Genomic DNA, 129,610 nt, shown 5'->3' on the forward strand with positions numbered 1-129,610 from the left:
CCAGTGTCTGTGCCAGTGTCAGTGTCACTGCCACTATCAGTGAGACTTCCTGTCATGGTGAATGTCACTGTCAGTGTCTGGCAGTGTTGGTCAATATCTGTGTTAATGTCAGCATCTGTGTCAGACTCTGTGTCAGTGCATGTGTCATTATCTGTGTCTGTACCAGTGTATGTGTCATTGCCAGTGTTTGTGTCTTTGTGTATCTGTCTCAGTGTCATAGTTTTTGTCTCTTTCAGTGTCTATGTCAGTGTCTCTCAGTGCCCCTATCCATGTCAGTATCAGTGCCAGTTTCTGTGTCTGTCTGTGTCAGTGCGTGCCTATGGCAGTGATGGTCAGTGTATGTGTCAATGTCTGTGCCAGTGTCTGTGTCTGTATCAGTGTCTGTCTGTCTGTGTCAGTGTCTAAGTGAGGGTTTGTGTCTGTGTCAGTGTCTGGATGAGTGTTAGTGTCTGTGTTAGTGTCAGTGTCGGTGTCACTGTCTTTGTCAGTATATGTCAGTGGCTGTGCGAGTATCTGTGTCACTATCATTAACACTGTCTCTGTCACTGTCTGCGTCAGTGTCAGCATCATGGTCAGTGTCACTGCCAGTGTGCCTGTCACTGTCATTATCTATGTCAAAGTCAGTGTCTGTGCAGTGTCTGTGTCAAATTCTGTGCCAGTCTCTGTCAGTGTCTGTGTCTGTTTCACAGTCAATGTGTTTGTCACTGTGTCTTGGTCTGTGTCAGTGTCTGTGTCACTTTCACTGTCTGTGACTGTCATTGTGTGTGTCTAGGTCAGTGTCTGTGGCAGTATTGGTCAGTATCTATCAATGTCAGCATCTGTGTCGTTGTCTGCAACTGTGTCGGTATCTGTGTCAATGTCTGTGCCAGTGTCAGTGTCACTGTCACTGTGCCACTGTATGTGTCACTCTTTGTGTCTGGGTCAGTGCTTGTGTCTGTGTGTATCTGTGTCAGTGGCAATGTTTTGTCTGTGTCAGTGTTTGTGTCAGTATCAGTGCCATCAATGTCTGTCTGTCTGTGCCGAGGTAATGCCTGTCTGTGACAGAGTTATTCAGTGCATGTGTCTGTGTCTGTCGGTGTGTGTGTATCAGTGTGTCAGTGTTTGTGTCTGTGTCAGTGTTAGTACCTGCCAGTGTCTGTGCCTGCATACATGTCAGTATCTATGTCAGTCTGTGTCACTGTCTCTGCCAGTATAAGTGTCAGTGTCAGTAAGTGTCTGTGTCTCTGTCACTGTCACTTTGTGTGTCACTGCCAGTGTTTGTGTATATATGTAGCTGTCTCTGTGCCAGTGTCAGTGTCTGTGTCCATGTCAGTGTCTATGTCTGCATGAGTGTCATCTGTCAGTGTCAGTGTCTGTGTCAGTGGCAGTGTTGGTCAGTCTCTGTGCCAGTGTCAGTGTCTGTGTCACAGTCAGTGCCAGTGTCACTGTTTGAGTCACCACCTGTCTGTGTCAGTGTCTGTGTCAGTGTATGTGTCTGTATCAATGTCTGTGTCTGTCTGCATCAGTGTCTGTGTGTATCTGTATTAGTGTCAGTGTCTGTGTAACAGTTATTGTCCATGTCAGTGTGACTGTCACTGCTGTGTCACTGTCTGTGTATGTGCCTCTGTCTGTGCCTGTCTGTGTGTGTGTATCTGTGTCAGTGTCACTATCTGTCTGTGTGTGTCTGTCAGTGGCAATGTCTGTGTAACCATTATTCTTTTATGTTCAGAAAATACCATATTTTGTGAGAGCCGAAATAGCATGGTTAGCAGTTTCAGTTTATGCAGTGCTTTCACTTGCGCTAACTGATTAGCTTATGCTGACCTTTATATAAAATAGTTCTCTTCCCATTTCAGTTGTTAGAAGAATTTAAATAAGATATCATGTATGAGAAAGATCGTTCACAGCTTACACCCATGATAAATAATACAAGGAGGTAAAAATTTGGCTAGTCCGAGTTTACAGTCAATAAACGCATTGCAGAAAGCCTTTTGGAATTACAACAAATTTATTGGAGTTTAAAGTCAATATTATATGGGCCTCCTTGTGTTGATCTCAATGAGTTGCGATAATAAAGTAGAATACAGAGTGATTCAAAGGGAAGAAAAGGAGAACTGAAAGGAATGTTCAACCAAAATGCGACTTAAGGAATGAAATAGGGATGGCGATATTGCCGCGAAACCTTCAAAACTGTATTTGTTGTTTTTCACTGCCGCCGGCATGCGGCCTTATCACTCTGATTCTGGATCGCGTACCAGTTCTGTATCCCGCGTTTGTTCATGCTCGTTGTCGCGATCCAACGCATTATCATTTTCTTTGTCGCTAACGATGCGCCGAGATTTGTCTCGCATTTTCCGACCACTTGCGCATGTTTCTACAATGTTCCAGGTTGTACTATTAGCAGTTTCCTTCGTTATCTAGATTGTTCTGGGCAGCCTTTAAATTGAGTGTTGACGAGTGTGACGGGCATTCTTTGTTCGACAATGGACGAGCACGAGATGAGTGTCTGTGCCAGTGTATGTGCAAGTGTCAGTGCCACTGTCACTGTTAGTGTGTCTGTCACAGTCATTGCCTGTGTCAATCTCACTGTCTGTGTCAGGGTCTGTGTCAGAGTTAGTGTCTGTGCCAGTGTCTATGCCATTCTCTGTATCAGTGTCTATGCCAGTGTCTGTGTCACTGCCTGCATCTGTGTCTCTGTCAGTGTGTATCTGTGTCTGTGTCTGTGTCAGCATCTGTGTCACTGTTAGTGGCAGTGTGACTGTCACTGTGTGTGTCAGTGCCTGTCTGTCAGATGTCTGTCAGTGTGACTGTCTGTGGCAGTGTCTGTGTGTGTCTCAGTGTCTGTGTCAGTGTGTCACTTTCACAGTCAGTGTGACTGTCAATTTTTGCTTTACTGTCATTATCTGTGTCAGTGTCTCTGTCTTTGTCAGTGCCAGCGGCTGTGTGTCTGTTTCGGTGTGTATCTGTGTCTGGCATTCTTGGTCTGTGTGTGTCAGTGTGGCGGTGTCACTGTAACAGTCACTGTCAGCATCTGTGACAGTGCATATAGCAGTGTAAGTGTAACTGTCACTATATGTGTCACTGTGGGTCTGTGTTGGTGCCTGTCTGTCAGATGTTTGTCAGTGTCTGTGTCAGTATTTGTGTATGTGGCAATGTTGGTCAGTGTCAGTGTCTGTGTCACTGCCATCATGTCAGTGTCATTGTTAGTTTTGCTGTCACTATCTGTGTCTGTATCTGTGTCAGTGCCTGTGTCAGTGCCTGTGTCTGTATAAGTGCCTGTGTCAGTGTGAATGCCTTTGTGTCTGTTTCAGCATCAGTGTCTGTCTCTGTGGCAGTGTTTTTTCAGTGCCTGTGTCAGTGTCACTGTAACAAGCAATGTCACAGTCTCTGTCATTCTGTCAGTGTAAATGTCAGTGTCTCTCTGTCTGTGTGTCAGTGTCTGTGTCAATGTCAGCATCTGTGTCAGTGTATGTGTATGTGTCAGTGTCACTGTCAGTGTAACTGTCACTGTCTGTGTTACTCTGTGCCTGTGTTGGTGCCTGTCAGTCAGATGTTTGTCTGTGTCTGTGTAAGCATCTGTCAGTCAGTATTTGTGCCTGTTTCTGTCTGGGTACATGTCAGTGCCAGTGTCAGCGCAAGTGTATGTGTCTGTGCCAGTGTGTATCAGTGCCTGTGGCAGAGTCAGTGTTTGTGTCAGTGTCTGTGGCAATTTTGGCCAGTATCTGTGTCAGTGTCTGTGCCAGTGCCTGTGTCACTGTCTGTATCTATGTCAGCGCTACTGTCTGTCTGTGTGTACTGTGTCAGTGTCTGTGTCAATCTCAGTGTAACTGTCAGTGTCAGTGTCACTGTCTGAGTCACCATCTGTGTCTGTGTCTGTATCAATGTCTGTGTCTGTCTGCATCAGTGTCAGTGTCTGTGTAACAGTCATTGTCCATGTCAGTGAGACTGTCACTGCTGTGTCACTGTCTGTCTGTCTGTGTATATTTGTGTCAGTGACACTATCACTGTCACTGTCTGTGTGTGTCTATGTCAGTGGCAATGTCTGTGTCACTATTATTGTTTGTGTCACTGCCTGTGTCTTTTTTAGTGTGTGTTTCTGTCAGTGTCAATATCTGTCTGTCAGTGACTGTGTCATTGTCGGTGTCTCTGTCAGTGTCCGTATCTTTGTCTCTGTCTGGGTTATTGTCCGTGTCAGTGCAACTGCCAGTACCAGTGTCAGTATATGTGTCCGTATCAGTGCAAATGTTTGTGTCTGTACGAGTGTCACTCTGTGTCTGTGTGTGTATGTGTATGTTTCAGTGTCAATGTAAATGCCAGTGCCTGTGTCTGTGTTAGTGTCAGTGTCGGATTGCATCATTGTCTGTGTCAGTGTGTCATTGTCACTGTCTGTTTCTGTGTCTGCATCAGTGTCAGTGTCTGTCAGTTTCTGTGCCTATGTGAGTATCAGTGCCAGTGTCTGTGTCTGTTTTTTGAGTGTCAGTGTCTGTGAAAGATTTGGTCAGTGTCTGTGTCAGTGTCAATGTCAGCATCTGTCAGAGTCTGTGAAAGTGTATGTGTCAGTCTAAGTGCCTGTCTGCAAGAAGTATGTCAGTGTCAGTTTAACTGTCACTGCCTGTGTCTCTGTGACAGCCTGTCCGAAATATGCCTGTCAGTGTCTGTCAGTATCTGTCTCAGTATCACTATCACTCTCACTGTCAGTGTCTGTATGAATGCTTGTGTCTGTCGGTTTCTTTGTCAGTGTCTCTGTCATTGTCTGTGTCTGTCTGTCTTGGTCAGTGTGATTGCAGTGTGTCTGTGTCTGTCTGTGTGTGTCAATGTCAGTGTCTGTGTCGATGTCAGCATCTGTGTCAGTCTGTGTCAGTGTCTACATCTGCATCAGTGTCTGTGTCTTTGTCAGTGCCAGTGTATGTGTCACTTCCACTGTCTGTGTCACTGTATGCATCACAGTGTGCATCTGTGTCAGTGTCAAGGACAGTACCAGTGTTTGTGTCTGTGTGTATCTGTGTCAATATCAATGTGTCTGTTTCAGTATCTGTCAGTGTCAGTGTACTTGTCAGTGTGGGTGTAACTGTAACTGTCTATGTCTGAGTGTGTCTGCCTGTGTCAGTGTGTCAGGGTCTTTGTCATTTTCAGCACCAATGTCAGAGTCTTTGTCAGTGTTAGTGTCACTGTCAGTGTCAGTATGACTGTCAGTGTCTGTGCCACTGTCGCTGTATGTATATGTGTGTGCATCAGTGTCTATGTCAGTGTCAGCGTCTGTCAGTGTCGGCAGCTGTATGTGTCAGTGTCTGTCACTGCCTGTGTCAGTGTGCCACTATTACTGTCAGTGTCACTGTCACTATCACTGTCTGTGTGTGTCTGTTTCAGTGTCAATGTCTGCGTCCATGTCACTGTCTGTGTCTTTGTCAATGCCAGTGTTAGTGATTGGGTCAGTGTCTGTGTCAGTGCTCAATGCATATATTTCACCACTATGATCGTTTCTTTTCTGTTCAGAAAATACCATAGTTTGTTAAAGCTGAAATAGCATGGTTAGCAGTTTCAGTTTATGCAGTGCTTTCACTCGCGCTAACTGATTAGCTTATGCGGACCATTATATAAAACAGTTCTCTCTTCCCATTTCAGTTGTTAGAAGAATTTAAATAAGATATCATGTATGAGAAAGATCGTTCAGAGCTTACCACCCACGATAAATAATACAAGGAGGTAAAAATTTGGATAGTCCGATTTTACAGTCAATAAAGGCATTGCAGAAAGCCTTTTGGAACTACAACAAATTTATTGGAGTTTAAATTCAATATTATATGGGCCTCCTTGTGTTGATTTCAATGAGTTGCAATAATAAAGTAGAATACAAACTATTCAAAGTGAAAAAGAGAACTGAAAGGAATGTTCGACCAAAATGCGACTTAATGAATAAAATAGGGGTGGCGATATTGCCGCGAAACCTTCAAAACTGTATTTGTTGCTTTTTAACTGCCGCCAGCATACGGCCTTATCACTCGGATTCTAGATCGAGTATCTGTTCTGTATCCCGCTTGTTCATGCTCGTTGTCGCAATACAACGCGTTATCATTTTCTTTGTCGCTAACGATGCACCGAGATCTGTCTCGAATTTTCCGATCACTTGCGCATGTTTCTACAATGTTCCACATTGACCTAGTAGCAGTTTCCAACATTATCTAGATTGTTTTGAGCAGCCTTTAAATTGAGCATTGACGAGTGTGACGGGCATTCTTTGTTCGATGATGGACGAGCACGTTTGTTGCTATCATCGCCGCCGAGTTGCTTAGTTCTTTTGCGGGCACAACTCAGCCCAATAAAGAGTTAATTTCAGTACCATCAAGCCTATGTCTTATTTTGGTGTCTACAGCCTTGTCACCACTACGTGACAACATAAATGTAAAGCTCTCATTTGGACTGAGTATCTAAAATGGTGTCTTTATCAATGTCTGTGTCAGGGTGTGTGTCTTTGTCAGTGTCAGTGTCTGTGACTGTGTCAGTAACTGTGTCAGCATCTCTGTGAGTGTCTGTCTGGGTCAGTGTCTGTGCCAGTGCCAGTTTCAGTGTCTGTGTCAGTCAGTGTAAGTTCTAGTTATTGTGTCTGTATGTGCCAGTGCCACTGTCAGTGTGTCTGTCACTGTCATTGTCTGTGTCAACCTCACTCTTAGTGTCAGGGTCTGTGTCTGAGTGATTGTGCCAGTGTCTATGCGATTGTCTGTATCAGTGTCTATGCCAGCGTCTTTGTCTGTGTCACTGCCTGTGTTTGTCTCTGCCAGTGTGTATGTGTGTCTCTGTGTATCTGTGTCAGTGTCTGTGTTAGCATCAGTGTCACTGTCTGTGTCAGTGCCTGTCTGTCAGTGTCACTATCTGTGTCTGTGTGTGTCTGTATCTGTGTCAGTGTCAGTGGCTGTGTGTCTGTGTCTGTGGCATTGTTGGTCAATGTCTGCATTAGAGTGGCAGTGTCACTGTGACAGTAACTGTCATCATCTGTGTTGGTATATGTGTCAGTGTAACTGTCACTATATGTATCACTGTGGGTCTGTGTTGGTGCCTGTCAGATGTTTGTCAGTGTCAGTATTTGTGTCTGTCAGTATGTATCAGAGTCACTGTCAGTGTGTGTGTCAGTATCAGTGTCTGTAACTGTGTTTCTCAGTGTCAGTGTCTTTGTCAGTGTTTCAGTGTCATTTTCGCTGTATCAGTGTGACTCACTGTCACTGTCTGTATCAGTGCCTATCTGTCAGATGTCTGCCAGTGTCACTGTCACTCTCTGTATCTGTGTGTATGCGTCAGTGCCAGTGTCTGTCAGTGACAGTCAGTGTGTGTCTGAGGCAGTGTTCAGTGCCAGTGTCCCTGTCAGTGTAATTCTCACTGTCTGGGTCCCTGTGTGTCTGTGTTGGTGCCTGTCTATCGGATGTCTGTCAGTGTGTGTGTGAGAGTGTGTCTGCATCTGTGCCAGTGTCTGTGTCTGTATTAGAGTCAGTGTCTGTGTCAGTATCTGTCAGTGCCTGTGTCTGTCAGAGTCCCTGTCACTGTCAGTGCCCCTGTCTGTGTCAGTGTTTGTGTATAGTTGTGCCTGGGTCAGTGTGTCTGTGTCAGTGGCTATGTCTGTATCAGTATCACTGTCTATCAGGGTCTGTGTCTATGTCAGTGTCAGTGTGTGTCTGTGGCAGTGTTGGTCAGTCTCTGTGTCAGTATCCCTGTCCAGGTCTGTGTCAATGTCTGTGTATATGTCAGTGTCTGTGTGTGTGTGTGTGTGTGTCTGTCTGGGTCAGTGTCAGTGCCAGCGCGAGTGTCAGTGTTAGAGTCAGCACCAGTGTCTGTGTGCCAGTGTTTGTCAGTGTCTGTGTCAGTGTTTGTCAGAGTCTGTGTCAGCATTTGCCAGTGTAATTGTCTGTGTCAGTGTCCGTGTCAGTGTTACTGTCAGTGTCACTGTCTGTGTTTTCTGTGTCATTGTCTGTGCCAGTGTCAGTGTCACTGCCAGTGACAGTATGACTATCATTGTGAATGTCACTGTCACTGTCTGTGTCTATGTCAGTGTCTGTAGCAGCATTGGTCAGTGTCAATGTCTGCCAGAGACTGCCAGTGTCTAATTATGTATCAATGTCAATGTGTGTGTCACTGTGTCTTGGTCTGTGTCAGTACCTGTCACTCACTGTCACTGTGTGTCAGTGTGTATCTAGGTCAGTGTCTGTGTCAATGTCAGCATCGGTGTCATTGTCTGCATCTGTGTTGGTGTCTCTGTCAATGTCTGTGCCAGTGTCATTGTATGCATCTCTCTGTGTCAGTGTCAGCGCTTGTGTCTGTGTGTATCTGTGTCAGTACCAGCATCAGTGCCAGTGTCTGTCTGTTCAAGAGTTAGTGTGTATGTGGCAGAGTTAGTCAGTGTATGTGTCAATGTCTGCATTAGTCTGTGTCTGTCTGTGTGTGTCAGTGCCTGCATCAAAGTCAGTATCTATGTCAGTCTGCATCAGTGTGTGTGTCACCGTCTTTGCCAGTATATGTGTCAGTGTCTCTGTCAGTGTCACTCTCTCTGTCACTGTCTTTTTCACTTTATGTGTCAGTGTCAGTGTTCGTGTATATGTGTAACTGTCAGGGTCAGTGTCTGTCTGTGTCAGTGTCTATGTCTGGATCAGTGTCAGCTTCTCTCAGTGTCTGTGTGTTTGTCCATGTCAGTGTCAGTGATCATGTCTGTGTCAAGGTCTGTGTCTGTGGCAGTGTTGGCCAGTCTCTGTGTTAGTGTCGATGTCTGTGTCTGTATCAGCGTCTGTCACAGTCAGTGTCACTGTCTGAGTCACCATCTCTGTCTGTGCCAGAGTCTGTGTCAATGTTTCTCTGCATCAGTGTCAGTGACAGTGTCTGTGTGTATCTGTATCAGTGTTAGTACCCATGTCAGTGTGGCTGTCACTGCTGTGTCACTGTCTGTGTCTCTGTGTCAGTGTCACTGTATGTGTCTGTGTGTATCTGTGTCAGTGTCACTATCACTGTCATTGTCACTGCCTAAGTGTGTCTGTGTCAAAGTCTGTGTGACTGTTATTGTGTATGCCACAGCCTGTCTTTTTCAGTATCAGTGTCTGTGTCAGTCAGTGACTGAGTCATTGTCGGTGTCTCTGCCAGTGTCAGTATCTGTGTGTCTGGGTTAGTGTCCGTTTTAGTGCAAATGCCACCGCCAGAGCCAGGTCAGTGTTAGCTTCAGTGTCAGTGTCTTGTCAGTATCTCTATGTGTCTGTGTTTGTGTGTATCTGTGAGTCTGTGAAAGTGTCTGTGTCAGTGCCTGTCTGCAAGATGCCTGTCAGTATCAGTTTAAATGTCACTGCCTGTCTGAAAGATGTCTGTCAGTATCTGTGTCAGTGTGACTCTCACTGTCAGTGCCTGTGTAAATGTCTGTTTGTCGGTTTCCTTGTCAGTATCTCTGTCAGTGTCAGTATCTGTGTCTGTCTACATCAGTGTCAGTGTGATAGCAGTGTGTCTGTGTCTGGGTTTGTAAATGTCAGTATCTGTGTCAGTGTCTACATCTGTGTTAGTGTCTGTGTTGTCTGTGCCAGTGTCTGTGCTTGTGTCTCTGTATGTGTTACAGTCTGCATGTGTGTCAGTGTCAATGCCAGTGTTTGTGTCCATGTGCGTGTCACTGCCAATGTGTCTGTTACTGTATCTGTCAGTGTCAGTGTACTTGTCAGTGTAAGTGTAACTGTCTATGTCTGTGTGTCTGTGTCAGTGCGTGTGTCTATATAAATATCAGTCTGTGCCATTTTCAGCATCAGTGCTAGTATCTGTTTGTGTCACTGTCAGTGTCTGTGTCACTGTATGTGTCTGTGTTTGTATCTGTGTCAATGTCTGTCAGTGTCAGTATCTGTATGTGTCAGTGTCTGTGTCAGCATGCCACTGTTACTGTCAGTGTCACTATCACTGTCTGTGTGTGTCTGCTTCAGTGTCAATGTCTGTGTCTTTGTCAATGTCAGTGTTTGGGTCAGTAGCTGTCAGTGTCTGTGCCACTGTCACTGTCAGTGTGCCTGTCACTGTCATTGTCTGTGTCAATGCCAGTGTCTATGTCAGTGTCAATGTCTGCGCCAGTCTGTCTGTGCCACTCTGTGTCAGTGTGTCGCAGTGTCTGTGTGTCACTGTCAGTGCCAGTGGGTTTTTAAGGGTCTCAATGTCAGTCTCTGGAAGTGTTTGTCAACATCTGTGTGTCTGTCTGCATCACTGTCACTCTCTGTCACTGTCTGTGTCAGTGTTTGTGTGTATCTGGGTCAGGGCCAGTGTGTGCCAGTGTCTGTCAGTGTCTAAGTATCTGTGTCCATATCTGTGTGTGCCTGTCTGTGGCAGTGTTAGTCAGTCTCTGTGTCATGGTCTGTGTCAGTCTGTGTCAATGTCAGCCTTTGTGTTAGAATCTGTCTGTCTTTGTTACTTTATGTGTGTTTAGTGTCAGTGTCAATGTCTGGCTGTCAGTGTCGGTGACAATGTCAGTGTCACTGTCTATTTCTATCAGTTTCACTGCCAGTGTGTGTCAATGTCTGTGCCAGAGTCTGTGTCAGTGGCACTCAATTTCTGTCACTGTGTGTCAGTGTCTGTGTCAAACTCACTGTCAGTATCTGTGTCAGTGCATTGCCAGTGTTTGTGTGTATCTATGTTAGTGATAGTGTCAATGTCACAGTCTGTGTCAGTGCCTGTATCAGTCACTGCCACTGTCTGTCAGTGCCAGTGTTTGTGTATTTGTGTAACTGTGTCCGGGTCAGTGTGTGTCTGTCAGTGTCTATGTCTGTATTAGTGTCACTGTCTATCAGGGTTTGTGTCTATCAGTGTCAGTGTCTGTGTTAGTGTTGGTCAGTCTCTGTGCCAGTGTCAGCGTCTGTCTTTGCCAGCGCGAGTGTCATTGTTAGATTGAGCACCAGTGTGTGTCAGTGCCAGTGTTTGTCAGTGTCAGTCTGTGTTTGTCTGTCTGTGACAGCATTTGTCAGTGCCTGTGTTACCATCAGTGTCAGTGTCTGTTTGTGTCAGTGTCTGCGCCAGTGTCACTACCAGTCAGTGTCACTGTCATTGTGAATGCCAATGTCAGTGTCAATGTCTGTGCCAGTCTGGTCCACATTCACTGTCTGTGTCAGTGTGTGTGTCTGTGTCAGTCAGTGTTTGTGTCAGTGTCGGTGTCACTCACTCAGTGTACCTGTCACACACATTGTAATTGTCAATGCCAGCGTCTGTCATTTTCTGTGCCAGAGTCATTGTCTGTGTCACTGACTGCCTGTGTTACTAAGTCACTGTGTCTGTCTGTATCAATGTCTGTGCCAGTGTCAGTGGCACTCATTATCTGTCACTGTGTGTCAGTTGCAGTGTCTGTGTGTCCAACTCACTGTCAGTGTCTGTGAATTGCCAGTGTTTGTGTCTGTGTGCATCTGTCAGTGACAGTGTCTGTGTCCATATCAATGTCACAGTCTGTCAGTGCCTGTGTCAGAGTCACTGCCACTGTCTGTGTCAGTGTTTGTGTATGTGTGTAACTGTCTGGGTCAGTGTGTGTCTGAGTCAATGTCTGTATTAGTGTCACTGTCTATCAGGGTTTGTGTCTTTCTCAGTGTCTGTGCCAGTGGAAGTGTTGGTCAGTCTCTGTGTCCATGTCTGTCTCAGTGTCAGCACGAGTGTCATTGTTAGAATCAGCACCAGTGTCTGTCTGTGCCACGACCTACTGTATAATGGGCGACCTGCGCATGCGCCGCTTCCCCAGCGCCGAAGGTTTGCTTTTTCTTGTGCTGTTTTTTTTTTGTTTTCTAAAATGCCACCATTGAGAGTGGCGCTGTAACTCACCCCCACGACGAGACGGCGACCGGTTACAGAGCGCGAAGATTGAACACGTGTGGGCCGTCGATATACGGGCCGGAGCGGCCGCTAAGCTCGGTGCCGGCGAGTTTTTAAGTAGGCAGTAAATAACTTAACCGGAGGCAGTTCTGACGTGCTGTGTGCCTGTGGGTGGTGGCGGATGCTTACGCATTTGCGGCATTATTACGCACTATGGTCTACTGTTGCATGCCGCTCTGCAAGTCGAGCGGGCGAACATGTACAGGGACCTTTCACGAGTTCCCTGTAACAAAGTACGAAATCAGTGGCTCAAGAATATCTCGCGGCAAGCCGAACGTAAGCTATGAAGCTGCACCAGCTTTCAAGCATGCTTATAAGATCGCCTTACTCGAGCATTCCGGGCGACGGCGTCCGTTGTGATATCAATTAAGATCATTTTAGGAGATGATTGCGATCATCAGCTGATGCTGTAAAAGTCGAGTTTCCGTTGCCTTCAGTGATGTCCGAAAAGTACATTTCTGTTATGGCACTACTTGCTTTACAGGGTCAGAGAAACAGCCTTGGATTCCAAGTGACAGGAGCACAGTCTGTAGCCTAGCTGCATTTTAAGCAGGAGAACCAATTAATTTATTGAATGGAAAAGTGGCATATTTATACGTGCAGCTCAAGCATGATACTTATCGACAAATAACCGCTGCGAACCCAACATGTGGAAGCCAGGCGGCAATTCATCAGGATACCAGAGAAGATATCTCTAACCCCAGCAGATAAACTATAATAGAAACGGAAAAAAATCGAAACAGAAGGCAGACCAACTCTTAGCAAAAGCAGTGTGGACCACTCGTAGCAACAGCAGAGTAAGACATAAGAAGCAAACCAGTCCGGACCCTAAAAAACGAAAAACAAAAAAAAAACGTGAAAACAATTGTAGCAAAACCAGTGTCAAAATGTGAAGCAAAATGTGAAGTATCAGTGTCACTGACTGTGTTCTCTGTGTCTGTGCCAGTGTCACTACCATTGTCAGTGTGACGTCACTGTCATTGTGAATGCCAATGTCAGTATCTGTCAATGTCTGTGCCAGTGTCTGGTCCACATTCACTGTCTGTGTCAGTGTGTCTATTTCAGTGTCTGTGGCAGTGTTGGTCAGTGTTTGTCAGTGTCGGTGCCAGTGGCACACTCACTCAGTGTACCTGTCACACATTGTGTCAATGCCAGTGTCTGTGCCAATGTGTAAGTGTCTGTCTGTGTCAGTGTCACTGTCTGTGTCAGTCGTCATCATCATCACCATCAGCCCGACTATACCCACTGCAGGGTGAAGGCCTCTCCCATATTTCTCCACTAACCCGGTTCTGTGCTAGTTGCATCCACTTGACCCCTGCGAACTTCTTAACCTCATCCACCCACCTCACTTTCTGCCGCCCCCTGCTACACTTTCCTTTCCTTGGAATTCAGTTTGTTATCCTAGGCGACCATCGGTTATCCTCTCTTCACGCTACATGTCCTGCCCATATCCATTTCTTCTTTATTTCCACTAGAACGTCGGTAACCTGAGTTATTTCTCTGACCCACTGTGCACACTTCCTATCTCTTAATGTTACCCCTACCATTTTTCGTTCCATAGCCCTCTGGGTTGTCCTCAACTTAAGTAGAACTCTCTTGGTTAGCCTCCACGCTTCAGCCCCATAGGTGAGTACAGTGTCAGTGCAACTGTCTATGCCTGTGTCAGTATCAGTGCCAGTGTAACTCACTGTGTCACTGTGTGTCTGTGATGGTGCCTTTCTATGAGATATCTGTCAGTTTCTGTATAAGTGTCTGTGTCTGTCAGTGTCAGTGCCAGAGCCAGTATCTGTGTCAGTGCCAGAGCCAGTATCTGTGTCAGTGCCCGTGTCCTTGTCAGAGTCACTGTCAGTGCAACTGTGAGTCTGTGTGTAACTGTGTCCAGGTCAGTGTGTCTTTATTCTTTATTCAAGATTTACCCCGCATTGCCCGAAGGCGTTATAGCAGGGGGGTTACAGATTGGCAAAAGATACATCTTCACTTGCAGAACACACTTGCATTTCGGAAAGCCGGTTCCACTGTTGCAATTTTAACAAAAAATGAATTTACAAAGAGGTTCGTCGTGGTACGGTACTCAATTTTGAGAGTGGTCATGTTGTTTAGAAATGTAAAACGGCTGTTTTAAATAACTTTCAAAATCCCAGTTTTTCCGTGAATTATTTAAGTACAGCAATTTTAGCCTCAACTTTCTTCTACGGGAAGCAAGCGGTTCCCACTGCAATTCTTTCATTGCTGTAAAACTATCCTTTCGTCGTACCTCCCCAAGACGAACCTTGCTGCTCTATTATGAATTTTCTCGAGTTTGTCAATACCTGATGTGCAGGATCCCATACAATACACGCATATTCCATGATGGGTCGAACACAGGAGAGAAAAGCAGTTTTCCTGAGGTTTGGCTGCGAACACCTTAAACTTCACTGTATAAAATTTAGTGCCCTACAATGAGCAACATCATTGGCATTGTTAATTTTCCTGTACTAACACAGTCATCTGCAAACAGACATATACTTGAGGAGATACCGAGTGAAATATTATTTATATACATTAAAAACAGGAGTGGCTCCAGGACCGATCCCTGTGGGACCCCCGATGTCACATCAAGATAATCTGAGTATTTACCATTCAGGACTACATGTTGGCGGCGGTCGAGCAAATAATTCTGAATCCATTTTATTACAGCTGCATTCAGATTTACCATATTTAGTTTATAGAGAAGGAGTGGGTGTGACACAGTGTCAAACGCTTTCCGAAAATTAAGAAATATGCAGTCTGTTTGGCCCCCGCGGTCAAGTTCAGATACAAATTTTATGGTAAAATTCGACAAGTTGAGTAATACATGATAAGCCTTTGCGGAACCCATGTTGTTTCTTTATTAACAAATTATTCTTTACTAGGTGGTTCATTATTTCTGTGTATAAGATGTGCTCCAAGATTTTGCATGAAACTGATGTTAGAGAAATAGGCCTTTAATTTGACACATCTTTTCTTGCTCCGCCTTTGTGAATGGGGCCACATAGGCTATTTTCCAGTCGTCTGGTAAAAGACCTGTATCCAAAGATTTTTTATAAATATGATATAAACACTGTGAGATAGGATGAGCCGTTTTTTAGCAAATGGGGTGATATGCTGTCTGGCCCACAGGCCTTTGATTCACCTATATCCTCTAAGAGGGCTTGAATCCTTCTTACACTTATTTCAACTGGCTGCATTGTTGGCTCATAACTTGTGTATTGTTGGGGACTGAGGATATCCTTAGGTAGGAAAACAGATTTGAAGTAAGTATTAAAACACGTTGCCTTTTCTACATCACCTGACATGGCCTGTTGATTATAAATGATATCACCTACACCAAATGAATCTGATCCTCACTCCCTTAAGTAATGCCAAGAGTTTAGGGTTTTTCTTCATTTTAACATCCAGCATTTTAAAGTACTCCTCTTTTGCACTTTTTTGCTTGTGCTCACACATTAGCTCAAGTATTCTGCCAAGCTGATCTTCATGTATTGTTCTTTTAAACTTCAGGTACGCACGCCTTCTTTTGCTTATCATTTTTATCAAACTAGTAGTCGCCCACTGCTTTCTGCAATCTAGCCGAATCTATATTTGGCACGTGAGCATCCCTCAGTTCAAACTTTTTCCTCAAATAAGCGCCACAATTCATGAATATCGCACTCATCATATAAGCACTCAAAAACGGGCAAGTGATCTAGTAATTTTTCGCACATTCTAGCAGTCACCTTTCTCGTAAAAAAAGACTCGCCTTGACTATTTTGTCTATTATGTGATGCTTTTCTACATGCAATGACCGCATGATCACTAATGCCTGGAATAGCATGAACAGCATTAACCTGATCCCCCAGTTGGAGAAGGATCTAAAATATTTTATCCCTAGTTGGTTCTTGAACATGCTGTAATAGGCCAAAAGTATTTATGATACTCTTCATTTCTGTATTGATTCCGCAACCTGTTCTGGTTACAAACACGCCATCACCGCAATGCAGATCCGGCAGATTGAAATTAACCCCCGAGCAATATCGGTTTTTGGGAAACCTCGGAAATAATTTCATAAAGTGATTGCAACATGCTCGGATCAGAACTGGGTGGGTGATCAAATGATCCGACAGCATATGACGAGTTGTCGTGCAGTGCAAGTGTACACCATATTGATTCAACATCATTGTAATTGATGTCTAGTAATGATGATCTTAAAGAAGAATGCACCAACTGAAAGACGCCCCCACCAGAGCAGGACCTCTTTGCGGTAAGCAATAAATTCTTTCAGAAACACCTCACTATCACTAATTGATGCATCAAATACTATCTGCCTTTACAAACCCCAGAAGACTAGCAAACTCATCAACTTCATTTACAATGCTTCTGCAGTTCACGATTACAGCAATTAAATCTCGTTGGAGGCCTTTCGTTGGATGAATGGGACGTCATCGTTTCATGGCAGGAACAACCACCTGTTGTTCGTTGTCCCACGTAAAAGCTTTCCATTCAGAATAAGTTTGTCATACTTTAGTTTTATCTTGCTTTTGTCAGCCTCTATTTTTTTGCATATTCCCACAGTCGCTTCCGCACATTACGTGTCTGTTGAATAATCTTGATCCACGCTATAGTCAGAACCCTTAATCTCGCGCAACTGATGACTTCCTCTTTTTCTTCAGAGGCAAAGTTCACTATTATCGGTCGCGCAGTCTTATCCCCGTAACGCCCAACACGGTGCACCTTTTGCACAGTTTGCAATTCAATCCCTAGCTTTGACTGACAGATCCCAGTCGAAAAAAACTACAGAACTGTGTCAAAAATACGACAAAATATCCTGTAGTTCTGTCGTAACCATCAGATTTTTCTGTAGTTCTGTAGTACTTTTCTGTAGTTCTGTAGTTTTTCTGTAGCATATTTCTGTTGTCTGTAGTTCTGTTGCACTTTTCTGTTGTAACTACAGAAATTTCTGATGTTACTACAGAATGTTCTGTTGTCACAACAGGTTTCCCGTCAAAAACCGCACAGAAATTCTGTCGTAACATCAGAAAATTTTCTGTAGTTTTTTCCGACTGGGATGCTCTTGATTAGGCTCTGATTATTCCCATTTTTAAGATTGGTTGCTGCCTTTTACGCAATAGAAGACAAGGTTTAGCCTACGACTTCGATTTTCAAGATCGGTATTCTTGCTGTGCAAATCCTTTACTTCCCGCGTTAAGCGTTCAACATTTCCCTGTTCAGTAACCAATTTTTCAAGAGCGTCAATCTGTCCACAAGCATTATCGAGTTTACTGCTTATATCCCCTATGCTGGCTTCATGCTTAGCAATCCTCTCGTCAATGGTATCTAACTTAGCCATAATAGCTGCCTGACCGCTTTGTAAACCCTTGAGCAGTTCCACCTGCCATTCACTAAGAGGACCAGGATTGAGCTCAATGTCCCCGGAAAGTAGCAGTAGGAGCACCAGGTACAACACCCGATTCACAATCAGTCGAAACTGCTGGCAACATACAAATTTGTGCACTCATTTCCTACAACAAGGAGCACCTAGCATGGATGGAGCCAGCAATGCAGACAGAGGTTCTCGTATAACAATAGGATAACGGTAACTAATCTGCATGTCCCCTTCAAGGATCACTGCCTTGTCGTGGCGGAGGGGCTTGCGAAACTTGGAGTCGTGAGCTCTGCTGTGTAGGGCCACCCAAGATAGACAGGTCACGGCAGAGAGTTCTGACAAAATGTGATTCACTGGAGAAGGTAATGGCAACCCACTCCAGTATTTCCTTCCAAGAAAACCCTATGACCAGTCACAATACCATTAATGATATGGCGCCGGAAGATGAGCCCCCCAGGTTGGAAGGCATCCCACATGTTACTGGGGATGAACAAAGGGCGATTCCTAGTAGCTCCAGGACGAATGAAGTGGCTGGGCTAAAGCCAAAAGGACGCTCAGTTGTGTATGTGTCGGGAAGCGACCGGAAAGTTCGATGTTGCAAGGAGATATATCACATAGCAACATGGAATGTAAGATCTATGACGCAAGGTAAACTGGATGTCGTCAAGCGAGAAATGAATAGATTGAACATTGATATCTTGGGTATCAGCGAGCTCAAGTGGGCCGGAATGGGAGAATTTAACTCCGGCGACCATTGTCTTTTATTGTGGGCACGAATCCAAGAGAAGGAATGGGGTCGCTCTCATAGTAAACAGAAGAATGGGCAAAGCAGTGCTAGGGTACAACCCCATAAACTACCGAATGATTTCAATTCGGATCCAAGGTCACCCTTTCAACATAACAGTTATCCAAGTCTATGCACCGACCACTAGTGCTGAAGAAGCTGACGTTGAGAGATTTTATGCGGACCTACAATGCCTTTTAGACCGCACCCAATCATCAGACGTCGTTTTTCTCATAGGAGACTGGAATGCTAAGGTCGGGAGTGAAGAAATATCCGGAATTACAGGCAAGTTCGGTCTTGGTGAGCCAAATGAAGCTGGACAGAGGCTAGTAGAGTTTTGTGAAGAAAACAACCTGACCATAGCGAATACTCATTTTCAACAACACAAGAGGCGCCTGTACACATGGACTTCAAAAGACGGTCTGTACAGGAATCAGATCGATTATATTCTTTGCCGGCAGAGCTGGAGAAGCGCTATACAAGCAGTAAAAACAAGGCCTGGGGCCGATTGTGGCACCGATCATCAGCTTCTTGTTGCCAAAATTAAGCTTCGATTGAGGAAAACAGAAAACTAGAAGGCCTTTCAGGTATGATCTGGATCAAATTCCATTAGAATATGCTGTGGAAGTGAGGAATCGATTTCAAGAATTAGATCTAGAAGACAAAGAGCCTGAAGAGATGTGGACTGATGTCCGTGATATAATACAAGAAGTTGCTACTAAGGTAGTTCCAAAGCAAAAGGAAAGCAAGAAAGCAAACTGGTTATCTGAAGAGGCTTTGCAAATAGCTGAGGAAAGGAGGATGGCAAAAGTTATGGAGGAAAGAGAAAGATACAAGGTTCTCAATGCGGATTTTCAGAAATTAGCAAGGAGATAAGAATGCGTTCCTGAACATACAGTGCCAAGAAGTTGAGGACAACCGCCAATTAAGGAACACAAGAGCTCTGTATAAGACAATCAAAGATATCAAAGGAAGCTTCTGTGCTAAGCTGGGCGTGATAAAGGACAAACGAGGCAAGGACCTCAATGAAGCCTCAGAGATAAAGAAGAGGTGGCAGGAATACGCCGAACTGTACAAGAAGGACCCGAATGTGCAAACCCAACTTAAGACGGTTGTGATTACTTATCTCGAGCCGGGCATCCTGAAGAGTGAAGTTGAATGGGCCTTAGCCAGCCTTGCTAACAACAAAGCTAGCGGAATTGATGGCATTCCAGCTGAGTTGCTTCAAAACCTCAACCATGACGCTGTTAACGTTCTGCATACATTAGGTCAGAAGATTTGGACAACCCTGCAAGAGAGAGAGAAAGAGAGAGAAGGCCTGCAGTGGCCACAGGATTGGAGGAGGTCAGTTTACATCCCCATTGCAAAGAAAGGCAGTGCCAAAGATTGTTCCAACTACCTCACGATCGCGCTTATTTCGCATGCTAGCAAGGTGATGTTGAAAATCCTCCAAGGTAGGCTGCAGCAGTATGTGGTTCGGGAGCTTCCGAACTTACAAGCTCGGTTTCGCAAGGGCAGAGGAACTAGACCAAATTGCCAACCTTCACTGGATCATGGAAAAAGCAAGAGTTCCAGAAACCCATCTACTTCTGCTTTATTGATTATGCGAAAGCGTTTGACTGCGTAGATCACAGCAGGTTGTGACAAGCTCTCCAAGAGATGGGAGTTCCAATTCACCTGATCTGTCTCCTCGGGAACCTGTATGAAGGGCAAGAGGCCACAGTTAGAGCTGGGCATGGTCTTACTGGTTGGTTTCCGATTGAGAAAGGAGTGAGACAAGGGTGCATACTGTCGCCCTGCCTATTTAGCCAATATGCAGCGTGCATCATGAGGAAAGCCGGTCTGGACGAGTCTTCAGCTGGAGTGAAGATTGCTGGAAAACGAATCAACAACCTTAGATATGCGGATGATACCACTTTAATGGCAGAAAGTGAAGTGGAACTCGAGACTTCTGATGCGCATAGAACAAGAGAGTGAGAAGTTTGGGCTTAAACTGAACATTAAAAAGATAAAGATCATGGCGTCTTGCCCTATCAAGTCCTGGAGCATCAAGGGACAAGAAGTGGAAGCTGTGACAGATTTTCTCTTCTTGGGCTCTAAGATTACCTCGGAAGGAGACTGCAGCCATGAAATTAGGAGACGCCTGCTTCTGGGAAAGATAGCAATGGTTAGCCTTGACCACCTAGTAAAGAGCAGAGACATTAGTCTGCCAACCAAAGTCCGTATAACTCTTGCTATGGTCTTTCCAGTTGTGATGTATGAATGCGAGAGTTGGACTGTGGAAAAGGCGGACCGCCGAAGAATTGACGCGTTTGAATTGTGGTGCTGGCGAAGACTCTTGAGAGTTCCTTGGACTGCCAGAAGATCAAATCAGTCGATATTGTCGACCATAAACCCTGACTGCTCATTGGAGGGTCAAATTATAAAGTTAAAGCTCAGCTACTTTGGTCATCTGATGAGAAGAGAGGAGTCGCTGGAGAAAGATTTGATGTTGGGAAAGGTTGAGGGTCGCCGGAGAAGGGGTAGGCAGCAAACGCGATGGTTAGATGGCATCCTTGAGGCACTGCAGATGAAGTTATGGGATGTTAGGAAGATAGTGAGAGACCGGAAAGCATGGCATGACATGGTCCATAGGGTCATGAAGAGTCGGACACGACTGAACGACTGAACTGAACTAAATCTGCATGTGCAACAGCAGCGTAAGGCGCATGTCGGCAAGCGTGCCGGCTCCAAATCTGACGTAGCCAAAATGCAGCGGGTTTAAGTAGGCTTGCTTGTAGTCATGTTGTTCCTGTTGCTCGAAGATTGGCGAGTCGCCGACAAGGAAATCAGTGTCCGAGTGAAGCTTGGAAACGTTGATAACCAGTGATCCGCTCTTGTCGACGGTAGACAACACGGCGGTGGCCTCCCAACCGTGCGCGGCCGATGAAAAAGACTCGATGAGGCAAGAAGACACCGCTTGTCCGGTCGGGCCAAGCACAGCCGAGAACCGGTCTTTAAAGCAGGCAACCATCATGACCCATCTAAATACCGTCCGATTTTATTAACTTGCATTGCATGCAAAATACTGGAGCATATTTATTTCCAAGCCGCATCTCACCTTGATTCCAATTCATTTTTTTTCCAACCAGCACGGCTTCCGATCCAATTACTCCTGCGAAACTCAGCTATTCAAATTCACTACCGATCTCAGCCTCAACTTGGATTCTTCTTCACTGATGTCATATATCTATTTCTCTATTCTTAAAGCATTTGATTGTGTATCCCATGGTCTTCTAATCAAACTTTTATGCTTGTACCTCGATCCCCTGATATTAAATTGGATTCGCTGCTTCCTAACTGATCGCTCTCAATTAACTGTTATCAAAGATTACCATTCTCCCAGAAGTCTCCGGTGTCCCGCAGGGATACATGCTCGGACCACTTTTATTCTTTATCTTCATAAATGATCTTCCCTCCGGCATTTCATCAACAATTCGTCTTTTCACAGATGACTGCCTCTTGTACCGCCGGATAACTTCTAATAATGATCAGGAATTGCTCCAAACCAACCTAAACAAATTGAAAGCTGGTGTTCCACATAGCTAACGACGCTCAACGTAACAAAGTGCAAATTCATGCAGGTAACATGCAAACACAAACTACGCATATTCTCTGAATTCAAGCAATCTCACCCAAGTCGAATCATACCAGTATCTTCGAATCCATATCACGAACAACCTCACCTGGTCCGACCACATCATAAAGATTGCTGCTGATGCATCAAAAATACTCAGCTTTATCAGACGTCACCTCAAGTTTTCCCCTTAATCCATTTGCAGCCTAGCATACAACTTTCGTCCGTAGCAAACTAGAATTTGTATCCCGAATTTGGAACCCACACCAAGCCTATTTAATAGCCCAGAAGCCATCCAAAACTGCGCAACCCGCTTTATTTCCTCCAACTGGCACCTGCTCTAGCATTACCAGTATAAAATTATGTCGACATTGAGCCTCTCGTGCAAAGGTGTAAAATTGCAGTTTGTTTCATAAACTGTACTATTGTTTTCTCTCACTTCGAGACCCCCTTTTGCTCCCTCCCCTCCTAAAATTGCACCTTCTTTTCAACTCTGAGCATTTTAAGACTCCATGGCTCCTCAATCACATTTAACAAGTCATTCCTGCCTCTAGTCATTGAATGGAATTCATTACCCAAATGTATTCTAATTGATTAAGATGCTTCTAAATTCTGGCAAATTCTGTCTTTACACTTACAATCGTAATGTGGCAACTGTTGCCTTTCCGTTTTGTTATTGTATAATTCATTGTACCTGTCTGCTTGACTGATACACGTATTTTTTCCCCTTTACACTGAAGCCTGCCTTAAGATTGTTTCGCCAATTTGTTTGCTTTGACCTAAAACCTCGTATCTTGTTTCGATGTCTCCCTCCCCACCTTATGTAATACCCCTCGTAGGGGTCTTAAAGGGCCACTGTCCAGGGAAGGCCCTTTTAAGAAAAGGAGCCCAGTGTTTCGATCAGGTACCGGAGATAGTCTGTGCAAAATTCTACAGCGACACGCGCGCCGCAAAGCATCGAAAATACAATTCAAAGCTCCCTCATGCTCTCCTTTGAGAAGCCAGCTTCACCGTTTCCTGCGCTGGCCCGACGGGCCCCGATAATGACGTACGTACCGCGAACGACGTTCATTGGTCCGTCTCGCTGACTGACTGGAGAAGGATGGGTGTCTACCGCTCGCAGCGCGCTTTTCCCTCGCCACGGCCAGACTGAATCCAGCGGCGCGCGCTCCCTCGACCGTTTTTTTTTTCGCGCTCGCGGAGAGCCACGCCCCACCTCCCGCCATACGCGGAGGAAGGGGAATTTGTATTGCGGAGGCTAGACGACCTCGGGCAGGAGAGTGAAAAACCTTTGCGAGGGAACGGGAGAGAGGCAGGATAGAATCGGGTGATTGCGGTGGCTGTAACTGCGTTATTAGTTACTCTTTTCAAAAACATTTTGCGGCCTTGCGTTCCAGGGGCGAAGTCTCACAGTCACCGGGGAAGAAAATATTTTCGACCGGAGGGTGGACTTTAAGAGCCAATAAATGATATTTTGGGGGGAAAAGAAGGGAAAGTAGGGAAAGGAAGCAAGTGTGCAGACTGCTTTGCTGAGGGCAGCTCCAAGCGTCACTCGTTTAAAAATACGCTGTCTACGTTGGCTAGCCTGCCTGGCCCTCCTTTCAAGCTTTCCGCTCCAATAGGAAAATTGAGAAGCGGCGTGGCTGCTGAGTGCAGATGGCTAGATGCTCCCCCTCCTCCAGCTCAAAGCTGCACTCCAACGGCCAAGCGCTTTTATCACTACGCCCCAGTAGAATAAAGAAAAAAAAAACATCGACAGGACACGCAGAAACGATGCAGATCCTACTTAACTTTCGTGTCACGCGACAGCGCGCCCTTGACCTGCAAAAGTATCCTCCCCAACGTAGCGCTACAGTAGCCACTGTATTAGCGCGCTTCACGCCTGATCCTCCTAGCTACCGAATTGCTAAACAATGATACCGCTTGGATTTGCTAAAAAGTGGGTAGCTAAACTAAATAAATCAACCTAGTATTTTAATTTTGCAATCGTGGAAAAATTTACAAAGTTCGCGCATACAATTTTAGATTGTGTTGCAGTCAAATATGAAACTGAAACGAGGCTAAAAACAACACAGGGATGTATCATGAATTCCCCGTCTCAGCGCATGTGCCTGTCTACATCTTGACTAGCGCTATTTTACTAGATTCTTCAAAATGTATCGTGAATTCAGATATTTGGATTGGTGCGCCAACGATAAAGTTGCGTTACTTGTAATTGTAACTACAGTGAATTATTGTAGCCAACCACCTTGTGAACTTAGGTAGTGTTTCAATATAGACGCTGATAAACAGCTTTGAGCTTTCCTGGGCTTGATGGTACATAGCTTTGAAAATGAAAAACAAGCGCACTGATCGATCGAGCGTGCTTGGATGCAAAATTGAAAATGATGCAACGTGCTTCTCAGTTAACTGTTAACCACGGCAGCAGTTCGTGCTTCTCAACATCACGGGTCCTCGGCAGTCAGATCTCTAAAAAAAAAAGAAAACTGCACGGCCATAACCCTGCCCTTTTAAAAATGATGGCACAGAGTAAAGGTACAGGCCGATTTGGCGGCCCTTTGAGTTTATTGGGGGTGGGAGGGAGGGCTTTCCTCCCTGTGCACACGCGCCTATGGCTAACTCTATCAGAATCGACTGTTCCGTTGAACTCATTTCCTTCCTCCATTATTTTGCTTGGTTTATGGGGTTTAACGTCCCAAAGCGACTAAAGGTATGAGAGACGGAGTGGAATCCGCAAATTTTGGCCACCTGAGGTTTTTCAACGTGCACTGACATAGCTCAGCACACAGAGAACCTTACTGCTTTCCGCCTCCATCAAAAAGCGGCCACCACGGCCGAAATTCGATTTCGCATCCTTAAAAACAGTATTCGGCCGCCCCAACAACTGCGTCACAGCAGCGGGGGTCTTCCTCCATTGCTTTGTCCACTTCCATAATGAGCATATGGCCGTAGCAGAATATATAAGCGTCAACCAGAAGGGTAAACATGTCTGCTGAAACAGTTGAAAAGGGTCCTTTTCAACAAGATCTTTCAGCTCAAAGCAGAACATTTTTGCTTAGATATTGTCCGGGCTGGAAATGCTTTTTTTATATTGCCCGCAAACAGCTTTCAACACTACGCTCACTGTCAATTTGGGCTAGTAGCTTTTCCACAATTCTAAATATAAGCAAGAAACAGCACGAACAGAACAAGAGACATAACATGAACACTACTAGAATCTGAAAGCTTTCATTATAGGCGGAGCAATAAATATAGCGAACACAAAAAGCTAGTGTCAAACACTAAGCTTGATTGAATGCTACTGTGAAAGCTGTTTTTCTTGAGCCATCGGCACCATTCATAAAAAAAAGATTACGCCTCCCCTGGAGTTAGTCAACATTTATGCGTCGACGGACTTTTATGTTCTTCGAGGCTTTGCGTATGTGCTCATAAATGCAAGCACTGCAAGCAGTATTTGCTTGCACATCTCAACTGATCGTATATCGGAGCTAAATCTGAGCTTGCTGGAAACTTACTAGTGCCGGTTTTTCGGACCTCCTGTGGACATGCATTGACAGGGGTTGGGTAGCCACGGCCACTGCGACTGCGTGGGAAGAGTCTGCTAGACCAGTACACTTCTCCAGCAATCTATGTCTCCAGCAAGCGAAATTTATCAAAGCAAACAAATTGCTTGTTCGTTCTCCAAAAAAAAGACGAATTCTCGAGCGATTGAGTCATTTCTAAAAGTTCTATACGCCAAAACTTAAATACAATATATGCTGATGTCTTTCTCGAAAAAGCCACAGCCAACAGCAGGCAGCATTAGAATATACGTAGAAACGGTGTGTTAGGCAGATGCTAGCCACACGCATCACCCTTTCAACTCAGGATTTTGAGCCTGCACACTCGCATCTTACTATTTCACTAAACTTTAGGGGCTATATATTTTGTGGCCCCACAGGAAAGGCAAGGCAGGAAAGCGAAGGTGACAGGTTTTTGTCCCACTCCCATGGAGAATAGGCTATCTCAGTCAACTCCCCGCTAACTTTCAGCGTGCAGCCCATACACGCCACATAAGAAAAAATTTTTAAGTAAAAACAAACCAATCAGTGAGTGTGCGGCGTTATTTACCATTCAATCACCATGGGGTCTTCCAACTCTGAGCTGGTGCTGTGCTCTGGTGCACGTTCACCCCACAAGTCGCCGTCTTCAGTCCAGTCTAAACTGTTTGCATGGCTTGCCTCAAAGAGCACACCTTTTGTAGCTGGTGTTCTTCAAAACATCCTTCTGGATGCACTATCTTCGAACGCACTTCACATGCACATCAAATTTTCTGCCTGCTGCACGCTTGTGTTCGAGGGCAAACTCTGCTACTTTCAGTTTAAAGCCTACCGTGTAGCTACCAATATGCTTGCCCATCGTGTTAGAATGGCAACATGCGACGGCCATTCACAATACAGCAGAGCCCACAAAAGCCGCAACTAAGGCGTGCCACAATGACAACCACACTACCACTCTCATGTCCCTTTGACTGCTGCAAAACAAAGCTGGTGTGGCCCCAGCTGGTGATACTGATATGGATTGCGGAAGCTCGCAGCAGAGAAAATATGAATGATGACCCGCGAATTCAGGCGCCATCTATGGGTGGCATCTGGAAGCTCATGTGTGTGTGCGTTTTGAAGGCTATTCCCAAGCGTGTCCTGGAAATTTTGGGTGCGGCCCATACACACATTTATACAGTATATACATAACAGAGTAATTAAAGCTCACTACTGTATAGATTCATCAGCCAAAAAGAAAAAAAAGACATGCTGGCAGTAAGAACATTACAATACTGTCGATTAAAAGTAAACATAAAAACTTCCATTTGAGAGTAGGTTCAACACTGACAGCACTTACGATTTGAACGTATAACTTGGTATTCGGCATTATGAACCCAATATGGTGATAGTGCAACTGGTAACATGTGCCTCAAGAGCATTCAATCACCCAGGCACTAAACACATTGGAAGCACGCAAGAAAGGGAATAATATGGACTAAAAACAGTGATGACATTCACGGTCATTTTAATGCATACAAAAAGGCAATGTGTGTGACCTAAATTTCATGACCCCCCATGTTTAGTATTTATTTGAACTGTGTAAATGGCCACCAGCATTTCAAAAAAGATCGTGAGAACTGAAAATTATGGCTGAAACCAAAACAGCGAGAAGCTAGTGAGACACTTCACTTAAAAATCTTGTAAGCAAGGTGGCATTGAAATTAGTACCCTTCAATTTATAAACTGCTAAAAACACCTCCCAAATAGCGATTTAAAGGTGAAACCTCTGCTGACGAGGAAACTACAATAACAGTACATCTCAGCCACATGCTGCCTATTATGCGATTCCACTGGTTTTCATTCTTTGGTTGTGCACCATATGACGGATGTAATGAAAATGGAGTGCTGTCAACAGCTTAAACAATGGAGGATGACAGCTGACAGCATTCGATCCTAGAACACAGTTGTACTATGGGTGACACTTATCCAGGAATACAACCATTCGCAACATAGAGCAACAAAAACATGAGCTATTTGTGATGTCAAAACGAAGCTTCTTTAGCTTATAACTCTAGATTCCTCAATTTGCTCATAAAACCTGAGTGAACAAATAAATGCACCCCGTCTGCCCCATACTTGGCTAATCAGCAAATCACTGTAGTCTATACTAAACATTCTCAGCCCTTATCGTCCTTTCGTAAGGCAAATAAGGGCCAGTGACATCCCATGTAGAGAATAAACAAAAAAAAAACGCTGTTCGAAATAACATCTCAGAATCCCTTTGGCACAAAGGCACGTTCTACTGGATTCCAGTTGTCTGTGCCACTTCAATGTGCACTTAGTCGTTGCGCAGCTGACTTGCGCCGCAGTCGTATAGAGTGAAGATGGGCAGAGAGGTGAGCACAGACCATCTTGAGTCTTCGTGACGCCAGTGGGTCCTTGCCAATATAGACTCGGAACAGATCTGCATGGGGAAATAAAAAAAAACATCTGGTGCATCAGCACACATTTCCACAGAATATGTTAAGTGGGCAGTAATCCCAGCGACCAGTGGCAGGCTGCAAAAGTCTTTGAATAACTTTGGACTCAACCTCTGATGACACACTTCTGCGCGCCAAAAGTTGACTAGCCAATCTGAACACAAAAGTGCTTTATTCCAGAGATGCAAAGTTGAAAAAGTGAAACAGAGAAAGAACAAGGCAGCAAGGCAGATCAGACAAGACAGGGCTCCAGTCCAATTAGATGCCCATTTCCTTTCACAGGTCCCTGGCGAGCAGAGTTAACTCAACCATCTGGGCCATAATTAGACATCAATAATGCAACAATGAATATAATGTGACGGGGGAAATTGCACCAGGAAGAAAAAGAAAAATTATTACGATTATAAAGTGAAATCGAAACTTGAACCAGGAACTGATCTGATCTAACACAATGTAATGTGTCGCACAGACCTCACATGTCCAAAGCTGTTTCTGCTGTGAAGCCTGATGCATCATTGCACCATTGGTGGACAGCACCACTTTCCGGCCTTTAATCATAGCCTTTTTTTCCACCAATTTGTTTTACGGTCCCAACAATGCCATAAAGTTGGTTTCTCCTGGTAACTCAAGAGCCTGGTAGTGGAGCTGTCTTGGCGAGCAGCAAAAAGAAAATAATTTGCATTGCATTCAGGCTTTTGTACCTAATATTATACAAAGTGTGTTCTTCTCGGCAAAACGGTTTTTAACAAAAATAAAGAAAACGCACTACTGTCATGTAAATACGATATTGCCAGTGACAACGCAAAAATGCAAATACTATGTGCAAATGCCAGATCAGAAATTTGACCTGCCTATCATATGAAAAAAAAAAACAATGTAGAATAAAATTTTTCCACAACAGGGAAGAATTATTTTCCAGCACAATTAAAGTTACAGCATGTGAAAGACTTGGCTAATGAAGAGGTGTCTAGTCACTCAGAAAAAACAGTATTCTGTAAAACTGACCAGAGAAATATTAATGTCTTTCCGCTGTCATGGCGTTTATGCTCGTGGCACACAGAGTAAAATTATACTTATACAGTACTCATAGAAGCAGAGATATTGTTGGTAAAAAGTTACAATATGATCAATAGTTTGGTTGAGAAAAAACAAAAATTTTTACCTTTTAACAAGTTGAAACAAAAAAAATCCCCCAAATCCAATCAATGTGTCCCAACAGCATAATATGAATGCACCAAATCTTCATGCTTTTGTTTAACTCTTGAACAAGTGCGACCCTTGAAGATTTTTGTCAGATATGCGAGCATGAGCACGATATGCGGTGTTGCATCAGTCACCGTAAATGTGGTGGTAAGTGGTCACCACAGCCCTCTTTTATGCTGCCCCTTTTGTGCAACTCGAGAGCACGTCCACAAAAAAGGTGCTGAAGTATGTGATCAAGTCAGTGTGCATTTCTTGTCTACCAGTGGCCGCCTTCAGTTTCATGTCTGTGCACAAGGTTCAGTCCAGCAGTTCCCATTCTTATTACATGGCTGCAAGTCTTCATCCTACAGTGATGCAAAACCGTAAATTTCCAGAATGTGTTGTCCCCACCATAGACACCTGACACTTTGGCACTCAACCTTCCCCAAATAAAATGGGGTTTATGGGGTTTAACGTCCCAAAGTGACTCTGGCTATGAGACGCCTTCAAAATAAAATGAAGCCTGCTTCCCTTCCATCTACCACGACCGTCTACGTCGTTTGTGCTAGGCAAGACTGACTTCATAACCTAAGTATAATTTGCACAGCATCAGGTCACCAGTGAACTTCTCGACAACAAACAGCTCTGATGCAGGTATGTGACGAGCGAACAGCTCTGATGCAGGTATGTGACGAGCGGCCTGTGTCATCCAAATGCGATGTGGAGTCTGGTCGAAGAAATGCCACCTAACTTATATGTTATACAGCATTCTGAAGTCTCCAATCTGCATGCATGGCCGTTTAAAATTGAGGTCATGAAATAGACACTCCACTGGTATCATTCTGATCTCGTTCGAAAGATCTCAATTCAAGCTATTCTGAAGCTTTGCTCGTTCGTGACAACAAGCAAGACCTTGAAGAGCAAAGCAAAGTAACAAAGAGACATGCAGCACGCATTCCTACTGGGCTCTGAAACTGAAGCCCCACTTCACCTATAGTAAAGACATTTTGGTAAATATCTGTTACAGTAAGGTGCGTCTGGCCACGGTGACGACTTCCCACGAAATGACATTGGCGCATGCGCACTACCTAGGATCGTGAGGCAAATTTATTTCTCTTTAAAAGAAAATACCAACAGCAAGTGTTTCTTTTAAATAGCTTTACCACCAGGTGAGCAGTGGTGGCATAGAGGAAGAATGTTCACCCCACGTGCAAAATGAGTGTAGTTTGAATCCCGGTGCTGTGCAATTCTCCACCAGATTAAAAAAAAGGGTGCGACCTGATGCCGAGGAACACCTCGAGAAATGCACACCAGAACAGAATTTGGCCACCCTGGTGCAGTAATTGGCCACAACATTCTACGAATAGTCTGATTAACCCCCGACCCTCAGTCCCCAGTGGCTGCATAGCAAGTGACCACGGTGGCGGTCAGACTTGCAACGCAGCAAAAGGGCGCTAAGAATCTCTGGCTCTGGACAGGCTGCCATTGCAAACTGACCCTGGCAACGCTTAACGCTAGAACCCTAGCTAGTGAGGCTAATTTAGCAGTACTGTTAGAGGAATGAGGGAGTGAGATGAGATGTGAGAGCTTAGTGATGTTAGGAGGCGAAACGAGGCATATACTGTACTGAAGGGCAGACATGTGTTACCGAGGTTTACTGTAGAGACGAGAGCTAGAAGTAGGTTTTTTAATAATAAGGATATAGCTGGTAATATAGATGAAATCTATAGCATTAATGAGAGGATGAAGGGCATCAAAGTTAGGCCTAATAAGCAGTATAAACTGAAGGGTGTACAAGCATACATGGCTACATGTCATATTGACCACTCAGTAGAAAGCTACTACGAAGATGCAGGATCGGCAATGGGGAAAGTAAAAACAGTATACCGTACTGATGGGCGACTTCAATGCCAAGGTAAGCAGAAGCAAGCTGGAGACCGGGCAGTGGGTGACTATGGCATTGGTTAAAGGGGTCATGACAGCTAACATTTGAGCATAAACTGATTATTGCGTTTCACTCCACACACACTAAATTATAAATCCTCCAAATTTGAACTCATTCGGTGCTGTAGATAGATTTAAAATGAATTTGCATTGTTAATATCGAAGGCAACTTTCTGGTCTGGCAGCCGATAGCCACTGAACTCACGAGATCTCATCCTCACGTCGTCTGCTATTCGCAGTGTCCGCTGCGCTGTTGCATGCACGCTGTGGATGGTGGTTATTGAGTTTTTTTTTTCTTCAGTACAATGTTTTATGCCCATATTCTGTCTTCTTTGACAAGCATTCAGTATAATATGCGACCTTGGTGATCCTCGGATTTGTTTTGGATTTCGTTTAGAGATTGTCGAGGAGGCCGAAATCGATGGCCTCATGCTGTAATTAAGTATGCAATCATAAGCATATTTTTCTTACATTATGAGAATTAGCTTATATAGTAACAAAACGCTCCCGCATATAAAAAGACGCACGTCTAACGTTTCCTTCTACGGTGTGCACTGCGAAAAAGGGCGAAGTTAGAGCTGTGTTGCTGATTGCTGAGCTATACTGCCCATCGCTCTTGACGAGAGAGCATACCTTGCAACACTAGAAAAGCAGACAAAACTTTTGAACGAAGCGGTACCCCTTGACTTGCTTTTATATGAGCGTGTTAGTCAAACTGAATTATTTTCGGTAGGTAGAGCATTTTTTTTTTACAAAACTATGTTCAGTCTGGCCACGGCCAGCACATGAAAGCATGCGCCGCCACCGCCACTTCAGTCCCGTAAGCACAAAACCCAACGCGATTTGAATGCGCTTCACTGCCCACACTGAACAAGAGCCTCCCATCTGCCGCTGTCTGTCTCGCCGCCCCCCCAGCCGCGCGTGTGCGACTGCGACAGACACCCCAGCCAAATGACATCTCGTGAGCGCTTCACCGTAAACACAGTAAACATACACCATTTAGTATTAGTGTGTGAGCTCTAAACTCCCGCAGAAATGCGCCGATTGACGGATTACGACTACGCTCCCAGTGTGCTTGTTTAAACCCACAAGCGGCGCCGACAGCTGCCGGCTGCATTCACCAGACAGGATCCCATCGACGCTTCCCGCTCAATGTGTGCACATTGTGATGTGCGCAGTCGTCGATTTGGGGTCACTATTGCCAGAACTACACTTGATGGCCACATGCAACCACTAAAGCTTGTGAATGCGTGCTCCGTAATCGGCAAAACTCTAGTCCCGAAGCTCGTGTAGTCGCGCTAGGTCTACTCGTCGTGGGATGGGCTGGCAGTGCAGCGCCGACTAACATTTCTGGCCAAGGTCATTGCTGATGAGAAGGGGGAACATTTAAAGTGTAGCCATTTGTTTTCCCTTTTCTAATCCAGTTAGGCTACAGACAAGTGCAGCTGTTCAAGCCGTTTACTCATCGGGTGTCAAGTTCTTGCTCTGCCTCTGATCCGACAAAAACAGATCAAGCGACCGTCGCAGAGCCGAAAACCTCACGCTGCGGTGATAGGTGAAACCCGAAAACTTTACACTACAGTGATAGGCGACCCTTGCTCGTGCTGGCATCATTGCCAGTGTAATATGTGACATATCAGTGTGTCGATAAGCTAAGAGACCTACCGTATTTACTCACATAATGCTCGCACTTGCGTATTGCTCAAACCCCCCCTCATTGGGCATCAAAAATTAGAATTTTTTTTCCTCTCATAATCATCGCACGACCAACAATATTACCACTGCAAGAATAGTCTGCTAGTAGTAAGCAAGCGCCAGTGGCGTCACGGGGAGGGGGGGGGGTCCGAACTGGGTGCAACGCTCAGGCGGGGTGCAGCAGTTAGATGGGGGAAGGGCTGGGGGGCAAAATAAATTTTGTGTAAAGACACGAAAAGGCGCACATTGGTGGAGACACTGAATGACAAGTGTGATCTTTTCGTAGAACGAATTATTCTGTTGTGAGGAGCACTTGAAAACATTACTTAAATTATGCTAGACACCACGCCATTTTAACCTTGGACAGGGCCTATGTACGTGCGTGTATCCTGGAAAGACCAGAATTAACCTGATACCCATCGGGAAACCCTGCGCGGGAGCGTGTTAGAAGACACCCATCGGCGGCTGCGCGGGAGCGTTAGACACCCGGCGGCGTCTGTGCTGCCACATCACCTCTTATGTGCACCTCACTCTCCTTTCCCAAGCTAGGACCCCCTGGGAGCATCTCTCCAGCAGTCTTTTGTATTTTGTCTTATTCATTTCCTGTACCTTTCTCGCTCCTCAGCCCTGTCACATATCTGCCTCACACTTTCAAAATGCCGAAAGGCACGCAATGCCTGTTCCTCAGGAGATGGCAAGTTTGATCACTACGCGCTGACTAGAAAAAAAAATGAGGAGGGCACCTGTGTTATTTGCACCGTGCTGTTCAGTATTTTATGAAATCAATGCTGCGTAACTGTATTTGCAGACAAAAGGACTATCCCTTGGTAAAGTAGTAGCAAAGTTTGAGGCCCTAAAGCTTTTTCTCGAAAAGGAACGTGGCAGCCTAGTGGAAAATGCTGTTGAGCAGGCGCTCATAAAATGCAATCAACTTGGAATTGCAGTTGAGAGGCGTGTCACGCTAGAGATTCGGAATTTTCGTTGCAGGAAGAAAATAAGAGGGCGATGCTGGAGAGCATTGATAGATTTTACACCGAGCTCTGCAAAAGATGCAAAAGTGATTCAAGATGTGCCAACTCTGCTTGGACCTGTGGAAGCAAACCTTTATTCAACTGAGAAATAGCTCAAAGTTTCTATTCCGAAACTTACCGAATTCTATCATGGACTGTCTGACACCACTCTCCTTATCGAAATTCCTAGGATGAGGAGACACCTCAAAGCAGCCGGATTTGCCCTCGAAGTGACCAACAGTTGGGCAGCACTGGACTTCTTGACATTCACTACAGAGTGGGATTTTGTAGACTCCCTTTCCAACCTGTCATTAGGGCCGTAGCTATTTCTAACGATATGTGTGTCTGTGACATCGTGTGAGAGCTTTTTCGATGCTGAAACTAATAGAATACTATTTGAGACCTACAATGGGTCAGTTAAGGCTATCAAATCTGGCATTATTATCAATTGAAAGTGAGCTGATAGAAAGCACCGATTTTAATCAAGTGATCAGCAGTTTTGCAGTTCTGGAAGCCAGGAAAGCAAAATTTTGATTTGAGTTTCGATTTTTCTTTACACTCCGTGAAAATTTGCTTTAAATATAACCGCGATTTCTTTTTGTTACAACTTCCATGAATAAAAGTGGTTTCAGGGTTCGTACAGGTGGCAAAGAAAAAAATTCAAGGATATTCAAGGAATTTCAAGCCCCCATAGGAGGATTTTCAAGGCCCCCTTTGAGGGCTTAATTTTTTTTTCCATGTCAAAGATCTTCAAACAGTGCTCTCAAAACGTCTGAAATATTTATTCCCCAAAGAAAAAAAACATCACTACGCAGATTTGCTTCTATTGCACAGAAAAAAATTAAATATAGCTTCATAAAACACTTTTCCAACACTTTTCTGAAACCTGCAAGGCATTCCTCTGGCTTCGAGCACATCTGTCGTGGGTCTAGTGAGAAAGGCCCCTAACAAATGCAAACTTCAAGGGGCTTCTGTCTAGAACTTTCTTTTTGGCACTGATCAAAAACTGTTTACATTCCATCCGGAATTGAAACACGTCCTTTGAGCTCACTTTAGAATTCTTGAGAACTTGCTCTGCTTTGTAGCCTATATCCACCTTTTCAAGTGGAACATGGTTCTCGGCATTATCAATGTCGATCTTCAGCAGACCCACTATCTCTTTGGCAGACAGGATCGAACATTTCAAAAACTTCGTCATCAGCTTTCTGAGAACCGTTTCTAAATCCCTTGCAAGGAAAAAAACCATTGGTTTGTCTGTCTGGTACTCTACCAGAAAAGGGTTCAGTGCCATCGCCACACATAAGGCAAAATTCAACTTTGCTGGCAGCAAAGCATCACAGCAGAACTCCCACAAGTTATTGAACGATGCACATTTTGGCAGGTTGACTTCTTTTTTTCTAGCAGCCTCAATGTACTTTTTCATGTCACACCACAACAGCAACGCTCTCTCAATTACAGGAACATTCTCCCCCACCGGTGGGCGACAAACTTAAGAGGAAAGGTATCTTGGCCTGTAACTGCCAAAAAGTCCTGTCTCCGTGCTGGTGCACCTTCAAAAATTGCACAAGCAGTCAAGTCCCCATTTAGTCGCTGAAACTCCAGCCCTATAGCATTGTGCACTGTGTGTAGCCCACAAGTGCCTAAGTCCACACACAGAACTTGGTGGTTTTGTTGCAAGTGCTCTTGAAGACCTTTGAAGAACTTCAGATTGACATTGGGCCCATCCATCGATATCTGAAGAATCTTGGCAAGAGGCAAAGGCTCAAGGGCACTTAGCAACTTTTCCTGAATGTCATCGGCTGTGGAATGCCTCATAAAAACGGAGGTGTAATACCTGGTCGTCACTTGGTGAGCAGAGTCCCAACACCTAACGTGCACATCCATTTGCTTACTTTGCAGAAAGTCATTTGCCGACTCGTCAAACAGTACGACATAGAATTCACACTGTTCTATTTCTCGCTGCAATGCTGAAAGAAAGAAAGGCCTGAGACCGTGACACGTCACATAGGCGCATTTCTTCTCACCACAAGAAAACGCCTTTGCCACTTCACTGTTCGGAAACATGCGCTGAAATAGCTCCCCTGCTTGGGATGACGACTGGTACGAAAAGTGGGATGTCACAACTTTCAGAGTCCAAAGAATTTCAGCGTCAGTGACAAGCTCGTGCGCTTTGCAAGCATCGTTTAGGCTTGGCGACTGCGAGGAACACGCGCTAGTATACTGCTCTACCGCGACCGGCGTCAGGTACCTTTTCAACACGCTCCCTTGCGCTACCTTCATTGCGCCAATATGCTTGCCGCTTTTCATGCGACTTTTTAAAGCAGATTCACCCATGGCAGTCACATCCACAGTTTTACCGCAAAGCTTGCACTTAGCCCGATGCGGACTCGTTGTATCAGGCGCAATCCACTGCTTGTATTCGTCATGGTGGAGCCACGTAGCCTGAAACTTGCTCTTTCCGGGCATTGTGTCACATATGAAAATATCACGTGCGCTGACAGCCAGAAGCCACGCTCATTCCAAAAATGCAAGCACTAGGGCAACGCCAGCGTAGACACGGCCGCACGGCTCGGTAAACCTATCTAAAAGCGTTGAGCTCGGTGAGTGATGGCGATGCGATAGCGATGGGACGACGCAATGGCGATGGCGATGGGGCCGCACCCTTTGGAACGGGCTATCACAGCATCACAGTTTGAGCTGAATCTGGCCAAAAAAAAAAAAAAGTCGCGCGCCCACTGCAGTGTTGCCAGCCGCCTAACGAGAATGCGCTAAATAGGCTAAAAATCGATACGTTTACTTCCCCGCAGTTCATTCAGAACTCAGTCAAGAATAAAAGTTTAGCAACAAAAACGTTTTCATGACGAAAAACACCAGTTCAAATTTAGTATTCAAGGAATTCAAGAATCTTCAAGGACCAGTCATAAATTCTAGGTTTTTAAGGGCCTTGAAAACAGACTTCCGTAATTCAATGGTATTCAAGGTTTTCAAGCACCTGTGCGCACCCTGGGTTTCTAAGTGCTCAAACACATTGTAACAATAGAACCTCGGTTATACGAATCTCACGGGATTGCGAAAGGATTCCTATCACCCGAACATTGGTATCACCAAAACAAAAAGAATGGGTTTGCAGAATCATGGGAAAGACAGTTGCACAGAGCTGTTTACATCCGAGAAGGGTATTACGGTCGCGCGGTCACAGCCCGCCACTCGCAGCACACTCAGCATGATGCAATCGCGAAGTCGTGCGCCATGTGCCTCCACGGTCTTCTAGCAGTGCGTACAACACGACTAGAGCTACTTGTAGGCTTAGCACGACAAAAGATGGCGACACGCCGGCCGAGCGGGGTCGCAGACTGCACGTGAAGCGTACAGCACGCGACTATAGCAGTCGCGAAATCTACGATATGCAAACCACGCATCACTGCAAACTGCTCGTGATGCGTACATACAGAGAGGTTGGTGATCGCTTAGTGCTCAAGGTTGCGGCGGCAGTTCGTGCACTCGATTTCGTAGTGGCGAGGGAGAGTGATCGGAACATTCGAAATTTTGCACATTGTAAACAATGTATTCCAGCCGGGGAACTTCGCGAATTCGTATCATCCCGAAATTCGTATCAACAGGATTCGTATCACTAAAATTTTACTTATATAGGTCAGGTCTTGATTGTACTTTCGCCACTCCTTGAGTGAATGTCCGCTTTTAAAATAACCGTAATAATTTTGTTATAATTTACATAAAAACTAGCCTTAAGGGGAGACATGGGGATCGAAGTGAAATTCTTTAATTTTTGTAGTAGAGCAATGAAACTTGGCATGCTTATTGAAAACTGTGCTGAAAGACTAATTAAAAAGTTTCATTAAGATATTTTCAGTAGTTTTGGCATTAAAAAATTTATATTTGTATTACTGTTTACCAACCTTCCAGAAAGCCTGGCATGACAAAAAAAACGTGGTAGAAGCCCATAATTGGCCTTATATTTTAGCCATATGAATGGTTCATGCAGTGACATTCCCCAAATATTTTTATCAGCTTGACTTTTTTTTACATAGAACATTACATCCATGCTTGCATAATGCACTCATTTTCACCACTTCAAAATAGCTAAAAAGTAAAAAAATGACACAATATTTTGAATATATGGGAATGTCACTGCATAAAGAAATTACCAAGGAATATAATGCAACAAACCTCATGAAAATCCATCAAGCCATTGCTGTGCTATGCTTTCTGCAAGCAGGGCAGTTGGGTCAAAAGGCACTTTTGAGAAAACTGACATTAAAGTTGCACAGCCGCTTTTCGCCCATCAAAATGCCTTTGCATTGAAATACTGTATCGCTGCACTGCACGCTTGCTTCTGGGTTGTTTCCGAGGGCACAGAACGCGGTTCTAGGCACCTGAATGGTGCGAATCGGGTCAGGCAAACATTTGACGTAAGCCTGGCTGCGCATCGCTCGCCATCGCAAAAATGGAAGTTTCTCCGTATCAGAACTGCATCACGATGTCGCGGCTAGTCGATGGAGCCACGACCTCGGATTAACTGCTGGGAATCGATTTCGGGCCTAGGTGCCATGGAATGGTGCTATTCCTGTTGCGCAAACGTTCGTCGTCGTACTCGAGAGCTTGCGCCCGTTCGCCGTCGCGAAAATGGAACTTTCCATGTGTCGGCACTGCACTGCGACATTGGTTGACGGCGCTGGGTCTTCGGGTTCACTTCCTAGCATTGATTCCAAGGGCAGATCGGCCTTCCACGACATATTTTCGTGATCTTCACCGAGTGCATCGGGGCATATCCGTGCGGCTGCGCGATTGCATCAGCCGAGCTTTCTGCACGTCTGGAGACTTCTGTTCGTTGGAGCCGTACCGCGTCGAAACATAAGTGCGATATCCTTATCGCTTCCACCGCCGCTTCTGTTTCTTTGCCTTTCAGACAGACCGCACGGTGAGCTGATACTTATCGAGAAGCGTTTTTGCCGACCCGGTCCTCGCTTTGTCCGATTTGCCGCCGATCACTTCTTTTTCTGAATAGGAGGCTTGCGTTCGTGCTTCCTGCACACATACTTCGTCCTATACTTCTGTACCGCGCGCCACTGCATCGCTGGCACAAAGACGAAGCCTCGCGCAACCGTGGGGATGACGAAAAATGCAGAACGGCAGCCGTAGATTCACAAACTACCGAGCAGTTGATAAAAGCGTGTGCAAATGAGGCGGGAGCAGACGCTGCGAGCAATGTCGCGCTTTCCAGCAGCCACTCAGAGAGCGTGCTGAGCACATCGTGACTGGCGCAACCAATCAGCGCCTAGAAGTGGCTCTACAAGGCCTTCAAGTTTTTTTACTTCTGTGTGTTTATTTTTTGTCGTAGACACGTGGCTGCGACGGGAGGAGTACTACGGTGAAACAAGCTTTCCAGTGGTACAAAAATTTTCGCAATCGGCGCTCTGGCCGCGGATATTTCGGCCAGTTTTTTGCTACCAGAGGTCACAAAAACAATTTTTAGGCTCACTTTGAGGCTGTGTTCAGCGGAATTTTTTTGCAATGTGATTGAACAGGCCTTGTAGATTCCGAATATGATCTTTTCTAAAATTTGATTTTTCGCGAAATTTTTGCGATTTGAACCCCACGTGCCCCCTCAAGTGTTGAAATTTTTGTAAACGACTGATTTTTCGGACGCCCAAATTTTCGGACATGCCCGATATTTCGGACATCTTCGCGGCACCGCCACGAGCCCCATAGAATCAATGTATAAAAACATCTGTAATTTCGGACGCTCGAACACCCCGCCGTCCAATTTTTCTGACTTTTTGACGCCTCGGAAGGTCCTCGAAGGTCCTTTGGCTCCTCGCGCAGCGCTCTTGCGAAGGAAATCGACTTGCAGCCGAAGCATATCACAACTTTGAGCCACAACTAGCCGAATCTAGCCGTCACACATCGATTTGGTCTGGCCACACTGGCTATGTTCACCACATAGAGTTTCCAGCGCCAATTTTTGGAGGTGCCGCGGCGGCCAGCGGCGGCGGCGTCGTTTCGTTGCGCATTTTGACTAGCGTGGCGTGTTGTTCCGCTGTTGTGTGAAGTGTGCTCTGCGACGCTAGGCCTAGGTGCTTCGACGTTTGTCAAGGAACTCCACTGTTCTGAACTTGAGGATTTCGCTTGCCTGCGATGGCCACCACTCCGTCTTCGTCGTCCTCGCCGATGGCATCGAAGCACGGAAAGCAGTACCGTCGGTTTGCTGTTGGAATGCTTGCGGACGCATGGAAAAAGGTGAGGCAAGACACGATTCGCAACTGTTTTCGCCACGCGGGCTTCGTACTCACCACAGAGGCAGTGGACTGTCCTGAAAACACCGACGCGATTGACGTGTGCCCGCCCATGGACGACGTGATCAACGACCTCCGCTCTGCTGGGGTTTCCATACCCACGGAAATAACTTTTGAGCAGTTTGTTGACGCGGACAAAGAGCTCGACTTCTGCGCAGAACTAACTGACGAAGAAATAGTCCGTCAGGTTGTGGAGGATTAGAGGACTCCGATGTTGAAAATGAGGAGCCAACGCCCGCGCTGCCTACGAGCGCCGAGTTGACGCGAGCGTTGTTGACGCTTTCATCCGTCTACAGTGCTGATATGACCCTTGCTCAGATCGAGGAGAATATGATCGCATGCAAGTGGAACGCCGTCCAAACGACGATCAGCCAGTTCAAGCCACTGCAGCAATAACACCGGCTGCCCTGACGACACATTCATAATAAACTGGCAGTCTGCTGCATACAGAGCTTTTGAGTGCCTCTTTTCTTAGCCACTTCTCTGATGCTGTGGCAGTGTTTCGGAAGCGTGGTGCTTCGCCCTTGACCCTCTAGATACGAGAAAAAAAATAAAAAAAGGTGCGTTTTTTGCATACATTCATTTTTTCGGACTGCCTGAATTTTCGGACGTTTTTGAGTTCCCTAGAGGGTCCGAAAAATCGGTCGTTGACTGTATATCGGTCGGTTCTTGATTGTTTAATGAATGCATTCGAGGGATACGTGCAAGCCTTTGAAATTTCGTATATGCGGCAGACATAACTATTTGCTCTTTGTGACTTTTGCAGGTGTCGCGTTTTCTGGCATATCCATTAAAGGTCCTGATTAACGGCTTGTCTGTTTCATGACTTCAGTTATTTGCTGTGCGTTCCAGTTCTCCTTGAGTTATAGATTTGCCTCTCTAGTTCTCACTTGTCATTCCTATGCATATTCCTGCGCGCGTGATAATGTGCATAGTCTGGCATTGTTTGGGTTCACCATTCCTTTCCTCTAAGCCATTATTTCTGGCATAAGTGCAGTTGTTTATTGCACGTTGGAAACTTATTCTTACGCTGAATTCGTGCAACCAGTGTAAAAGGCACTAACCCAAGGAAGACGTAGGAAAGCGCTTCTGTACGGGTTATCTCGTTTTCTTCGCTTATTCTTTTTTATATTCTCTAAATATGTATGCAAAGAGTTGCATTGCTACTCCGTTATAGTCATTGTAGCATTTACCACTTAAAATCCTTGTTATATTTATCAGTCGTGGGGCACATTCCCTGCGCATAAGTGTTAAAAAGAAAAAAATGCCACTCGCACTGCACAATTGGGTGCAAAGCGAACTCCAACGCAAACCATAAGCACAGAGGAGGTAGAAAGGAAGTTGCAATTCGGTGCTTAAATCGCAAGGACAGAGGTTGGGGGCGGGGGGTGCGCCGCACCTCCTCACCGGGTGACCCTGGTGACGCTACTGGCAAGCACCATTTTTGGAGCGCTACTGGACCTAGCTGGCCTCGTTGTGTGCGTGTGCTACCAAGCGGCGATAGCGTACTCAAGCACATCATCATCATCATAGTTATGCTCATTTTGTTTTTTTTTTACCTCCGTGATGTTCATAGTAGTCGCCATTTTGAGAGAAGTCTCCGCGGCTCATGATTGTTCCTTCGTTTCGTCCGTGCTATTTGGTTTGTTTTACCGTCTACCGTGTTCTTGGTGCCACATCACGATGGGGTATGCAAGCCATATAGCTGCTTTTAAACTGAAACTTTCGAGTATGCGATACAGCACAGCAATAATCACGCTGCCAGTAGGTAGTTCGCTGTCAACGAGTTCTGCGTTACATTACTGGAGACAGATTGCAGTGTCGACATGGACTCTGATAAAGTCTGATCAACAGTAGAACTGTATGGTCGGCTGTGAACTTTATACCACGAAACGTGGGGAGTGATCATGAGGTTGCGCGCGGTAAATAAAGTGCTTTAGCAATTCATGCTTTTGGCAACCCTGTACTTTTATACCAAAGGTAAGGTATGCTTGAAAGTAATGTTTCTGTTACATTTACAATAGCTGGCCTAAGAATCCGAATTCGCACCTATTTAAATTTGCTTTTAGCACTCCAAAACATTTCCTAAAAAATTTTCCCCGCATAATTATCGCACCCTCCAACTTCATATCAATTTTCTGCGAAAAAAGTGTGAGCATTAAGCGAGTAAATATGGTAACCACGCAGTCCACTGACTGTGACCGTGCCTTATGCTGAAGAAAACATGCCTTACTCTACATCGCTTTTGCGCGGTAACATATTTTCATCGAGCACATCTGCATGAGGGACAACCACTGTGTTAATCGTCCACAAAGGGAGAGAGAGAAAGAGATGTCATTTGATACTGCAGCCTGCATTGCAGAAAACGCTCCGCCGCGTATCCTCTGTGACGTCATATGAGCATTTCAAAATGGCGGTCGCTCTCGGTGGGAGGAGCTTCTCGATTCCAAAGTCTCACGTTTCTTTATATGCCCCGTGCGCTATGCCCTAAAACTTTACGTGTAGAATGGTAGACCTGTATAGTATTCACAGAAGTACAAAACGACATTGACAGACCCCATCATCGCCACTTAAAGGAATAGCAGGGGGTAGTTACTAGTTCGAGTTTGCTGAATGCAATAACTTACGAATCATGAACACCTTCTTCAGCAAACGGAAGAACCAGAAGTGGACATGGAAAAGCCCTAATTGGGAGAGTAAGAATGAAATTGGCTTCATACTGTGTTCTAACCTTGGAATTGTGCAGGCTGCAAAGGTAAGCGGAAATGTTCGATGCAGTGACCACAGGATGGCAAGGTCTTGAACTGATCTGGATTTAAAGACGGATTGGAACAGATCAGTGGAACAGCCTGTTCCATCGCCTACCCAACGTTCGACCATGCCGAAGGAAGAAAGTTCGAAGCCGCAGCTAGCGTCGTCTGCCGCATCGCCTGATGAACTTGCTCCGGAATCGAGGCCTGGTCCCAGCACGTCTCGTCGACTCGACACGGGGTTTTACACGGCAAAGGAGATCGCGACGCGTACAGAACACGCAGACATGTTCAAGCGCGGCATGGATGCTAAGCCGGCAACGCAGTGCAAATTCGATCTCCTTGAAGTGGATCTGGCCCACACGGAGGAGGCAGAATCGGGCACTAACTTTGTCGTGGTGGACATGGCAGTGCTGAAGCAGCTTTTTGCGCAAGTGAAGTGTGGCAAGTGCAGGCTGCCTGCGCTCGATCTCAACAAGTCCAACAAGCAGTACGGCCTTGCAGTGAAACTGGAGGTAACGTGTTCGGCGTGCGACTATCGTGTGGCGCGTTTTTCGTCGCCGAGGACTAAAGGACCTGCCAAAATCACACCCTTTGAGGTGAACATAAGGGCCATGAAAAGTATACAGAGCATCGGAAAAGGTGTTACGGCCCTCTCTGATTTCTGAGCCGGAATAAACCTGTCACACAGAGGTCTCCACCACAAAACGTTTCAAGCCCACCTAAGGAAGGTGGTCGAGGTTTGTGAGGACACTGCAGCAGCCTCTGAAGCTGCTAGTGTTAGTGCTGTCAAGGAAGTTTATAGAGACCTTTATCAGCCTCCAAATAACATTGATGTTATTTTTGACAGCACCTGGATGACCAGAGGGCGGTCATGACATATTGGAGTGGGCTGCATCATTGAAATGTACACCTGTCTAGTAATTGATCATGTTGTCCTTTCCAACTTTTGCCTTGGATGTACCATCGGTCTAAACCTTCAGATGAAGATTATGAAGACTGGCTGGCAGAGCACGAATGCCAGAAGAACATAGACTGCAATTCAGGGCGAATGGAAGTTGAGGCAGCCCTGGTGATGTTCAAGCGTTCGCTCTCCAAAAATGGGCTCCGCTACACTACAATACTTTGTGATGGAGACAGCCGCACATTCCATGCTTTGCAGGCAGAAAACGTTTATGGGTTTGTCTCCATAGAAAAAAAGGACTGCCTCAATCATGTGCACAAGCGTATGGGCACTGCACTACGAAGCTTAGTGGAAAAAAAAAAGGCCCAGGGCGAAACATTCGGAGGCAGAGGAAAATTGACTCAAGAAAAAATTAAAAAGATCACCAACTACTATGGGTACGCCCTCCGCAGCCACACACATGACGTGCCAGAAATGAAGGCAGTACAAGCCACGCTTCGACATATGTCTTCGACAGACAGTGCCCCCGACCACAGCTTGTGCCCCGATGGCGTGAACTCATGGTGTAAATACAATCATGCTATCGCGAATGCCGAGGAGCCTCCTGCTCACAAAGACGGTTTACCAGCCTCTGTTTGCGCAGCACTAGAGCCAGTGTTCGCTCGACTCAGTGATGACGCCTTGCTGGAGAGGTGTGCCAATGGCAAGACACAAAATTCCAGTGAGTGCCTGCACTCTGTGATTTAGACACAAGTGTCCAAGAACAGCCATGCATCACTGCTCAGTGTAACAAGAGCAGTTGCTGAAGCTGTTGCAGTATTCAACCAAGGCAGAAGAGAAACTAATGAAAGTGTAGCTTTGGGCCTTGGCTACACTCCAGGCTGCAACCTCCTTCGTCGGAGTCTTGAAAAGAACAGGATGAGGCTGCAGAAATCTACAGCAGCCTTCTTGAGCAACAATGCTGAAAAAAAAGTCTTTCTAGGAGGCACAAGGGAGACAGGTGCCCTGACTACGGCCCCGGACAATTGTAAATTGCCATCAGCACGAACCACACCAGACAGCCCTGGAGAGGTGCAAATCATCAGCAATTACTAGACCTGTTTATTAATAGAGGTTCTGCAGCCCTCGTGCAATAATTAGCGATATGCTATTAAAATATTGCTATTGTCTTGTCTACACATAAGGTCCGCAAATTTTGCTGAATTCCCAATGGCCTATGCTATCTTGGCCTTGGATTGTCCGCGATATCTTCACTTTTAGTTGACATATCCAGAATCCAAAGACAGTTTCAGAAATGGGAAGAATATGTGATTTTCGGTGGGAAATATCACATTCAGGTATCAGCGGTTCATATTTTTGGTCAGTCTCCTCAGCCTTACGCAGGGTTTTGATAACTTCTTTTTGGTTCACAAAAATAACATTGGTACCATTTTCTTCGGAAAGGAATGAGGTACCCGATGACATTCTTACTTTTTTAATTTAGTGCATGCATAAAAAGCAATTTGCAATTAGCTTAACAAATTTCAGAGTCATATACTGCAACCTTTAACTCTCGACAGCAATATCAGGATGACATGTCTTTAGAAAAAAACGAAGAATGTCATCGGGTATGGCAACTCTCTGGCTATCAATTCATGTAATTAAAAGCAACAAAATTGAATGAGAAAGTTCATTAATGGTGCGTAAGAAATTACCTAATTACACTCTAGACTTTGTAGAACAACTTTTGATCTAAAACTACCAGCTCAATTATGATTAGATTTTTTGAATCGGGAGATAAAAACAGATCTGTATGCAAAATTTCACAAGGTTCTACACTTAATTAAAAAAGTTAGTTTTAAGACCCTCGTCCCTTAAGGGGGGACACCGCTTTTTGCGACCGAAAATCGGTCCAAAAATCGGATTTTTTATTTCTTCATTTTTGCGGTACTGAGATGTTTCCGCAAATATCTGCAAATTTTGGTAGAAAAATACCGCCTAATTCGCACGTTACAGCATTCCAAAAATGCAGATCTGAACGTTTGGCCCTTTAAATTCAGGTCAAATCGCGCTGTTTTTATCGGCCGCAGATCTATGATATGCGCTCCACAGGCATCATTTTGGTCTCGTTCGAAAGATCGTGATTCAGGCTATTCTCATGTCACAATCGGTGTTCGTGAGCAATGGGCCGATAAGGGCGTAGCGACAGATAGGAGAGCGAACGAATTCCTCGAGGCGAATCCTGTCGCGTGCGATCATCGTATCATGACGATGCAGTTGAAAAAGTGATAATTAAGCAGTTTTCATGGCTGCGACAGACCGAGCACTCAGAATTCTAAGTTAGTGGTGCAGCAGCAGCAGCGATCGCGAAACGGCGTCACGCGCGGCATGCGGAATCGCAAACTTTCTCGAAATAAATTTGCTTTTGAGTTGCAGGGACAATCATCTTCATGGGAAATGGTGCATTCACACCATAAGCCAGTCATAACTCATTTTATTGAGTTACTGTTAGCCTTGATAATTCAAACATATGCCCAAAACGTTTCTTGCCGATTTTTCAAAATTGAATTTTGGACAGTCACCAGGTCAATATTTCTGGCCCTGTTCTTGCTAGTTATTTTCTTTAAACCTAACCTCACATTATCTTTTGACACCAAGGTAAATGTAATAACCATACGAGAAAATTTACTGAAAAGATTGTCTTGGCACCAAAATAGACCTTTCCTTTGTCTATTTTTTTTATGGCGTAACTTTGGCTCAAATTGGTATAACGCATTAATTTTTACTTTAATTTACTTTCCAACCATTTCTGATCATAATGATATGTCAAACCTTGCCATAATTTTAATCTACATGTTCTGACATGTTTTTTCTTGTTTTCTCGAAACAGCATTTTTGAGGGTGCTGCAATTTTGGAGGAGCGATCTCTCTAACTATTTGTGCTACTGCTTTAAGTTTTTCATTGCTGCAAAGATACTTTCTTGAAGAGTGCAGTAAGATTCAAATATATGCAATTATGATGAGGCAACATTTACAAAATTAATTATTTATAATGAGTGTCAAATCGAGCTTTTCCACAGAAGTTTGATGTACTGAAACACAAGTTCAAATTAATCTAGCACCCCTATTCTTAGTTAGCTGCACTCTGTGATATTTCTAGATAATTTATGCAGGCTGATTTTCAAAATGTCTTTAGTAAGTAACCATTTAATTACTAGACAGCATCTTCAGGATTATGTCATCACAACAAATGGTACAGTGGAGACCCTGATAAAGATTTTGTGGGTCCTGGTGATTTTACTGTAAAGGTGTTCTACTGTATTTGCGTATCATTACTGACCTAAATAAGAAGTGAAGAAAGGTAGAGATAAGTGGCAGGCTAGGGACGCCCTATTACAACATGTTATCTGTAATTGGAAGAGTGCATTATTTTTTCAAGGCAATTCCTGCCATGTATGGTCAGCGTAAACATGATGCTGCAGTTGATAAAGTGATACCAAAGCAGCCTGTATGGATGCAACAGATTGAGAACTCCAGCAAAGTCAATGCCTACGCAGCAACAGTGGTCGCAAAATGGTGTCTCGCAACATTTAGAAACACAAAACTTGAATTATAACAAAAGCTACTTGGCAGGGACTGCATGCGGCTCAGAAAACACATTGCATGCACTTCGCAACCCCTTCCAATTTTTACCTCTTGCATGCACACAATACTAAGCAAAGTATGATGGTTATAGAACATCACTGTACCTTTCAGGGCCGAGAGCTTGTCCGGCGACAATGGTGGGCGCTGTACTGCATTTCCCCGAGCTATAGATGCATTCGAAAGTTTGCCAGTCACGCTGCATTCGGCAAGCTCTGATTCTGTCCAGAAGAGGTTGGCAGCTCGGGTGCAGAAGGTAAAGTCAGATTTGGCACTGAACAGCTTGCTCCACTCAGCCTCGGAAAACCAGAATCCGCAGCCTCCGTAGAGCTGAGTGAGAAGAACCATCCAAGAGTTTAGCCGTACCAATGAACAACACCTCGTCTTCTGTGAAACACTGCCACTGCTTGAGCTGCCAAATTTCATCCAAACTGCCATTCTGAGCAAACACTGGCGACACTTAATCATGCATAACATACAAATCCACATTATATAAGGCTTGAATCGAGTACATGAGTTGATTACCTTGCCATCTTTTCCAACGGTGCCAACCTCCGGTTCGCCACCAAATTCTCGTCCCGAGCATGGCAGGTCCAATCTCTCTGGTTTACACTCTGTAAATGTTTCATCCAGATCAGTGGAGGAGAGCCAATCTGCAGACTCTACCGACCAGGCAACACCTTGACACGGCCATATCTAAATTGACATGAAGAATTCCCACGCTATCTCAGCTGCAAAAAAAATACACCTTTTTTCCCTTTGTATACAGTACCCCACAGATTTTTCAGACTCGAATAATTTGGACTAGCGCGATATTTTGGACTTCATTCAGGAACCGTCACATGCCCCATAGGAATGCGTACAGTTTCACGACAGATATTCCGGGCCCTATGGTGTCCAAAAGTTTGACTTCTTAAACTAAATTTGGCGCCAGCAGTACTGTGGAGATCTTGTTTTTTTTGGCCAATGGCTTTGTTTTTTTTTTCATCATGAAATAGACGTGAGCGGACATCGTTGTCATGAAAAACCGGTTTTGCGCGGCCGTGAAAGCTTAGACGAAACGAGTCAATCGGACGAACTAGCTTGGCTCTGTGTGCACAGTTGGCATCGGAGGCAGTAGCAGTAAGGGAATCCTCAGCCTCGTCATAGTGGTAACCTAGGGCACTCAGGCGGAAAAACAGAGCGTGAACACCGTCCGCCGCTGCGGGGAAAAGCAGGAAGGGGGGGCAGCGCATTTACGCAGGCTCTCGTCCCGCCTGTTTTCTTTTCCCTGTCAGTTCCAACTCGCAGTCTTTGCTACCGTCATTAGTTTACGAATGAGCACAAAACAAATGAACGAATTCTGCAAATCTGACCATAATTAAATGAAGCGGTTCTAAGAAGGGTGTCCCCCTTAAACTGACTTTTTTACATTGCAATTAGTTTTTTCCATTTTTGTAAAGATGTAAATTTTGCCTACCCATCCATTTTGTGGGTGGCATTGTGGCTCTTCTACTAATTAGATTTTAATACTTTTTTTACCTGGCTCATGATTGTACAAGGAACACAACAAAGCTATTTATAAGAAGTCTGCGCTGCATGAACATTTTGAAAATGTATTTATGTACAAAGAAATTAACAACATATTTGAAATCAGCACAAAAATTTACATATACGCTGCCGATTTCATAGTGATAGCATAAATATTAAGAAAATTTTGTTCAAGACCAAGATCCCCCTTAACTTGCTGAAAAGTGTTCTGTAATGCACAAAGCAACTACGCTGGTGACACACCATCTTGTTGAAGATCCATCTTGTACCCCTGCAAAGCAGGCCATCTCAATGGTCACTAATTTTTTATGGCCAATGAGATGTACTGCTGCTGCAGGGAAAGTTTAGTCAGCGAGCAGTGAGCACATGATCTGACAGATGAAGCTAGGTGTAGTAAGGTTTGGTAGAGATGAAGTGAAGCTCCTAGGAAGTAAATGAATGGATAAATATTCTACTAAGATGGCGGAGCCTTTCAACCAAAAGAAAGAAGTGGCACCAAGAGGAGGAAAGGGTGGGCTAATAAAGCAATTTTTGTTATACAGTCAAATCTCGTTACTACAAACTCCACGTTAACAAATTTTTCAAAATAACCAACTACTTCAAAATCCCCAACTGATTTCCAATCTTTTCAATGTAAAAATATTTCACAACTACAAATTTCAATACTGCGCGTATTTCACAATAATGTACGTTATTTTTCTTATATAATCAAGGAACATCCGCGTTAGAATTCACCTAAAATAAATAGTACGGCAACTCTCGCGTAAAACAAACTGCACAGACCTAAGACATTTGCGGCTGGGCCTCAAGCAAACTACTGTATACTGTACCATAGTGTATATATTTCTTTTATTTTTACCTACCCTTTTCTTTCTCCCTATCACTCACTTCTTTGATTTCCTCTACCTTCTCCTCGCTATCCCTTTATTTCCACCGCCCCAGTTCAGGTGCTTCAGATATCAGATAGCAGATACCGGGGCTGGCAAGCATCTTTTCTTTCCTTTTGTGCATACAATAAATAACCATTACAACAACTTCTGTGTGTATGCCGTGGGCTATAGCTATCATCATTATCATATCTCGTGCCACCCCTTAGTGCCACCACAAAGGTGTGGTTTTATATGCAGTAGCCAGCAGGCGCAGCCACCTGAATTTTTTTTCTCTCCATGTCGTGTGTTGTTCACTGGTCAGTCGATCGTGCCATTCGCGAAAGCAGGCCGGAATTTTTACTGCGAATAATCTTACTGAGAAGTTCGTGCGAGATCTGGCGATGAATGCAGCCAGCGATGGCGTCAAGGAGCTAAAGTAGTTTTTGCTATAGGAAAGAGTAGACATATTGCAAGAAATCGACGCAGGAAAACAGCAAGTTGGCCCCGTCGACAGCCACAATCATTTTGAAAGACCGCAAGATTGCCAAGCTTCACTGAACACTGAAGTCAAACTCTGTTTTCTTGCACATGAATAAAGTCCACTTTCTCTTCACTCCGTGCAACGACCTACATGATGAGGTGTTGCGCAAAAAGGAAGATATGGAATGTTTATCGCTGGTGTGTGCTGCATGCGTCGGAAAAAATTATTCCTTCAAATAAAGCAGGTTTGAAGTCAATGCAACATTTTCATTTGAGCTTTTGCTGTCTGCATACGCATTCACTACCAAGGTACATCATTCTCATACCTAGGTTTTGCAACTGGCTTATAATTGCATGTTTTTCATTACAACGGCATTTCAAATTATTGAACGATTTTGGGTGGTCCTCTGCAATTCGTTATAACAAGATCTGACTGTACATATATGTTGAGAAAAATAACACCAACCAAAATTGTTTAGCAGCCCAGCCTAGGCTTGCAGAGGCACGAAGCGCCATTCCCCTCCTTCCCTCCCTTTTCATGGCTACAAAAGCCCTGCTTCAACTGCAATACATGTTCTTCTGATGCCTGCATCTCATTTGTGTGGTTCGTGGGCGGGGCTTTTCTCACCATTTTGAGTTATTCATTGCAGTACATTCCTCGTGTCCTGATTTTGACACAACCAACCACTTTTCGAAATTCCGAGTAGAACTCTCTTTAATAATAAAAACAGAAAATTGAAACAGAAAATGCTTTCACGACCAGAAGCAACAATCCAATTGACGAACTGGTGACGTCACATACTGTATTAGAAAAACATTCATGTGCACCTTGGATGGTAGAAATTAAGACTAGAAATCATGAGGAAGTGATTAAACTGCCGGAGATAGCCTGATACAGGCCTCAATTTTTTTATAACACGGAGAGCGGGTAGTACTGCAGGAATGATGTTTGTGATGTCACCAACCGCAGCACCACCCACAGAAAGTCTGAACTGAGGCTAAGAAAATTGCACATTTTAAAATTAACTTGCACACGAATTAATAATCGTATGGCAACCCAATTTGGCACAGTGCATCAGGGCAGAGAGGAAAACCCATAGCAAAAGTTTTACCAGAATATGCGGATGTTGATGCGGCGGTTTTGTCCTATGGGTACTGTGCTAAACACATAGTGCTGCGTTGTTCAATTCGACGTGATATAATGAGAATCATTGATAAACAGAATTACAACTTTCCTGCCCAAGTCTATTCATTAAAAGGTCAACAATGATGGCAAAATAAAATTTTAAAACCTTCCTGTTTTCAGCGCTTTAATTTTCTGCCTGCCTCTAACAATTTTGGGTTAACTGAAACACTATTTATGTGCCACCTTCAGTTAAAGGGCACAGAATCTAAACAGTCGGAACCAATCTGGGCTCGTTTGTACTCGCACATTTTTGTACGACTTACAACCACGGAATATTTTTTTGTTGGCAACACTACAGTCGGTAAAAGGCAATCTGGTAGTCATCGGTGGGCCTCTCAATTGTTTCAGTCGCAGTTCCCCTGCTTAAAGCCCAAATGCAATTGCTGCTTTGGCATGATGAACTTCAAGGAATGACCGCATGAAGCGTTCTCGCTTGGAAAATATGTTTCAAGTTCTGTAGGAGCACAAGTGAAGCGACCTGTCTTAAAAGAAAGGTACAAGTTTGACATCTTGAAGCCAACGCTGTCGTAAGTTGAAAAACAGAGCCCCCCTTCAAGGGGCTGTCGAGAATGGGGCTTTCGCTTCAAAGGCCCCTGACCATCCTAAATGCAAAAACTAGTTGCTGTGAGGCATTGACTCCTCAATGAGTGGCCGCAAAATGTTTTTCCAAGGACTCATTAATGGTGGAGTTACAGCCATCAGACAGCTTGCGATGATTTTTCATTTCCGCACGTAAAAACACCTAAGTGCGCCCCTGTACTTTTTCACGACTGCCTTCAAAGTGTACTGAATCTTTCCACTGACTATGTATTAGGTGGCGTCACCGACGTCCTGCATCTTGCAAAAACCTGCGGCCAACATATAGGCCTGCAGCTGCAACTGGGCCATCACTTTACAGCCACAGCAGCGGATTTTGTTTGCTCAAACCACGGCTGAGAGCAGAACGATTGTGGTACGTCAATGTGCTAGCCACATGGTTTTTCTCTGCATTTTGCAGGCTTTCTTTGGAGCTGGGAAGAATGATATACAGTAAAACCTCGTTACAAGAGACACTCAAGGGACCCGAAAAAAATGTCTCTTGTAAGCAAGGTCTCTTGTAACCAAACATTCTAAAAGCACTGTGTCGATTAGAGTATTGCACATCAGCATATAAATGCATTCACATGCATTAACAGAAAATTATTCAAGAAAGCCTAAAGAAGTCCATCATAGTACAAGTATGTACTTTTGCGAGTGCAGAGTGCATTCCTTCCCAAATTCTGGAGGTAAAGCACTTTGCTTTGCAGGCCTTCCTGTTGCTATATTACCTTTGAGGCACTTTTACATGCTCGTTACCCTCAGATGCTGACACTTTTTCCTCTGAAATGGCCTCGTAGTCATCCTCTATGGCACATGTGCCATTTACTTGCACCAGAATTGCACAGTCTGTAAGCTCTTCGGGAGCACACAAGATCCACATCTGATACGAATTCCTCAAAAGATTCTAGTACCTCAGCAGTCTCTTGGATGCTCGCCCAAGCATCATCTTCAAGGAAGCTTTCCACAGTATCCGTATATGGGCCCTCTTACATCATGTCACTGCATTTAAAGCCTGTTTGTCTGAAACAGTTTTTCACAGCCTCACTTCTCAGGCCATTCCAAACACCTGAAATCACCTGAACAGCAAACTTCGCATCAATTACTATTGTAGTCTTGCTGCCTGTCGAGCAACAGGCGTTCTACCAACATTGTTTTGTACAGCAACTTGATAGAGTGCATAATCCCTTTGTCTATTCATTGATGGTAGGGTGTGGAGTTTGGAGGGAAAAAATAACTGTCATGGCTTTGAGCACGTGAACTTTGGTGCTGCAAGAATCATTGTCCACAAAGAGAAAGACATCAGAATTTTGGGCTTTCATCTTGTGATCAAACTTTAACAGTGAGGAGTTAAAAATGCTGGATGTCATTCATGCATTTTGATTTGCTTCGTAGGTGACAGTAATGCGATGCCAGTGGCTGAAACAACGGGGTCGTTTTGACTTTCCAATCATGGGAAAGCGCTCCTTCTTAGTTCCTTAGATATTGCTACAAAAAGGATGCTGATATGGAGCAATATTTAGCTAAAGGAATCTGAAGTGCATCATGTATGAGTTGGCTTCAGCTGCATTGTATGAGCACATCTGGGTTGTGTTTCTTGTAAATAGTGAAGAATTTGCTCCAGGGACTTGAAAAAGTTGTCCTTAGTAACCGAGTGTCTCTTGTAACCATGTCTCTTGTATGCAATGTTGTTAACATGGCAGTCATAGAAAAACCAACCAAACCATTTTCAAATGTCTCTTATAACCGAGTGTCTCTTTTAACAGTGTCTCTTGTAACGAGATTTAACTGTGCATGTGTTTTCATATTGTAAATGATGGAACTGGGATTTCAGAAGGTACCCACCAATAAAGCAAATCCTGTTTATTGCTTGCAATCAATGCTTAGTAAATTAGCGTATATTGCAGATTATAAGTCGAAGTTTTCTCCAATAAATGGCCATACGAAGTATGGCGGTTGACTTTAAAAGAAGACGATGTATACACACCTATTCGTAAATTCAACCTCTGTGCAGGGACAGAAATAGTTTCAGCCAAGCTGCGGGTAGCATCATGCACGTTTTCGCATAACTCCACAATAGTTGTCAGACATGGCATGAAACCATGCTGCTGAAATAATTAGGAATTGGCCTAGAGACATGCCCCATATTTTTTTTTTTACATGGCAGAAACACTTTGTAGATGAATTGTGGGCATTTCACATAAAAACTGACAACACCATGGCTCAGATCTCATCCAAGCCACGTGGCCAGTCACATGATCTCAGCAGTGTCATCCCGGATATTTTTCATGCCTATAGGCCAGCAGCAGCAGTGGCCAAGATGACTGTGACTGTCTCGCGAGCGATGACAAATCGTCAGAGGTATTTCTTGAAAAAATAGACATCTTTGAATGATTATCTTCTGACAACTTGTCAACCTAACCACCTTTCCAATATGTCGTCACAGGGTGCTGCCAAACAGTTTGCTGCAATGCTTTTTGCACTTGGTGCTAGCACACAGGAAGCGGCAGAGAACCATTTTTTCAGCAGTCCAGAGAGGAGGAGTGCAGAATAAGGCGATGGCCAGTGACCACTTATTGGAAAGGCGTACATTCGCGGTCAATTTTTTTACTAAAGAGGCTTCGCAAATTGACAAATCAATTAATAATCTGGATCAATTTATAATCCGAGTTGATTTATAATCGGCAATACCTGGTAAAAAATACGCTTAATTTTTTAATTGGGAAAACAAAAAACATGTGGTGTGCAAGGTGGTTACCAGCAATACACAACTGGTTTCTTTTGCCTGCCCCTAATATTTTATTATTCAGCCCCTGGCTCAAGTTAGCTAGAATATCCAGTACATATCCAGTACATACCCAGTACAGTTCTCGCAAGGCCTCAGCAGCAGAGCTAGCAAACAAAAGCTCCGTACTGGCTGCAGCTGCTACGCGTCTGTGAGCAGAAACTCCTACCTTATCGGTCACCATTCCTCAAGGAGCATTAGCACGGTTTTCTGACACTGGTGCAAGAAAACTGCCATACCGCTGGCACAGACGGCTTGCAGAAGGCTAGGCTGGCACGGCATTTATGGCAGTGGGTGGGCCACTATTGCCTTCGGACGATGGCGGCATTCACATCAAAGGTGGATGTGTGGGCAAGAACTAGATCACGCTTCACTACAGTCTCTGCTCTGTTTACAGACATATGATCAGTACAGTATGTGGGAGCCATATGCTAGCTTGCAAGCAAGTGCAGACACAGCACAGCGCATCAGCAGCCTATCGGAGCTGGCACAGCAGCAGATGATGCACCAGCCGGTGTCAGTTTTTGGCATCACCAGGCATTTCAACATGGCAATCGTTGTCCGTGGGAAGAGCTTAGGGATCTCACTTTACACCCTTTTATCAAAATAAAAAATGCCACTAGAGAGTTTGAACTTCGGAAATAAAATAACAATGTCCAGTATTATTTACCAGAATACAAATCTGCAATATATTGCATAACCGTGTCAGGCTCCTTTTACTTCGGAGGGATATCCCGGTGAGGTACAACTCGCTAAGCCAGCGATCCTCAAAGTACACTCCTAGAACCTTAATTTTATGAAACAGTGGTGCCTGCATGCTTGCTATGGGAGGTGCAATAGAGAAGTAAATCCTCCATTCAAAAACAGCATAGTTTCAGTTTTGCAATTTCCTCCAACCTGCCGCTGCCATTGGGTGTGTGCATAGGCCAGCGACGCCATTTCAGACGCAGCATACACCATGACTAGTGGTTGTGAAGTCTACAATGTGCGCGCCCGCCGTGTGCACCACCGACTACTACTCACTCATGGTTGCAAGCCGCTGCAAACTTTACGCAGCATGGAATATAATCGTGATGCCGGTGATCTGCAGTCCGCCCGCCTCCGCGTACTTCTCCCGGTGCGTACAGCACAACAGAAGATGGCAACATGCCGGCCGCACACCTCTGCAAACTGATTGGAAGTGCCAGCGATGTGCGGTCCGTGCGCACCCGCTGTTTATGCCGCCACCAGCAACTTCAGTTGCGATGCCTGAGGTTTGTGGGCCACATGCACTGAAAGCTTTTTGCGACATGAGCCCGAAACGCAATCGCAAAGTCGGCGAGGTGCAGATCCCGTATCCCCATAAATTGCTCATGATGCATACACACAGCGTGGCTGGCTATCGTGGAGTCAACAATGTGCAGACAGTGTGTAGTGCTCAAGGTTGCGGTCACAGTTTACGTACTCGTTATCGTCAGTAGTGGCGCAGGAGAATGTTCGGATCATCCAAAATTTTGCACATTGTACACAATGCACTCCAGCCGTGGAATTTCGCAAATTCGTACCATCCCGAAATTCATATCAACCCGAAATTTGTACAGACGAACCCGGATATATCGAACTCGAAGGGGATCACAAAATAGTTTGATATATCGATAATTCGATATACAGAAATCGGCTTGAGACACCACTTGGGATAGTGAAAAATGATACAGTATTGGTCGTGTAATCAACCTAGTCACATAAGGACCCCCCCCCCCCCCCCCCTTTTGCTCTGGAGAATTTGAAAAAAAAAAAAAAAAAAGTTCGACCGTCGCTTCCACAGCTCATTTATTGGCAGCGCGCCAAGATGCTACGGTAACGTCACGGTGTGTTTATCTTTTGACTATGCGTTTCATAGCGAACTTGGCAGAGTGTCCGTAATGGCTTAATTGCACAAGCCTGGTTCGATTAATCGTGCCGTGCTTGGCGCGGACGTAGTCCACCGCTACAAAATCCTTGGAAGCGTGATAGCTACAAAAGCACCTTGAAGAAAACAATGCTAAAAGTCTGTGTCATGATCGAAGCTGACCGCATGCTTTCGTTGAGTCATAGATGTAAGAATAGACGACTCTAGAAAAAAAAAACTGTCTGCAGCCAACATGGCTTAAGTTGCACCACACGTTCCGCACGACAAGTAACATTATATACTGCGCGAAAAACGAAGACAGGGGAAGAAATCTGCGTTTTTTCCCATCTTCGTTTTTCGCGCTGTACATAATGCTGAACGTTCACCAACTCGCCCAGTTTTTGGTTCTGCTGTTGACAATTGTAAGGACGACTCTCGCAAATAAAAACTTTGTATCATCCCGAAATTCGTACAGACGAACCCGGATATATCGAACTCGAAGGGGATCGCCAAATAGTTTGATATATCGATAATTCAATTACAGAAATCAGCTTGAGACGCCACTTGGGATCGTGAAATATGAAACAGTATTTGTTGCGTAATCAAACTAGTTGCATAATGAACCCCCCCCCCCCTTTTGCACCGGAGAATTTGAAAAAAAAAAACGTTCGGAGACTCGTCTCTCCGTTTCGACCGTCGCATGCTCCGCAAGCACCGTCGACGCCAAGACCGTTTTGCCTTTTCATTGCGCAGACTCATCGCAGACCACATGGTGTTTTTTCGCTATGCTGGTGCATGGTTTTGCTACGTGCTACGTATTGTGTCAAGTGTGCTCGGCAACGCTAGGCCTAGGTGCTTCGACACTTAGCAACAAGAGGATTTTGCTTGCCCGCGATGGCCCCCAATCAGTGTTCGTCCTCGCCGATGGCATCGAAGCGCGGAAAACAGTACCATCGGGTAACGATGAAGAAAGCCGCCATTATTAAACAAGTAATGAGCGGCTGATCACAGGCTGACATAGGTAAGGAGTTCGGCATTTCATAGCAAACAGTCTCGGATTTCCTCAAGAACAAGGGCAACATCCTGGAAGCGGCCGAAAAACCATCTGGTGCCAAAAAAAAAGAATGCAAGCCAAGGTGTTCACCAAAAGCTTGAGGAAGCCCTCATCGTGAGGGTTAATTCAATGACTGCAAAGCGGTTGGCATCTTGAAAGAAAAAGCGGAAACTCTCGCGCTTCAAATGGGCATTGACGATTTTAAGTTTAGTGATGGGTGGCTTAGAAACTTTAAACATCGAAATGACCTCAAGTTCAAGAAGGTGTGCCGTGAGAGCGGCGCCGTCGACAATGCAGTTATTGAGCAGTACCGCAACGGAAAACTGCAGTCTTTGTTGCAGCAGTTCTCTGCTGACAATGTTTTCAACTGCGACGAAACTGGCTTATATTATAAGATGTTGCCAGAAAGAATGCTTGCTTTTGCTGGTGACCTATGCCACGGTGGCAAGCACAGTAAAGAGCGGCTACCGTTCTCGTTGGCAGCAACATGTGGCAGCGAGAACCTTCCCATGCTTGTAATCGGGAAGTCGAAGATCCCGAGGTGTTTTAAGGGGAGGAGGCTACCTTTGAATACCAACTTTTTAGTTTCTTGAGATAATTGAATGAAATTTTCAGGATAGACTCATGGCACAGCCATTTGAATAACAGCAAAGTTTCATGGAGCTGCACACATTGGTACTCAAGTTACAGAAGTATATCAGAATGGTTCACATGGGTTCCTTGTACCATGCCTGGAGAACTTGCAAAATGTGTTGGCACTATTAAATTCATTATGAAGGTTCCTGAATAGGTACCACAGGGCAAGACCGAGCCCTTTTTTTAATTTCCCTGCTGAAAAATTTTAGCACTGCATTGAGGTTAGTGCCACTAATTGAACTTGCATTAGCTTAATTTTGATTGTTTATTATTAATTCCAGAATATATTTTTTGGAAAAATGAGCTTGTCTTGCCCTCGGAAATTTATTTAGGCACACAATAAAAAAAAAACAGGTGGGAATACGATTAGCGGTTCCAGAGATACTGCGGGAATAAGCAACCATACCATGAAAAAAATTCATTCTGAGAAAATGACCCTTGAAGTTTAAAACAGCATTTTCAAGTCTAAAGTTTGTTTTTCACTACAGCACATTGTGCTTCCACCTCCCCGATTCCCTCGGAAAAAGCATTTCCATGCGAACAGTGAACGACGCTGACGACGCGTTATCGCTTGCGATGACAGACGCGATACGGGAGGCTCAGATCGCCGAGGTTGATATGGTCGGTACAGCAGGCACGCTTCAAACGCAGTCTCCTTACGTTGACGCGAAAGATACGCAGTTGGAAGTGGCAGCGCAGTCGGTCTAGTAGTGGTGTAGCAGAGGCAGCACTGATAGAACAGTCTCTGCGACCGTTGGCAACGTGCTTCGCTAACTTCGCGATTCGGACGGCATTCACAGAACGATGACGTATGCAGTGTTTTGAACTTCTTAGCTAGCATCGTGGCCGACCATAAGACAATCCACAAGGTGCACAAAACCGTTCAAAACACGCCACCAGAATCCATAACCAGCGATGATCATGGCGATTTCAAAAATGGTGAAACGTGAAGCGATTCAGCGAGCGCACAAAGAACGTCAGCTCAGTAGGCAGCCGGAGCAGACGACGAGCCGAGGAGGGACCACCGCGTCAGCGCGCGCAGCAGCCAATAGCAGTCGCGCGATCCCCCACGTTCTCACGGAACGCGCGCTTTGTCCAATCACAGCCCAAATTCGAGACGTGGAAAGTTCAACAATCCCTGTGAGGCACAAAGGAATAAAATTGCGTGAAACACGCTCTGCTATTGGACTTCCATCGCACGTGAGCAAAAGGCGAGCTTTGGTTGGCTGGCGGCGTCGACTGCTCGCGGTCCGGTGACATTTTGAAAAGGTCTCCTTTAGACCTAGTCGGCCTAGCGCCGCTCCCTCATCGTAACCACAACGTGAAATGCGCAATATTGAGATTCACGCTTCGTTATTAGTCTAAAAAAAAAGTAGCGAGAGGAGATAAACGCGCCGGGGACGCTGCATCGCTGCATCTGGTTATCTGCAATCAATGACGAAGCGCCGACGCTCCGCGTCGAGTCCGCGATGGCCTGATAACGGCATAGCATAGCCGGTCGTGCTCAGTGCGATAGCGAGGAGCGGCACGATCTGCCGCGTATGGAACCGTGAGGGTGCAGATGAGCAAGTGCAGCTTTCAACGCCGGGATAGATCACCCTGTGAGGCAGTGCCGCGACCAGCCGAAGCGGCAGTCGCGAAGCAGCGTCCCGCGACACGCGGAACATACAGAAGATTTCGCGGAATCCCAAATCTTGTCGAAATAAACTTTCTTCTAAATGCTACGCGGTGCAAGACGAGCAGCGGTCGCTTATCACTAGTTGCAGGCCGACTGCGTTTACGGCATTAACGTGCGAATCGCGATCGCTCGCCAGAACTTGGCACCAACTTTTGCGGAGGTCACGATGCAAACGCACTTGTCTTGGTGGCGGCCTCCGGACCATGCGTTCCGTTCGCCGGAAATTTCTTTCTTTGAGGGCGAATTATATCGATGGAAAATGATGCACTGGCATCAGAAGCTAGTCAGAACCAACTTTAATGAGTTACTGTTAGCTTTGGTGCTTAAAAAATTTATCAACACGTTTTTCCTCAATTTCTCAAAATCAAAATATTGAGGACGGTACATGTTTGGAGGTGCGATATCTCTGGTTCTACTTATGATATTGCTATAATTCCTTTTGCACCAAATAGGTAACCTCATGTACAGTGCAAAAAATATAAATGAATTTGTGGTACTTAATGTGGAAAGTTTGTTAAAATTTTCATGTTTTCTGGAGTGTCAAGGTGGCTTTTTGGTCTGTTAACTTTGACAAGCTGTAACTTTGGTTAAAATGGAACCAGGACATTCAATCTTGATTTTTGCATTCTCTGTGTGTTCTAAATTGATTTGATACGTCAGGTTTTATTATAGCTCCTGTAGTTTTACTGACAGCTCACTTCCAAACAAAGAACATAAAGTGCTCAATATCTTCAGAACTAAATGGCTTACATAAAATTAATGTGCATATTTGAAATCAGCACAAAAAGCTGCATAAATGGTGCAACTTTCATCAAAATCTACCAGTAAATAAAAAATATTGTCTTAAGACCAGGGTCCCCCCTTAAAGGGGGCAAACATTCAGATTTGCAACTTTGGAGCGCTGTAACGTGTGAAATAGGCGGTATTCTTCAACCTAAACTTGCAGATAGTTGCGGAAAATGAAGCAATAAATAAATCGACTTTTAGAGCGATTTTCGGCCGCAAAGAGCCGTGTCCCCCCTTAAGCTATCGTTTCGCGCATTCTAAAATAGTGAAAAGGTTTGGTTTGGTTTGGTTTGTGGGGTTTAACGTCCCAAAGCAACTCAGGCTATGAGAGACGCCGTAGTGGAGAATTCCAGAAATTCCAACCACCTGAGTTCTTTAACGTGCACTGACATCATACAGCCCACGGGCGCCTTGTTTTTGCCTCCATCGAAAAGCGGCCGCCGAGGCCGAGATTCGATCCCGCATCCTTGGGAACAGTAGTCGAGCGCTGTAACCACTGCGCCACCCAAGCGGGGTAAAAGAGTGAAAAGGAGCCTAGCATATAATGGTTTATCACAATGTGTAAAGAAATGTGTTCATCAAGTAGAGTGCCGCCTCACAAGACAAGTTGATAAGCTAACGCCCGTATTCACAAACGCGCCTCGACTCGACGCAGCAGCTGCTGCTCCACTCCAGGGCAGATTCGGATTCATGAACGCCCCTCGGCGTTTCCTCCGTCAAGTTCTCCTCGAGAATACCTTCTCCACTCAGAGCAACGCAAGTGCCATATGGGGACGAGATTAAGACTAACTTTTGGCCCGAAAACTGCGTGCTGAACTGTATAACATGCTCAGTTTTTCATGTCAAGTCTTCTAAACAACTTTCACAAGTGACCTCGACGTTAACAGCATAGTGTAACTTGTTTTGTGGGCTGGATGAAAAGGACGGCTGTGAAAAATGGCCGAAAATGTTTGCATCTGGCAACAGTCGCTGCTGGTGACGTAGGCTTCAAGAAATGGTGTGAATACTTCGGTTTATTTTTTGGTGTGAGATCTACGCTCAGCCTTTGCCGCTTTGCCTTTTTGTTATTGCCAGGCTTTGACACACTTTTCTATAACCAGGCTTTGACAGACTTTTTGTATTGCCGGGCTTTGACAGATGTCAAAATATATTGTAGGAAAAAAAAAATAAAGTATGAGCCGCGAACTCATACGGGCATGGCTCCGGCCTGCTCGGGGGCGAGCTAAACTGCTAAACATGCATGCTGCTTGGCAGCGCATTGCAGCTCATGCACACTGAATTCGACTCTGCAGAAGAAAATGTCGTGTGTGGTTTCTAAACAAGTAGGGAGCCCTAATTGAAAACGTGCTTGAAAAGCCATGCTCTTCGTCGGCCGCGAATATCCCTCCGTAGGAGGAGCACACCAACGCGCTCCCTCGACAGCGCCGCACCTCCGAAGACTTACCACGTACCCTCGGGCGACGGGCAGGCCATTGATGCGCGGGGTGCAGCACAGATGTCCACATAGTCCCACCGCGGCTCCGGTGCTCGCCAGCTTATTGCATACAACACATTGTTCCCCCAAAAGTTCGGCGCCATCTCCGGAAGCGTGCAGGGCGAGCCACGAAGAGTGCGCCGCCGCCGCTCGGCTCCGGCCGCGGGCGAGCTCACCATTTACGGTCAAATAGGGCCTCAACTCTGCACTCGGTGGGCTCCGAAAAGGCTGTCCATTTATCCAGTGACGACTTGAAATGTGCTCGCGCCACACATGCGCAATGCGATTATGCGAAGATCAAACAGCACAGACGCCGGTGAGTGATCCCGGTTATCCATGTTCGGCGTGAGCGGCAGGGACGGACGGAGGCTAGCCATGACCACATTCATAAAACGATAGCGTGCCAGAAGTCCCGAGTCACTGTCCCTCTCAGCTGATGCTTTAAAGAAAGGTTCGGTGCATCCTTGTCATATCTTCTTTCATGAAAAATTTGGTATACCAGTAGAACGAATTCCACACAGCGAGCGAGTGATGCGATGCGATGTCGGCCATGTTTACAAGCGGAGTGGCGGTCGAGGAGCGGCCAAGGTAGCGTCGTCGCAGACTCGAGATTCTCGAGAAAACTCAAGGTTTCTCAGCCGTTGCAGGAGCGATTCGAGTGGAGATTGCTTTCTGAAACGAAAAACAGGCCTCGAGGGCCGCTTGGAGCAGAAGTTCGAGTGAAGGCGTGTTTGTGAATATGCGGCGGTTAAGAACGAGTGGATACAATGAGGCACTTTTTAACTTCAGTTGCAGAAAAGCACCCACAGATTTTGAGTGGCACCAAAAGGATCCGGAAAAGGAATTCAGGGCTAACTAGTGATGTGGTCGTCTATCCGTATGTACACAATGTATCCTATGCTTTAAAGAAAGCAGCTAGTAGGTGTGACGTTCACCTCGTGTTCACTGCTCCGAAAAAGTCAATGAGCCTATGCCATAAAATGAGTAAAGATTGCAAAGACTGATCCATCAACACATGCGAAAATGCTCACAAAGAAAGACTTGCTGAATGTGATACTGGAATTGTGTATAACATTCTGTTGTTGTGTGGAATGAGTTGTATAGGGTAAACCAGTAGGTGTTTCAAAACATGGTTAAAGGAACAATTTAATAATATAGGTAATATCACTAACCCTCGAAACATTGCACCCCATTGCGCAAAACACAAATGCAAGCCAGAATTTAACGGTTGCAAAAAAAGAAAATATAAATGTATACAAAGGCATCAGTTCTTTACCTTGGGCTTGGAGGTCTTGATCTGCACTGCCATCAGGCTTGGATGTGCTGGCTGCGGTTAAAAAAAAAAGTATTAACAAGAACAAGAGATGTACATAGCTTCTGTACAATCGACGAAAAAGACTGCTGCAGCACTGAGGTGACAAAAAAAAAAGAGGAAATGCCTTTTAGTACACCAGTGCCTTTGCAACAAAAAACAAAGGTGCATCTGCCCTAAATTTGCAAGTAATAAATGCTCAAGGCAGTTCCCCGATAAGGAAATTGTGTGGTATGGGTACATTATTCACTTCGACTTGAAACGAGTGAAAAAAAATGTGCCGATTATTTAAACGTCTAAAAATTGAAAAGCCCATGCATTACATAAAAGCCATTAAGGTAAAAGCACAATTAACAAAGAGAGCACCAGCGCAAATAAGAATCTTTGTTTACAACAGGAACTTCTGGGAATTTTTTTGAGGGAAAAGCGCGCAGCGAGCGGTAGACATCCAACCTTCACCCTCAGACAGAGAGACGGACCAATGGTCGTCGTTTTCGACTGAGACGTCATAGCTGCGCCTCGACGGGCCAGTGCAGGGAATGGGAAGCTGGCTTCCCGAAGGAGAACATGAGAGAGCTTTGATTTGTATTTTAGCTGCTTTGCGGCGCACGTGTCACTGTAGCATTTTCCACAGACTATCTCCGGTACCTGATCGAAACACTGGGCTCCTTTGCTTAAAAGGTCCTTCCCTGGACAGTGGCCCTTAAAGGGGGAACACGGGTCTTTCGGACCAAAAAATCGCGAAAAAATCACTTTTTAGAAAATGTGATTTGCGAAATCAGTAGCTCTTATCTACCTATCTGCTAAGTTTTTCATCTCTAGGGTCGGTATTTTAGTCACAATGCCAATCTATATAATCGATGTCGCCCAAATTTGGGCCAAGAACAACCCCCCGAAACAACCATTTTCCGCGAAGCGTAGCTCCCATTTTGTGCACGGCACAGTAGCCATCTTGGTCTCATTCGAAAGAGCCGCCTTTCGTCTTCAAATTGCCGCTTCTGCTGTTTACATTCGCCCATTGGTCGCATAAAAAATAGCAGAAAAGAAAACGTGCAATTTGCAATCGCATTGGTGGAGCTGTCTGACGGTGTCTGCTCGGCGCGCCTGAGCCACGGGGAGACGGCGGAGACGTGACGCCGGCCGCGCTTGGTTCCGAACCGCAAGGTGTGTTCACGCCAAGAAGTTGTGAAAAAAAGTGAAAAAAATAGTAGATTAATCATCTCAAGTGATGCCCTGCCCCGGCTGTGCGCGCTCAGGCCGACGAAAGTCGTGCGCCGAACGATCGTATGTACGAGCCTGAAGTAGGCCTAGCGTGCTCCCCAGCACGAGAGACTGCTACTGCCAGCGGTCGCACCCGCCACGACAGTGATATCGCAGGCCGCAGATGAGCAGAAAGATAAGCTCAAAACAGAAAAAGCTTGAAGTCGTGCCAACTCCAGCAACGAAGCGGTAGACGGATGGTTTTCATGATGATGACGGCAGCCCGGCAGACAGTCCGCTTGGCAAGGCACAGTTCATGATCGTCAAATCTCAACAGTTTGCAGAGATTGGCGAAGCGTAAAACATACGGCGGCGATATTGGCATTTTAAAAAGTGAACGGGGATAAGAAATTGCCGTCAAACTTATTCTGGAATAGGTAAACTGCAGGACACTTCTTCATAGAGCTCGCCGCGCGTTTGAGCCGATCGGACCTGGCTCATAGTCCTTAGTGAATGCACTTGCTTCCAGTGCAATGCAGAGCACTGGGGGGAGGCAGCAAACAGCTCCAAATTACATTTCTTTTCCGCAATGAACATTCCTCACCGCTGTCTTGATGCGAGGACGTAGCAAAACGACATACGCAACAAAAAAAAAAAGAAGTCACTGTTTGCATGACTCGCGCAGCCGAAAAAGTGACATCTGAATGTTCTGCAACTGCAAATCAAAATGAAAGAAGAGACACTTGGACTTTGGAAAGCAAAGAGACTACATTCCTGGAGGTTTCTAGCCATTTTAAATTGTAAATGCATGCATTGCACCAGTGAATCCCGTTTCTTTTTTGCTCTTTTCTCAAAACATGCATTGTCGACCACTTGCAGTTTTGCAGCCTTAAAATCTCGGCACCTATTGCAGATAGAGTAATAATTTCCTTTTCAGCATGAAGCCAAATATGTGGAGCACACAATGTTGCAAGTAGATTTTTTAATTTCTTGTTCAAAACTTTTAAAATGCCTTTTTTTTGTGACCATTATATGCTGCATTTTGACCTTTGAACTTGGTTATGCAATAAAACAATAAATAATTGCTCAATCAAAAAACTGCTTGCAACATTAAGTTCCTCATTCTTTATAGTGTCCAGCAATGTGTTCATTTGAAGTTTTTCTTCAGTGATCATTTTGTAATTGTTCTTGCAAGAATTAGACTAATTGGTGTAATTATCTCATAAAATATTTGGATCACAAAAGAAAAATTGCAGTTTTGGAATCTGCACAAAAAATTACACAAACCCACCAAGTTGCATCAATTTTGATTGGTAAATAAGGAAAGTAGTTTTAAGACCAGTGTCCTCCTTTAAAGGGGCACCGAAGAATCTCCGTTGATACTCTAGCCATTTACTCGCACCACCATTCTACGGCCATAGATTAGAGAATGCTGAGGATCGGCTGAACAGTTATGAACCCAACCTGGAGAGTGTCTATTTACCTGGAATGTCTTTTTTCTGGTGAGTTGCAATATTCAAGACATTTGCGTGCTATGCTCTAAATATACACAGAAGGAAGCAGGAAACTTACGTACATAAGACAAGCGCACACTGACAACTATGGTTTATTCATAACAGCATACCTGCCAACCTAGCAACATGAAAATTCGGAAGAATGCCGCAGCAGCGACGAGAGAGGGGAGGGGGGGGGAGGGGGCGTTTTTTTTTTTTTTTTTAGTTTACCAATTCGGAAATTATTGAAGCTGAAACATCAAAAATAGGCAAGAGTGGCAGCCCACTAGTTTATTTTGAACTTATCTCTGTATTTATAGCCTCGCGAAAGCCCCTAGATTCCTGCTGCTTGCAGTGGAAGGGGGGGCCAACTTTACTTGTGAAGTGACCTGGCAGTCAGACTTCGCAAGCGTCAAGAACATGTCAGAATATGTCCGCTCAAAACAACGTCTGGTTTGGTGACCCTTTACCATGAGGAGGTCACCAAGAGCCTTGTTAGAAAGTGAACACCAGAATTCAGTTCCTGTCTTCTTAACCGTGCTAAAGATCCACTCACATTGAGTGTTGCTGCGTGGAATGGCAAGTAGTTGCAGCCTCACCTTTGCCACTCTGCCAAACTTCACTCTTCCATCAATGCTAGTTTTACTTCCCACTTCTGACCACTGAATATCAACCCTCTCTTAATTTAAGATCTCTTCAGGAACATCAATCATATGCCTGCAGTTCTGCAAATTCTACTTTCAGGGCATCCAAGGCCGCTCCCCTTGACTCGTTCTTCCCCTGAGAAAGAAGTTGCGGGAAAGACTCAATGAAGAAGCCAAGACTCTTGAAGGATGCGCTGCTAAAAAAAATTCGAATTGGCGACTTCTGCTTTCTTCAAGGCTTCATCTTGTGCTTAATGTAGTCACATGCCACAGCAAAATACTGCCGAAGAGCAGAAAAGAACTGCTCCTTGTCGCCGGTAGGCAGCCTCTCCACAACAATGATATGCGGCTCCCAAGGACCAGATCTTCATTGGCTTTTTGGTTCTTTATACCTTGGTAGGCAACCTCCAGTGGTGAAGCACAGGCCTTCGTGGCAGAGGGATTGACAAACCTAGCCATAAGACCGCTTGGGAGCTGCACCAAGAGAGAGTAGAGTTGGTCAGCTTGAGGTGTCTGGGATTGAAGTTGGCAGTTGACTTTTTCGAAAACAGGGATCACACAGTTCAAGAAAAGGCCATATGCCAAGTTGACGTCAGAGGACAGGAATAGAACAGCCGTTCTTCACGGGTAAAGTTGGCATGTCCTGTACCATCGGATGAAAGCTTAACTCTCTTTGACGGGGTTGCATCCACCTTGCCTCTTGGCTCCTTCAGTTTTCGGCGATCTTACTCAACTTCATCATCCTTATCTTCTCCCAAAGCTGTAGCTCTCTTGGGGATCTGATACAACCCTAGAAAGGATGGACGCTGCTGGTTTTTTGGTTTGTCTCATTCAGACAGAAGCTTACCAAAGGCTGCCACTGCTGCGGTAATCTGGTCAGGCACTTTCCCAGCGATAGCCACCGCGTTGGCACATGCTTCAAAATCTTCCTCACCTCTGTGTAGTACATTTCTTGAAATTCGATGAGCCTGTCTTTTCGCTTGGCACTCTTCTCGAGGAAGTAGATGTCCACGAGCACCTCCTCGAATTTTGCAGGTAAGCAGGCGGCTCCTTTCTCGGCCGCAAAATTGATGAGGTGACACGGGCAGCCAACGATTAGCAAGCTCTCATGAGCTTCTTTTAGCACAGCTGCCACGCCTCTCATTTTCCCAATCATAACGTTCGCGTTGTCAGCGCAAAATGCAATCCAGTTCTCCATGGGTACAACTTCGCTGTTATATCTGGATTTCTCTGAAGCATTTGATCGTGTATCCGACCAACGTCTTTTAGCCAAGCTTTCATGCTCGTGCCTTGATCCCCTTATATTAAATTCGATTCGCTGCTTTCTAACTGATCGCTCTCAATTCATTGTTATCGAAAATAACCATTCTCCCACAACAAAAGTCTTCTCTGATGTCCCGCAGGGCTAGGTGCTTTTATTTTTAATCTTCATAAACAATCATCCCTCCGACATTTCATCGACAATTCATCTTTTCGCAGATGACTGCATCCTGTACCACCGCATAACTTCCAATATTGATCAGGAATTGCTCCAAAGTGACCTAAACATAATCGAAAGCTGGTGTTCCACATGGCTAATGACGCTCAACGTAACAGAGTGCAAATTCATTCAGGTAACATGCAAACAAATTAACATAAACTACGCGCATTCTCTGAATTCAACCAACCTCACCCAAGTCGAATCATACCGGTATCTTGGAATCCATTTCACGAACAACCTCGCTGGTTCGACCACATCGTAAAGGTTGCTACTGATGCATTGAAAAAACTCAGCTTTATCAGACGTCACCTCAATTTTTCCCCTTATTCCATTCGCAGCCTAGCATACAAAACTTTCGTCCGTAGCAAACTAGAATTTGCAATCCCCAATTTGGAACTCACGTCAAGCCTACTTAATTAAAAGCCTAGAAGCAGTCCAAAACCGCACAGCCCGCTTTATTTCCTCCATTTATGACACCTGATCAAGCATTACCAGTATAAAACTATCTTTCAAGATTGAGCCTCTTGCGCAAAGGCATAAAATTGCCCGTTTATCATTATTTCATAAACTGTACTACAGTCGAACCCCACTACAATGAACGTCGCTTCAACGAAATTTTCGCTTCAACGAAATATTTCCAATTCCCCGTCAGCTTGCTATACAAAGTAATGGAACAAATTTCTCATCACAACGAATCATTTTTGGGGCGCGTTTCCGCTTCAACGAAATTTTTGCTATGCGAAGCTCGATTTAAAAATATATCTTACAATAAAACAAGCATATCGCCGCCCATCTATGTACTTCCATAGGCCCACGCTGCTTTGTTTCGCTAAACATTCGCTGGACCCAACTAATCCACTCACTGAAACGCACATGATCACCGCCATAGCTTGGTGTTGATGACAATCGGGCTGGCTGCCTTGCGACAAGGCGCGGGGGCAAGCTTCCGTTTTCTTCCAATCCAGAGCCGCAACCAATCCGTTGCCAAAGGACGCAGCAGCCTGGCAACAGCAGCGCGTTTGCCCTAGTTTTTTTCACTCGTGCTTGTGCTGCTAGTGCGCTGTAATGAATGCGAGCATGGCGACTTCATCTAGAAAGCGGAAGTTCCTCTCGCTTGAAGAGAAGGCACGGATTATCAGCGCGGCATCCAGCGGCAGGAAAAAGGGAGATGTTGCAGCGGACTTCGGCATCTCACAGAGCACGCTGTCAACGATCTTGAAGTCGAAAGACGCGATAGCGCAAGCTCTTTCTTCGGGGACATCCGCGAAGCGGAAAAAGCTGACGCAAGCGGCTCACGAGGACCTTGAGAAGGCTCTCTACACGTGGTTCCTCGACGTGCGCGCAAAGAAGATGCCGGTCAGCGGAAACATGCTGCAGCAAAAGGCGCTTGGCTATGCCTGTATGCTGGGCATCAATGATTTCAAAGCCAGCTCAGGGTGGCTGACCCGTTTTAAGGCCAGGCATGAAATCGTCGCTAAAGTGCTGTGTGGCGAGTCCGCCTCATCAGACGCCGACGCTGCATCTGCTTGGGCATCAGCTACTGTGCCGGAATTAATGGAGAAATATGCCACATCAGACATATACAATGCCGATGAAACGGGACTTTTCTTCAAGCTCCTCCCCTCCAAGACGCTTCACATGAAGGGCCAGCCATGTGAAGCAGAAGAAGCTTACCGACTTCTTTGGAAATAAATGATGTTTTGGCACTATGTGGTCCAACCTCACAGTGTTTTTGGGCTGTTTTCGCCTCAACGAAATTTCGCTTTAACGAAATTTTTCGCGCGCCCCGTCAGTTTCGTTGTAGCGAGGTTCAACTGTATTGTTTTCCTCCACTTCCAGACTCCCTTTTGCTCCCTCCAATCCGAACATTGCGCCATCTTTTCAACTCTATGAGCAATTTAAGACTCCATGGCTGCTTAATCACAATTAACAAGTCATTCCTGCCGCTTGTCATTGAAGAATGGAATTCATTACCCGAATGTATTGTAATTGAACGAGATGCTTCTAAAATCCGGCAAATGCTGTCTTTACACTTACAATCCTAATGTGGTAACTGTTGCCTTTCCGTTTTGTCAATGTATAATTAACTGTACCTGTCTGTTTGATTGATACACGTGCATTTTTTTTCCCCTTTGCATTGAAGCCTGCCTTACATCGATTGTTTCAACTATTTTGTTTGCTTTGACTTCAAATATCTTAAATCTATGTCTCCCCCCCCCCCTTATGTAATACCCCTCTTAGGGTCTTTAAGGGGTCAATAAATAATGATGATGGCTTGAGCGCATCTAGAACGAGGTTCCCAATTTTCCGCCCGATGGCCTCACCATGGAGTTCTTGCAAACAAAGCAATCGGCTTTCGACATGCTGCGATTCCTCTACGTAGTAAGTTGCCACGATGGAATACATTTGCGACGTGCTATCGTTGCTTCCCTCCGCAGCGATTCCGAAAGCACGGCGTTTCAGAGACTCCAGTATTGAGCTTTTGGCTTCCGCAGCCATTTCCCAAACGATGGCAGTTGCTTTGGTACGTCCACATCCATAGCGCTTTGCGTCGTCACATTTCGGGAAAATTTTCAGAAATAAAAGTCCCGCGTGATCACTCACGCTTAAGGAGGGAGGCTACCCTTGAACACCAACTTTTTTATTTCTTGAGGTATTTGAATGAAATTTTCAGGGTATGATCATAGTACACAGATTTGAAGAACTACCAAGTTTCATGGAGCTGGGCTCATCGGTTCTCAAGTTAGAGGAATATATCAAGATAGTTTACATAGGTCCCTAGGGGCGGGCCTGGAGAATTTGCAAAATGTGCTAGCAGTGTGAAATTTGTTATGGTCATTCCTGGACAGTTTCCCCAGGGCAAGACAATTCCCTTTTTCCAAATTTCCTCTCTGAAAAATTTTTGTACAGCCCCAAATTTAGTGTTAAAATTTACACCTGACTTAACGATATTTTAATTGACTGCCCCTAATTACACATAAAATATTTTGAAAAAAAAAAACGAATTGTCTTGCCCTGAGAAATTTACTTAGGTATGTAACAAAAAAAAACTCATGAAAATCCAATAAGCGGTTCTTGAGCTATGACTTTCCCTAGCAGCCACACCGTGCAAAACATTGATTCTGAGAAAACGGCTCTCAAAGGTTGAAAGAACAATAACTTTTTGTTTCTCAAGTTATCATGATGAAATTTTCAAGACAGGCTCAGGACATTAACAAATGAAAAAACCACCAAGTTTCAAAGAATTGTGCATGCTAGTTCTCAAGTTACAGAAACATATCAAACTGGTTCGAATAGGTCCTTTATATCAAGCCTGGAGAAATTGCGAAAGGCACTGGCATTGTGCAATTTGTCATGCTGATTCCTAGATAGGTTGCTGAGGGCAAGACAAGGCCCTTTTTCTAAATTTTCTTGCTGAAAAATAGCATAGAACTGGATTTTTTGTTATCAATTAGACCTATGTTGATTAACCAAATTAATTATGACAAATTCCAGACATAATATTTTGAATACATGGGCTTGCCTTGCCCTCAAAAATTTATTCAGGTACAGTCGAGCCCACTTATAACGGCCCCACTTAAGACGAACACTCGCAATCATCACGAACAAGTCCGGTGCGACCGTCAAAATATACATTAGGGCTGTGGCGCTCCGTCGATCTCGGCTACAGCGAACGCCTTAGTGCCGCGGACCACTTTCCACATGCTGAGATCCGTCGATCCTGTGCTCTGCAAGCCGCGACAATCGGCATTCCCGATTCCCCTGCGGCATTTCGCCCTAGCATGATGGGCGGCGCAGACGAAGCAAGTGGTTTCTCGATTTATCTCTTGCGGCATCTCGCCGGAGGAACGAGGAGCGGCCCAAACGCGCCAAGCGACATCCAGGGTTATCGTCCGCGGCATAAGCGCCGAAACGAAAAAAAAAAAAAGCTAGCCAAGTCTGCACTGAATGCGTGTCGCATCTCGAGGCATCGTGAGCGACCACGCAAAGAGCCGTAGCAGACGACGCGGGGAGGTAGCCGGCGGAGACCAACGCGTAAGCGGCCGCAGCAGCCAATAGTAGTCGCTTGATCCCCCGCGTTCTCGCGGAGCGCGCGCTTTGCCCAATCGCAGCCTTGAATTCGAGCGCGGGAAACTTGAAAGCCGCCACGAGGCTCCCAATCGGAAGCAAGCCACGCCTCGACCACGCCGCCGTCGCCACCGCCGAGGGTGGCAGAAGAAAGCGCAAGAATTCACAAACAAAACAAGACCAAGATGGCGGCGCTCAGTTCGGCGGGAGAGGAATGGCGCGCGCGCGAAGTTTGGGAATTTTCGGCGCTTGCTCGCTGCTCCGCGGCTGCCGCCGCTTGTTAAATAATTAATTTCGAGTATTTCTACGGCGAGTTGGGCATTGATAATTACAGAAATGGTAGTTTATAAGACATACTACCGGAATATATAATCTTCCAAAAATCGACTGTTTCGCGATTTTTCGGTTTTCAAAGGTCGTGTCCCCCCTTAACGCCAGGTTGTGTTCGACAAGAAATCCCGTGAACAGGCACTCTGCACAATCACACTGTGTTCGCTATTGTTTTGGAAGAAACTGCGGATGGTGCCCTGCCCTTCTGCAGCACAAACATAATTCTTATGCTTTTGTGAAGCGATGTGTACCTTGGATGTCGTTCTTGCCACCGTGCGCAACGCTCACATCACAGGCGCACATGGTACAGAGTCCATATTTGTCACCCTTTCGTGAACTGTCAAATCACAGAAACTCCGTTGTGTACGATTTCTGAAATACTTCTAAGTACTTGGTTTTCAAAAGCACCATCGATTGTTCCAACCCGGGCAAACACAAATGTAGCTCAGCGTTCTGCACTCCACTCTTCACTCGACGACCTTAGCAAGCCAACTGAAGCCTAGCACGGCTAGCGTACCCACGACCCACGATCATACAGTAAAAGCTCGTTAATTCGAACCGCAAAGGGACGCCATCTCAGTTCGAATTAAACGAAGTTCGAACTAACGAAAGCAATGAAGAAAAACAAGACACCGCGACCAGGAAGCAGCAGGGCATGGCGCCAGTTCAATTTAATGTTTGAAAAAATCCGTAATTGTGGTCTGCATTTTTTCTTTGAAGGCAACAGCAAGCACTTTTTGCTCTAAAGAGCGAATGTTGCGGAAGGCTTCCTCTTCGCTTTCTTGAAAACTGAAGAACAGGCGGGCGGCATTAAGTCCGGCCATGACTTCCGCAGCGGAGGGCCGCACCGGTGCCTCGTCGTCTTCCTCGTCGTCGTCACTGGCAGCGACAGGCTCTCTGTTTTTAACTTGGGAAATGATGTCCTCATCTGTGGTCACACCACAGACAACTGCGCTCGCATCCACGTTTACGTAGTCGGCAAAGGAAACGTCTTTCAGAACGTTCGACATGGGAGCGGTGATGCTAGTGACGCAGTCTCCGTGCGCAGGTGGCTCGTCCACGTGCTCGCCTTGCGTGGTGAAGCCACAGTGGCGATAGCAATTGGCGATTGTAGCCCCTGTCACTTGTTCCCAAGCACGCACAAGCATATGCAGTGCACTCAAGAGCGTCACTTCGTAATTCTGGCATAGAATAATTCTTTCTAGCATGTGGCGCCGATAAAATGTCTTCAAATTTTTTATAATGCCCTGGTCCATGGGCTGCAGCACTGCCGTTGTGTTGGCTGGAAGAAAGGCCAACTCAACGGCATTCGTTTGAACTTCAATCTTGTGCGCAGAGCAGTTATTGACAAGAAGAAGGATTTTGCGGCCACAGCGCTCGAACTTCTTGTCTACCTTCATGAGCCACTGCTTAAACAACTCTCCAGTAATCCAAGCCTTCCTGTTTGCCGCGTAGTCTGTTGGGAGAGACCTGATGTTCTTGAAGCAGCGAGGATTGCTCGACTTTCCTACCACGAACAGCGGTAGCTTTTCACTTCCGGTCATATTTACCGCAACCATCACCGTCACCCGCTCTTTGCTTCGTTTACCCCCCGTACACTTGTCATCTTTGTACGTGATCGTTTTGGCGGGCAGTAACTTGAAAAATAAGCCTGTCTCGTCAGCATTAAAAATGTCCTGCGGAGAGTACTTCCGTAGGTAGCCTTATAGGACCTCGGAGCGCCAACTTTCACGTTTCCAAGTTAACAGCCTTCATCTCCCCTGACACCGCACGAAACACAAGGTCGTACCTTTCACGGAAGCAGTGCAGCCACCCATCTGAAGCTGCGAAGTCGTCGTAGCCCAGCCGCAGGGCGAAGTCCGCTGCCTTCGCCAATATGACGGGGCCACTCAGCGGTATGTCCTGAGCTCGCATCTCCTTAATCCAGAGGAGAAGCGCTTTTTCGAGGTCGGGGTACTTTGCCAGCCGCATCCTCTTCCTTTCGCTGGCAACTTCTGCCTCTAAGGCGTCTTCAATCGCCCTCTTATTTTTTATGTAAGTGGACAGCGTGCTCTTCGGCATTCCATGCTTCTTGGCGATTTCTTGTTTCGACAAGACTCCGGTGTCCACTTCCCGTAAGATGTCGCATTTATCCTTCAGTGTTTTGGCGCGGTATTTACCGCGGGCGCACGCCATTCTGAAACCGCACGTCAGCACAGTGAAGCACACCACCGAGGCCTAACTTTTCAAGCGATCCGCACAGCAAAGGTCGTAAGCGCGCCGAAAACCAGAAAACTCGAGGCTGCCGAAAGCGGCCGAGACCACCGCGAGTTCAGGACAAAGACGTTGACGAAGGCTCCTCCTATTCGTTCAATTCTCGAGTGCTAGCGGAGCTGCGATGTACTGGATTCGCTGTATTTTTTGTGCTGGTTGCGCCATCCATCAGTTAACAACTGCAGCTATACGACAAGATTCTTAGGCCTCTGAGATCGGCGGCTCAAAATCCGAGCCGGAAACCGCAGTTCTCGGAGGTAGAGAGAGGGCGTAGCTGTTGCCAAAGCTGCCACCCCTTGCGCTCCAGCCTCTGCGCCGGTAGCTGGCATCGGTTTTACCCGCTTTTACCTTCTCTCCTCGCTACAGAATAGGTATTCAGGATCTCGCTACAGAATAGGTATTCAGCTCTAACTGAGGATGGCAACATTACCGTTGAGGCAAGGAACAATAATTTCAGAGATATCATTACTGAGTGCGCGGTAGAAGTAGGCGGTAGGACAGTTAGAGAGGATACCGGTAAGCTGTCTAAGGACACGAAAGATTTGATTAAGAAACGCCAGAGAATGAAAGCTTCCAATCCAACAGACCGGATCGAATTGGACGAGATATCAAAGCTAATCAATACGCGCAAGGTGGCCGATATAAGGAAGTATAACATGGAGAAAATTGAGCATGCTGTAAAGAACGAGGGAAGCCTTAAAGAAGAAATTGGGCATAGGCAAAAACCAGATGTATGCGATAAGGGACAAGGCGGGCAACGTCATCACGATTATGGATAAGATAGTCAAAGTTGCCGAGGAGTTCTATACAAATCTCTACAATAGCCAAAGTAGTCAGGACCGTAATGAGATTGGCGGTAGGGAAAAACATTCAGACGTTCCACCAGTGACGAAGGACGAGGTCAAGAAAGCATTAGAAACTATGAAAAGGGGGAAATCAGCTGGAGAGGATCAGATAACTACGGATTTGCTGAAGGACAGGGGGATATCGTGTTAGAAAAACTGGCCACCTTGTATACGCAGTGCCTGGTGTCATCGACGGTACCGGAACCATGGAAGAATGCAAACATTATCCTCATTCATAAGAAAGGGGACTCTAAGGACCTTAAAAATTACAGACCGATCAGCTTACTGTCTGTTACGTATAGGGTATTTACTAAAGTACTCGCTAATAGAATCAGGACAACCTTAGACTTCAATCAAGCAAAGGATCAAGCAGGGTTTCGGAAACGGTACTCTACTATCGATCATATCCATACCATCAATCAGGTGATAGAAAAATGCTCGGAATATAACCAGCCCTTATACATAGCATTCATTGATTACGAAAAAGCATTTGACTCAGTTGAAACCTCGGCGGTGATGCAGGCATTGCGAAATCAGGGGGTAGACGAGCCGTACGTGAAAGTGCTGGAAGATATATACAGTGGCTGCACAGCAACCATAGTTCTGCATAAGGAAAGTAACAAAATTCCCATAAAGAAAGGTGTTAGGCAAGGAGACACAATCTCCCCAGTACTATTCACAGCTTGCTTAGAGGAAGTATTCAGAGACTTGGAATGGGAGCAGTTAGGGATAAGGGTAGATGGAGAATACCTCAGTAATCTGCGATTTGCTGATGACATTGCCTTGCTAAGCAACTCGGGAGATGAACTACAAATAATGATTGATGACCTAGACAGGAAAAGTAGAAAGGTAGGCTTGAAAATCAATATGCAGAAGACTAAGGTAATGTTCAACAGCCTCGGGAAGGAACAGCAGTTTACTTTAGGTAGCGAAGTACTGGAAGTAGTAGGCGAATATGTCTACTTAGGACAGGTAGTAACCGCAGATCCGGACCATGAAAAGGAAATAACAAGAAGAATAAGATTGGGATGGAGCGCATTTGGCAAGCACTCGCAGATTATGTCTAGCAGCTTACCGGTATCGCTAAAGAGGAAAGTATATAACAGTTGCATCTTACCTGTACTCACCTATGGGGCTGAAACGTGGAGGCTAACCAAGAGAGTTCTACTTAAGTTGAGGACAACCCAGAGGGCTATGGAACGAAAAATGGTAGGGGTAACATTAAGAGACAGGAAGCGTGCAGATTGGGTCAGAGAAATAACTCAAGTTACCGACATTCTAGTGGAAATTAAAAAGAAGAAATGGACATGGGCAGGACATGTAGTGCGAAGAGAGGATAACCGATGGTCGCTTAGGGTAACAAACTGGATTCCAAGGGAAGGTAAGCGCAGCAGGGGGCGGCAGAAAGATAGGTGGGCGGATGAGATTAAGAAGTTCGCAGGGGTCAAGTGGATGCAGCTAGCACAGGACCGGGTTAAGTGGAGAAATATGGGAGAGGCCTTCGCCCTGCAGTGGGTATAGTCAGGCTGATGATGATGATGATGACCTTCTCTCCCCATTTTGGAGGCAACTCAGCCGCTGCAGCCTCGCGACAAGGCCTGCTCTGGCCATGTGCCAGGCGGCACGCCGCCCAGGCGCGGCGGCGCATAGTTCGAATTAACTGTGGCAGAACCAACTCACGTTCGAATTAACGGGCTTTTTTATACATGGACTTCTATGGAGCTAGGCCGGACCAAGTAGTACGGTTCGAATTATCCCAAAATTCGAATTACTGAAGTTTGAATTAACGAGCTTTTACTGTATAATGAATGGATTGCTAAATATGCGAGCCAGCCCAAGACGAGCCGATCCAGAAAATCCAATATGGCAGTGCCCGTCGGTTGCTCACATTCGTGGTGGTCCCGGCAGCAGCTACCTCGACTCAAGGTGCATGCTGGCTACTAACTGCTCCCGCGCTGCTTTATAATACGACATTATCAGATTATAGTTTGGTTATAACGAAAAAAAAAATATGAAAAAAAAAAAAACGCTGGGTAATGGCGGCGCGGCCACGTTTTGGGAGATTTGAGGTTGCGTCCGTACAATCGGGAGTAATCAAAATTCGGGAGACTCCAGGACATTTCGGGAGAGTTGGCAGGTATGTAACAGGGGTACAATTAAAACAATCCACGCGCACCCTCTAATAAAAGAAGTCTCGCAGTCTCACTGCACAGGCAGTTTCACATCCCCACGCACCTCCGCCCCTTTATTAGCTTAGAAATTAGGAATCAAGAAATTAGAGATTAGAAATCAGAGAAAAACTAGTTATGGGGGGCGCCCCCTCTTAAAACGTTTTTTCTTATTTATGGGTGGATCTGTTTGAAACTTGCACGGTTAATATATTTTTGCATGCTGACTTCAATTATCTGATTAGTTTTCTTGTAGATGAAAACGTTTTCAAAATATTACCTAATTCATGTTCATTTGGAGGTGAGTTAATTACTAAACACTCTATGGCACGATGAGAATAGACCTGCCAGAGTGATCTAGAAGGATCATAGAGTGCCACTAGCCATGAATTATGAATAAAGCCCAAGTTCGCACCTAAAATTGATAATTATTTCTGTAAATGTTGCCGCATAATAACTGTACATATTTTAGTCCTATTGCACTGTCCAAGAGATTTTTCTAACGAGACACTAATAAGAGCTGCAGCACCAAATAGTTTAATAATCTCTCCTCCAAAATTGCAGTATTGAGAAAATGAAGAAAAACATTTCACAGTATGTAGGTGTAAATTGTGTCAATGACTGATATGACAACAAGATCAGAAACAAGTGGAATGTGATCTAAAGCAAAAATTAATGGTCTATGCCAATTTGAGCCAAAGTTATGCAATAGCAAATGTTTGAAAGGAAAGGTCCATTTGGGTGCCCAAGACAAGACAACCTTCTCAGTACATTTTCCTTTGTGGTCACTGCATTTACCTCGGTTTCATGAGAGTGGCAGGATTCCCTTTCTAAAAAAAAATAAATAAAATTATAGCAATAGCAAGAACAGGACCTGAGATATTGATCTCCTCCAAAATTGCAGCACCCTCAAAGATGCTGTTTTTGAGAAAAGGAAAAACATTTCAGAACATGTAGATTTAATTTATGACAAGGTCTGACATATCAGTATGATCAGAAATGGTTGGAAAGTAAATTAAAGCAAACATTAATGTTCTATGACAGTTTTAGTCAACGTTACACCATGAAAAAAAAAAAAAACTCAAAGGCGGTCCATTTTGGTGCCAAAACAATCTCTTCAGTAAATCTTCCCCTACGGTTATTACATTTACCTTGGTGTCAAAAGATACACGAGGTTAGCTTTCTAGCAAAAGAAAATAACTAGCAAGAGCAGGACCAAAAATATTGATCTGGTGACTGTCCAAAATTCAATTTTGAGAAAGTGGCGAAAAAACGTTTTGGGCATATTTTTGAATTACCACGGCTAACAGCAACTCGATGAAATGAGTTATGACTGGCTTTTGGAGTGAATGCACCATTTTCCATCGAGATAATTGCCCCTGCAACTCGGACGTAAATTTATTTTGACAAAGTTTGCCATTCTGCACGCCGGGCCACTGATTTTTCTGAGTGTTCGATCTTTCGCGCCCGTGAAGGCTGCTTAGATATCACTTTTTCATCAGCATCGTCATGATCACGATGTTCGCACGCGGCAGGAATCTCCTCCGGAAATCGTTCGCTCTCCTATCTGTTGTGCCGAGCACCATCGGCTGCGCCCTTATCGGCCCATCAGCGCTGATTGCTGATAACAGGATGCCGCATCACCGGCGCGCCTCTTTTCTCTACCTTTTTTCGGTTTTTGGGCTAGTACGACGCTCGAACCTAAATTTTCCCGGTTTTACGCCATGGTCGTGACGACAAAACATCGCCAAACAAGCTAGGCCTAACTACACGACCTTTTCAAAATGGCGCCAAGCCGCAAGCAGTAGACGCCGGCAGCCAACCAAAAGTGGTCGTTTGGGTCACATGCTTTAAGAGCCCAATAGCAGCACGTTTCGCGCAAATTTGTCCCTTTGTTTTCCGCTTCGGGTGTTCGCTCGCGGACACCGATCGTGGCATGGCAATAGCCTGAATTGCGATCTTTCGAACAAGACCAAAATGATGCCAGTGGAGCACCCATTTCTCGATCTGCGGCCGATAAAAACACGACGCGATTTGACCTCAATTTAAAGGGGAAAACATTCAGATTTGCAACTTTGGAGAGCTGTAACGTGCGAAATAGGCGGTATTTTTCACCCTGAACTTGCAGATAGTTACGGAAACGTCTCGGGACCGCGAAAATGAGGCAATAAAGAAATAGATTTTTAGACAGATTTTCGGCCGCAAAGAGCCGTGTCCCCCCTTAAGCTATCAATTCGCACATTCTAAAATAGTGAAAAGGTTTGGTTTGGTTTGGTTTGTGGCGTTTAACGTCCCAAAGCGACTCAGGCTATAAGAGACGCCGTAGTGGAGGACTCCAGAAATTCCGACCACCTGGGGTTCTTTAACGTGCACTGACATCGTACAGCCCACGGGCACCTTGTCTTCGCCTCCATCGAAAAGCAGTCGCCGAGGCCGAGATTCGATTCCGCACCCTTGGGAACAGTAGTCGAGCGCCGTAACCAGTGCTCCACCCGGGCGGGGTAAAATAGTAACAAGAAGGCTACCATATAATGGTTTATCACAATGTGTAAAAAAATGTTTTCATCAAATAGAGTGCAGCCTCACGAGACAAGCTGATAGGCTAAGGACGAGTGGATACAATGAGGCACTTTTAACTTCAGTTGCAGAAAAGCATCCACAGATTTTGAATGACATCAAAAGGATCTGGAAAAGGAATTCAGGGCAAGCTAGTAATGTGGTCGTCATTCCGTATGTACACAATGTATCCTATGCTTTAAAGAAAGCAGCTAGTAGGTGTGACGTTCACCTCGTGTTCACTGCTCCGAAAAAGTCAATGAGCCTATGCCATAAAATGAGTAAAGATCGCAAAGACTGATCCATCAACACATGCGAAACTGCTCACAAAGAAAGACTTGTTGAATATGATACTGGAATTGTTTATACCATTCTGTTGTCGTGTGGAATGAGTTATATAGGCTAAACCAGTAGGCGTTTCAACACGGGGTTAAAGGAACAGTGTAATAATATAGGTAAAATCACTAACCCTCGAAACCTTGCACCCCATTGCGTAAAACACAAATGCAAGCCAGAATTTAAAGGTTGCAAAAAAAGAAAATATAAATATATACAAAGGCATCAGTTCTTTACCTTGGGCTTGAAGGTCTCGCTCTGCACTGCCTTCAGTCTTGAATGTGCTTCCTGCGGTTAAAAAAAAGTTAACAAGAACAAGAGATGTAGGCAGCTTCTGCACAATCGACGAAAAGGACTGCTGCAGCACTGACGTGATAAAAAAAAAAAAAGAGGAAGTGTCTTTTAATACACCAGTGCTTTTGCAATAGAAAACAAAGGAGCATCTGCCTGAAATTTGCTAGAACTGATAAATGCCCAAGGCTTTTCCCCGATAAGGAAATTGTGTGGCATGGGTACAAAATTGTTCCTTTGGACTTCAAAGGAGTGAAAACAAAATGCGTCGATTATGTCTAAAAAATTGAACTCGAGCATTACATAAAAATCATTCAAGTAAGAGCATAATCGAGAGAGCACCAGCGCCAATAAGAATCTTTGTTTAGGGTGAAAACAGCACTACAACAGGAGCCACTGCTCAGCAATTCTAACAACACGGTCCACCTGCCAACTCTATTCAACGACCCGACCTTTGAGCCTGTGCTCCTACCACCTTACAAGCTTCATTAGGTAATGAAAAAGATGAGTCTTATCCCAACTTTCATGTTAATCAAAACGCTCAAACTCTTTACGGCTGACGGGATTTTTTATTGGCTCTAAAGGCACAGCTCACAATTAGTGGTGCTAACACTGCGACTGGCTGGTGACTGAATTCATAGTCTGCCACACGAATTGTGTCTGAAATGCAAGCATGTGAAAAGGTGTCTGCAACTTTTATAGGTATTTACAAGATCCGGAGCATATAAAGGCAAATAGAAGGATTAGAATGCTTGTGCATTTTGCGCTTACTCCCGATTCAATGCTGCCAAATGCAAATTCAAAGGCATTTATTTTTATTTTGTTTCATTCTTCTAGTCAACCCGATGAAATCTCTGAACGAAACCCTAAATTCAGCACACGCTAATAAAGTCTAATGAACTTCCTCTTCACTGAAAGGCTTGCAAACTGTCTGTCACATTCCCTTTGAATTGTAGATATCCTATTGGAACGCACCCCACTTCCCTATGAGTGCACTACCAACCTACATTCTGCTCATAAGAGATAGTTATGATAGAAATTTTATTACAAACCAACCTGGTGAGACACAGAGGCTAAGAGGACATGTCACATAAGAAATTGCGCAATGAACGAAGGCAGCCTGCTTTTGCCTCACTATCTTTAATTTCTCAACACCTGCAACTTCAGGCTTAAAGGGGCTAATCGTCAAATTCATAAGCGTACCTCGATTCTTCTACTCCAAACAGCTGTCGAGGACTATTCCAGGATTTCGGAAACCCAAACCCACTTGAATCGCCCTTCAAGTGGAAGAAAAACAATAGGATTTCCTCCACTCACCAAGGATAATGCCACAAATAAAGCTATGTTGCCCATTCACACTCCAGTTTGGGTTTCAAGCGCCCAGTTATGTTTTTTTACAAAAGTGTGCAGTGACACAATGAAATGCATCAAACTGCTCATAAAGTACACAAGTGCCTTGTTTATTCTGTTTTTGACAGCGCCATTTTGCTAAAGCAGTTTTCTCTTGTCCAGTACTACAGCAGAAGTGCCATCCTGCTTCAATTTTTTTCCCTGCTGCAACCCTTCTTTAACGTCACAAACCTTGCACACAAACAAAATTAAAGCCTTGTTTAGCCAACCTGAAACAGATTTTGAAGCGAAACCTTCACTACGCCAGGTAGTTCGAGCCATCAGGTATGCACGGTTTTCACCTTGAAGGAGATTTAGAGGTCAAACTTCTGTGTTAAAGGGACTCTAAAGAAAAAAATGAAGTTGGCTTGCATCGATCGATAGAATGCCAGATCCTGGTTACAAAAAAGCCATTCTTACTGAAAACAAAGCTCTTATAAGGTAGTAAAGAGAAAGAACAGGAATACAGGTATCGCCACCACAGCTGAAATGGCAGAGGCCCGCAACTACAAATCACGTGACGAGCAAGAGATCCCGGAGGCTGACAAATGCGAATTACGTTGACCGTTTGAATGCGGTAGTAGGTTTTGTCTCGAATATGATAAAATGCTTTTATCACATGTAAACGATGATGAAAAGACAACGTAAATGTTGCAAGGCAAATATAAAAATATACTTGGCGGCGCTACCAATGTCCACTTCAGTTTCGGTTATGTTCCGGCTCAGGCACTTCGTGAGTGCTCGGATAGTTCGGTTTGGGCCTGCAGAAGCTCAGAGCCAACATTACTAGAGCAAATTCAGTTTCACAGCTCCCCATACCGCCCAGTGGAGGAGTGTGTCCCAGGTGGTGGTCGCGGGAACTAGCGGCGCTGCAGTCAACTCTTGCTCCTTGCTGGGCGCGTCGTCTGCTACATCCGGCACAAAAGCATGGAGCGGCCAGCACACACATAGCTTTTCCGTGCTGCCATTCAACTGTACATGGCTGCAGTATAATTATAACTACAATATGACAGCTTTGGCTTCAACGCGACGCATTACCTTGGAGAACACGTTTGTGTTATGTGAAATTCACTTCTTAATGCTGTGAAACAATTGTGGGCACCATCGGCTTGCTCACAAGCACTGTTTTTTGCTTTACTTCCTGGCCTGTGTTTTGTAGTACATTCTTTCAGGTCATAGATCCTGTCATGCAAACAAATTATTAAAATTTTCAGTGCACAGGAGCACTCAAACCTTAAAAGGTAATGTAGTGGGTGTCACGTTTACTACTGCGTTACGCGGATTGCCTCCATTACACACAGAAATCTGCTAGCCTGGGCAGCCTGTTCATGCTGTGTGTGCATGATGTCTAGCTACTCGTGTCAAACGATATAGTGAACAAAAATTCCGAATAAACGGCCTCTATCGTCGCCTAATCAGGAGGAGGAGATATGGCGTGGACCATAGCTCCGGATAGGCTCTCTCGCGCTCCCGTATATAGCAGTGTAAAACAAAAATTATTCCTTTGTCTAAAACGTCAGATGTGGAGTTATTTAATGAGTTTACTAAAAGGGAATCAGTGAGAATAGGCATGTGCACTGCGAAAGAAAATGATTGAACAAGCGCATGAGTCTATTAAAAAAACATATTGCAAGTAATCAAGTCGCGCCCTTGTGAGATTCCCCCCCCCCCCCCCCCCTTCACACACACAGGAAAAAAAAAAAGTGAAACTGCATAATTTCACTGCTTGTCGGGGAAGTTAGTGCAATTTCAAACTAGTACTGGACTGCAGTATTAGCATAATAAGGTATCTACAGCCCCGTAAAGGACATTAGAAGTGAATTTAAGTTATTTATTAGCGCAACAAGAAAAAATGAGCAAATATGCTATGTTGTCAACAAAACTAATGTCGAATGCTAATGAAATGCAGCAAACAACCAGATCTTGACTTCATCAACACAGACAAGCATTGCAAGGTTACAAGCAATTAAGAGGAGAATATTATACTTCTTTTGGAAAATATTTGAGTGGGCAGCTTAATCCTTTCCTTGTGTCTAGTGGGAAATGAGCGTTAGCGTTCCTAACTTCCCCTGACCATCTTTTTTTTTTTTTTTTGCATATGTGATTTTGTATTGCTTCAACAGCAAAAACTATATTTGCAGCGAATTCACTTCAATGCATGCATTAAGCTTAGAACTCATATGCTTGGTTGGTAGCATATCTTGAGCTCATTCAGAAGCTTATGTTTTTGTGCTTGCCCACCTCACAAAAATGCAGTTGCGAAGCTGTTCGACATATCGTACGTCAGTCCAGGCAGGAGCCAGACGTACCAGCCATTGCAAGTCTGGAAAGCCTAGCTTGTAGATGCCGATCTAGATCCTCTTCTGAGCTTTTAGATGCTTGTATTTTAACGACAAACACCTTGAAAAACCGTGAAGATGCGATAAGCCACAATCCCATCCCTCCTAACTCCCTAATTACCCAAACAGTAGCAGAGAGTCATCCCTTCAATCAAATAACGGCTTTATTCATTCGTTATCTTTTTCCTTTTTCTTGTCAGCTGCCGAAGCCTGCTGTGTTTTATACACCGCATACTCAGCTTTTTTGAAGATATTTTAATATTTGTGAACGTCCTGCTTGTCGAATTTCTCTGCAGTTCTTACGATGTCTCCTCTCTTCGCATAAGCTCCAAGTTGAAAGCCCCAAACACAATTTTGCTTCATTGACATGCTTCAGAACAGCTGTAATCAATGCTCAATTCACATGATATGAGAAATTTAAGCGCAACATATCATTGCCGAGACAATTAACCGCTCAATGACAAAAGTCTTCTCAACAAGCAAAATTCCTTGCCCTCATGGCTCGTTTCGTCACGAAAATATTCAAATTTCCTTCGAACTGCTGATACTGCAAGGAACACAAAATGATCCAAATAAAAATCTGTTTGCGCCGCTCAGCTGTCCGATTTGCGCTATGCACACTGATAAGCGCTTGAAATCTTGCAAGTTCTTTACTGGCATTGCTGTCAGAACACACGGTACAGCGCAATTAGGGCGTTTTCTCTTCAGTATATAATGCCTTTTGCATTCGAAAAATATGCGCCAGCAAGAAAATAAACAGCCTTGCTACAGGAACTATTATGAGAGTACTTGAATACAACTCATTTTCTAAATGCAGATCAGAAATCGTTCACTTCGAAGCAAGTTATCGCTTATGTGCAGAGCTTGTGCCCACCTTTTATCTCGAGGAAGGCTATCACTGCAGTGACACGTACAAATGATGAACTTCCAAGTAATCGCTTCAATACGCTTCGTTACCCCCGGTGCAAATTTGCACGCACGCCAACATGAAGAAGCCTGACATTAAAAAAATATTGCAGAAAGCTTCGTCTTAAGAGAGGACGCGATAGCACCCTTAACATTCATTCCGCCAATTTTAGGCATCTAGAGGCTGGCACGTAGTTGGCAAAGCATATGCCTAAATGATTTTGATTTTTAAGGGAAGACGCAATGTCTTCTCGGCGCACACCCTAGTTTACAGTGAACGGCATAGAATTGGAGGCACACATGTCGGCGGCTTGAATCCTTGTCACAAATTGGACTGAAACTGGAAAAGAAGGTCGATGCTAAATAAGGAGCGAAAAATGCTATGACAGCATGCTGAACGCTGCACAAAGAACGGCTACGTCATAATTTAAGGGGGGACACGGGTCTTGCGGACCAAAAAATCGCGAAAAAATCATTTTTTAGAAAATGTGATTTGCGAAATCAGTAGCTCTTTATCTACCTATCTGCTAAGTTTTTCATCTCTAGGGTCGGTATTTTAGTCGCAGTGCCAATTTATATAATCGATGTCGCCCAAATTTGGGCCGAAAACGACCCCCGAAACAACCATTTTCCGCGAGGCGTAGCTCCCATTTTGTGCGCGGCACCGTAGCCATCTTGGTCTCATTCGAAAGAGCCGCCTTTCGTCTTCAAATTGCCGCCTCTGCTGTTTACATTCGCCCATTGGTCGCATAAAAAATAGCAAAAAAGAAAACGTGGCATTTGCAATCCTATTGGCTTTCGGGGTGCACGTGACGATAAGGCGTCCCCGCATTGGTGGAGCTGGCTGGCGGCGTCTGCTCGGCGCGCCCGAGCCGCGGGGAGACGGCGGAGGCGTGACGCCGGCCGCGCTTGGTTCCGAACCGCGAGGTGCGTTCATGGCAAGAATTTGTGAAAAAAGTGAAAAAAATAGTTGGATAATCATCTCAAGTGATGCCCTGCCCCGGCTGTGCGCGCTCAGGCCGACGGAAATCGTGTGCCGAACGATCGTGTGTACGAGCCTGAAGTAGGCCTAGCGTGTTCCCCAGCACGGGGGACTGCTACTGCCAGCGGTCGCACCCGCCGCGACAGTGATAACGCAGGCCGCAGATGAGCAGAAAGATAAGCTCAAAACAGGAAAAGCTCGAACTCGCGCCAACTCCAGCAACGAAGCGGTAGACGGATTGTGTTCGTAACGATGACGGCAGCGCGGCGGACAGTCCGCTTGGCGATGCGGAGTTCACGATCGTCAGATCTAAACAGTTTGCCGAGATTGGCGAAGCGTAAAACATACGGCGGCGATATTGGCATTTAAAAAAGTGAACGGGGATAAGGAATCGCCGTCAAACTTATTCTCCAATGCGTAAACTGCGGGACACGTCGTCTTCGTAGAGCTCGCCGCGCGTTTGCGCCGATCGGACCTCGTTCATAGTCCTTAGGGAATTCACTTGCTTCCAGTGCAATGCAGAGCACTGGGAAGCACCAAACAGCTCCAAATTACATTTCTTTTCCGCAATAAACGTTCCTCACCGCGGTCTTGATGCGAGGACGTAGCAAAACGACGTACGAAAAAAAAAAAAAAAAAACGAAAAAGTGACAACTGAATGTGCTGCAACTGCAAATCAAAATGAAAGAGGCGACACTTGGACGTTGGAAAGCAAAGAGACTACATTCCTGGAGGTTTATAGCCATTTTAAATTGTAAACGTGTGCATTGCACCAGTGAATGTCTGAGAGCAGAGAGGAAGCGTGCTTCCTCTGCAGCTTTTCAGACTGCAGCAAAACGAAAGCAGAAGGGCAAACCCAATGCAGATTACTGTCCAGGAGCCTTCTAGGCCACAGTGGCCTGCATTTCTACACTTTTTGTTTGATTAAATTAGTGTTTGACATTGCAATTCGTTTTTTCCATTTTTCTCAAAATGAAAATTTTGCCTACCCTTCTATTTTGCGGGTGGCATTGTGGCTCTCCTACTCGTTAGATTGTAATTATATTTTTTTTTACTGGCTCGCGAGTGTTAAAGGAACACAATAAAGCTATTATACAAGGTCTCAACTGCATGAAAAATTTTTAAACACAAGAAGATGTAGAAAGGGGGTGGTTGCACTTGTGAAGCTGAAACTTAAAACTTCCATAACTTTGGCTTGTAGTAAGGCAGGAGCACAAAACTTGTTTTATTGTGTTCCTTAGACATTCAGGAACAGATCCATGTGCATTTTAGCAATTTCCCTTCAGTAGATATCTTTACAAGCTTCCCGCAAGTCTGGAACAGCAAAGTTGCTGTAACTACTCAGCAAATTTACGTAGAAGAAAACTAACAACATATTTGAAACCAGCACAAGAATTTACATAAACCCTGCAAATTTCATACTGACAGGACAAATATTAAGAAAATTTTGCTCAAGACCCATGTCCCCCCTTAATACGAAATGACTTGCGCGTCAGGATATCGCGCAATAAAGAGAAATGAAACTAAAGAGCAGACAACATTACTAGAACGCTGGTTCTCGCGACCAAGTCGACAACACTGTCACACTTCTTTTACGGAAATAAACTTCGCATCACACAAACGCATTCTCTTAGGTAATGCATGCCTTCGAAGCCAAAACTGTCATAATTTAGTCATAACTGCACTGCAGCCGTGTAGAGTGCAACGGCAGCACGTAACAGCTACGTGTATGCCGGTTGCTCCATGCTTCCGCGCCGCGTGTAGCAGACAACGCGCCCGACAAGGAGCAAGAGTCAACTGCAGCGCCGCTAGTTCACGCGACCACCACCGGGGACACCTCTCCGGGCGGAGCTGTGAAACTGAGTTTGTTCTAGTAACGTTGCTCAGAGCAGCAAATGCCCTTAATGAAGATCATGACTCGGCACGCACCTGCAAAGTATTCTCCGGGCCCCGCTCGCCAGCAATCATGAAATCTCCTCTTGCGTCAAGTGTGCGTCATCCTACCCTACTACGTAGTAGGAGAAAACAGTTTGAATTCGACGGGCGGGAACAAAAAAAACCTCAACTTCTTATTGCAATATCTCAGCCATAATTCGATTTTCTGCTCCCAGATATGCGGCGACAGTGTCACCAAATGCTGTTTATTAGATTTTGATAGCATATTTGGGTGTCCTTAGTGTCCCTTTAAGTCCGATGGTCACCATGTGACTTTGGGGCACAGTCATGTAGGCCACAAAGTAGCCCGTGACCACTGTCTAAGTCACATGAGGTGATGTCAGTGTGACATAGAAGTAGAGGGCACTAGAGGGGCGATACATGAATAAATAGGAGTCCCCAGGCTACTGCCTAGGTTACAACACTACTACGCAAGATGGAGAAGGATGAACACCCTGCTACAGTAGTGCGTCGGAATGTGAAGAAGGCACATCGGAATGAGGCCCTGAAAAGGCGGAGTGCCAAAGAAACCGACGAAGAACAGGCTTTAGCGTTTGGAGAACGCACACTGTGTTTAATTCAAGCTTGGCAATGAGCGTAGCCATGTACATGAAGCTTTCGCTTCCCTCCAGGGCTAGCCAAAGTGAAATCACCAGCTAATTTATTCCCCTTCATCCCTCAAGCAAGTACCAGTTAAATTCAATACAACCCCCGGGGCGCAAAGGCTTCATGCCAGGACTAAGCAGAGGTGATGGCCGAGCCAAGAAAGTGCAGTCACTGAGAACCCAAAGTGAACATTCCACTGCGTTCATACCATTTAGAAACCATCAATATGACTGCCCAAAGACTCACCATTGTGCGATTTTTCAGACTTGAGCCTTCTCTCCAGCTCAGAGTTAAGAGTCTGGAGCTCCTCAATGTTCTGCTGCAAAGCCAAGTATTTTGTCTCGAGCACAGCATACTCGCTTCTGGGCACACTATGATCGCTCTCGGCTGCAGATTCTGAACTTTTTCTCCGGCTGCCTCGTTCTCCTTGACTCTGCTGCTGTTCCACGGCCCTCAGCCTATTCTCCAGTGCTTTGAGAGTATTCTCTGAGGCCACTTCCGCCTCATAGTCATGCAGGGCCCGTTCGATCAGTAGCTGCCTCTGCACCCGCTCAGCATGGCCCCTCTCCAGCTGCTGGGCTGCCGTGCACGAGGCCCGAGGTCCCTAGAAATTTAAACGTCACAATAGAGTTGCGTGACAGTAGCCCGTCACTGCAGAAAAAGCAACGCGAGCAACGCAATGGTAAAGCAGCATTAAACACTGTAAAAGCATGCTCATAAACAAACTATCTCTCAAGGTGAAGGTGCAGTGAATGGTAAGCCTACCACACTTTGAACAAACCAAATGAATTCTTCTATCTGTGCAGAAAGCAGGCTACTGCGAAAGGTCGCGACTGTTTCGTAATATCGCAACATTTATTGCTCGCTGAAATCATTGCTTCGCTGCCAATGCCTACGTCAAATTACTCGAGTGAGAATACTGAAAGCTTGAAAGAGCTTGCAAATAATATGTACCAATCAGCTTACCCCTTTAAATCCTCTTTCTCCATTTAGGCCTAACTACCACCTTTTCTAAATAAACATACATGTATTTTCTCGCTATTCAGCTTGCATCACACTTTCACCATCCAAGCCATCAATGGCTAAGAAAATAAGATTTTCCAAAGTGCGGGATATGAAAGAACAGCACTCAAAAAACCTGCGTGCATCAGAACATAAACACACAAGGCAGCAGTGTCATAGCAGCACACACACACACACAAAAAAACACCAAGACAATGAAAGAACACAGCACAGTGGTAGAAGTAAATCATCATAGTCACAACTAAAGAGGTAAAGGATAACCCACATGGCAGCGGCATTTGAAGCAAGAGATTACTGTTTACATTGATAAATTAAAGGAGCAGGTTAATGATTTACTGTTTCAACAGAGCAGAAACCTGGGCGAGTTGAAGTCTGTTCAAAAAACTGCTCTTTTCACTGCTTACTGAAAGCATGTTAACCATGAAAACCATGTTAACATGATAGCTGGTAGCCGTGGTGTGTTATACCTGTGCTACAAAAGTATCGTCGAATGACATTCGTGCTCAATCGGCTCCTGCGGTGCTACACGACAGTTCCCAAACACATTCGAAAGCTTCAGCATTCACTCGCGATATTGCAATGGCATTGCTGCATCGAGTTCCACTCCTTCCCGTTTGCTTCTTTTCAGTTTGTACAAAGTACAACGGTGCAATGAAAGTGGTTCCCACAGTCCCTCTAGACAGACAGCCACACTAGCATGTCCAACAGCCGTATATTATTGCACTTCAACATGGTTTTCGGGCTATCGACAATGGAGCATACGGCAGCCTTTCATGTCTGGATAGATTGCGGCGGCTTCACGAATACTTTAGGTAGATGAGTACACACGGCTCGTGCTTTCAGCGATTCTCCAGAGCAATCTACTAGTTTAGTGAATGCAAATGGTCATCGAGTGTAGTTTTGACAATAGTACTCTGAAATCGACTATTGCTTACATGGCAGGACGCACATAAAATGAATGGGAAGCGTCAATGAGACCCTGACTGCCAAGCAGGCGGCCAGCAAAGTCGTAAACGCCACTACCAGATGACAAATTAGGCCGTTGCAGTGAATGCAACTTCCGGCTCAAGCAACCTATATCAAGTATTTCATGGTCACATTGAAGAAAGCAGGGAGAATAAACGAAAGCGCTGGTCGTAAGCGACTTCAACAACCCAACTGTAAAGTGTTTTCAAGGTAGGCGATCGCATCAGCGCTTCCTACAGTTGTCGAGCTCTGTAATGAAGGAATAGTATGAATGGTTCAAAAGAGAAGATATTACTTTATAACAGCGCAGCACAACCTGCACTTCATTTCAGGTAAACGAGCACTGGTTTTCTGTGCACATCGATGTAGACAAGCGTCAGTTTAGTTCAGTCGTGTCAGACTCTTCGTGACCCTATGGACCATATCACGCCATGCTTTCCGGTCTCTCACTATCTTCCTAACATCACATAACTCATCTGCAGCGCCGCGAGGATGTCATCTAACCATCACGTTCGCTGCCTACCCCTTCTCCGGCGACCCTCAACCTTTCCCAACATCAAATCTTTCTCCAGCGACTCCTCTCTTCTCATCAGATGACCAAAGTAGCTGAGCTTTAACTTTAGAATTTGACCCTCCAATGAGCAGTCAGGGTTTATGGTCGACAATATCGACTGATATGATCTTATGGCAGTTCAAGCCAGCACCACAATTCAAACGCGTCAATTCTTCGGCGGTCAGCCTTCTTCACAGTTCAACTCTCGCATCCATACATCACAACTGGAAAGACCGTAGCACGAGTTATACGGATCTTGGTTGACAGACTGTCTCTGCTCTTTACTAGGCGGTCAAGGCTAACCATTGCTCTCTTTCCCAGAAGCAGGCGTCTCCTAATTTCATGGCTGCAGTCTCCTTCCGGGGTAACCTTAGAGCCCAAGAAGAGAAAATCTGTCACAGCTTCCACTTCTTGTCCATTGATGCTCCAGGACTTGATAGGGCAAGACGCCACGATCTTTGTCTTTTTAAAGTTCAGTTTAAGCCCAAACTTCTCACTCTTTTCTTGTACATGCGTCAAGAGTCTCCTGAGTTCCACTTCACTTTCTGCCATTAAGGCGGGGGTCCCACTCCAGCAGCGCGAATGTGCCATTTGAGGCAATGTTTGCGTGAGCATTCTGCGCGTTGTTCTTTTTCGAACATCACAATGTAGGCATCATTCGAAAGCTTAATATACGCTCTGTCAAATGATGTGCGCTGCTTTAGTGAGCCAACGTTATCAACTGCATGAGAGGTGGTATTGCAGATGACAAATTCGCTAGCGTCGTTGATATACCCTACTTCGGATTAATTTGCTGAAGAAACTACTGCACTTAGAACAGTTTCCTTTGGCCTACACATAGAATGGGTATTTATATTAGGGAAAATGACGCGTAATTAGTTTTAATTTAATCAGTATTTGATCGGCAGCCTTTTAAACATGGTAAAGTTTGGCTATTTTAGGCACGAATATCTGCGTTTTATCAACGTGCACAGCAGTAAAATGTTTACCACCTCGGGCGCACATTATAGTAGTTGAGTGTACGAAGTTTCATCGAAATTTATTCGCTAGTTCGTTTTTAATTACCTTTCCATTTTGAAGATTTCCTTAATACTGCCTCACATCGCATAGCTTGACCAGAAAAACCGCTCATTCTACAGCCTAGGAATCATGCATGGCGAAACTAGAATAGTAGTTATTTGTGAAAATGAGTGCAAATTGCACATTATACAATTAGCACGATTATACTGAGCCTTCAAATATAATCAATTTTTCCTACACGACATTCAATCGAGAAGGCCGTCATACTCAACAACGTGAGCCTTGTTTGAGTTGGCTTTTTTTTAATATTGTATTACTGTAAAATAAAGTTGAAATAAGAAGCACGAACCATGGTGATAATTCGTATTTGCACCTGTATTCGGTCATTAAAGGTTTTTTACTGCTAGCGCCATCTAGGTAAAAGCAGCAAAAGTGTGAGTTCATTCAATTGCCAGGAGAGGCGCGCGTGACTACACTCCTTCAAAGTATTGAAGCTAGTCAAGAAACCTAGAAGTCAGCTTCTCTGCAGTGCAAAAACCCCTTCACCATGGCGGCCAAACCTGTTTTGGGGGCAGAAATCAGGTGCAGTGCAGGAGACATCTATTGTGGCAATAATGGCCAAGTCCATTTCCTGCACCCCTCTTCTTCTTGTCGCAATTATGGGATTAAGAACCCCTCCGTTTGTGAGTGCCATTCATAACACCTCCCCTGCCCCTACCTCCTCCAGGCTCTCAATAGTGAAGGAATTCTGCTCAACACGTTTGGGCATGACATCAGGCTGGACATAGAAGTATTCTGCGCTACACCCAACTTTTGCCCTCAAAACAGGTTTGGCTGCCATGGTGAAGGGGTTTTGCTCTGCTGACTTCTAGGTTTCTGCAACCCACCTATACTACTTTTGTGCTGTGAAGTGTTTTGCTTGTTGCATTTGCATTGCTGTTTGTGAGGTGAGTGTCACACTTTTCAAAAATTCATTGCCTGTCGAAACAACTTCTTTCTGCAGCAAATCCAGTTTCAAACATTCCATAGAGGAAGAATTTCGACAACTCTCACCTGATGCAGAGGCTACAATTCATGATCTAGAGGAAAGCAGAGAGTGTCAGTGGAGTGAAAGGAATGAATGAATACCTGGAGGCACCACTCATCGAGAACGTGGTGCGAGACACCACTGGGTCTTAGCACAAGGAGACGCATCTACACAAAGTGGAAACACAAACAGTTCATTAGGGAAGGACCGCGGTGTGAAAGTTTTTTTTAGGTGACAAGACATGACACGCACACTGCGTGCGTGCACATGTTTTGCGCGCACACACTGTGGTTTATGCGGGGGCTATTCGCTCGCACGAAGAACCTGCACATGGTCACCGCATCACCCTTTGCACCCCTGCAATCACTGAGGGGCTTTGCGCTATTTTGTGCTTTTCTGAATGTACTTCTGGCCCTGTACTTTTTCCCTCACGCATTCGTATTTCGCTAGGCGCTTCAGGCTCGGATAGCAAGTGACACGGCTAGCAAAACCAAACAGAATGCGCAGAATCTTCCGGTAAATTTACATGTCTCGGGCTTGCTTTTCGGCTGGCGACAAAAGTGCAAATTTATCAAAATTAAGACATGCCTTGACAGATTGCAGGTTGCTTGGACGAGGTTCTTCATCCGTGCGCGCAGTTGGTCCAGTGGTATTTCTCGCAAAATCTAGACATTATGTGTTTGACAGCGAGTGCTACGGATATCGCCACGTTATGCTGCATGGTGTGCTGGCAAAATGCTCGCACGTGACATCACGATACACCAGCTGGCGTACCACGCGTATGATCCACCGTTTCGATGTTATGTGCGTCATGCGACTCAAATATTGGTCGAAAAAGGAATAGGACAGTAGTTTCGGCCAGCGGTATCGAGTGGTTGTCTCCTTCACATCTTCGTTGGTGCGTGCTCTGTTGCCTAGAGCTTTCAGTGGCACACGTGTGCTTAGGTGCAGCTGTCCTCTCGGAAAGCACCGTTTTGAATGTAGCTTCGCAGCCGCTACAAGAAATACGACTGCAAAAGGACGACGTCGCGAACGGAGTACAGATGAAAAAAAAAAAACGAAGGAATTCGACGCTGCTGAACCGAATGTCGAGCGTTAGCTGAAATGAGAATGTACACTGTTTTGGTTCAGTGCTTTTCATGCTTATAAACATTACAAATATGTGCTCATAGATAATCAAAAACCAGACATCACCGATAATCACCGTAATGAAACGATAATGAAACGTAACAGCCGTTGTACGTCTGTCTAATTGTATTTGGTCACTTACGAAGCGTGTATGGACATCTTTGCAAAGGTGGGACAGTTGACCGCACTACGCTGCGTGGAAAGAGAGAAGTTTCGACTGCAGACAGCGTAACATAAACAAAGTGACGCCGAGAGTGCAGCTGGGCGCATTTCACTGTGACAAGAGAAAAGTGCTTGCCTACATGTAAATCGAATTACCGGATTCCTTCGGCGCACACGCAGTGGCATTAGTGGGGCCAAGTAGGGCTAATGCGTGTGCGCAGCCGGCACACTCTACTTCTCTGTGCGTCTACGCTATGTTCAAAATAGTAAGCCTCGAAGCCATGGATTCATGTTTCAAGGCCAGGGGTCTGTTTTATTATTAATAATAATAATAATAATAATAGTAATAATAATAATATTAATAATAATAATAATATTAATATTATTATTGTTATTATTATTATTATTATTATTATTATTATTATTATTATTATTATTATTATTATTATTATTATGCAATGCACCGTAAACGCTTTCGCGGACATTTAGTGCATGTGGTGGGTTGACGGAATGAAGCGCGTGTCTGTATCGGGCGGTCGTGCAGAACAGAGTACTGATATCCATCGCAGCACACGCACATCGCCACTGTTTTTAGACTGCCGCAATGAAAAAAATCAAACGTATTTATTAGCGCAATGACAGCCTCCCTTTACGAGCGCACGTGGTCATCCCCGATTAGTCATCGCGGTGAAATTCCAAGCTTTTTGGGTGTTTCTTGCACCTCATTCCGGTTTTGTACCGAAAAAAAAAGGTAAATAAACCTCGCGTTTGGTTTTGACATAGGACATCGTTTTCTTCACACCTTCGAACATGTTAGTTGGTTTTAGTAAAGTAAGTAGAGGAGGCTCAGAATTTCTGCCTCCGAATGGCTGAATGTCGATTGACACCACCAAAATGAAATATGCGACGATGTGTGGAGCGGAAATCACATGACAGTCTGATTCGGCGCGCAGTTTTGACGTCGAGGTCACCAGCGGCATTTTTCTTTTTTTACTGAAAGCATTTCCGATAACAAACATGCAAAGCAGTAAAAGAAAATAAGAAAAAAGGATAACGCTACTTGTAATCCTTACTGCTTAGCATCAAGGAGCCACGTGGTCTTACTCAAAAAGATTCAGAAATATAAGCGTAGTAGCACAGCTAGCAGTGCAAAAGAAATTCCAAGCAAACACGCAGAAGACACGCGGCAAGTTCTGCCAAGGCAGCAGTTGTTGCTTCCCTCAGAAGATAGGAGCCTGAGTCTTGCACGAAGGCACATTCACGAACTGGGCTGAACCTGTTCAATCCGTTTCGAAATGATTTTTGATAACAATACCACGTCAATTCAATGTAGACTGCTATATGTCGAGACCTTGCGGTGAAACCCACAGTTGACCGCGTCGAGTTATCGCTATAGCTTCGTTCCCACGTGTAGCGAACATCACCCATTTTTGCTGTGCACAGATAACAAATGGCGACCACGCCTTGCAGACTACATTTTTTTTTTTTTTTTTAGTGATAGGAAGGCAAATTTCCACTCCTTTGCAATGATAAAATCGGAAATAAATGGGAGAGAATGGAACCATAATGTTCAAAAAACAAAATGACTTGAAACAGCATCGCCGCAGAAGAAACTGCATAAATATTCGGAGCATCTGCCATTTTCTTGGTTTAGAGAAATTGCTTCAAGGGTCTATCAACTTGCATCTTGAATGTTCACGAGCATACTTCAGCCGACTGATTGGAAAGTCATTCTAAGGAGTTCTTGTGTGGACAAAAAAAGCAGGAGGATAAGGGTTAGGTGCAACAAGTGGCCCTGAACCAGCTCTGCCATTGTTCAACTCTAATCCTGCTGAAACGCTGCATGGCATAGTGAAACAAAACATTGGGGTGAGGTCAACGAATTGCCACCGTGATTGATCTCATGATAGAGGAAGAGAGAAGGACAGGGACTGGTCATTTTGGGCAAGGGCTAAAAATATACAGGCACGAGGGACAGGCAAAGCGCTTTGTCCCATGTCTCTCGACCATCCCTGCCTCTTTTTTGCGCTTTGTCAAAATGAGCAAACTCCACCAACTAGCCCAAGAAACAGCATTGCAGAGAGACAGTGTGCCTAAAGCTCATAGCCGCTTTTTGTAAGCCTACAAAAGCTAGTAAATTCAGACTAGGTTGACCAAAATTGACCACAATAATCTGGGCATGCACTGGGAAAATGTTTTGTCTAACATGAAAATGAACACATTCCGATGCCTGTGCTGCTTAGCATTCGTCAAGTTTTTTCTCTCAGTGTGGCGATTGAAGAAAGTATAAAGGCATACCACTTCCCCAAAGTACATCCAAAATTGCGTAATGTTGGGGGTAGAAGTGGCGTGGGGTGGAGGGAACTACTGGAATACATAAGCCCCAACTCCAAACACACATGCGTCATGCACTGCCGCGCTAACGTCGTCACACGCGTCAGCCAAAGCCGGTCTGCGCATGCGCGCAACGCCTGCGTGCATCGCGAGCTCTGATGTTGTGATCTGTCCCTGCCAGATATCTGGCGCGTGCTACACGCGTCGGAAACTAGCGAGGGGTTGGGACCGCGCGGCTGTCCCCTACTCCGTTCTTCTCGTCCTGAAGTCCACTTAGCTCCCCTGCTTCTTTTCTTCACAGAATAGTTTTCTTCACGGTTTTCAAATTTTCTCAGTCCGCGCAAGAGGGTGAACGAGCCAGCACCACGAACATGCAGGTGCATTCCCCTTTTGCGATGCCTGCTGTGACGGCGGCGTTGACGTCGCGCCGCATGGAAAGTGCTTTGGAGCACCCGCTTTATTTATGGCAGTTACGAGGGTTTACCTACAGAAGGAATGTGAGGATTGACAGCCATGTTTGTCAGTTCTTCGATTTTCCGTACTGTTTCCTCGGGCTGTTTTTCTTTTTTTCATCAATGATGAAACAAACCCTTCACACAATCGTGGGGACAATGTTTGCAAACAGTGTAGGTTCGCCAGTACTTGTCTAAATGGGGCGATCCCCCCCCCCCCCCCCCCTTCTTTATTGGAACCGCAGACGAACCAAAAAGGGCATCTTATTGTACGATCCCCAGACATGTCAAAAGAATTCCGGGGCTGGCAAATTTCAAATTATGAAATCATTGTCAAGAAACACATGTGCTAGTTGCAAAGCGGCGCATATTTAGATAACTGCTCGTGATGTCGCACTTTTCTGGTCGTCTTATTGCTCAGAATATGTTTATTTATTTATTTTATTTACATTACCCCTCAGGGAGGCATTACATATATTTTGCATATATTTCAGAAATATCATGTTGCGCTCACGCTCTCGAGTGCTGCTAGTATGGCAGTCCGCTTTCTCAACGCACCTTATAGCTAAAAATGTCGCAACAAGAGCGCAGACTGACTTGAAACTAGAGCTCGCGGTAGTTATTGTAGCTGGAGTACCATTACCAATGTACGCTTACTACCAGCGCTGGTGCATTCGCCTTCAGCCCACCTGCTCATGTTGCTGTATATAGCACAAGGAGCTCAATCTAAAACATCAATCTATTCGTTGTGTCGTCTTCTGACCTTGTGCTCCCGTCCACGTTCCGCCCTGTCACCTCAAGATGCATAAGCAACACGCCCAAGCTGCTATTCTAAATAAAAACAAAAATGAGGGAGGGGGAGGGGTGGTTAGCTTACCGTCAACACTATATAGCCTCGTGTGTTTCAATGGAAATGCCTCCACCCCCCCCCCCCCACCCCCACCAGGGAAAAAAGAAAGCGGTCAGCGCGTTATGAAAAGGAAAGTACGCACACCCACATATATCAGCGCGCGCGTTTTTTTTTTTTCTACTTTTATTACAACAGAAAAATTACCGACGATTACGTTACTTCCTAATGCGAAATTTGAGCATATCTCATTGGCTGTTCCAGCTTTTCGATAGATTGAGGCAAAGATTTCGAGCAAGACATGTATGTACAGTTACAGACAACTTTTTTATTTTATTTTTCACATGTATTTCTTCAAGAAACACTCCACTAACAGTTCTTGACTGTCATGAAGGATGCTTTGTGGATCAGGAGTTCGCGTAAGGCAGCGTACGGACCTGTAGGAGCGTTGCGCAGCGAAGAGATAGCAGCGACTGACTGATGCCGCTGACGCCGCTAGCGAGTCAAGTCAACGTGGCTCTGCGTTTCGGCTTAGGATGTATGCACCGTGATCCACGTACACCGGAAAACACCGTCGCCGCCACAAAGGAAAAAGGTGGGGGGGACACGCAGCGGCGAATGGTGACAGGAGCGTGTGCTGCCCTGGCTGCGGAGCTGGTTACGAGAGACAACGCAGACGGCGACGCGAAACGCAGGAATGGGCGCTAAAGAGCTGGGCTCTAAAACAAAAAAAAAGTTGTTCAGCACGCCAAATGGCCATATCAGGGCAGCGCGAGGAAGTACATGTCCGGACAAATTCTAGGGGCAGTAAGTAACCGAAGGGACGTCTTGCATTATTCTTTCGTTGCACATACAACGACAGAAACGAATCCTTTGACTCCAAAGAATGCCTCAGTGGCAGCCAGTTATGCATTTTACTGTGGTTAGCGCGAGTGATTGCCGTTCTATGCTTGTTATGAAAGCAGGTGAGGCTGGTAGTGAATAAATAAATAAGTAAATAAATATATAGAAAGTACACTGGATTCGCAATGCAGCAAAGACGTACCTCTAACCAATGAAGAGTACAGAGGAGATTCAAAGGGGAAGGGTCGAGAAGGAGCGGTCTAACGCGCTTGCGAAACTAACCCGCTTCTACTGGCGATGTTGCCTCATAACTGCCTGCTACCCTCCCCTCTCCAATTCATTTCCCCCAAAATTTAGCCTGAATGCATTGCGGCAGCTGCGTGGTGCTTGCCCTTTTGGTAGGTATTTCACACCTATTTCGCAATGCCGACTCTCCTCTCTAAGGTAAAATGAAATTGGCCATCGCCCTTTTCTCAGCTCATTAGGTTACCAACGTCAGTTTCTATGGTTAGAAAAGCCCGAACTAAAAAAAAAAAAGAAAAAAGAAAATGATTACTGTTGATTGAAACCGACTTTATTGCAATTTTATTACTTGCAATAATGTTTGATAGAAGTAGTTCTGCGCCAGAGAGCTCGCAAGAATATCCTACTATGAATGCTATAACTTCAAAAGTGATAACAGCTCAAAAGATGGGTATCAAAGGAAAGACAATACAGGTGTCGATTTCAGCCAGAGTTCATGACGAAACCACCAAAGATGTATACTGCGTCTCACAAAATGTTTTTAGTACTGCGAAAGGCCGGGGCGACATGGACCAAGAGCACTTGGACACTTACGCGCGAGCGAGGCAAACGCGTTTCCCTTTTTTTTTTTGTACTTTGTAACTAATGTACAAAGCTCCCCTTGTACTTTCTTGCTATAGCTCCCCTCTGCACTTCCTCTCGCTTTCCTCTCCCCATCATTTTGCTTTCCCGCCGGCTGCAGCTTGGGCGCTTCAGATTTTAGATAGCAGTTGAAGCGGCCGGCAGCACTCTTTTCCTTCCTTTTGTTTGAATAACCACTATCCACACCACCTATAATAGGCAATTGTGCTCCCACTGTCGCCCTTCATGGATCACTGCCTTGTCGTGGCGGAGGGGCTTGCGAAACTCGATGAAGTCGTGAGCTCTGCTGTGTAGGGCCACCCAAGATAGACAGGTCACGGCAGAGAGTTCTGACAAAATGTGATTCACTGGAGAAGGTAATGGCAACCCACTCCAGTATTTCCTGCCAAGAAAACCCTATGACCAGTCACAATACCATTATCGATATGGCGCCGGAAGATGAGCCCCCCAGGTTGGAAGGCGTCCCACATGTTACTGGGGATGAACAAAGGGCGATTCCTTGTAGCTCCAGGACGAATGAAGCGGCTGGGCTAAAGCCAAAAGGACGCTCAGTTGTGGATGTGTCGGGAAGCGACCGGAAAGTCCGATGTTGCAAGGAGATATATCACATAGCAACATGGAATGTAAGATCTATGACGCAAGGTAAACTGGATATCGTCAAGCGAGAAATGGACAGATTGAACATTGATATCTTGGGTATCAGCGAGCTCAAGTGGACCGGAATGGGAGAATTTAACTCCGGCGACCATTATGTCTTTTATTGTGGGCACGAATCCAAGAGAAGGAATGGGGTCGCTCTCATAGTAAACAGGAGAATGGGCAAAGCAGTGCTAGGGTACAACCCCAAAAACGACCGAATGATTTCACTTCGGATCCAAGGTCACCCTTTTAACATAACAGTTATCCAAGTCTATGCACCGACCACTGCTGCTGAAGAAGCTGACGTTGAGAGATTTTATGCGGACCTACAATGCCTTTTAGACTGCACCCCATCATCAGACGTCGTTTTTCTCATAGGAGACTGGAATGCTAAGGTCGGGAGTGAAGAAATATCCAGAATTACAGGCAAGTTCGGTCTTGGTGAGCCAAATGAAGCTGGGCAGAGGCTAGTAGAGTTCTGTCAAGAAAACAACCTGACCATAGCGAATACTCATTTTCAACAGCACAAGAGGCGCCTGTACACATGGATTTCACCGGACGGTCTGTACAGGAATCAGATCGATTATATTATTTGCCGGCAGAGATGGAGAAGCGCTATACAAGCAGTAAAAACAAGGCCTGGGGCCGATTGTGGCACCGATCATCAGCTTCTTGTTGCCAAAATTAAGCTTCGATTGAGGAAAACGCAGAAAACTAGAAGGCCTTTCAGGTATGATCTGGATCAGATTCCATTAGAATATGCTGTGGAAGTGAGGAATCGATTTCAAGAATTAGATCTAGAAGACAAAGAGCCCGAAGAGATGTGGACTGATGTTCGTGATATAATACAAGAAGTTGCTACTAAGGTAGTTCCAAAGCAAAAGAAATGCAAAAAAGCAAACTGGTTATCTGAAGAGGCTTTGCAAATAGCTGAGGAAAGGAGGATGGCAAAAGGTATGGGGGAAAGAGAAAGATACAAGGTTCTCAATGCGAATTTTCAGAAAATAGCAAGGAGAGATAAGAATGCCTTCCTGAACATACAGTGCCAAGCAGTTGAAGACAACAGCCAATTAAGGAACACAAGAGCTTTGTATAAGACAATCAAAGATATCAAAGGAAGCTTCTGTGCTAAGCTGGGCGTGATAAAGGACAAACGAGGCAAGGACCTCACTGAAGCCTCAGAGATAAAGAAGAGGTGGCAGGAATACACAGAAGAACTGTACAAGAAGGACCCGGATGTGCAAACCCAACATAAGACGGTTGTGATTACTGATCTCGAGCCGGGCATCCTGAAGAGTGAAGTTGAATGGGCCTTAGCCAGCCTTGCTAAGAACAAAGCTAGCGGAATTGATGGTATTCCAGCTGAGTTGCTTCAAAACCTCAACCACGACGCTGTTAACACACTGCATACATTATGTCAGAAGATTTGGACAACCCTGCAGTGGCCACAGGATTGGAGGAGGTCAGTTTACATCCCCATTCCAAAGAAAGGCAGTGCCAAAGATTGTTCCAACTACCGCACGATCGCGCTTATTTCGCATGCTAGCAAGGTGATGTTAAAAATCCTGCAAGGTAGGCTGCAGCAGTATGTGGATCGGGAGCTTCCGGTCGTGCAAGCTGGGTTTCGCAAGGGCAGAGGAACTAGAGACCAAATTGCCAACCTTCGCTGGATCATGGAAAAAGCAAGAGAGTTCCAGAAACCCATTTACTTCTGCTTTATAGATTATGCGAAAGCGTTTGACTGCGTAGATCACAGCAGATTGTGGCAAGCTCTCCAAGAGATGGGAGTTCCAATTCACCTCATCTGTCTCCTCAGGAACCTGTATGAAGGGCAAGAGGCCACAGTCAGAACTGGGCATGGTCTTACTGATTGGTTTCCGATTGAGAAAGGGGTGAGGCAAGGCTGCATACTGTCGCCCTGCCTATTTAACCTATATGCAGAGTGCATCATGAGGAAGGCCGGTTTGGACGAGTCTTCAGCTGGAGTGAAGATTGCTGGAAAACGTATCAACAACCTTAGATATGCGGATGATACCACTTTAATGGCAGAAAGTGAAGCGGAACTCAAGAGACTTCTGATGCGCGTACAAGAAGAGAGTGAGAAGTTTGGGCTTAAACTGAACATTAAAAAGACGAAGATCATGGCGTCTTGCCCTATCAAGTCCTGGAGCATCAATGGACAAGAAGTGGAAGCTGTGACAGATTTTCTGTTCTTGGGCGCCAAGATTACCTCGGAAGGAGACTGCAGCCATGAAATTAGGAGACGCCTGCTTCTGGGAAAGAGAGCAATGGTTAGCCTTGACCGCCTAGTAAAGAGCAGAGACATTAGTCTGCCAACCAAGATCCGTATAACTCGTGCTATGGTCTTTCCAGTTGTGATGTATGGATGCGAGAGTTGGACTGTGAAAAAGGCTGACTGCCGAAGAATTGACGCGTTTGAATTGTGGTGCTGGCGAAGACTCTTGAGAGTTCCTTGGACTGCCAGAAGATCAAATCAGTCGATATTGTCAACCATAAACCCTGACTGCTCATTGGAGGGTCAAATTCTAAAGTTAAAGCTCAGCTACTTTGGTCATCTGATGAGAAGAGAGGAGTCGCTGGAGAAAGATTTGATGTTGGGAAAGGTTGAGGGTCGCCGGAGAAGGGGTAGGCAGCGAGCGCGATGGTTAGATGGCATCCTCGAGGCATTGCAGATGAAGCTATGTGATGTTAAGAAGATAGTGAGAGACCGGAAAGCGTGGCGTGACATGGTCCATAGGGTCACGAAGAGTCGGACACGACTGAACGCCTGAACTGAACTGTCGCCCTTGCCGATTCGAGGGGTGCGTCGGAGCACAATTACCTATTACAGTGCACATTTGAATGGGCCAGGGAGCCCCTGCCTTTCGCAGTGGTGGAAATCTCTTGTGAGTCAAAGTATAGTATACAAGGGCCACATAAATATCTTCCATCATATCGCACCTTTCCATTTTTGGTATCCACTTGAGCTATCGTGAACATATGTCGACGACGTATCATCAACTCGCTCAAGCTTCCACTCTATCCAGAACAGTGAACAACAACAAAACGAGGTGGTACTTTTCATTTACGTTACGCACATTCGGTCATGGCCGAATCGAGCGGCGGCGGTCCGCGTCGCCGCTCAAGTTCAGCCGTGGTAAAGCAAGCTAGCACCCCGCAGTCCTGCTATCCGCTGTAGTGAAGCTAAGAACAGGTGAACGCTTCCCCCTGCGCACGGCGGGGAGAAGATAGGGGCTTTGAAAACCCACCCTCCAACAAAAGAAAGCTTCTCTACAAAGCAAAGGTTGGGTCCCTCGGCCAACTGGGGGCAAGGCGGATAGGCACTTTCTCAGTCCTGAATCAGTGGCGTAGCCTGGTGGCAAAATTTGAACTAATTCCAAGATGGCCACCGTGGGACCCCCGCCTTAAAGTGGTATCATCCGCATATCTAAAGTTGTTGATACAATTTCCAGCAATTTTCTCTCCAGCTGAAGACTCGTCCAGACCGGCCTTCCTCATGATGCACTCAGCATATAGGCTAAATAGGCAGGGCGACAGTATGCAGCCTTGTGTCACTCCTTTCTCAATCGTAAACCAATCAGTAAGACCATGCCCCACGCACCGGGGTGCAATCGTAGTCATTGGTGCATTCCTGTGCAAATTTCGCACTCACGCTGTAAAAGCCAAGCTATGTAATATTATCTTCAAGCACTCATTTAGCAAGTACACGAACTATTCGATAAATAACCAGCAGAAGAAAGCGAGCAGCAGATATCGAAATCAACCACCACAGAACCAAACCATAGCCGCGTGGCCCAGCTGCGGGTGGAGCAAAGCATTGGCGACCTGCTATTGGTCGGCGCTTGCTCTCTTCGCGTTTTGAAGGTATTCCAAAACCTCTAATGTCGCCTAGCTAATTCGACTCATTGGCATTTCAATCAAATGCTTTCGAAACACGTCATATAGCAGTGCAGTTTAGCATTCGAAATGACCGTGTAGCAGGGATATTAACCCTTTTGCTGTCATGAACGTACCGGTACATTTTCGCACTTCGCCCCCACAGTGTCAGCGATGTGCCGGTACGTTCTCTATCGTGCATTCAAAACTTCGTGCCTGAGCACGAAGCTGGCGCGCTTGGACAGGCTACGCCATCTGTCAAATCTATCTACAAGTTTGTATTTTCGCCCGGCATTGTGTTGATACGTATATACTGAAGAGTATGGAGCGACCAAGCCCACCCCTGCCACCTTCTTTGCCAGGGGCACGGTCGCTCCGCGCGCACTACTCTATCACGGTAAGCGATCTTGCGGCGCCTGCATTTCATGGCGCATGCGTGCAGTTACGGGTTGAAGGGTTGTTCTGCCATATTCCGCAGGTTTGCAGGTTTTTATTTTTATTCTGTTGGCGTGTCAGCTACAACGCATCACGTTCAAGGGCTCGCGCCGTTGCCTCTCGACACATGACTAGATGGCTGCTTTCGCTCTTTCTAGGTGCGCTCTTGCTTGCGGCTAGCAGCAGAAAAGGAGGCTGTTTTAGGCTCTGTCCATCTCTATCATCTTGATTTCACAACGTGCCATTTATCTCCGTTGTGTGGACTACCGAAAGTACGCCTTCCGTGCGCGCGGTTACCTTCGGATAGCTGACCATGCGGGACTTTCGACTGCAGACTGAAGCGATGGCTCTTGATTATAAACATGAGTGTTGAGCTCGGATTCGGTCTCTAGAGAAGTAACGAGCAGTTTTTTTCTTATATTATCCCCATTTATCTAATTTATAACCAGACTGATAATGATGATGATGTTAATTAACAACCTCTACAAACACTGAAATGTGCATATTCCGTTGACTATGTTATTTGTATAGCAATCATAATCAAAAATAAATCGCTATGCTCGTTCCCAGATATGCTAGTTCCCTGAAACCAAGCTGACACTGGGGGTGCGTCGCGGCCAGAAATGCCCGACAGCGAAAGGGTTAAGTTTGGCTAGGTTTGGTTAATTTTCAGTAACATGGCATTGCCCAGGTTCTGCTTGCATTGTACAGATAAAACTTCACCGTCAAGGTCCAAGCAAGCGAGGACAGCGGTTAGTACTTCTGCCGTACGCACACATTGAGCAACGCTACCGCATACTCTGCTGTTCTATCGTCCTGCTGTTTTGTTGCTGTTCTGTTTTATATAGTGCTGTTTTCACCCTGCCTTATTTGTGTGCTGCTTTTATGTGCGCTGTTCTTTCATGACATCGAATTTTTTGTTCATCTGAGCATGTGGCAAGACATTGCAAGATCTCAAAATGACTATATTGCATTTGTAAAATGAATTAGCCTCACCCTTTCCTTTCAGAATCAATTATCAACACGTGGTTCGAACCCACCAGTATTTCAGCAGAGGCTGAATGCAAAGGCGTCCATGTGCTGTGCAATGTCAGCGCACGTTAAAGATGCCCAAGAAGCGAGACAAATGCACCTTTGCTTTCCTCAAAAAAATAAAAAGGGAGGGAGAGCTGCCACCAAAATGTGTACTAGGGCCCAGACAAAAGAACAAATGTGGCCACACCACTCCACTATAACAAACAGAGAGCCTCAGCAACTTGCCATTGCAGCTGAACGTGTGCCTACCACCAATGCGGACACCAGAGCGCATCTCCCAGATACCGTATCCTTTCCCCTACCCTACCTTTCCTTTACCCTACCACTATTATCCCATTCGTAAAGCAGCTGGTATCTCAGTCACAAGCACATAGTGGTCCTGGAGGGATTAGAAAATAGCTCAATATTTTCTGCTTTCAAGAAGCATACACAAATGGCTTTTTAAAGAAATAAATGCCACAACTGTCGAACTCTGCTTCTTTACCGGCTGAGGTAGGCAAGTCCATTTACTACGAAATTCGGATATGACGAACAAAATCTGTGTGACTTTAAATTTCGTCATAAGCCGGCTCAACTGCAGTGCACTTATATAACTTACCTGCTATCATCTTGCATATGATGCCGTCTCCTGTCTACGCACTGCTGCATACAAATTTGCAAAGGTTGAAAACAATGTTTTTGGTCCTCATGTGTCACCCCCTTTGATAGCTCCAACATTATCTTCTTCATGTTATTTACACACCTAGTATGAGTGTCAGAGTCTTTATTGCATCTTTCACCTTAGGAAGCAGGTAAAAGTTGCAAGGGTCTATCTGGCACTGTCACATAGTCAGCCATAAACTGTTTAACCTTATTTATGGCATTTTGAGCAAAGCTGTGTATTTTGACAGTGCAAATTTTTCTGAGTTTGCTCTAGGTAGCACTTATTTGTTTTTATGCCACTTTAGCTTCGTTCACCTTACAACAGGATATTTTTTAAGCCAGGTAGTGATATTAGCATAGTACATACAAAGACCAGGTACCTTGTTACGATTTTGGTCACAGGGCAAACAAAAAAGCACATGCACGGCAGCAATAGCTTTTTGTTACCATGATAACTGTCACCAAATTGCTCTGCAATCACAACAATCAAAACAAATCATAAGAGAACCACACGTAAAATACACAGCATGGCACACCAAGGCCACATGCTAAAAGCTGCATACCTAAAAATAAAGGAAGCAAATGTTCAGTCAGTACAGACACAAGCTCCTAAGAGTGCAGAAAACCCACTTCCAAAATAAAAGCCAATTTGATTCAATATGCTTTTACCTTTTGTTTGGACCTCTGAGAGCCGACCTCTTCTTTTGTGACAGACCTCTTTGGTCGCTTAGATCTGAATGCAACCATTTCTTCCAGTGTTTCTGCGAAAAAGAGAACCTATTAAGTCTTTAAGGGGTCACAAACACGCCGGCTGTGTTTCCTTTTCTTTTTGCACAGAATGAAAACAGACACTTATTTAACAAAAACACAGCTGTTGACTGGGTTTCCCAAATTTAGCTTATTTTTCTCACTCGAATGCTGCCGCGGTGACTCAGTGCAACGTTAAGGTGCTTCCCGTTCCCAGTTATCCTGGTTGCTAGACACACTGGTCACTCCTGTTTATCAGAAGAATGTTAAAGGAATTCCACCTTTTGTCTTGAGACAATAAAAAGCTTGTCATAGTGAAAACTGAGACCCTAGCAAACACAGCTACGCAATGTCAGCAGAAGCTCGATGTTTTTTTTCAAGTTGCTGATATTGTTACGGACGAAGGAGGAAGAAGAGGGCAGTGGCACGGGCAGGAGCGCGCGCGCTAAGCCCGCACACAGATTCATTAAACGTCATCTCACGACCATCGAGCATCTTCTCTCTGTCCTCTGTTCTCCTGTTGTCATCGCTTGCCACCATGTAACATTTGGTTGGAGGTGCGGGGTACGTCATCTCCATCCTCGCCTTGGGGCATCAACGCCATCTGTAAGCCGAGGGCCCAGGGACATCGCCGAGCAGCTTCGCCTCAGCCCTTCAAGCCCAGACCTGACCAACTACCACCGCCTAGCCCCCAGCCCAGCCCGGACCTGAAGACAAGGAGAACAGACAAACCAATCAGAACCGAGACTAAGGACCCGAAAGACCCGAAGGAACCGATGGACACGAACACGCAACCCCCGCCCAAGCTGCCAGACGTGACCTCGAGCCATCGGTCCCATGGACTCTAGTGACGAATGGTTGACAGCTTCAGGGGAGGCGGATCACCCACGCATCAGACATCGCACCGGCAAGCCATTCTATTCTTACTTCCTCTTCAAGCATCCAGACACGCCCATCATCATGCCATGGAATCATCGGTAAACTTCCTCGTCTACGATCGGGATGATCGCTCGATGACCCCGGGTCATGTTACGGACAAAGGAGGAAGAAGAGGGCAGTGCGCGCGCTAGGCCCGCACACAGATTCATTAAACGTCATCTCATGATTATCGAGCATCTTCTGTCCTCTGTTCTGTTGTCATCGCTTGCCACAATAACAATATTCTTAATAGGTTTCAAATTTATGTCATCAGGATACCTTGCAACAAGTGGTATGTATATCCACAAGGCAAGATACTGCCGTACTGTCACAGACAAACTTTTTTCCCAAGCAGGCATTGCTACGCATTATGCCAGTTTATTCGAATCAGTTTCAAGTTTGACCAGGGCATCAGACGAGGGAAACCCGTGAGACGGGCACTGGGTCGGACTACTACCCTGACTCAATTTCTAAAACAACTGAATTTGGATATGAAACAGCCGCCTAACATCGACCAAAACAGCCACAGAAAGTGGAAATACACTTTGAGGCAACAAACAAAACCATTCTTCCTCACAAATGCACGCCCGAAGCATGCGGCCTTCAGCACTGACAGCTGAAGCGGTTCCTATATCTATGTTTGGTGTGACCGTTGAGCTGGGCGTCAATGCAAAGAAGGTGTTGAAAACAAAGTAATAACCACAAAAAGCTCGTGATAAAACAAAACCATAGCTGGCCGCACTAAGACAGCGCTAGCAGCTTGCGACTGCTGTCATGTGGAGCCAAGTGTCGCGACTTAACACAGCTTTGTATCAGCTCAAGTCTATACTACAGCAGATCAAGCGACTAAAGGCACCGGGCAGGAGTAACTTGCACCACGATGCACGCACCCCTCGCAGCAGGAAGGAGATTCTTGTAGTGACGGGTGCGCCCGGCCACGCTGCGGAGATGCAGCGGACCTGCTGTGTGTGGGTCGCATTCAACGTCCATTCTATTCGCGGCATTCTATGGTCACAAATGAATTGCTAGTCGCTGGGTTGCTGGATTGCACACATTTTAACTGGCCTCGTTAAATATTTTTCATGTCCCCAAATAAGCTTTAAGAAGCGAAGAGACGCTAAGTTTGGATCGCTGCTGTCCAACAAGCAGTGAGCTGGCAATCATGCCCCAATTTACCGCGAAGCATTTTTCCCAAAAGAAGACACACTACCTTCACCTGCGTTAGCAGTCTTTCTCAGCTCGTAAGAAAAAAGAAAGAAATCGGGCAGCTCATAGGCATCTGCACTGTCTGCATGGTGCCAATTGGCATGCCCTACAAATGAAATGCATGTCTATTGGGACCGCCGTGCGCTCCCAGTGGGCCACTCTCGTGGATGTAGTTGATCATTGCATAATTTTTACTTAAGCTCTCCTATGATCTATATTTACCTGTCTACAATAGCTGCCATGAGCATCAGTACAATACACAGAGTAATCAACAGGAATGGAGCGTTTTAATTGCGCATTTACTACGTCTTTTAATATATTCTCCCTCTCAGCTCGTCCCTTTTTTCCTTCAATGCCCAGCCGCTACTTCTCCCGTCTGCAATTCCATACGCTTTATTCATTTGTGATAACATTTCGATGTCTACTGAGCTGTTGAACCTCGCATGATAACTTTTTCTGATGCCATACTGCTCACTCGAGACTATTAACATTGGTAAACGTTACTTTTTTTTTTTACTTATTCGTGGATGCTCTGAACAGATCTCGCATTCATTACACACCATCCTGCTCCAAACAACTCCTCGAGTGGCTGGGTGCCACCTGTTACCTTCCCCTGTCCTAACATAATTTTGTCGCAGAGGACTTGAAAGTATGGTTAAAGAGGCAATAAATATTGTTACAAAAAAAAAAATCAAGTCAGGATTTGAGGCAGGATATTCTTTCAATGAAAGAGAAAAGTAGGCCTGCTACAATCCCTACATGCCTGACAGAGAAGAAAACATGCATGTGTATTAGAAACCGTAGATTGCTTGCTGTGCCGTGCTGTAATGGAGTTTTCCATGCTTATAACTGCGTCGCTGTATCAGCGGCCACGTGCGAGAGCACCGCATGGACAGAACAATCAGTGTAAATCTGCCATCCTTTCCTTTATCATCGAGAAAAGTGGCTACTGTCTCACCAGAAAGACATTTAATTTTTTCAAAAGTCTTCTGCGTAGCATAAGTTCCTACGGCACTGTCGAGCCCCAGTAATTGTTTTTTGTTTTCAGGATTTCAGAGTTTAATTTTTTTTTTCAGGATTTTTTCGCCTTTTCGGCTCCAGCTTCATTCATTCCTATTCTTCTCCCATACTCATTCTATCCTTCTCTGCTGCTCAATTTCCCGCAGCTTTCCTTTTTATTTTTATCAATCATCCCTGCTTGGAGCGTTCGAGGCCGGTTTTGTGTGAAGCTGTATCACATGCGCCACAAATATTTTTTGTATTTTTCTACACTTTTACCATGTTTTTGTATCCACATTTGCGCTTTGCTCAGCCTTTCCAAACTGCGCCCACTTCTGTCTTTCGTTTCTCGTGTTTCCAGCCTAGAAATGCCCAGCAGGCAGCCAGGGCTCATCCGTGTCTCTCTGTCTGGTGTCGTGTGGCTCCCACATTGTTTATGCTTCTTTACATGACTCCAGCTGGCCGAAACTGCCACCATTTCGCTGCGCAGACCCCAATTAAATTCCCACGGCCGCCTTTTTCAAGCGTGCGCCCTGCCCAGACGGCCGCGCCTGTCACTGCAAAAATCGTCCAGCGCCCAATCGTGGCGCTGCCTGATCGCCGCGAGTGGCACAAGAAGCGAGACTGTATTTCCTTTCTTCAAGGACTATGTTTGTCATGTGGAACATCCAAGCACCAAATGGATAAGTGATTTCAATTTTATTTACCTAGTTTAGATAGAAAGCAGCTTGGCATCAGATTTTTTTTTAAAAAAAGCTCGACCAGGCTTTCTCAGTAGAGCTTAGATAGCGAGTTCCTGCTTCAGTCAGCCTAATTTCTGCTGAACAAGTTATTCTTTTGCCTTCTCTGAAGCTTTTGGTGTTTAGTTGCCTTTTTTTTTCCCTTTGTGGTTGGTTGTTTTTGCCCAGGTTGTATAGCGCAGAAGCACGTGTTCAACCACGTGTAACATGTGGCGGCGGGCTATTTGCCAAGGTCCTGCCTCAGTCAGCCTAATTTTTTACCGTAAAAGTTCCTCTTTAGCCTCTTTTTATGCTTTTGGAGTTTCGTTAGCGCTTTTCTCCACTCTGATTGGTTATTTTTGTCTAGGTAGTATAGGGCGTGACCGCGTGTTCAACCACATGTAACACGTTTTACTTTTGCACTGCGTGGTTAATTCTGTACAACTGAACTTGTGTGTGAGATGCAATATCAGGGAAAATGACTACGGTGAAGCGTGAAGAATGTAGTGAAGAATTTTAGATCAAGAGCCAGGCTGACGTCCGAGAAGATGAGAGCAAATATGTCTGTAAGCAGCGTGAAATGGAAGGAAAATGGACGTATTGCTGAGCTAGCACAAGATGCTCCGCAACTGGAAAAATAACTGCAGACTGAGAAAAATGAGAGAGCTGCGGTTGAATTGAGGTTAAAGAAAATGGAGGAAGAGCTAGGCAGACATGCCGTTCAGTTCCAAAAAGAGGAAACCCGAAGCAGGACAGCAAATTCCCCGTCCTCGACAAGTCTGAACAAGCAGGCTGAGGGGATAAGGAAAGAGGGCTGAAAAGCTACGCAAGAATCATGAGGGCAAGCCAGGGCGAGGACCCACGAAAGAAAGGAAAGCCAGGAGAGGAGTTAAAGGAGGATGACTCACAGGAAGTAGATCAGGAGACCGGAAATGAGCATGTCATTGTCGTGGGCGATTCCAATATAAGCAGATGTAAAGCAGCTATAAAGGAGCAAAGACGACGCACGTGCCGAGGTTACAGCACTTTCAGGCGGGACCACAGAAGCAATCATGGCCCATGCAAGATGTCCGCAGCAGGATACGAAAGGGAGAAACCTTGTTGCAGTTTCCACAGGGTTAAACTATGTCTCTGTGGGAAAGGAGGCGGGGTGGCAAAGTAGATAGCGATGTTGAATGCCGCCGACAGATGGCCCCACGGGTGGAAATCGCCGTGTGCACACAACCAGAAGTGTGTTACCAAGGCACCCACATGGAAGACGCGATTTTGGCTGTAAACAGAGATATATTCAGAAGCTGGCACGTGCAATGTGGTTTGAGGTGGTAGAAATGAACAAGGAACTACGAGTAGCCAGACACAAAAAATGTTTCCAATGGGATGGAATTCAACTATAGCATGGGAGGAACAATGGCATGGCGCCTTGCGGGTAGAACTGTAGCTTATTTAGGGGGCCCGAAAGCGCTCAGAAAGGGGGTGTAAAGAGAGACAGGCAGCTTGTGGCACCTAAACGCAGCACTGAAGGCCATTTCGCTGAGCACAAAGGATGCCCTGAGGCCAGATCCAGCGACGGTTCCGTTCGAAACTAGTTCCTTTCGCCGCTTCTAATTGGTTGCTGCGTCAAGTCCGGTGTGACCCCAAGACTTTCAGAGGCGGCTCCGCGCTTTTTGCCTACGTCACCGTTTTGCCGACCGGCACAGGAACCGCGACGAGTTGGCCCACTTCAAGAGAGAACCGCTCTGCGCTCGCTGTGGCACCTCATGGCCGTAGTCGAGCGACTGCGCGCTTGAGTACGGCTGTGTTATCTTTTTTTCTTTTTTTTGGAGGGGGAGGGGGGGGGGGGCAGCGCTTTGCTGTTTTAGTAAACCAACGTAGTAAAAAAAAATAGTACACTTTCTACATGTCTGAGGAGGTTTTGAGGCAACACTGACTAAGACTGTGTGCCGATCGCGCATGAAGGGAAGTAAGGACGAAGGGGCATACAGAGCTGCTGTCAGAAGCGAAGGTGCTCAATGCGCTTCGATCGGTACTTTGCGATCGGGAGCACTTGGTCAACAGCAGTGCAACTGTTTGAATCCGGCAGTCGTAGAGACAAATAATGCGCATCCGTAAGTGTGCGGGCTGAGGTTTTGCCCCCTTCTACATCAGCGGAAGGGGAGCAGACGGTGGCTGACTGGATAAAGTGTGATCGGATTCTCTGTGCCATCAGCTGCGTCCTACATTGACAGCTATATTCTCGGAAAGTTCGCGCACACTCATGACGCTTGAACGACCGATAAGGCAACGGACGCTGCCCCGTTAAATAGGCAGGCACGGACGCGCCGGCACGGTGCCGGTATCAAGCAGCTCGTTCGTACTCGCAACGGCGGCAGCAACTCCTCGGTCATAGAGCCAGCGGGATTCGGACTGCATACTACGGGCATTGTAGACCTCGTTCTTAGGATTATTGTCATTCTGTGCGAAAGACAGAACTTAAAAAAACTTCACAGCAAGCGAGGAAGCAGACGACGACGCCGCGCCTGTGACACCATCTAGCGGCGAAAAAGGTACTCGTGAGCCAAGAAAATTGCTCAGCAGTGTTAAAAGAAAGTTTCCAAGAATATTTCAGTCTGTTATTCACTAGTTTGCATTACTACGTAATTATTAGATTTATTTCGTGCTTAACACCACTTTGGTACAAGTATTTGGTACCAGAAAAAGCCACATGCTCGTGGTGGACATGCCTACGATCTGGCGCCATCGCTGATTGGCTGCTGTCTTTCCCGTCCTCCCCGCGAGGTGGCGCCCGCTGTCTTGCTGACGTCAAATTGACGTCAGCTTGAAAGAGAACGGTTCCCGAAAGGAACCTCCGCTGGATGCGGCCCCTGAAGAACCATCCAACAACAATGAGACTGAGCCATGTTGTAAGAAATGACGTAGGAAGAAGATTAAAGCTAACAATATTGCTTACATAAATATGAGGGGGGAAAATCAGCAGTAAAGTGTCTTGAAATCAAGCAGCAGATAGAAGTAGGGGGTACTACGATACATGATTTTACAGAAACGCACCTAAGGGACCTCGAAGAAGCTCCGCATATTTCAGGTTACAGTTCAAAAGGTTGTAGACAGGGTGGAGAACGCAAAGGTGGAGGCATAGAAGTGTTGATTAGACATGGACTTAATTGGCAGTGAATAAACAAAGGGTGTGAGAAGCATGTATGGGTTAAATACAACATGGCTGGCAAGGAAGTACTGTTAGGAGTAGTGTAACTCAAAAAGCATAGCGCAGGAAAAGGACCGGGACGACTAAGAGACAGGACAAGCGCTATTTCAACAGAGCGCTTATTGCGGAACGAACCGTATATACCTTTCGGGATCAGCAGGGGAGGAGAAAAAAAACGAACAAGTTGCTGACACACAGCCACGTGCGACACCATGAAATAAAGCTCTTTTTTTGGCAATGCAACAGATGGCTTATTGACACATTTATCACCTGCCCGAGCTATCTCCAGTGCTTCCATGATCTGTCAGCTCATTGCGATGCGATACAAGATGATCGTCTTGTCGAACAGGGGATAGCAAGGTGATTCTGCATCACCTTTCTTAAAATGCGCAGCCAGATGGATGTCTGTAGCAATGCTACCAACCTCTTGTATGAACATCTGCCAGTTTGGCCAATGTAGTGCTTTCCACATGAAAGTGGAAGTTTGTAAACTACCACCCTTCTGCAAGGCACATAGGGATCTTCGTGTTTAATCTGACACTCAGATTTCAGCATTCACATAGGACAGCTCTTCTTGCACAAACTCGAGAGCTTTTTTTGGTGCTGTGAGCAAGACCTTGACACCAGAGTGTTGCCTCACCTTCCTTAGGTTATGAGAAACCTTATGCAGGTAGAGTGTGACAGCTACTTTTTCCTTCCTCGTTTTTTCTCATCTCATCCGCTAGCTGCTCGTCACTCATGCACGACACAATTTTCTTTCTACAATGCAGGCTTTCAGTGACTGAAACAATAACATGTTTAGGGTAGCCCGCCGCCTGCACATTGACACATTCATCCATGGCACGATCGCATGACTTGCAGAGAGTGTTAGGCAAAAAAAGGATAATGCTTCTCTTGACCAGCTTTAAATGTGCAAAACTATACGGCAAAGGAGGCTTGCTGGCTCTAGGCTCATAGAACCAACATGCATGATCATGGCCAAAAGGAAATCACAAATCTAAAAACCTGATGCTGTTCTGCGCAGGCAATTCACAGGTAAATGTAAGTGGCTGGAAGCATGCATTAAAACTCTAAAACATGCCAGGCAATAGGACCAGTAAAATCAGATTTGTCTAAAAAATTTAGTCAACATAATAGAAAATATTAAAAAGCCTAAGATCACCTAGCTGCTCAAAAAGAGTCTCGTCACATCGAGCTAAAAACCAATTACTTAAAATGGGTACAATGCATGGCCCTATGCAAACACTGCTTTTTCAGGTAAATGTCAAAAACCACAAAGGTAGACGTCAAATACCATGATAAAAGCTCTAAAAAAGCAGCCATGCTCATACCACATGCATTCTAAAATTGGACAGCGCCACACTCAACAATCGCAGCCTCAACGCAGGGCTTGTCCCGTCTCATCGTCATCCCCGTCTTTTTCCTGTGCTACGCTTTTTCAGTTACAGTGCCTAACCAATACACCCAATCCTATTCACTTCAAGAGTAGTGTACTTGTAGACAGGAAGCAACAGCAGGTCAAGAAATGAAGCTTTGATGAAATGTCTATTGGAAGATATCTGGCTAATGTGAGGCAAAGGGGAGGTACTCATCCAAGGAGATATGAATGCTCACATAGAAGAATGGGATGGATTTGTACACTGCTCCAGAAAAATGACGTTGACAATGTGTGAGCAGCACGACCTTATTATAGTAAACAGAGAAGCAAAATGTGATAGCGCACTCACATGGGAGTTTGGCCTTTCCCCCTCCAGCTTTGACGACTGTATAATGATGGGAGGTTTATATGAAAGACTAGATGTGATGAAAATAGATGGCGAAAGCATAAATAGTATTGGGAGCAACCAAAAGCGGTCAATGGTAAGGTTTGGGTACAGCGGTAAGGATAACGCTGGACCGCAGAAACATGACACACAGTGCGGATTTCGGTATATTAACAACAAACATTTGATGGCCATATCAAAAGAGGTACAGAAGCACATAAAAACAGGCACAAATCGGTCATGGACATAAATTAATTTTAAGTAATTAAGGCAAAAAGAGATTTAGTGCTAAAGAAAAACCAGTGGAGGGCAAAAAGAAACCAAAATATTCGTGGGACGTAGATGCTAAAGAGGCAATAGCAAGACGCCAAGCAGCTTCCAGAGCCCATCTAAAAGCAAAAAAAAAAAAGACCCTTTCATGAACTTTAGCAGAGATGGGATGAATACAAGAAACAAAAGAACAGTGCCCATTTTTTTGTAAAAAAGAAAATTAAAGATACAACCAACAGGTGGATGGCAGATAGTCGAAAAAAAAAAAGCACCTAGGATGTTCTAGAACCATCTGAAGGCACTTGGCGAGAAATCAGAAGAGACGTGCCGCCATATAAATGACAAGGACGATAATGTACTGAAAAATGAAGAGGCCATGCAATTCATTTGCAAACAGCTGGAAGCTTTTAAAGAGTACGACGATGGCAGTGGTATTAACCTTGATGCTGGTCATTACAAAAAGGAAGCTTTTACAACGACATTGATAAATTGGATTGGGAAAGAGCGGAGAATAAGGTTTTGACGAAAGGCCAATCAGTATTTGCAGTGCTTGGTGAAGAAACAAAAACGACTCTGTATGCTGCTCTAAGCGATGCACTGAAGAATAAAGATATCCCAGCAAGCTGCCGAGAGAGTACAATGAGCCTTCTATACAAAAGAAAATGTGAAAAAGATGGCATCAAGTCTTATAGACCGTTAGCAGTTTCATCGGTATTGTATACAATAACAATGCTGGCAATAGAAGATCATTTGCAAGGGTGGACTGAGGAGCGGGAGGTACTAGAACTGCAGAACGACTTCAGGCAAGGGCATACACTAGACCATAATTTGTTCGGAATCACACAATGCATTGAAATCGCGGCAATTGAACGACCACTATAGATGGCAATTTTAGATATCAAAAGGGCTTACGTAAGCCACGCTTTCATGCGGCAAATTCTGGAAAAAGAGGGTATAGTCAAGGAAACGATAAGGTTATTGAAAGAGATTTACAAGAAGAATAATGTAGCAGTGAAGTGGCAGACCTTGGGTGGTAAAAATAAGAGTTGCGGTTAAAAAGGGGCTTTGGCAGGGATGTGCTTTACCACCACTACTATTTATGGTCTACTTCAGAGGGATTGAACGAAAGAGTTGAACAGATTGAGTTTTACGATGTCATGGCAGAAGGAGGGTGGATTGGAAACTAACTGCATATCGGGATTGATATATGCAGATGATACTGCTCTTCTAGCAGATAGCCAGAAAGGCCTCCAAGACTTGACAGACAGTTGTGGAAGAGAGGCAGAACGATGGCACAGACTACTTGCGGGATCAGAGAGAGGAAACTGCAAAGAAAATAAAAATAAATGCAGCTGCAGCTGTCATGAAAAATTGCGGGAGGGGATATACCAAATATGAAGTTATTCCAGGAATCTGGAAAGGCACAATAGTACCACGCTTGATGTTTGCAAACGCTGTGCTGTGCTTGGGATCTGCCACAACTTCGACCCTTGAAATAATTAGCAGAGCACAGTCGGCAGACTTGCTTTGGGGGCACACGGAGCCCCTACTAATGAGGCAGTTCAACGTGACATGGGATGGTCGACATTCGAAGCTTGGGAAGCAAAAAGTAAGGTGCACTATGAACAATGGTTGAGGCAAATGAATGAGAAGAGCTGCGTGGTAAAGATTTTCAGTTACCTGCACCAGTGCAGTACTGATAGGACATGGAGAAGAACTAGATGGCTTGCAAATAAATACAAATGTCATGGGGAAGAAAGCAATAGAAAAATAACAGCAAAACAAAAAGTAAAATCCTCTGAAAATTCCCATTAGCAAAAGAAAATGCTAAGACAAACTGACGGCGGAGCTTTATAGGGCGGCTAAGACCGAAATTCAAAAGGAGACTTTGACAATTCGAAAGATAGTAGCTTACTTTTTGAGGCTAGAGGAGGGTGCTTGAGGACGAGATGCCACCGGCAAAAATTTGACAGCACAGATGACATTTGTAGCTGCTGTATGCAAAGCAAGGAAACGATTGAACATACTATTATAGAATGCAAGACACTTTTACCACCAGTGCACGACGCCGACGCAGGGATTCGAGAAGCACCAAGATTTCGGGCATGGAGGCAACTTCAGGATTGGTGGAAAAGGTCAAAGGTGCAGTGCTGAACTGTGCAGAGGAAATAATCAATTAACGAAAAATACTGAGCACTCGACATATTACGAGCTAGGTGACATCTCGCCACCCCGTTAAAAAAGGTATGTTAATAATTATGTATCGATGCCCCCTGGGTTTCTACAAGGTGCCCATAGCCTTCTCAAAGCGAATTCGTTAGCAACGTTAGCAACGTTTATCTATAAACGTTGTTCGTTAGGTGCAAATATGCGGGTCCGACGGGAAGGATCACGTGATTACAAGGGCGATGACGTATTATCGACGTCGCAGAAAAGGTGAAGGCCAAATCCGCAGTGCAGTCGCACGACATGCATTCCGGGTAGTTTATATACGCACCTTGTCACGTAAGACTATGGAACATGATTGCCGACACTCATTACATTCCTCTCAGGTCGCGTCTCGCAGCTTACCTGTCATATGAATGATCTTGGCGTTGAGGTATTCACAGTCCGAGTTGTCTCCTCCATTGCACGTGTGAACACGATACGTGTCGGCCGCGTCGAAGTCATCTACGTTCAGAGGTTCTAGAGAGCCCTTTCTAGAGTCTACATGCCGAACCTGCGTGTGCTCAACAACTGCAGTCTTCAGGTTTGCCTCGTACTCGACGTATACGAACATCCTGTAGCGAGAACTAAACGCGCCCGAACCGCTAAAGCTCAGCCGCACGTAGCAGCACGTGACAGCAAAATCGTAATTTTTGCACGTCGAACATGACGTCCGACTACTTCCGCTATGCTGGTCCGACGGGAAGGATCACGTGATTACAAGGGCGATGACGTATTATCGACGTCGCAGAAAAGGTTCGTTCTATTCAGAACTGGTTCTCGGTACCAATTCTGAAAAAGTTCCGCCGGTGCTTGTCGGGTGCCGGTGCAGGTGGATGGATGGATGGCCTCGAGATCGAGCAGAGTCGCCACCTTGCGGCTCAGCGGCGAAACCTACTCAGTGTGGATGCGTTTTCGCTTCGCGTGCCAGCCCGCAGTGATTTACGCGCGCTCATGTGGCGTGTGTAAGAGTGTTTTTGCTTGTTGCGTGGTTCCTGTGAACTTTTGCTTACCTATATGCCTCTTGCAAAATGAATATGAACGATCTATAACCCCACGCTCCATTAAAAAAATATATATACTTGTCCGCATCGAGTATGTCATGCTTGGAAAGGACATCATACATCGCGGTCTTCGGCGCTTGAGATCCTTTGACACGCAATGTCTCATACGAAGTGGTACTGTCGTTAGCACCGTGTCAAAGCAAAACAGGTCACTGCCGTCAATAAAAGTTAATGCAAACGCTCAGAAATCGCATATTCCCGTTTCTGTTTGGAATACCACAGCTACTAAAACATATATGCCACCGCAAACTGCTTCATATAGCAGAATGCAGTTTGAACAGACCACTATATGCCTGCTATGCCTTCTTTATGCACGATAGAGTTGTCAGTACTTTTCTTTTTGTTTTGCTTTTAAACCTCTGTCGCGGTGTCTCAATGGTAAGGGCGCTCGACTGCTGATTTCGAGAACGGGGGATTCAATCACAACCGTTTCAAAAGGCGCTCCTCCGCTGTGGGATTTGACTGCACAATAAGCAATCCCACGTGGCAAATGTGGTGTTAATAATGAAAAAAAAAATGACACCAAAACCAGCCACTGCAATCATCCGTCATAGCCGATACCGCTTTCATACGTTAAACCCGGGCCAATATGCATTTCTTTTCTTTTTTTTTTCTGCTGTTGAAGGCTTCTTTGCATCCGTAAAAGTGGTGTTGCTTTAGAGAAATGCTCGAATGTTTGGGAAACATCTTCCCTGCCCCTAACTGTTACACTAAATATTACATAATACACCTAGATTAATATACTTTACTCGTAGCCAATTATAATCATTATAATCCCTTTTCGTCCAAGTGCTGTTTTCCGAGCAAACTCGTCGTTTCTGACAAGGGGAGTAACACAGCTTCATGCGGGCTTAAATATCAGTGTTTAGTTCGGGAATAAATACATTTTTATAGTCGCATGATAAGATGCCCTCCATTTCTTTCGCAATTGTTTTATATCCAGCACCTGTTTTGGAAGCAACCTTAATATTTTACTTCGCATAAGATTTAGTCACTGCTAAATAATTAGTGATAAAGAAATTTTCAGCCTGAAATATTGCTTCCCAGAACATGACAGTGCCCATGCGCAGTTTATAACGATGTCTTTGCAGCGAGTAATTCGTAGCTTGCACTTTAACGTTACTGAAAATTAATCGCTGATTATTGTAAATTCTGTCAAGTGTGTAAAAGTTCTCTCACATGGTGAAATTTATTGGCATTGCAAAACAAAATAATTACACTACTAATTTACCATTAAATATTAACATATCACACACATCAGAAATCCCTTATACTTTCCTCGGTTTCAGGAAATCGTTTACAGTTAGTGGCGTATGCAGTAATACCCTATCACATTCTATGACAGTGGCCGCAAAAAGCATTTCGGCAAATTTAATCCACTCAGCGCTGTATACGTGAACAATCAGCTTTCCTGTGCGGCGAGGTTTCCTGTATAGTGTCGGCGTGAACTCATTTTTGGGGAATACTTGTGCGTAGTTGTCTGGGCCAGAGTTGATGTGCACTCAGTCTAAAGCAACTCGCCATGCAGTAAGCTGCTAGTGCTATACATTTAACCTGCTTAATCATCGAGTCAAGTACGATATAATGAACCAGGCTTTCTCGATTCAATCTAAAGTGCTGCAGGTCAGAGCCCAAACCTTGTATCTGCGTGAGCTTGACACTAAAATCGCCTGTCTCACTCGCATGTGACACGCGGAAACTGTTTAAAAGTCGATAAGAAAAATAAAGCTGTCTAGGCAGGCTTAAGTATTAGGCGCGTGAGCGCGGTACAGCGCAAGAAACGTGCAAAGTAAATCTAGAAGACTGGTGGTTGCGTGCTTTGTTTTCCTGAAATCCGCTCTTCTTCTGCTGCATTGGCAAAATCCTTGGATTTTTTTTCTGCAATATTGCAGAAATACCGCAGAAGACACGTTTTCATCGCCAACAAACCCTCCGTAAACTCGGAAGCAGACCTACGCAGCGCAGCGTGCGTTTCCGCGAGCGCCGCCGGCTGCCGATCCACACTACCGGAGCGACGGTGGCGCCACCTCTAGGTCGATCTCGCGGCGAATAGGAGCGTCCCCTTTGAAACGGGGTGGTAGCAGTAGCTATCATGCTCATTTTTCTCCATATATCTTAATTATTGATTTAGAATTGTTAACTAAACCATCATTCTATTTATGAAATTTTGCTCCTACATTACTAACATTATGTCATTATGTCACTTCTCTGCTTTTAAGCCACCAATCTTCCAGCCGTTTTTTGCTAGTTTCCACCGCCGGTTTATTCACCCGGCCACTGTTATATCTAAACTCTAAACCCCAGAGCTTCAGGAACTGTGATTGCGCCTGCATCAACTTCCGGATGGATACCATTGCATTCGAGTATAATATGGTCAATTGTTTCACTGGAGTTTCCACATACAGCACATGCGTCATCTCCATTGTTAAACTTCTTTTTGTAGCTGCGTGTTCTAAGGCACCCTGATCTAGCTTCAAAAAGTAGGGCACTGCCTCTTGAGTTATCAAAGAAATCTTCCTTCCTGATCTGCATTTTCCACTTTCGGTATAAATCCACACTCTGTTTTTTTTTCCATCGAATTTATCCAATTTTTACCTTCTGTGTTTTTCACCTGTTGCTTAATGCTCTTTATTTCTCCGTCCTTGTTACTAACATACTTACTAGTTAGTTTCCTAGTTCTTTTTCCTAGTTTCCTAGGTGTAGCACGTGAGCAGCGCCACTTTAGGCTGCGTCTGCTCGCGATTTCGCATTCCCCAAAGGCTCCAGCAACGGAAGTGCCGGTTACGTCACTAAAAAATAAAACACAAAAAAAAAAGCAACTCAATGAAGTCTTACGGTTTGTTCGAGCATACAAAGCAGTACATAAACTAAAATGGATACGCAATTAAATACTTTTCTGGAATAAAACCGCTTGCGATAATGGTAATCCGCTGATCATGTCAGTTGCGTCCGTTGCGCCCTCTTTAGTTCGTTGCATAAGCTGGATGTGTGGTCGGTGTGGTGGCGCGTTAAGCAAAGACTTCCGCTTTCTGTTGACCACCAAAAAGCTGCGTTTACTGATTATAGCGTTTTTTTTTTTAATAAAAAAAACAAATATAAAACAATAACTAAACGTTTGTTGGCCAACACACTGTCACAGGTGTAAGGGGAGTTTGAGCTCGTGGCGGGAAAAGGGTGGGAAAACTCAAATCATGTTGTGTTTCTTTGGAAAGCAAAACTATGCTTGCTCTTTCTGAGGAAGACTAGCTTCGGCTGTCAATGCCTCCGGGACGTTTCGACTTCGACAGTGGACACGGTCGTGCTACGAAGTAATCTTAACAGCGAAGCAGACGCCGCAGAATGGGTGCAGCGCTACAGTGCTGCTACCATGGAGGAAGGAAGGAACTTGTTTCCTTCCTCCATGGCTGCTACCAACTCGGCGTGGATTGTGTACAGTGCCCAAAAGGAGGGCAAATGCCAAAAGTAAGTCTGCAGAGTTTATGCGCTTTCTGCCATCCAGTTTTGGTGTATTAAGCGAATAAAACCCGCAGGACCACCGGCAAACCCACCAAAGGAACTGCTATTCGATCGTGAATGGCAATAAAATTTTTGTAGTTGTGGAATAATGCATGTCGTTTATACAGTATTTCTGAACTTCAAGTTTGCTTTCCCGTGAAGGCAAAGCTCATCTAAAAATGTATGATGTAAAAAAGGTACTTTGCGCTTCATTTTATTACTTTTTCTCTGCGGATATAACTATATAACCTAACTTATATTAATTATTATGCCGTGCAGAGCAGAAGTGACCGGATGACAAAGAAGTCTCAGCGCAAGGACTCGGGCCGTGCCTTGCCTGACGCTCGGTGGTCTTTTTTTACAGATTCCCGGTTTTTACAGTAAAAAATCCGCCGCGGCATAACAATATTATATTTATGCCCTTAATTTTTATATCTGAAAGGCCGATTCAGAATCCAACTTTTCTGCTTGAGATGAGAGAGTTATTTAAAAAAAAAAAAAATTCCGCGTCATGTGAGGTCAGGGCAGTTTGTGGAAGCTACCTTACAGTAACAAAGTGCTGTTTCAAAAACATTCGTTATGATGCTGCTGTCAGTAATAATTTCTTGCATGCTATACTGAAAGCAGTATTCTATACAGGCATTTTTGAAACCAGATTTTGTGTACTAAGAATGATACACAAATCTAGCTATTTGCTTTTGATCAGACTCTAGTTTCCTTAGATTGCCTTCTTTGGTGGCTCCCACAAGATTGATCCATATTATGTGATAGGACGATGAAAACTTTTATATGCTACTAATTCCATTTCGCTAGTACACTCTCATAGATTTTTCAGCTAACCAAGTTTCCGCATTGCTCGCTTCACAACTTCTAATATATGCTCATTCCATCTTAAATACAGTCTTTTGAATATGCCTAAATATTTTATAGCTGTTTACCCTTTTGCGAGCATTACCACCTACAGAGTGCAAGAAAAGTAATGGTTGCTGTGTCTGTGTTACTGTCATTGCAACTTATCTTTTTTTTTTGCATTTATTGTCATTTGCCAATACGAGCAGCACATGATAAAATTGAAAGGAGTGGTATGTTGATTACAAGATGAACACTTGTTCTTTGCAGAATGGTGTGCCACAGGGTGTGGAAGTGCCACCTAAGCCAACTGAAACAATATGACAAGCAAGCAGTCAACAAACTGCATGGCAATGGTGGACATCAAAGTAAAAAAAGTAAACTACTGCACCAAGAAGAATGATCCGTTTCTTCGAAGAGACCCACCACTGTGCGCAGTCATCAAGCTGCAAAGCAAGCATAATCATGCTACAGAAAGCGCAGCAGCTCTCCGTCTGCTGCGATGCTCAGAGGAGGTGAAGCAGATTTTTCACCAGTACTTCTCAGACGGTTTAACTCCAGCTGAGGCTGTGCGGCTACATGAAAGTTGTTTGTCTGTTGAGGATGAAACCGGAGGCCTTAAGCTGCTTAAGCTCTCCAGTGGTGCAGAAAACTCCACAAAGAGGTGCGTTTATTACATGTATGAGAAATGGCCAGAAAATAACTATGGAAAAGTTTGTGACCCCTTCACAAGGGTGCAAGAGAAGACAAAAGAATATGAAGAACAAGGTAAGTTAAAACTAATAAAGATGCTGACAATAGCAGTGTCAGCAACACAAATCGCAGTATACCAGAGTAAAGGAAGCCTACTGCTTATTTTGTTGCTTGGCATTTGGCTGTAATCATGAATGGCCATCCTCCAAAGAATAAAATGCTGTTACTTTTGGCAATTTATTTTTAACCCTTCATAGCTGCTGTTCCTTTCCAGTGCAATAGCGTTAAAGGCCGCATTCTCTGTAAAATACAGTGCCGACATTGTGAGCGTCACAGACACAATGCTGGCAGGTGATATGGCTAGGCACTAATTGACGGGCAGGTTGTGTGAGACCATAAGACCGTGTACCTTGCGAGTCCAACTCTGACAACAATTTTGAGATGGGAATCAAGCTCTCTAGAGCCGTAGGATCCTGAGTCAAACATGCTATGCCTAGGTTATGCAGGCACATTTGTATAGCTTGGTAAAGCAAGGCCTTATATCTGTGTCAGGTGATCTTTCTCATATTGTGGTAGTTCATGACTATATGATAATGAGCATATGTGAGATAATGAGGCTGCATATTAAGCAATTAGTGATTAAATGAGTAGGAGTGTGCATTTACATGAACATGAGTACACAAGGTAAGCTGCCACTGGCAGTCATTAATGTTGCTGCGTTAAATTTCTTTTTACCACCCTATGGCTAATACACAGCCATCTCACTATGAAGGCTAAAGAAGTTTTCTATCTGCTACCAATCCAGTTGCTTTATGAAGTGACCATACTGTAAATGGGAAACATGCATGCACAATGCTGCTACAGCTGCAATATATCATGATCTCTTTGTGTGACATCTCATAATTTTGGAAGCGTTGTGTGCTGTAGCACTGTTTTTTATGCAACTTACATGCAAAGTTGCAGCGTCTGAGTATACTGCTGAGCTACAAACCAAAGTGTATAGACACTAGGTTAGATCATGTACCACTTCAACAATGTGAAAGCCATCACTTTTGTTAGATAGTGTTATTGAGAGCAGTTGTGTACTTATATTAAACTGCATTTTTATTTCTTTGAAACAAGACAGACAAGTTCAAATATGTGTTTTATATACTGACATGGACAGGCAGCTAACAGTTAACTTTCAGTGACCACAATCGCATACGTGTATTGCATGTATGCGAAATAGTCGCGCTGACCATTAAAGCACCTAACAACAAATAAAAAAATTTTTGGTTTGATCCTTATTTGCACCAATCTGCCAAGAAGTCTACTAAATATACTGTAGCTTCAATATGTTTTTTTTTTTTTTTTTTTTCAATGTTAGCAACTTACTAGGTTTATAATGACTAGAGACAGCACTCCTCGCTCAACACATTTTGGTAGTGGGTACATGTTTCTGCTTGCGAAGAAACCTTATACTTTGACCTGTTTCAGCCATATAAGCAAAACTACATGTAGCACAGCCAATATAGCAGGTGAAATGTCTAAATGTCAAGATATTAACATGCGATATACTTTGCGAAAATTGTACTTCTTTGTGTAGCGCAGACCCACAAAGCACTTCATGCTGGACATGGCAGAAAAAAAAAACTGTGACCAATTATATTTAGAGGAATCAACAAAGATGTTGTGTGTCAGTGAAAGATTTCAGTAGCGAACCTTGATAACACAACTTCCAAATGAAGTACAGTTGATTTACATAAGCACACATACACAAAAAAAAAAAGTTAAGCTCTGAATTACAACTGGCATTAGTAGGGAACTTAGAACACTTTTAAGGAGCAACTTCCGGGTTTTACTGAACATTTTCAGTTGATTGTTATATCAAGTTTCAGGGTCCACTTTCTCCATTTGTCAAGGTATTGAGGGAAACCATTTCAAGACAGTGAAAACAGCAAATTAAAACCAAAAAGCAGTCTATGGCAAGGAACATGCTTTGCACGATGTGCCAATAAAGTCACAAACATTATTTGAAAACATCCACATTTTTTACTGAAAGCGATATATAGTCCTTTTCATGAGCCTCGGCGACACACGTTTGACTTGCTGTGGGGTCGGTTTGGGGGAGATAATCCTCAGCTTTCCCTGTGCTACGAGCACAGCTCAGTATCCAATATGGCAGAACCCATGACCACTTCTTGAAACGGTCTTTAGCAGTGATTAAAAATTATATGTCTAATAGTAAAATACTAGACAATGTAATACAATTGGCAAAATTTTGTTAGTGAAACGGGGATGCTAAAAATGCAGCAATGCCTGTAGAAATAACGTACACAAAGATGACAAACTTCAAAATGATTTGTGTAGCAATAAAATTATGCATGGCCACCAAACTTCGTGAAAGTAATCATGAACAAGGAAAAAAAAAATGTGCTGCATATGCTTCAGTCACTTGGACGTCACTTAGACGCATATACATAACTTGGACGCAGGGACCTCATCATCGCTCACTTCTGGACTTCATAAAATCAGCCAACCTTTTTCCATTCATTTAATCATTTATTCATCCTTCATCTCATACCCTACTGATGCCCTGAGGCAATAAATATCGATTAAAAAAAGATGCTTCAGTAATACATGGTGTCGTCAAAAAAGAACGGAGCTGCCCTTTGGAGTAACATTTTAAGGGAATACTAAGGACAACGCCACCAGGCTTTCTTTCTCATTGAATAAACATGAGATGTTTGACAGAATTAAGTGCTTTCTGAAATGCTAGGAGTTAACATTACAATATTTTTCTTTTACTTTGATGTAAAGTTGCTATATTAGTACTGACACTGTGTTATAAGTAAGTTTATTTTCATTGTGCATACTGTTTTTGCTTTCCTGAAGAAATTAAAGAGCACTGCCAGTAGCAGTAATGTTGCCATATTATTCAAGTGCATAATCCTTTGTTCTATGAACAAACAATTCTAATATGATGCAACTGAAACATAACTGTAAAAGCAGATGGTGGCAGGAATACGCATCTTTCATTCTGTGGCCTTTGCTACTTTACTGAAGTTTAGTTTTTAGCCAAAATGTGGTCATCTATATAGCAGTAAACCATGAATTTAACAAGGAGAACGTATAAGTTCTGTATAACCTCCTTGGAATTTAGGAACATTTCTATTTGTCTTCAGTGTCTCATGATGGTGATAACTTCTTTTGTAACACATGCTATGCTGTCATACTGTGCTGTATTAAAGGATCATTTTTTTTTTTTTTTTTTTTTTTTTACAGGAGTTGACATGAAGATGTGCGCAGAGGGAGAAGCAGGCAACTGGGCAGTTCTTGTGGTGACTCCAATCATGAGGCGTGCCCAGCTGCTTGAATCGTCCTCCGAAATCATATTCATTGATTCTACAGCATCGTGTGACTCAACAAGGAGTACTGTGACAGTGATGTTGACCGCAACAGCAGCTGGAGCAGTGCCTATAGGAGTCATTGTCCACAGTAGCCAGACTTCTGAGTGCTACACAGCTGCCTTCAAGCTCCTCAAGGAGAACTACTCATTCTGCTTTGGAGGGTGTGCGGTGGGCATATGAAAAATGTAAATCATACTGTATGTTTGTTTAAAGAAATATCAGGTAATAGTGGGATACTTGGACCTCTCAGTTTAGCCAACAGTGCATCAAAAAAGTTGCAGTCTAACTCATGGTACACCTAGATTACCCTAATCCAGAAGGGCATGCGTGCGTTACAATGATCCATCTGATCCTTATACTAAAACCACATGAGGGGAGTTGTCACCAAAGAATCCTTTATACTTTTTTCGTTACGTCCCTTGTAAGCACCCACGCAGCAGCAGCAACGATGTACACTGTACAACATTTGTTCACTCATGAGCCCGAGATTTTATTCGTTATTTATAATTGTTCGCTTCTGTCCTCATGCAATGATGATAACACATGTCGTTCCCACTTAGTAAGTTCAAAACTAAAGGCCTGAACACATTATGCATGTTCCTTCCAACTCTTTTACAGTGAAAGGCCTACTTAAATTAGAAAAGCAGGAGGCATTATATTTGAGGCCTTTTCCTTTGCAGGTGCCTCTGCCAGCTAGTAGTTGGCAGGTGAAAGGGCAGAGGACTGACTTGATTTGTCAGTGGTTTCAGTGACTGCACAAGACCCCATTTCGTGGCCAAATTGGCAGGCAATGACAACTCTGGATTCACCACTTAAATGGGAGGGTGGCATCCAACCTCCTGGGATTCTTGGATCCTGAGTCAGACATGCTGCTCCTAGTAGGCCACGCAGGCACGTTTTTATCACAGGGATAACACTCACGGCATTCAGTATTCAAAAACAGCCAAGTAGTTACCACACAAGGATAAACTTACGCGAGAGATTATTGAAGCATCTGAAATCATGAAGCTGGGTGCGAATTGTACTAGCACCCTTTCCGTAGCCATCTCGTTGAAAGAGCACAACTATTTGATACCATATAATCGATGTACACGCGATACAGCTACATGCGCACAGTGACTCGGTTTGAAA

The 129,610-nt window shown here is 44.9% G+C and overlaps 1 protein-coding gene across 2 annotated transcripts; it reads right to left on the reverse strand.

The window, feature by feature from the left end:
- Window positions 1-26,629: 26,629 nt before the first annotated feature.
- Window positions 26,630-119,781, reverse strand: LOC146182912 (uncharacterized). 2 transcript variants are annotated; one of them, XM_084608971.1, is made up of 8 exons: window positions 119,356-119,781; window positions 107,633-107,724; window positions 89,322-89,679; window positions 80,865-80,915; window positions 63,219-63,269; window positions 47,547-47,635; window positions 47,129-47,351; window positions 26,630-27,585 (listed from the first exon to the last, which is right to left on the reverse strand). In XM_084608971.1, the coding sequence occupies exons 1-8, from the start codon at window positions 119,561-119,563 to the stop codon at window positions 27,449-27,451; spliced, it is 1,209 nt and encodes a 402-aa protein (XP_084465097.1). In that variant the 5' UTR covers window positions 119,564-119,781; the 3' UTR covers window positions 26,630-27,448. The 2 variants fall into 2 exon arrangements, with proteins under 2 accessions (XP_084465097.1, XP_084465098.1); XM_084608972.1 differs by lacking the exon at window positions 119,356-119,781 and adding an exon at window positions 118,700-118,778.
- Window positions 119,782-129,610: the final 9,829 nt, after the last annotated feature.

The sequence above is a fragment of the Amblyomma maculatum genome, chromosome 7 (assembly GCF_055883805.1).
Source record: "Amblyomma maculatum isolate TAMU_Amacu chromosome 7, ASM5588380v1, whole genome shotgun sequence".
NCBI lineage: Eukaryota > Metazoa > Arthropoda > Arachnida > Ixodida > Ixodidae > Amblyomma > Amblyomma maculatum.

Bases quoted from the DNA above. Each gene is read 5' to 3' on its own strand.
- LOC146182912 (XM_084608971.1), bottom strand. From the start codon at position 119,563: ATGTTCGTATACGTCGAGTACGAGGCAAACCTGAAGACTGCAGTTGTT. The intron at 107,725-119,355 runs GTAAGCTGCGAG...TCTTTTTCGCAG, and splicing joins CAAGATCATTCATATGACAG to AAACACTGGAAGAAATGGTT. The intron at 47,352-47,546 runs GTAATCAACTCA...CTTCTCACTCAG, and splicing joins CCGTTGGAAAAGATGGCAAG to CTCTACGGAGGCTGCGGATT.